We start from the raw sequence: 144,179 nt of genomic DNA on the forward strand, positions 1-144,179 counted from the left end.
ACAATCTTATCATGCAGTGTTTTGACAGAGTTCCAGAAACCCTCTCCTGACATGTTTTTTTTACAGGGAGCTGGGAAGAATTGTGTTCTGGAAAAATCCCTGCTGCTCGCTTTGATCTTGGCAAAAAGTGTGTAATTGGTGTGCCATATTTGACAACAGCTTCCTGCTCATAAGAGGAAATATGAGTCATAAAATGTACTAAAATCTGTCTGTCCTTCCAAAAACATCATTAGGCAAATGATGATGACACTACGATGATTTAATCCTTTTAATCCAGACAACAAAAATCATATGTTGCATCACTTTAACAGTACAACGCTAGTATAGACTTTAACTGCAGTTTGTGTTTGATTACTGTGTGTCGACTGTGTTTGATTTAGGGAAGAACATATCTTTCAAAACCCCAGATCGTGTTCATCAACAAACGCATACGCCAGTGGTGAACCGCCAGGGCCTTCAAGGTATTCAGATAATACCCTGGAACCCTCAAATAAATGAAACAAACAAATAAAATTAATTATACAAATAAAATGTAATTAACATTTGAATAAATAAGAATGGTATCTGAGTTGTTGATCTGTAATATTTCAGTGTTACGTTGATTTGTTTGTCTCTCTCGGTCCATGCACTAAGCATTTGAGTGGTTTTGTGTTGGAAAGAAAAGGCAACCAATCAGATATTTTTCTCTCTGGGAAGAATATCCTTCAAACAGGGTATTCTATATCCTTGATACAATGCCCTGGCCCTTAAACTGAACGAGAGTGTACTTTTTTATCAACCAATCATATATTGATTTGTATCCAATGGGCGTATTCCTTCAGATATTCCCACGGTTCCAGGGTATTCTAAAAGACCCGTTAGTTCACTGGCTCGAGACAGAGGATCTAGCTAACGTAGCAATTCACCAATTCACGTAGTGAGTTAACGTAGTTTTGATTTCACTTTGAAATGGCAACAGGTGAAGATGATGTTGTTCCGGAATTGTTGTTAGTACCCTTTTGAAGACGACCACTTAGTGAAAAAGATGGACATTATAAGTAAGTGACTCCGTGACAACTACGACTACCGACTTTTTGAATCGGGGGTCTACAGAAGGTCCAGTTGTGTGAGACACGGTTCGCCACTGGCATACGCCTATTAAAAAGAGTTGTTGTTTAAATGTCAACAACAGTAACTTCTTAGGCCCGACTGAGATAAAGGTTCTTAATGACACCATTCATGCCGCTACATCACAGTCTTGTGTAACCTACAAGAGGGAAAAAAGGGAAGACTAACAGAACAAGCAAGGGGGAAAGAATCCAGCCCAATCACCTCCAGTGTTAACCGCTCTGCAAGGACATTGCTGGGCTATGACCATCTTCTTAACTTTAATGGAAATACCTCTATGGTTCAACGAGCACAATCAAATACAGGGTGCTAACAACCTTGCTGACCAAGAATGTTCAATTTGTGCTTCTTCCCCTTGTTCTTTTCTTTACATAAGAGACTGAAGTGTACATACTGCATTCACACACACACACTGGTCTAAGACTCTAGAGACACGCGGCGCCCTTTTTTCTCTCGCTCTTTTTCTAATCCTGGCAATTAGCGGGAAATAATTAATGATAAAAAATGAAAAAGTTGAGGGGCAGGGAGCCTTGAAGATAGAGTTCTGCACCGTAAGCATTCATTTCCCCCTCTCAAGGTCCTCAAGGTCCACTGCTCTCTGGCTCTGATCCTCGTACTGCTACTGGGGGAGGGACTGAACAAAGACCTCTTTGATATCAGCTAGCCCTCCGTCACTCGATTTACCTCTCTCCTCCTTTGTTTGTGCATACAACTTATATACTTTCATCTTCTTTTCATCCCCTTCCTAAATCTTCTTCCACTTGAGGTCATCCCCCTAACAACAATGCTGTGGCCTGCCATCTTAGGATCCATCTGAAACTACTTTGAAGGTTACAAGATCCCCCCCAAGGTTTTGTTTGATTGCCTCCCTGTGAAATTAATACAACTACCCATTAACAATCTGGTATAAATAGGAAGCCAGTTAGATGTGTAGCTGTGTGATGCAGCTGAACCTTGCTCTTGCAGTGCAGCGATGGAGCTGAGTGGTGGGGGAAATGGGAAGGTCGTGACCTTGTGAAGTCACTCCGGGGCCACACACAAGCGTAATGCGGTCGGTTGTGTGATCAGAGAGAAAATGCAACGTCATCGCAGTCTCTGGAGTGACTGTGATGTCTGTAAAGGCCTTTTTCTTTCATTATGTCCAGCTGTTTGTAAACATTTAGATTTTCCCCGAGGAAATAAATATTCATGTTAATATGTAGTTCAGTTTGCATTTGTAAGTGCACACATGCATGTACAACAGACAGACAGACAAACAGCTGAGATGAAGGAGAGCTGGGGGAAAAACACTCCTGAGCACTCCTGCCCCCTGGTGGCAGTGAGCGGTATCACCTCCTGACGGTGTGAGGAAGGCTGGGCTGTGTTTTCGGCTTATTGCACCACCTCTTCCTCCTGAAGGGTGGCTTTGATCTTTGCATACATTTAAATTCCAAAGAGGCTCAAATATACCAAGGGGTGGTAATGCTCATTCATTCATAAACGCAGTGACTAGGATTTAGATCTTGAATTACAGAAAGAGTAGACATCATTTCATAATGCTCTTGCAAGCTAATTATGTTACACTAGGTAGACATGTTCTAATGCTTCGAGTTTCACTTTGAATATTACAATACAGAGATGTTTTAGTGCCATTTGGCAGTGATAATTTAGCACAAATTTGAAGCAAGCAGATACACCAGTTTTTTAACAAGCATGTCAGATTTACTTTCTTATCCTGTCTTTTTGGACACGCCTGTTTTCTCATCATCCTAACAACTACACAGTTTACAGAAATGCATAATACTGATGTGCAAGTGTATGACTAGATAAGAACATAAGGATTACGACACAGAATTGGAAAACTTTGCAGAAAAGCCTTATCAAAAACCTGTAGAAATGTATTTGATCAGGCGGATCAGATAACACTGTGGCCGCAGTTTATGGTTATGGCCAGCAGATGGCATCAGCAGTTAATGCAGTGTATTGTGGTGCAGTGCTATCACCCCCTTGGTCAGAGTTCATAGCGAGGCAACTGTCTTTCAGGAAACAAAATACATGCATGGACCTTATCACACTCGGATGCCTTTTACTCAGTCTCCATCAATCTCCACTTTAATTTTCAACGACTAACACTCCCACACACATACATCTCTGTCAAAGCCTGTGTGAAAGAAGGAAGGAAAGAAAAATCGAGAGATCATTAATACACATGCTAAGGAGCACGGTCAAACTTGTCGGGGGAGGGATCAATAGAAACATCAGAAGGAGGAAGAGGAAGATTAGATATTGACTGAGGTAATGGGGTGAGGTGAGGAAAAATTGCATTTGGCTAACTGGTGTTTTCATCTAGCATTACTAATGTGGCCAGTCTAAATGGAGGGAGCATTTATGCTTTGAACTGTAAAATATTAGGCGGAATCATCAGTAGTTAAATAAGGCGACTCCAAAGTCACTCGCATACAACACAGAAAAGGGTAGCCTAAACATTTTCCTGAGATGGATTATAAATGTTTAACACTGCCACCATTCATGAAATAATACCCAATTAAAAAAGACCCAATTCAATGTTCATCTGCTGGAATAGACATGAATTTGTTACAACTAGAATTGTTGTTCTTTCTGGGGTTATTTTATGCCCACGTGCCCTCCTTTTTTCGTCACTGAAACAGTTTCAGAAATCTGAAAATGTTGGGAAAAATACCAACATTCTTTTTCTTATAGCCTTTTTGTCTTCAGGCTGTTTTTGACTTCTGAATCCCAAGTCACAGGAACACTTCATCTAGTCATCTTGTTGACTGCCAACACCATCATCATCCCTGTTACACTGACACCACAAAGCTCAAACTTTCCAATAAGCCAGGAATCCGCACTTTGTCAAGCTCACGGTCAAGCTCACTAATACAAAAGATTAGAGAAACAAGATGACACACTTAAGAGTCAGGAGTACTACGAATGCACTCCCATGGTATTACACAAAGGAAGGCTAAGTTGCAAAACAGATACCGACATCAAACAGACATCAACTCAGAAAGTTGCCCTTTAAAGCTAAAGTTACAGTAGCTACAGATGACAACAGCATATCGTGCTAATATGTCACTTCTTGCAGTGAAAATGACATAGCCTCATAATCAAAACAACACCTGTTTCAGCAACACAAATCATCGCTGGCACCATAAAAACAAAATCAAACGATGAGAATATGTATAAATGATCTACATAATGTTCTTGTTGCCTGGGCACCATCAACGTTGCTGCAGTTATCGTGCAGGAGCCATTCGTCCTGCCATTCTGTATGCGAAAGTGTTTGTTTATGTCACCATCTAAAATAAATAAACAACGATAAGTAAATAAGACAATTCAATACAATGGTATTTTAGTTGCATAATATTTAGACTGGTTTTGCATGCTACATTTAAAAAACATGTACTGGTAGTGGCATATCAAAAATCCCAACATCTGCATCAGATAGCTACAACTTAGTACTTTAAGTAGCAGTTAGCCCACGGCTTTAGTTAAGGTACGTAGTGAGACATGGCTTTACTACAGTCTATGGGCGTTACACGAGCTTACATCTAGCGATACCTTTACAAATGGGTTAAAGCTAACGCTAGCTTAGCTTACAAGTATAGCCATACATTTGGGTAACGTTACCTTAAGTTAGCTAAAACGTCAGCACTTAATTTGCTAATGGAAAGCCTAGCATATAGCATGCATTATAGTCGTAATAGTAATGCTAAACAACCTGCCGTTCTTAAACCATAGAATGTCGTTTTATGACCACCAAAACGAGGGTGGATAAGGACATTTTATCGTATTAACGTATAAACTTCCTTATTTACCGGTCTTTTGCATTGCTGGTAGTGTTGTCTTGAATGTTGCTGGATAATATGTGCACTCACTTGGTCCTGGCAAACAGGTTAAAGGGTCACTTCACTTCACTTTCTACTGGTTATAAAATATTAAAAGCAACGCTTGAATAAATTAATAGAGACCCAAAAGGAGATGCGTTTACACAGGTGTTCTGCATTGCACAATAAATCAATCAACTACCCAGCTCTGTATAAAGAGGATTGAATATCATTAACACCCACAATTGATTATGTAGCTATAGGTTTTTGAAGCATAGGCCCTATATATATTTAGTTTTTTTAATATAATTTTGCACATTTAGCCCAATGGGCTTTTCCTGTTATCAACATAGCCTACTAGATAACTCCAAATGATATGAAATTGTGTTGACAAACAGGTAGCCTAGCTTAGTCATGCCTGTTGGCAAGGTAACCGGAAAATTAGTATTGGTATTGATGTCAGTGTTGTACCTACCTATTTTTCTTCAAACCGTATTAAAACCAAAATGCCTTTTTTGGAGAATTTGCCAATGTGGAGTCGTTAGCACTATTGACAGGTCACACTTCACCTAACGTGTTGATTATCTTAAAATATCTGATGGGGATACCAAATAAAGTAAAAGTACAAATAAATCTGTGATTTCGTCAGTGAATATGTGGAGGGCGTTGAGAGACTAAAGGCCTGGCTCCACAGGTTCTCTGTGTGTGTTGAAAGCAGTTGACTTTGAAGAAATCCCTCCATCAGTTATCTGCTGGTGTTGGTGCTCAAACAGACCACAGAGTTGCTGTCGTCATTGATCACTTGTCATCGTGCAGCTTCAGGAATAGTTCTAACTGAGATGAATAATGCCTTGGAAAAAATAAAAAGGATTAGGAAAATACCAACAAAATTATCCTGAAAAACAAAAGGCACAAAGCTGTTGACTTTTTGGGTTTCTTTTATTATAATTTGTACGCTTATTGTTAAATGTGTCTTCTCTGATAATGACATCCAAAAATACATGTGTGAAATGCATAACAAAGATGCACTACAGTATCTCTCCGCAGGTGTATTCGTGCAAGATTTTTAAAATTTGGAGTTGGAGGTTTGGCATAAGTTTAGTTTTACAAAAAATCTGGAAACAGTGTAACATTTTTTAAGCAGATTTTTTTGGACAAAATTACTTTGGCAAAGGTTGGTCGTTTACCATTGCAATCATCTCAATATACTGATGCTACTGATGCCATTTCCCCATTTTTTCTGTTCTTATTTCCTTTCTTAAGGGCCACAGTGTGAATACAGCATCACCACTCATGTGCCAGTGCTCGTGCCTCCAGCAGAGTGTCACGAGGCTTGGGTGTGTGCACGTGCATGTATGTGAGCGGTGGTGCACGGTGTGGGCACAATGGAAAGGGGAGGGGGCACACGAGGCACCACTTGTTTTCGAACATCACAGCAGATAGAAGAAGATAAAGTGACTAAATGGGAGGAGGGCTTTGCCTCACTGGAAAGTTGATTGCCCTGGATATGTGAATGGATTAAGAGAAACCTACATGAATGACTGCATGAATTAGACAATGAACGAATAATATAGAAATGTTCTTTACTTTTTCTTTGCCCCCTTTTCGGTCCTATATGAATATTTAAGATATAGTCATTGGATCTTTTGTAGAAAGTAGTTTCAAACTCTTTGATTTATAAGTCCAACGATGTTATCTTACTCAGTGCTTAAATGTAACTAAGTACATTTACTAAATTATTGCCCACTATTGGACATTATTTTACATGAGATGAGAATTTCTATTTCATCCAAATGTATACCTATCCCACTATGTCACATATAGGCAAATATTTTACTTGTTACCCCACTCACTTTTTAACACTCATTGTTACTATAATTATTACTTGATTTACATGTTTTGCTTATGATGTGATGCAGTATTGTACTGCCAATATACCCAGTATTTAACCTCGTAAGTATGGTTCCACATTGACAAACTACAACGTTAGTGATAAATCCAAGACAATATAATACTTTATAATGTATTACTTTGAAAAGTGGCGTTCTGCAATTTGTGTACTTTACTTCTCATACTTTATGTACATTTAGCAAGTAAGCAAGTAACATTGACTTCACAAATTTGACCTGCAATGGAATATTTTAAGACCAAAGTGTTTCTATATTTATTTAAGTAACAGATCTGAGTACTCCCTTTAACACAAGTCGTACTATTATTTCTAAATCCTATAGTATAGGAGTGGTGTAATTTCTTTCTAACAGCGTAATGTTGTTTAATGCTGGTAATATTTGCCTTATCATAAAGGAATTTAGTTTTGACCATTTTCATTATTTAGTTGTTGTTTTTTATATCTGAAATGTAAGATTAAGGTTCTAAAAGAGCCAAAATACTGCATCTACTCATCAAGAGTTTAGGGAAGCTAACAAGGTCCCACCCTGGATGAATTGGACCGTGCAACAAAATGTATCTCTAGGGTTAAAGAACTTATTTTCATTACATATATTTAATATACATTATGTTAACACATTATCTTTGTATGAGTACAATTATTTGGTCACTTAGCGTTCTTTGATCACACTTTTTATAATGTATAAACATTTCCAATTTCCAACTTTACTGCTCTGGGTCCATAGTCCCAGGTAGCCAATCTGTGTGGACAGCTCATTACAGCTCACTGTGAAACACTTCCCCTGCTTTATTTCTTAAGTCCATGTCTTTGTGTGATAAGTTTTGAGACGTTTATTATTATTTTGCCATGTTAACAGATGAAGGCTTGCCATCTAGACACAACCACATTTAAGATCACAGATAGGTGCCAATAACATCAGGGCTAACCAAGAAGGTTTGCCTACTTGCCTATGGGTAAGTTAAAGGTCAGGTTGGCTAGTTAATCCAGCATCAAAAAAAGTAAATAAGTAAAAGCATGTTGTCAAAGTTTATGAGCTGAAGCAAGCAAACATTTTGGGTGGTATTAGAGGATTTGGCCGGTAACCCACATCAATTAAATAAATGAATACAATTAAAATATAATTAATTTAGTCGTTGTTGTTGTTTGATAACTGCAAAAATAAATAGAAGACTTTGTATGCAAGTGACAATTGATCAAGTAAAGACAAAAAAAAACATTCATTTTGAACCCTTGACATGGTTTTGTATTTTCAAATATCATATAGTGCTAAAATCGCACATAATAACACTCCATACAATCTTAACTTATAGCATGCTCTTTGGGATCTAAACTGTAGCTTTCCATACCTACGTATACTTAAGGCAATATAACATTTGAATATTATATTTAGAGATAAAGTAAAATAACCTGTGAGACTATCACAGCTTCTGTAAAGCTCACATTCACACACAAAAAACCTATATAATACAAATCTTTAATACTACATTTACACACTGATGTACACTGATGTTTAAGGAACCAAAAGATGAGGGTTACCGTGAACAAATATTTCTAAATGTATATATTTGAAAAACCCCATGAACAAATGAGCATTTCTGCATGGTTACAATGAAGTGTGTGTTGAGATGGAGCTCAGTATGCAGTGAAGGGTAACCAAAGAGAAAGGTGTGTGTGTGTGCGTGTGTGTGTGTGTGCGCGCGCGCGCGCGTGTGTGTCAGCGAGAGTGGTAAGGGGGGGTCAGAAGATTATGGATTGATAGAAAGAAATAGTCGCCAAAAACAGCCCCCAACTACCCCCTGCCCCAGCCCCCTCCCCCCTGCCTGGGGTTTGAATTAATGTGTTTCTATTTTTGGCTCTCCCGTGTTTCCAGGGGAAACCTAATGACGCAATGACGTCAATGCAGGTCACCAGCAAGAAGCAGACTGGAGGAATTGAGTGGCTTCCATTAGAGGTTTTGCAGCATTTTCCAGAGAGGAGGGAGGAGGACAAAATGGATTAAGATTAAGAAATGCACAGGAATAAAATAAATATAGACCGAAATGAATGGGAGGCAATGCGACTGACGTCTGGGAAGAGAGAGGATGGAGGGAGGGTGAGAGGGTGGAGGTGGAGGGGTGGCGGTGGTGGTGGGGGGGCCCTACTGCTGCATATCAATGGGTGCCGTTCAAATTCCCAGGGATTATTGGAGGGAAAAAGGGGGGGAAAAGAAAAATGATGCACGCTTCCTCGGATCGGTGATGACTGGGTGAGCCCATTCTATTTTTATTATTTCCTCTTTGCCTATTGTTGGAGTGAGTAAAAACAACAACCTGCGATCCTGTTTTCTTGGTTATGTTGCCATATAGAGAGCCATTGAGAAATTCATCCCCGAGTTTTGACGGTGAAGCGTGAGTGGCCAGGGTTTTCTCCGGAGAGACGTGTTGGTGTGTGGATATAGAGAAGGGGAAAAACATATTCAACTAAGTGTCTTCGTGTTGACTTCCACGGAGTTGATTGCAATTCTTTATCATTGACCGCAGCGGTGGACGTGCTCCGTCTACATCCAGCTTATACTGAGGCAATACAAATTCTGCATCATCGATATATAGAGAATGTGCGCCGAGGGGAAATTCATTATAGTGCTTGATTGCACATTTTGAAGACTATGCGTAATCCTTCAAATGTCAGTTACCCCATTAAGCGATCAAGACAGTACTTGCAAGCAGCGTCGTGCAATTGCGGTCACTCCACAGCTTACATCGTGTTGGATGAAATGTAAACGATTCAGTAAAGTTTCATTAACATCGAGCTATCAATAGAAATGGACATGGTTGATCATCATTTGCCAAGAAGAGGCTACTTTTCACTGCCGGGCGCTTGTGTGTGTATGTGTGTGTGTGTGTGGGGGGGGGGGAGGAGGGAGGGGGAGTCGTGCGCGTAACATTACTTCTTTTGGCGTGGAATAGCGAAGATTAGACCGTTAGTACGCGCACACACACGAACACATATTGCCCACTAGGAAGGCTTTCAATGGCAACAAGTGCCAATTCATGCACGATCAATTCATTTTCAACTGCACACCCCGTCGTGACGCCCCCCGAAAAGAGATTAAATCAGGTTGTGTCAGTGGCTTTACTGTGTTATTCAGTTTTTCTGATTATTTTTGTCACCTTCCACGTAAATATTCCTTTTAAATAATCCCTTCTTTCAACAAACTGGGCTCCAGTGCAGGGCGTTCACCACGCACGCAGCCGGAGCTGGTTTCAGCACCACGGACACCTCAGTGTGTTTCAGCACCATGGAGAGCGCTCTCCCTACAGCCATCGCTTTAAGACCGATGAGTAGATGCCATGCCATCGTTTTGAGGATTCATCGCGCTTTTCTGTAATGACGGACCTACCCCAGTAACTTCTTTTAGACGGGTTAGGGGTCTGTAGAACTGATACTGCGAAAATGAAGCCCGTTTGAGCCCTCAAAAAAAAAACATGTAAAAGCATGTTGTCAAAGTTTATGAGCTGAAGCAAGCAAACATTTTGGGTGGTATTAGAGGATTTGGCCGGTAACCCACATCAATTAAATAAATGAATACAATTAAAATATAATTAATTTAGTCGTTGTTGTTGTTTGATAACTGCAAAAATAAATAGAAGACTTTGTATGCAAGTGACAATTGATCAAGTAAAGACAAAAAAAAACATTCATTTTGAACCCTTGACATGGTTTTGTATTTTCAAATATCATATAGTGGTAAAATCGCACATAATAACACTCCATACAATCTTAACTTATAGCATGCTCTTTGGGATCTAAACTGTAGCTTTCCATACCTACGTATACTTAAGGCAATATAACATTTGAATATTATATTTAGAGATAAAGTAAAATAACCTGTGAGACTATCACAGCTTCTGTAAAGCTCACATTCACACACAAAAAACCTATATAATACAAATCTTTAATACTACATTTACACACTGATGTACACTGATGTTTAAGGAACCAAAAGATGAGGGTTACCGTGAACAAATATTTCTAAATGTATATATTTGAAAAACCCCATGAACAAATGAGCATTTCTGCATGGTTACAATGAAGTGTGTGTTGAGATGGAGCTCAGTATGCAGTGAAGGGTAACCAAAGAGAAAGGTGTGTGTGTGTGCGTGTGTGTGTGTGTGCGCGCGCGCGCACACACACGCGATGAATCCTCAAAACGATGGCATGGCATCTACTCATCGGTCTTAAAGCGATGGCTGTAGGGAGAGCGCTCTCCATGGTGCTGAAACACACTGAGGTGTCCGTGGTGCTGAAACCAGCTCCGGCTGCGTGCGTGGTGAACGCCCTGCAGTAGATGCCATGCCATCGTTTTGAGGATTCATCGCGCTTTTCTGTAATGACGGACCTACCCCAGTAACTTCTTTTAGACGGGTTAGGGGTCTGTAGAACTGATACTGCGAAAATGAAGCCCGTTTGAGCCCTCAAAAAAAAAAAACTAATCAAAACCCACAATCTTACATAGAAAAGTAAGCTCCATCAGGGGCAATTTACGACATATTTAGAGAAAGAGCAATAGGGGATGTGACACTTTTTCCCCCCCACATACGACGCATGTAGTGAGGTAAGTGTGGCAGATGCCTACGTGTGCAGATGGTCCTGTCTGCTGGTCCCTATCTGCTCGGGGCTTGACGTAACAACCATTTACACGCATAGGCCCCATCGTCCAGATGTGGTTGCACTCTCTGCAATACATGCAACAAAAGCCCTTTAAATAAAACCCTATTTTTTATGATGAACTTGTTCTTTACTGGAGCATGAAATTCCATGGTGTAGGGTTGCACCATGAGTGGATTTACAATCGCAGTGTAGTGTTTGATGCTGGGGCTTTTTCTAGATTTCAGTTAAGAGTTACAGTGGATCCTCGCTCTAAATGCTGATTACTAGATTTATAATTTGAGAGGAAAATAAATAGATATAAATAAAGCTCCAAAAACAAGATATCTGTTGTAATAATGATTGCTGCAGGTTGTGACAAAAAGATTGCATGTGTAATGTTATTTTGATGAATAATTCCCTATTCTCACTTTTTTCTTCACTGTTGCAACATACAGGATATTTCTTTTAAATAAATGCCCTTAATTAAAGAGACAAATGTCATCAGTTTTAAAACATAAAGCTGTAATGACAATGTAAACCTTATGAGAAGCACACCAAAGAGACTTAACACACTCTCAATAAAGCTACAATGATCAGACAGTCAAAAAGGAACATACAAATGGTGACACCAAGGACGCAATACAGTCAGAAAAATGTATTAAAGGAAGATTTAATTGCTCTGTGGTTAAAGAATCGTCGTCATGTGAGACGATATCAAGTGTTTGAGAAATGCTTCCGTACACCATCCTGTGTGTAACCTGTACACAGCATAAAGACTGATTTAGGGCCTTGAGCATACACTTTTAGGTGGTGTGTTTGCAGGAAATTATTTGTTATAATTTGTTTGATATGTGTGACATGAAATGGTGTTGAGAGCAACTACCTGTGTCACTGGACTGACAGTGTTCTTCATACAGCGTGGTGCACTGCACACATGGTGGCTGGCTCATGATGGTGGGCGGTGCATGTGGTAATTGAATGTTTTATACTTCCTGTTTTGCCTGTAGGATATTTTGAGTTAATCACAAAAGGTAATCAGTACTTATAAACCCCTTTGTTGATTTCTTGACAGATTCAGATTTAGATACGTAATAAGTTTGATCCGTTTGTCATGTTTTCTGTATCAGCTCGATGAGGTGTGGATGTTTTAATTGAATGTTTGTGATGTAATTCAGTTTTAGATCTGCTGTATTTTGAATGGAAATCTATACTTGAACTATATTGGAGGAAAAGTGGAAAAAATACTCAAATTAACAGCTGGAATTGTATCACAGTTAGTCATTTTAAGCATCTTGTCTATATTTAGGGATAAAAGTTAGATTTTATACATGACTTTTCTTCTTGAAAAAATTAATCAAAACGATAGATTGAAAAGAAAACGGTTACGGTGCTCAAGAAGACCAGATTTATAAGCACTACACTACAGTCAGATACATTTAATTCAAATTGCACATAACTGGAATGCTGTCTTCAATATTTGAGAAGAACTTATTTAGGCAAAAAGATATACTTTTCTGGGAAACCAAATTAATGTTAATAGAACATTTTCAAGTAATTGTTAAGAAAGTCATTTCATACCATAGAGCTATTCTCAAATCGTCTCCTGCAACAGCTGGTGCAGTTAGAGCTTGAATGCGGTGATGCTGGAGGGCACTACGTCACATTGAGGGGTTTTACAGCGGACTGTACCAGCTCACTGATGTGTAGATAAGATCAGGGCCGAGAATGTGGTTTGGTCCACACTTCGTCGCATCAGGTCAGAGGACAGGGTGAAGATGCCAACCCTAAAATCACTTTGCCTCTCTGTTTGCAGATGGGGACATCACTTAACACATATATGACAAAGGCTGTTCAAGGAAGATCTAAAAAAACGCCTCAAATATAACCTGACCTATGGAGAATTCAGGGTTTCAATCACAAATTGTGGGAATCATCTCATTTTCATGATGAAGTGTAAAATTGAATAAGCCCTGTCACATTTTGAATCTTTTTGAGTGGAGAAACTAACCAGCTTAGATATACAGAAAGCAAAACTCCTATCAAGAACAGAAGCTATATTGCATTTAAATAAACATGTTGTATTTTCACTTTGAAACATTTGCACTGTAATATCAAATCCTCACATTGCGCAATCGTGCAAAATCTCCAAAGACATGAACGTGTTTTAAACGTTAAGAAGATCACACTTTAAATATGCAGTTCGTCAGAAAAACTGACGTAAACCACCAAAATGTTTTATTGCCGGCCAAGAGGCAGTCCCTGCTTTAAACAGCAGTTTGGTTGTAGGGTTTTTTGGTAAAGTTCAGACCAAAATCTATCGCTAATTGAACCCTGGTCGAATGGAAGACCCTTTAGGACCAGTCATTGCATTACAGTAAGATACTGCTGCAAAATCACACCACATGTCTGCAGGATAGCAGCTGGTTGTGTTTACACAATGCGGATAGAAAGCCTATGACAAAACCAAAAATCAAAACTCCCATTATGATCCAACCAGTCAGAAGTCTCATCTTATGAATATGACAGATCAATTATGTTTTAAGTCCAATTAATAATGAATAATATCCCACAGTTCTTGCAATGAAGTCTTATTTTTCGGGGGCATTTCCCCCTCAGACACTAAGATGCACATTCAATGTACATAAGTCCTGCCTTATTGTTCATTCCACTTATAAAAAAAAGAGGGTTTTTTTGTCGAAGCCTGTTGGGCTTTGTGGATGAATCAAATTTAACAGGAGAAATATTTCAATCCTTACTATCTGCTTTGTACATATCTTGCGTGCATCATGTGCTTATGGCTCTGTTCCTTTCTTTAGATGCTGAGGATCTCTCCACAGCAGGATGAAGTCCATTATTTTTTGTCCTTTGTGGGTCTTTTTGCGGTCTGGGCTTGCTGTTCCTAAGGCAGTAGCCAGGAAGCCCTTACCCCAAAAAGTATCTGCACTTGACTCTGGCATCTGAACCAGGACTCGCCTTTCTCCACCACCCCCAATGGTGCAGTGAGTATCTCTCATCATCACTGTGGGTGTTTCAGAGTGCCGCCGCTACTCATTTGTGGCAGAACTCGGAGGTCATCATTCACAATCTGACATTGTCAAAAGTTTGGGCCAAGGAAAAAAATGTTGATTTCAAGCATTTAAGAGGCATATTACCGGATGTGGCAGAAGAAATGTCTTGATGTCTTACCCAACCTGACACAAATCTGACTTTAGGGTCTTATTACAGTTAAAAACATGTAGCAGGTACCCTTAACATCAGAATTAACATCAAGGTGTTATTAAGCTCCAGAAAAAGAATGACTAATGCTGTAAATGTATAAAACATACTATATTCACAGAAGAATCCATGTAGAAATGTTAATCCATTTCCCAACTTAATATCAGTTCATGCCAATCACAATTATAACGACAAATGAGCAGGTGCAGACAAAGAAATGCAGATAAGTTGGGGAAAATTTGAGACTCAAAGGTGTGAAATTTGGAAAAAAGGCCAAATTTCCAGTAGATTTAAACCCTCCAAGTCATACTATTATTTTTAATAACCTGAAATTGTAAAGAGCAGGCTGTATTCATGATTCAATTTTGTATATATTATACTCTGATTTGTCAAAGTGTGTGAAAATACCTGATGTAAATACTGCCTGATGCTGTTCAAACCCGAAGTACTTCAAAGGACTAATTGCTCATCAATGTTTGCATTATGATAGTCTAAATTGCATACAGTGTTATATTTAAAGAGGATATACTTTCAAAATAAAAACTACATGATGGGATATATGGTGTTATCTCTTTCATTTTAAAATGACATCATTATCAATGGGATTCGTGCAGCCATTTGTACAAATACCTCAGAAGATGCATTAAAAGGATGCACAGTGAAAAAGTGGGCCGTATGGAAAATGAACGTGTAGCTCCGAGCCTCTGACGCATGTGTTACGTATACGTGATTATTTATCCAAACCCGCGAGCCTTCACAATGTGGTTGTTGTACGTCGGAACCTGAGGCGGTTCTCGTGCGCTGACGAGGTCCCTTACAATAACCACATGACGTCATCGCTCAGAGACCGCTCATATGCATTTGTAAGGTTACATTTAGGAGATTATGCATTATTCTCTCTTTTCCTAATTCCACATTATTCCCTGTGTCTCATACAAAATTCCCTCTCTGCCAGCTGCATGTTCATGATTGTGAGCTCCAAAATTATGCTGTGAATTTTGAAGTAAAGACTCAATAAAATAAAGAAAAGATTGTGTTTTTTTTATTGTCTGTCCAATACAAACCTTCTTTGGATAGCTTTAGTGCTTTACACACACAAAATATTGCTAAATACACAATTAAACAAATGCAAATGGTTGAAATTACAACCAGCAAAAATAATTGTGATTTGCAATCTACTTTTCAACAATTGCTTCACATAGATAACCTATATTTTACACTTAAGCTGCAACTAATGCAAATAAAACAGAAACATTCACAGATTGTCAACAAAACTACTTATCCAGAACTAAATCTCCATCTCTGCCTCCCTGTGGGTGGTAACAGTATCAAACTATTACCAGGGACATGTTTTCCAGTAGACCGGGCCTCCATTAATTGACCCAACAAATGTCTGCCTGACCTTCAGAGTCCAGCCATAGTTTCCCGGTTGAAACACAGCGTCCCACAATTTGTGTGTCACACATCGCCCTGGGAAATAGGCCAGTGCCTCATCCATGTCATCAGATAGAGACGTGAGTTGGTGGAGGCACTTTTTCTCCTCTCCTACTTGCAATGGAGTCAATTAAATTGGCGTCTACAGGGTAAAGAAAGTCTCAAATTAATGCTGAAAATTGGTCGTTCCAAGCCACTGTTAAAAATGAGTGTTTGGAAAGAAGAAGGAAAAAGGAGGTATTTTTCATGTTGTCAAATTATGACAGATTGTTTATTTTCTCTTTAAAAACGTATTCAAAGGATGTCAATATGGATTGGACTTTGCCATTCAGAAGCACATCATCCAACAGGCAGATGTTATTTATAATATTACTCATATCAAGTTGAAATCAAAACATGCAAGAAGAGTATTGTTGTGAAGGAAAATATATTCAATTAAACAACAAATAGTTGTGAGCAAACACCACAGGGAGACATTTACTGGTGATCCATTGTAATTCAAGGATGTAAATAAGAAAGGAAGAATGTCCTACATTATTATTAACACATGCTCAACACAAGCTGCTCTTCGGTTGAATCTCTGGGTGACTATAGCTCTCCAGAGGATGTTTTGGGAACTGCAACCAAGAGCACACCGCAGCTCCACAAAACACCAAGATGGTTCAGGAAAGAACTGAAGTGTTCCAGTAGGTTTTCTCAAACTGGAAACAGAATGTCAAGCCGGTTTATTCACTTAATAACAATATTCTGGTAGTCTCCTCCCTGTGATCTATTCACAACAAAAGTTACGGTAAAACGTGAGTGATTATCCTATGGCTCATTTGGAGTCCACACAACATCCTGTCCAGACAAGATTGCTATTCTTGGCTTTTACCCTTTAAAAGATCTGGTCTGTTTTTGCCAAGTTTTTTGCTTCAATTTATTGATGTGATCACATTCATTTGCCAAAAGCGAAGAGATAGAAATGGAAATGAGTTGAATTAGTAGATAATAAATGTGATGCCAGTTATTCTTGCTAGTGGTGTTATGGCAACAATGTGGTATTTTCATTCAGGTCAGTGAAAATGACGCAACAAAAAAAGGAAATATATCATATCTAGAAAGTCTAGTGAATGAGTTTTGTTACTTCCAAGAACAACCACTTATTTACAGTTAGAACATCTTCAAATGTGGTGTTGTGGTCTTCAGTTCTTTGTAGTTGTACAAAATCCATGATGGGTTTATTGAGAAAAATATGCCATTGATGTTGACTTGGTTTATTACTTCAACACTGCAGCAGTCAATTCTGAATTCAAGACAGGTCTGGATTCAAAAGTATTTTAACTTTACATGAGAAACCCTGTTTGAATATGAAAAGTGCAAACACTTGGGGTTGAGTTAACAACTTTAGAGTAATTTCTTTATAACATTTAGACAAGACAAATACAGTTATTAGAATCTTGAGGTTGGACAATGTCTCAAACTCTCATTATCCATCCAACAGTCAAGATATGTTGAACCTTTACTGATCCCCTAGTTGCCCCTCTGTCTTTATATCCCCTCTTTTATTGTAAAGCGTCCTTGGGTTTCTTGAACGGCGCTATATTAATCAAAGTTATAACTATTATTATTACAATCCAAGTATATACTGTACCACTGTTTTTGGAGAGGTCCAGAGCAGAGACGCAGCCAGGGAGAAGTTAGGAGTTTGGTGCCTTGCTCAAGGGCACCTCCGCAGTGCCCAGGAGGTGAACTGGCACCTTTCCGGATACCAGTTTTTTGTTCCGATCGGGACGTGAACGGGGCTTCAGTTCCAAGTCCCTACAGAAGGAGTTACTGCTTCCCCAAAAGGTATGTGTTGGGTGGGAAATAAATAAAAGTTAAGTGATTCCATGGAAGACATCTACCAAATGTTTTCCAAGATTCCAAAGAACTGCTTTGACATTCAATCACTGAACTTAGCTAAAATGTGTCTCATATCGGACCCTTTGGGCGTTTTAGAATCCCAAGTATTAAACCACAGCTCATTCCTCTGCCGGTAAGTCTTCACCACCCCCTCAAAAGTTGTTGTGGTAGTCGCCCTATGTTTAAAACTGAAACTTATAAAAGGAGGTCCAATTGAGTGGGCCCTGCAATCTTACTGGAAGTCATCATTCCTCAGTATTTCCATCTGCGTCCCATTGTTCCTCCGACATAAATAAGTGATGTGTTTTCACAGAGTCTGAAGTGGGCCCACCTTGCGAATGTAACAGATTGTTTTGGCAAACCACTCTTTATGATTCTTCCTCCCTGACAAAACTACTGACGTCAATATAGGTTCTGGGAATACTGTGCTACTGAGTCACTGAGATTTATAAGGGGAAGGTACAGACAAGAACAATGAACTTAAGGAAAGAATAGGTTTACAACACAGTGTATGTCTCAGTGATTGATAAATATAAATCATCCATTAACCTGTCTGCACGGGAATTCTGTTCATTTTTGCTCTAAGTTTTTAGCTGAAAAAAAGATAGCTGCGTAAAAAAAAAGAACATTCTAGTTTGAGAGTTCCCTCAGAAGTAAAACACATTTAGATACATACTGAAAAATATCTTTTAACTAGGAACTAGAATAAGTCAATGGTTCTATCTCTTCAGTTAATGTACCAAACAAGGAAATAGGTCATTAGACATTAACAAACCTGCAAAGCACAAAACCTACGCAAGGCTTAAGAATGAGTGTTGCCACACTTCCTGTGTAACAACCATTAATTACCATAGCAGGGATTCCCTTGAAACAAAGGAGGAAGATGCTCTTAAAAGGTATATTTTTCTAAATGAAGAGATCAACGTACGTAAACATGTTTTACATTTTTACGAGTGGCAAGCAAAACATGCACTTTGTCGTCTTAGTGTCGTAAAGTGGAAAACATCACTTACTGACCCCTTCAGGTGTCGGCCTCTCTTCGTGTGGCTCATGTTTTTCTTGTACTGGTGAATTCGGCCCTGATTCTAACTCTTTATAAACACACCAATTATTACACTAAACAACAGAGCCCCCCCTTTCTAAAAACGTTCTTGATGGAGTCTCCTGCGCACCAGGAAAAAGCCAGAGCACAGAGAAACCTGGATGTTGGAGTAAGTAAATCAAGAGCCGTACTCTCTATATGACAGACGCATGACGAAGCCTCTGACAAAAAAAAAAAAGAAACATTCCTGTAATATTTAGCCAAATGGAAAATATATTCTTAGTCTACTCTAATTAGACACAACTGGAGAAACACCTCCATAAACCACTGGAGTTTACACATTTTGTTTCTATTTTTAACTTCCTGTTGCTGCTTTGGAAACTTAAGATTGACGTTCACTCAGACAATACCTGTCACAGCTCTTCATTCCACCCATATCTCAAACACATGATCAATAGGGACAGAAACAAGATGATCAGAAACAAGATGATCACTCACTGGCTTTATTCTATATCACAAGACTGTAAGTGCATACATTCAGGTATTTTACCCAAGTATAAAATAGCTTTTACTTAATAATTTATTTCTTTATTTTGCATTTTGCTTTATTTTGTATTTGTGCACAAAAGTTAATAGGGTGTTAGCACTGCGTAATGGTTATTCAATATACAATCTACCTTCATGTGACAGTACTTATAAGTTAAGATTGAATTGTAACAACAAAAACCGGCTTGCATCATCATACACGAGTGCTTCAAGTGAAATAATTTCACAGGAAAACTAAACTAAACACCGAAGTCACGTGTCCCAAGTTCCAAGCTTCTGACTCAGAATAATGTAATCTAATTTATCCTTTTTTTTTTCAATAGCATTTAGTGCGAACTTCCTGCATGAGGAGATGTTGACCTGGAAGGGTCAAACTCAGGTTTGAGTGAAAGGAGGAGAGAGGAGGGCACAAGGAATGAATCCAGAGAGTATTTAAATGGGGGAAACCTCCAAAGCAGCATGTGTCATCTCACTGTCATTCAGAGTTACAGGAGAACAGCCGTACGTGGAAAAACAAAGGTAAGACTATATATTTTACAGTTTAGGAGACCATTATTGAGAGGACAGAAGCTCTTTAGTAAATGTATTTCATACTCTAACATAAATGTATATTTGAATACATGATTTTGAGTTTTATTTTGGTTTCTTTTTTAGGATGTACATCTTTCTGGCTCTTCTTTACGTCTCTTTGACAGCTCCTGGGTGCTCAAGACTATTAACAAAGAGAGACTCCACCACAAATAGTATACACAGCATTATAACCATAGCTAAGACAACCCTGGTCCACATTAAGAAGGTAAGGACAAAAGCTTGCTTGCCATTATAAAAGCACAATTTGCCAGATATTCCAGATATTCAGAAAAATTGGGATATTTATCCTGCTTTACTTTTATAAAGGTTAGGTATAATAAGTACATGTTCTTCTTCTTGTTTTAGTTTCAATTGGATCCACAGATAGAAGGCGGCACTCCTTCCATAGAGGGACTAACTAGTATCTGCCATGACCTCGGACTTTTGGAAAATGAGCTGCATAACCCTTTGACAGATGTCCTCAGCCAGATTCAGGCTGACGTCTCCAGTTTGGAAGGAAGGGTTCGTTCCTTTGCCCTGACTATGGACTGTCCCATCCAGGCCCGATCCCGAGGACAGGCCATCAGCAACAAGTTCCCGGACAGCCAGCTCCAGCTGACTCTGACCAAGGTGCAGCGCTACCTGGATGAGTTCCTTCTACATGAGGAGAAACTCAAGGTCTGCTGAGTCCACACTTCTATCATATGTATGCAAAGTCTTTCCATAATCTAAATATACAGCTGCACACATAGCTCAGCGAGGTCAATGCACACATATTGCACTTTATTTATATTTGTGAAATAATGCTCCTCCCATGGTAATTAAACTATGTTGCATGTAATCCATTTTTGTAAAAGTTTGAAAATTATCTGTACACTTATTTATATGACTAGACTAACATTAAAATTGTTTTATTATTGGAAAAAATCAGGATATAGCGAGCATTTTAGCCAGTATGGCTTACAATTAGAAAAAGGTTTTTCTTTTATGGGTGTTGTGTTCAAGTTATTTTGAGGAAAAGTATGTTAAACTAGTTGAGGATTGTGTAATGATATTGGTATTGGATTGAAATGCAATGGTTATTGTCATATTGAGCAAATAAATGTAGCTTGGCGTCAGTGGTTGTTGTTTTTTTTTAAATACAAAACCTTGTGATAACGATATTTGTATAAAATAAAAGAAATCAAACAAAAAGAGTTGGGTCTCATTTTGATTGAGTGTACTTATAACATCTGGTATGAGGAGCCAATGGCTTAAATGATATGAATACCATTAAAAAGAAATTAGACTTTTCAAACCGTTAACTTATTCATGAATAATTTAATGGAAATACAGTTTGATATGAATATGAATATTAAATGAAAGGTGGATTAAAATCCAATAAAAAGAGGTGTGTACTACTTGTACCGTGTGGTAAAACAATTCTGCATTGATTTTGACTCATAAAGTCTTGGAAGCTTTAATCAAAAAACAGTGAATAAATATATTCAGATAAAATAGAAAAAGCACTAAAATCCCAAGAGGTGATCCGTTCTCTTACAGTGTAGGAATAGTTTACAAATCTGCATTTGCAAGTAATGAGACTGCTGGGGCTAAGAGTTCTTAAGTAAAAGTAGGAGTACCAGAGTGTATGCATAAAGTACCAAAAGTAAAAGTACTCATTCTGTAGATTGAGCCATTTCAAAAATAATATTTATGTTTTGAATTGTTGATGCAATTAAGTGTTATCAAAGGTGGGAACGGTGCAGCTGGTTTCAATGACTTTGTATATTGCAGGGTAGCTTGTGAATTTACTCCAGGTGTAACTAAAGTCTGATTTACTATATATTTCACACCATTAATCCAAAACTGCACAGTAACTAAAAGTATTAAATAAATGTAGTGGGAGGGAAATTACACCATTTACCTCTGAACTTTAGTGGGCTGGAAGTAGAAAGTAGCTAAACATAGAAATACTCAAGTACAAGTACCTCATGATTGTACTTAGTACTTTGTAAATGCACTTTGTTACTTTACACCACTGCTTTCAAATGGCAATTTATTCATGGTCAAATTGTAAACCTTTGAAGCGAAATAACCACTTTATAAAACTAACATCCTCTTGGTTAGCCAAAAACATGCTAGCTAAAAACCGACAGTTAAATTAGCATGTTTCTCTACGTCACATATTTGTCTATTTCACTTAACACTCTCTGTACACATACATGCTAGTTCATTATAGCAAACAGCAAACCATAAACTACACGTATGTCTATGATACCACCAGTAAACATGAGTGCTGATGATATACTCGAAATGCTAATCTCCACAGTTTCGACAGGTTCCGGGCCTCAGATTAAATGCAGAATTCAGCCTGCAATACCAGTGTTTGAACAGCAGATGTCGCCATTCGCTACTGTATGAAATGATTGGAAAAGGTGAACCACAACACATGCGTCACTCAGTGTTTCAGAAGGCCTTGAACTGGTTGTTTTCACCACTTGCTTGCTTCAAATTCATATTTTAAATCCAGTTCAGGTAATGGAGACACCTTCCTGCTGCCAGCCATGGATTTATAGCTGCCAGCAGACAAGCCATTGCTGCCTTAGCTGTCCTACATCATGCCTGTTAAAAAAGGCTTGCTGAATGACCTGTTAACCCTCAAGTAACACAATCTCACTATGCACTGACTATTTAAATCTGCCTTTGCAGTTTATATACATTGGTGTTGAAAAAAAAAAGATGGGTTAAAAGAGAGAGGTTAGGAACAATACAATGCACATTTGAACTTTATTTAAAATGTTATCTCATATTTTGTGCAAAAAACCTGGTCTCTGATATCAATGTGCAACAACAGGTCGTTAGAGAACACTTTATGTGCAAAGCAAGCATCTCATGACAAAAGGCTACAGAATAGATAGTTAAATAGTGCATATCAATTTAAATATATCCTTAAATAAAATCTAAATCCAACAATACAGAATGCCTAAAAGTTAATCAAAATTATCTGTGAAGTTACACTAGTGCTACATGCTACAGCTGCAAAAAAAAAAGATCAAAGAGCCTTGTCTTTGAAATCATAAAAAGCAGTTTACATTTTCGCTTTGGGGGAGGAAATAGGCAGCAAGTTCAAGAATTTCTCCAGTGTAGACAGGTAGTCTTCTGGGTGGCATCGCAAGTGGGCTGCATGTTTCGACTCCTTCCACTTCCTGCTCTCCACAGTCATACCCCTCATTCTCCATCGGTCAATTAACTTTTCCAAGTCAGCCGGGTTGCACAGGGCGTCATTTTCACTGAAGAAGAAAAGTGCTGGCGCAGTAATCGGGCTGTTTTGGAAAACTTTGATGCTTTTGTTGTAGAGGTCTGCTGTGTGGGATTTGAAGAGCCAGAAGTAAAGCATAGCGATGTTTTTGACAAAGCTCTCTAAACGTGGCACCAGAGTCTTGCCGAGGCCTGAACAGAAAAAAGGTAAAACATCAGGAGGGTTTAAGTGGTAATATTACATAAATATATACATGATATTACTCTGTGTGGCTGGATATCAAACTTCTATAATGCTGAAGGTTGTGGGCTACAGCTGAAGTGCTTTCTAGTGTTTTTTGGCCTATATTTTCTTACATTTGACCAATTTGCCCCATCAAAAATATGCCGAATTAGCCATTAGCGGTGTCTGTTTATAATGGTTAAACAGGCAACCATCACCATTTCCAAATATTATAACTGAACTGATGAATGTATAAACCGTTTGCACACACTTTCCTAAGGAAGCACAGAAACGAGCAGCCACAAATAATTCCTGGTCAGCTGGCTAGTTAATAATGTAAAGATCTGACTCGCATATCCGATGAAAAAGTAACCTGAGGAGAGAGACACTCACTCACCTATAGCCATATACTCCAAACTCCCAACAACCAAGCTGTCATAGATATGTCCTATCACCCTCTTGGCCAGGCCTGCATGTTTTTCCTCTCCCTGAGCAATGTGGGTGAGTATCTGTGTGAAAGTGTAGCCCCCGATGGAGGACGCATGGACCAGCACCGCCCTCCCTGCAAACTGAGGCTCCTCCAGAACTTTCAAAACCTCCATCCCGTATTCTAGCCCCCAACGAGGCCACAGGAAGTGCATCACACTGCTCTGGACTAGCAGGACATCCATGCCACGGTCCAGGTACAGGTCCCTGTACTTGGCCACTGCCACTTTCCGGGCACCGAGCCAGGAGAAGAAAAGAAGAAGAGTACGGGCAGTGGATTCAGAATGCGATTGGTTTTGGGAGAAGGCTGGTGTGTGTGAGGGAGAATCTGAGAGTAATGTGGAGGAGGAGGGATCAACGGGGGAAGGGTCACTGAGAGGCTGAGCTGAGGGTGATGGGTTGGAAATAGGGCAGAGTGCACATAATGCCTGTTTCTCTAACCCGAGAATGGAGTGAAATAATAAGTCATGCCATTGCTGATCCTCTTGGCAATGAACTTTCCTCCATTAACATGATCAGACGGGGATTTGTCACTCCTATAGAGAAATCAGAAATCAGAAAACCTTTAGTTGTGTTACAGCAAGGGACAATGCAGATAAAAAGGCAAAAATAAAACAAGACTATCATTAAATATGGGCAAGCACACGTTAATAAATCAAATCAAATATGTAGGCTTTCATATCCATTGACGATTTCACCACACATCCTCCTGAGAATCAGAAAATCAAATATTGCAGTTGTTTTTTAGTAAACAATAATTGTTCTTCTTTTGTGCCATGATGTCCCTAATCTTCTATGTGACAGGTCTGCTACATCCATGATAATCCTGAGTTTCCATCTTGCCTGGGAGGGAAAAGGTTAAAATAGAAAGGATCTGCTTTAAAAGGATTCAACTACAACCTCCAATGGCGATGCAACTGGAGAAATAGTCCCTTTCCTTTTAAAAATACGCATTTCAAAAATCATAACCGGTTGTCAGATTTTAGGCAGATATAGCATCCCCTCAGCTTCTTCTTTTCTATTGAAATGCTCATTCAAGTTCAAGAATATCATTGTGTTACCCGGAGGAGAGCAGCAGGTTTCCCATTCTGCGGAGTTACAATGTCCCGGGGCACTGTGGTGCTCCTGGTTGCCTGAAAATGAGTTCGGTCTGCCGGTCGGATCTGCCGCGGAGGTGCCGGCTCCGTGACGTAGAAGCTTCTTCTTCTTCTTCGTGTTTTTATTGTTGGTGGTGTTTTTTTGCCGGTATGCCAACAACGACATGCTGCATTACCGCCATCGTCTGGTGTCTGGTGGATTGGAACATTAGCACTAATAGATAAATGAAATAAAAACATATGACAATTATGAATGAATTCAAAATAAATTAGCTATCTTTGCTTCAGTCTGTGCTTTATTACACACAATATGTGCTAGTACCACAGAGAAATCTCACTTATTTTGACCATATGACTGCTAATATCTATAGGGAAAGCCTTTCACAAGGTCAAGTATGTTTGAACTTCGCTGAATTTGTCCATCTGTGTTTTTCCCCAAAACATAGTAGTCCCCCCCTCCCGTGACAAATAAAGGTATTCTGATTCTGAGTTATTTAGGCTAAGATAGTAAACCATTTATTATTGGCGCTTAAACAGAGCTTACCTCTGGATCTGCTATTCATATTGCAAAGTGCCTCGTGGTCGGAAAAAGTTATTATCGTGACCATACCCACATGAAGTCACATTGGCCTGGCCTGACCTTCATCCAAACAGGGAAACATAATAAGGTCATGTACCATATTTGTTCTGACTTCCGGTAACTGACTGCAATACCTTTTAGTGCCACAAGATGAAGCTAGAGAGTAATGTTGAGAATGAGCTAAGGACTTGATTACTTTTAAAGTTACTTTTGGGGCCTTGTGGCATTCAGAAGTCTTAGTTCACATCCTATCCTTGAGAAATGTTGATAATGACACACAATTTTGCAAATTATTATATTCAATATGTGATATTATATATTTTTTAGCTGCCCACTTTCCTCAAACTACGCATGTGAACTTGCTAACTATTTCTAGGATTTGTCATTCTTTCAAACTGCCTCTATGACATGTATACATAATTGTCTCAGAATTCCTCAAAGATGATAATATTGTATAATTTCACACTTTTTTTCTATTTTTTTAATGCATTTTTTCTTTTGTAAAGCTGTCTTTGGCTCTGTTACTGCTGTAGCAAATTTAAATTTCCCCTTTGTGGGACAAATAAAGGGATGCTGATTCTGATTCTGATCTGATCTGATATTAAAGGGTCATACTTGATCAATTATATTTTGCTCCTAATTTTGTTATTATGTTTTAACTTAGTTTTTAAATCTTAATTTAATAAAGGTTATTGCATAATTACAGATCGGCCGTGTATTCTTCCATTTTAGTTTTTTATTTAAACTTACCATTTGATTCTGAGATGCTGATCACATAATCAGATTTTTACAGTTGTTTTAGATCATTTCAACCAGAAAATTCAATTTTCTTCCATTTTAACAGTACATTAATTGTATCTGATTGCTCTGAGTAAAATGTCTACAGTTCTTATGTAACATTTTACACACATTTTCCCATGATTCAGCCATTAGCATTTAGTATTATTCCTAACTTTTGGATTTTCCTTTGAGTTTACAATAAGGTTACAAGGTTTTAAAAGAGTTTGGCTGCATAGCATGGGTTTACAGAGTTATGTTATTTGCATTAAGCTTACATGTATGTTACTGTTTTTCTTTGAAGCCTTCAAACCACAAAATCGTCTTCACTGACATCAGCGTCACTTCATCGAAGTGTGCCATCGACAGTACATGACGTAAATGTGAACCACGGTTGTCATGACAGTGTTTTGTGTACAGTAGGTGACTCCAAAATGGCTGCCACAGTTGTGATCAGTTCTTTCCATTATTTCACATACAGGCAGCAGTGGCAGTTTAAGGCCAGCACATTCCCTCCCTCAAAATGTCTCTCTTTTCCCCCTTTTTTCCTGGATATATTCTCTGCAGTCATTCCAGTTTACTTGACTTGCTGGTATCCTGGTTATGTGTTGCACATGTAGACTAAACGTTGTTGTTTTAGATACCTGAAAGAAACCTGCATAAACATTAAATACTGTTTTGAGGAACCTTCTGACTGTATTCTTTAGAAACCAGGAATTAAAAAAACATATCCAGGTTTCTACCTCAACTCTTTATAGCATCAGCTGGTCAATACAACTAAACATGTAAAGATAACCAAGCTGTACTTGCTTAATGCACCAACATATGGTAGCTAACTTTATCAAAACAAAGAGCGGAAATGGAGCCAAGGAGAACGGCTAAGCCTTTTACTTTAAACAGTTGTAAGCAAGGTTGAGAGGGTTACCTTAAAAATGTAATCCATTATAATTACAGTTACCTGTAAAAAAAAATGTAATCAGTAACCTCATCTGAGTAAAAAAATATAAAAGTAGTGTAGCCTGAGTACTTTCCGTTACTTTTGGATAAACTAAACATCAAACACAATGAAAATAAAATACAATATAATAAAATATAATTTGGATGTCCTTTACTTGGTTTTATTATGCAAGACAATATATAGAGGGAATAGAGGTAATCTAACCTTAAAAATAATTAATATATTAATCTTTATTGATACATCACAAAAATGGAAGTCATCTGACGTGTGTGTGTGTGTGTGTGTGTGTGTGTGTGTGTGTGTGTGTGTGTGTGTGTGTGTGTGTGTGTGTGTGTGTGTGTGTGTGTGTGTGTGTGTGTGTGTGTGTGTGTGTGTGTGTGTTTGTGTGTGTGTGTGTGTGCAAAAGAAAAAGACAGACATTTTCTTTGCCTGGCTCAGCATGATCACTCTCGGGCTCAGTCGGGCAGAAAAAAGTTTAAGTCCCACAAAAACATAACCCTGGCCTCAGAGGCCATGTGCTTGTGTTACCCTGAGCACTGGCTTCCCCTCTCTAACATTAACCTCTTTAGGAACCCCCTCATCCCTGCTAATCCTCTATACATTTCCCCTCATCGAAACTCTCTCTACTAGGAAGAGAAAGCCTCCATCACTCTCTTCTGACCCCCCTGTAAAGCTCCAAGGCCCTCTCACCCGTCTTCCCCTCTCAGCACCTCAGACCACCCCCATATTGCTGCCGCACAAAACCCCTGCCTTTCCTTTTTGCATTGTTTAACTTTGGCCCCTATTGTCCGAGTAAAGAGAGAAAGTTGTGAGGGAGGGGAGGCAGAGAAGAAAAAGAGGGGAGGAGGGGAGAATGTGCCATCTCTGTTCTCTGGGCGGGAGGGGTCCACCCACATCAGGGTGTGGAAATTCCGTTTCAGTTTCCTGCTTTTCTCCAAGACTTTTCCTTTTACTCCTCTCTATCTTTATCTCTGTTAGATATTCTCCTGGTATCATGTCAGCCGCTCTAACTCAATCCATCACACCGAGCATTTCTGAAGCATCAAAACACAAGTCCTTTTTTCAAATTTTAGTTTGTAGGGGCAGGTTGCAAGAATACAATTTGAGGCTATGTAATCACAAAAAAAAACCTCTCAAAAATAGGCATTTCTTTACCCAAACTACAACTGAAGCAAACAAGTGCAAATTTGCAATTTTATGGTTAGTCATGTTTGCAAAGCCTACCAAATTGTAATGAACCAAGAGCAAAACAGTCTGGAGTCTTGCTTTTATCCAGCGTTTTTTCACATGTGCTCTTCAATGCTATAAACGTCTGACATTAGGGATATAAAGGGCACAACTCCAACCGCTTAAGTCTAAATAGTGGGCTAGTATAGTATAACACAGTATTTTGATGATGCATTCTTTTAAAGTGACGTCTTGTAAGGAGGTAAATTCAAACCCAATACATATTCTCCTTTTAGCTCTAGTTTGGTCTCCAGCATCTCCTTAAGCAGATGTTAGTCAGTCTCCAGTGGCAGAGAGCTTTTCACTAAAAACACTCTTGATATTTTCCAGAATACAAGAAAGATGCGACTGACACAACACAAAGCATTTCTTTATCTCTCTTTTGACTTTCCCTTTAATTTCCCCCGTTCATCCATCTCCATCCATCTTTCACCCTTCTCCGTGTGAAGGCTGTGATTTGCATTCATAACATGCTTAGTGCTGTTGTAGCTGATGTGTGACACCTATCCTCTGAGGGAGGAGCTTTTTTTATCACATCAATCTTCCTTATTGGTATGGAAACCACGTCTAATTCCCAGTTGGTGCTCAGGGCTAATGTATTAAACATACAGTCATTGATTACAGACGGCTAGCCAACATCTTAGTGGACCCCCCTCCAACAAAATCCCCTTTAAAACCTCTAGCTGCCATTTACTATATTCCAAATGTAGGTGTACCACATGCTTGGAGAGTACTTATTAAGATATATATAAAAGATATATGCACCAACAAATGGAACTATTATGTAATAATGTAACTGTTTTAGTTTAAAACCACCAAAGCTAACAATACAGCAAGCTAAGAAGTAAGTTAGCATAATGCAGAAAAAGCAAAGGCAAATTGACTGTGGCCAAAGATGAAGCTGCTGGGAATATCAACATTTCTCTCAAACATAATACAATTAAAACTTAAACACAACAATGCATACAATTAAAATGACAACATATGAACTAATTAAGTATTTAAAACCTTTCGCCACCACTAAAATAAAGTGGGATGGCAAACATTTTCACATTATACTTGCATCTTAATGTATCTAAGATGCAAGTATTTTTATAAAATGCACGTGCTATCATGAAAGGTCTATGTTGATAGCAAGGTGAAGATGGCATAATATGTTTTGGTGTATCTCTCAAGAAAAAGCAGATGATTTGTCCACCAAGGTCATCTCTGATCCTCATGTAACAGCCATATCAGATCTGCAGGGAAAGCTGTCTGAGAACACATTCATAAAGACACACCAGTACACAAGTTACCCAGTGTGTATCGGATTTCTCCCTCCGTCAGATTGTCTTCATGGATTTTTTTAAAGGTTAGATTTACACCGTGAGTGCTGCATGCCATACATACAGAGATCAATTAATAACCCGCCGCAGTCTGTATTTACATGAGTGAATAGTCATTAGTGTATGTGAAAACTGAAACATCATAAACAAGTATCCATAGATGTGAACGAATGTTGCGAGAAAGGCATGTGACTAGAGAAAGACCCATACCCAAAGAAATGTTTGACTAGCTAACCCTTTCTAGTTAAAGTTTTTTGAATAAATTAGGGTCTTGACCTTGCTGTCACATAAATAGACATCAAACAGGCCCTGGGAAGGGTCCATATAGATTACAGTTCAAGTAAACTATAGACTCAATTGTTTTTTGCTTTTTCAAGACAAAGAAACTATTTTTGACCTTCACAATCTGCCATTGTCCAGCATTTTCCGTTGGCAACAGTTGGCGGACTGTACATGGAGAGGACATTAGTGTGAAATCACACACACACACACACACACACACACTCTGGGCGACTGCAATCAGCTTCGCAGTGTCCTCAAGACGCCAGACAGACCTGAGAAACCATGAAAAGTTCCTTTTACACACTGCAGTCCATGGTCATTAGGCACACAGGAATATGTGTGGAAGTGCACGATACGATCCAAGTGGGTTGTCTTAAATTAGAATGGAAGTGTTCAGTATTATCTGCGGGACAGAAAAACATAAATATATAAAAATAAGCTTGTTTAATTAGAGCTGAAACTCATGATTATTTCCTCATTGATAAAATGTGAGTGAGTACTGTGGACAATTCTGATAACTTTTTACCGTAGGTCAAATGTACGTGTTCAGATGCCTTGTTGTATCCAAGTAACAATCCAAGACCCAAAGAAGTTGAATGATATACATAAGCAAAGTAGTAAATCCATACACTTGAGGATGATGAACGTTGAACCAGCTCAGTGATTGATAGTATTACCACGTAACCTCCCAGATCTCATAAACTTGGCTTGATTGTTAAAAAGCATTAGCAGATCTTATGATCAGCCCCAACATTATTAATGGATTTCAAATAACCACCAGTGGATGTTTTCTTAAAGATAGCTTTACAATTCTAATGTCAAATCAGTAACAGAGATACACAGTCCCTGATTAAAAGTATGTGACCAAGGTTACAATAGGGTCAAGGGGGCATTTTTTGGCTGAAATGATTAATCAAAAACCAAATTAGTTGCAGGTTGAATGTCTGTCATTCATTTGTAAATTATTTTCTCTTATATTGTTTACATTAATTGCCATTTAATTATAATTGGTGCTGTATCCATTTCATTTATATAAATATCTGAAACCCTTTTGAATAAATCAATGTGTTCAGATCATGATAACTGAAGAATATTATGTATAAAATATATTTGTTATTACTCCAGTTTTATTGTTTTTTTTTTAAAGACATAAAGTAAAAAAAGTAAATTTGCAAAAGGTAAACACTATGAGGATATGAATATAGACTGAGCCTGGCCTAGACAAAAAACCCTTAATTAGAACAAACATACGGTTTCATCTGTTGCTAAAGCTGTCCTCGGGCGCAGTTTAAAGACCAACTTATCCTGTCCTAAATATATAGCCTATTTTAATCCGTCCTGAGAACAGAAAGAGACTTAATTTCACCTTTCATGTTCCTCTCCACTGTCTGGATGGAAGCCCTTTTGTCTAAAGTTATTGCAAAAAATGATTTGATTTTTTTTATCGCATGAAAGCAGGCTTTAAAAAAACCTTCTACAATATCTAATGTCTTTATAGCTAGGCAATACAAACCCTCAAAGATTCCTTTAACAGAGTTTGGGATGGGAGATGCCTTCTGTGTCGATCCCTTATCTCTGTATTAGCATCTTGCCTGCTTTTGAAGGTCAGGATAATAGAGCATGCATCCAATCTCAGCCTATTATTGTAAAAACATCACAATACACTGTGTTCAAAGTAGAAGAAGCTGCCATGTAGTAAGAAAACAGGTATCTTATCTCACCAGGGTAAGAGTAAAGGTGGTAAGAATAGCAAGGAGACTCAAGGTCAAATATGTTATGAAGGAGATGTTGGCTGTGCCGGGGGCTTCATCAGGCGCAGGACCGCTCAGGAAATGATGTTTCCTTGGGCTGAGAGTTCTCTGATTGTTTCTATATTTAGGGAATTCCTGGGGATCATAGAGGCAAAGATCCGGGGAATGTTGGTGCCCAATAATAACCCCCAGCATCGATTGTATAAGGCATTGTTTCGAACAAACTGTATCAAAGGTGAGTCTCTTCAACCTCAAGTAAACTTTGTAGGAGGCTTGATGACGTGAGCAGTTCTGTGTCTGTGATGGAAACTAATAAAACAAATGGTTTGAAAGGAGAAATGTGTCTTGTTTGGTAGTTTTGGTGACATTGGAGGATTCTGTTCCATACCATTATGTCCAACTTGTAGTGCCAAAAGAGGAGGTTGTTGTGCCAGGTACACAGCATGGAGGAATATAAGCTACTTTCATGCATACGATTAGTGTTTACATGCAGGGTGCGATTTGTAGGGGGGGATGGTGAGGATTTCCCCCCCTCTGGTTTTCCTATCCCTACCTCTGCTAAATTATTTTTATCTCCGGTGGGGACAAGGATTTCCCCCCCTTGATAGCGATGAATGCAACTTAACTGCTAGCCTACTTAAACTCTTGAAATCTAACGATCTTCAGTGTCTTTACATCAGAGTAGGCTATTCAGCAGCCTTCTGGCAGACGGTGCATATTTCTGAACGTCATCGAAAACAAAAACATTGTAACATTTTTGTGCGGGAACTTCGCAGGAAAAACAGCGCTGAACCAAACATGAAACGCGTTCAGAGCAGCATATCATCTTACTTTACAGGACCCATTTGCAGAATTGTGGATAGAAGAGGGCCGAAATGCTGCAGACAATGCCCCGATAGGAAAAACGAAAAAGCCACCACAAATTTGTCACCAGAGCCGACTGTTTACTTTGTCTAGTTTTCCAGACCTGTCCCTGAGTGTTGACAGCACGTTGTGCTATTTAGTGAATTATTTTGAGTGTTTGATTTAAGTTAATTGGAGGGTCTTTTCATGGAGAGCATTGATGCTGTTCTATGGTGCTTTCTGCCTGTTAGTGCGTACGCATGTTTTTGTGACGTTGAATAGAAATCCATGTATGGGTTATTAAAAGTTTTGCCATGTTGTGATGGGGACTAATCCACGGACCCGAAAAAAGGGCCTGTCTACTTTTTGCGTTTTTTTCTCCCTAGTTATGCAAGTTAAAAGTCCAATGTTCTTGTCTATGAATAAATAAAAAAAAACATCCCCCCCTCTGTTTTTTTGTCAAATCGCACCCTGTTTACATGTATACAAACTGTTACCGTAGCCTTTCCCTAACCTTAACCAAGGTACATTTGCCATAGCCGAAATTATCCCCTTATCTCAGTGGCCAGTCACAGATATTGAATCATATTTGCGTTGTACAACTATTCCCAATATTGATGTCATGGTGGATGACCCGACCCAAGTTGCTATAAAATGGAATAAACCATTAAAGTCTGACTTCATAGGAGGGTTTTTCTGTGGAGTCGATGTGTTTGCCAAAATGTCAACATCAGCATTCTGGTTATATAGGGTCTAAATATAGTGCTTGGAAACAGCTGCATTCAGACTCAACCAGCTAACAGCACATTGCAGATGTGTGAAAGCTGAAAATGTAACATTCAGCATGTGTGTTTGCACAACACTGTTTCCCAGTGTCCGCGACACCGGGCGATCTCCACTAATGAACAATCTGCTCGCTGAGGTGTGACCAAAGGCATTGTGATGGGAGCCACACAGTGGACTACTGATGCAGTGAGAGAGAGAGGGAGAAGAGAGAGAGAGAGAGAGAGAGAGAGAGAGAGAGAGAGAGAGAGAGAGGGAGAGAGAGAGAGAGAGTGGGAGGGAGACTGGAACTCAATTCCACACAGACGAACCTACACTAGCTCAGTGAGACGGTCTCCTCTGCAAAACACACACACACACACAGCTGGCCGTGGATTCTGTTTCTCATTCCATTCATCTGCAGGTACGTTTCATCCGTCTCTCTGCATGTGTGTGTTAATCAGCTGCTCCACATCTACTGTAGGAACAGGGATATGGGGTCTGACTCCAATATGCATGCCGTTACACGCTGAGGAACACACTGTGGCTGCAGCTATAGGTAAACCCACTGACACACACTTACATATTGTATTTCCTTTCAAACATGTCATGAGGCTGGTGGTTGATCAAAATGCATTGATGCACATTCGAAACAGTTATGAAAGGGGATTTATTGGCAAAAATAAAATGTGTACAATGGTTGGTCTATATATATATAAGTGTGTCATCTGGATGAACCTGATTGATTAACATCTGTAATTTTAATGATATTCCTGACTAGGATTATGTAATCATTTCCATCCATGTTAGCATAAGGATGTAGAGAATGTTGCATGTGTGTGTTTTTGTCAGCAAAACAGTAAATGCTCTTGCAGGCATGGGTTGTTTATGTGTGTGTGTGTATGTCTCTGTGTGAGTGTGTGACTGGACATTTGCATGTGAGTGCAGCACACTCCCACAAGCGGAACAGCGGAGCCCGAAAGGTGCTGAAATCCCGGGGATTAGCAAGACGTTTTTTGCTTCAGCTGTCACCATGGCAAAGGCAGCCGGTGGAACGCTTGTGTTTTTAGAGCGTCTTTTGTAATCACGCATTCATAAGCTATAGGGCTAACACAAGCATTAGCTCACCACTATCAATGTCATTCTAAAGAATGGGGAATATGTTTGAAGTGGGGATTTAAAGAGGTGGAGTATATGAGGCATGGAAAGTGTGAGGAGAGCCAAACTGAAACAAGAAAAAGGAAAAATTGAGAGAATCAACAAGTTTTTGAGTGCACTATTGATGTTCCTGGAGGATTTCTGCATGTGGAAATGGGATTTGTAAGGTAGCACGTAAAAGATTAGAATAGAAAGGCATTAAACTCGTTCGTAAATAGCATGACTCAGGATGTTTGGTTGTAAAGCTTACATAGTAACCTGTTGGAGTTGTGCCTGTGATGCTGCTCATTTCACAAGAGGTGTCTATTCTCGGACACAAGAGCAGCCCCCATAATGGTCAATAATTACCAGGGACTATTGACTGAAGCTGGCTGCACCATGTCTATGTAGGGATCTGTTACAATGCAGTGAGAGGGAAAAATGGTGCCAAAAAAAGAATTACAGTTAACTTGAATGATGTGACACAAACAGCAGTTCAAGAAATGTTACCAAGGCAGATGTACAAGTGCAAGGATCCTCCCGGTTGATTATTCCCTTTAAAATGCGCACAACAACACATGTTTGCACTTGTTTTAGGAGAACTAGGCATTGGCAATGGAATAGCACAAAATATGGAGGCAAATAATACCAATAATGTGAGGGATTCACATTATTGGTATTGCGTGTAATATCTCTAATCAATCTTTATTGATATACATCGTGCAGTGTTGTCAGTAACAATGAAGTTAATGACCTGTTTAATGACTACAAAACAAATGAGGTTGTAGTTCTGTTTTCGAGGACATTTATTATCCGAAATTAATGTTTTGAAACATCACAAGAATTTGCCCTGGCCGTAATGACACTACATGGACTGATAGATGGATAGTCCGACATCCGCTATATTAAGCTCTCTAACACTTTATAAAGCCCTTCAAATGTACCACTTTATGCTAAATAAATCCCTGCTGGCTTAAAGCGGCCAGTCAGATTGAATTTCTGCATTATTGACATCCCTGCGTAGCGCCAAAGAGAGGACAACAGGAAAGAGCCATATGTTGACTCCTTAGATAGGAGATAGAGCACTGAGAGCTGCAATCCAACAGCATGTGGGAGGATGCACATGTAAATACAAGTGTACCTCCACATTACCATAGGAATAATTCTAGAGTGAGAACTAGTGCTTGTAAATATACACGCCCACACATCAGCACATTCAGAAAACTGTCTCACCAAACAGCAGCCATTTGCAGGGAGGTAAATTACTCCATTATCCTGGACGGTGCCATTGATTCACAGGCCTTCCCGTGCTTATAGCAAGTTTGTTAGGTAGTAATGACACGGTCACACAATCAATCCGTCTCCATTTGTGGCTCCCCTCAGTGGAGAGCCTCTCATTTCAATCACTCAGGAGCGACACTCTTATTCAGTCCCTGCGTTTATCTTACACCTTTCTCTTCTTTTGCTATCATTCTCAGACTCTCCAATCCGATCTTCATCTTTCTCTCTCGTTAGATTTACTACGGTGGCTTTAATATCACCACACAGGGGCTTGTAACTCTGCCCTCATTTAGAAGAAGAGAATTTTCCAGAGAGAAATATGTTACAGCAGGTAGGAGGCTGATTGAGAACAAGATGGCTGATGGTCCTCGGAGAACTGAGAAAGTGGGGGCTTCTCACAAACCCACACACACAGACTAAATTGAAAGGCAGGAGTCTGTTTACAGAGTTAATGAAAGAGGCTCTGGCAACAAACTAAAATGAGCATTAGGGAGACTGCGGCAGAGCTGACTCTCCTGGACGACCGATGCCTCAACTGCATGTCAATACGGTGTCTTTGTCTCTCTTTCTCCTCTATTGCCCTTGTCTTTTGCTCTCTCCCCTTCTCTCCTGCCTCTTTCTACAGTGGCAGGCCGTGTCTTTGTCAGGAGCAGAAAAACAAAACGCCAGTGAAATAATAGAAGGAACTTGTAAATTCCCCACAGACACTTTTTATAGCTCCTTTCCACTTGTTCTGTTGCCTGTCAAACCAGACAATGCTTTCACCAGCAGTCATGGTTCTGATGTGGTGATGAGTGGTGACAAGAAAGTTAAAGGCCCTATCTGGAATGAGGGTAAATCACAAGCTGTGGTTTGTTTTTTTTCATTAACAGCGGCTAGCACTGATATTGAGTTAGCTTCACGGCTAGTAATGTAATCAATCAGTGCATTTCTAATGAAGTTCATGTATTGGGATATAAATAATGGTATAACAACCTAAGCGTCAAAAGTGAATGTGTATATTCACATTATTGTTCATTTAAAATATTCTTTATTGGGGCTTTAATAGATAGTTGTAATGCTATTATCAATAGTTGCATTCAATTCTAAATTGAGCTACTTTTCTGGTGGAGGAGGAGGAGGAGGAGGAGGAGGAGGAGGAGGAGGAGGAGGAGGAGGAGGACAGTGCCAAGATAGCCCTCACCAAAATAAAGAAATAACTTGTGAAGTGAATAAAGTAAAATAAGAAAAAGTAATGTAAATGCTTATGTTATTAAGAATGGGATCAATATATCCTAAAACTTGAAATTTGCATTTTATACATGTAGATGTAAAAGTGATACTGGAGTGATATGTGAGAATGTTAGCAAAACCAAATTATTCCCTCTGTTTAAATCATTGATCAGTTAGGCATCAGATCAACTAAACAGGCAATCAAAGATAAAAGATAATTCACCCCAAGCTTCAAAACTAATGATTATTTTTCTATAAATGATAAAATAAACTCTCAACAGGACATCTTTCTCTTCTGCTTTAAAGGCAGCGCTTAATAGTTTATTGGACATTATGTAAGCACACATAAACAAGAAGGCTACAAGTGTGCATGTGTGGGTGTGTGTACACATGCTCGGACATGCAGAGTCAGATCTAAATTTATTTAAATCATATCTCCGCACGATTGAAATGTGACAAAGTGTGGGCTGGTTGGTGCAAGCTTGAGGTCAGAGTTATCTAAAAACAACCTCACGTCATTGGAAGCTGATTTTCATGTTTAGTTAAATGCTAAAACTAGAAAGTGTGTGGGAATCTTTACATTGGACCGCCCACAGACTTCATAACTCAGCATCTGACTAGTTTTCATCCGTCCAGGTGGGAACAGAGGGGGGAGATGGCAGGCAAATATCCTACAAGCAAGAGCAATAACTTATAAAGAAGGTAGAGAGAACTGGCATGGATTAGGTTGTAAATAAACTTGTCAGAGAAGAACAGAGGATGGAAATGAGTAAAATGACACTCATAAAGAGCATTAGAGCGTGATAGAGAAGCAGGAGAGCACTCTGATAGCTGATTATTGATGTTTGTTTTCCCTCCCACACAAACAGATCTTTCCCTCAGCTTTAAAGAACAAATACATCCACGATTGAAAGAGAACTAGGCCAAAGCTGGGGGTTGAGGGGGGGTTGTAAGTACAGCTAAGGCATACAGGTTGTTGTTCTCACAGGGGAAATTCCTTTGGTGCTCCAGTCTTTTCACTGAGGCAACAGACTAGTGACTTTGAACCACTCTGGGCTCCACAAAAGAAAAGGAGGTCCCTCTTCTCTTATGTTGGCAACCCAGACCCTAATTCTTCACTAACCTCCCCCACCCCTTCTCACACACATTATTTCTTGACCAGTCCTAACTGAGTACCATACATTGCGATGGTAGTCCTTTAAGATTCAGTCTTGTAATTGGTCAGTCCATGTAGCTGCCCAAACACAGCAAGACAGCATGACATAAATACTGACCCCCACAATCCGGGACACCACTAATTGTGGGGTGTCTATAATACTAAAGTCTTGTTGTGATTTGTGGAGGGTAAAATATTTTTTTAAGCCTGCTAAGTTAAGCAGCGTGTAATGGCTGGCATAGTTTTTATACTTCACGTCTAGAAAATAAGCTGAAAAGCAGGTCGCACTTTTCATCGACTCAAATTTAGCTTCCTGAAAGTGGATAAAGTGTGTCACTAAGTGTCTTGTGTGTTCTTGTCTTTTAGGCCATTTTGCCGGAGAGCCCGCCAAACCCGCCTCAGGGAGCAGGAGAATGGAGAACAACATGTGACCTATCCGTGCTCCACTGTCGACAGCATGCTTCGCCTCCTCCGGACCTTGGCTTTTTGCTTCTGGTGTTTTTTGCTACTTCACAAGCAGGCTGTGGCTGACGAAGAGGGCCTTTGGGGACCAACGCCATCAAAAGAAGACCCACCTGAAAAAAAACAAAGCTCCTCCTGGTGGCCCCCCATCCCAAAGTTTCCTTCGATTCCCTCACTACCCTTCAATATTCCCTCCTTTCTACAAAGCAAAGACAGTAAGGATGAGGCTGATGTGTTGACCACAACCACCAAAAGTCTGACAGAACCAATCGATCCCTCGCAAGACAACTCGGGTTCAGGGGAAGGGAGCATTCTTGAAACCTCTGATCCACCCATCACTTCGACTCAGGGGTTCCTAACCGGCGTGACAAAGATAAGAACTGACTCACTTCCCACAGGAACATCAGATTCTCCACACAGCAGCATAGCGCAGAGCCACAATGGTACTCTTGTTTCAGACTCCTACTCTCCCACAAGCAGTTCTGTTAGAAACACTCTGTTCACCGACAGTCCCACCAGCACAAGCACTCCTGGACAAAATGCAACACATACCCTCCTACTGAGGAGCACTGCTCCAGCAGCAGGGCCCAGCATGGGTGCCACTATGCAACACCTCCCAGAGGAACACACTGATAAAGAGGAGGCTGAAGATTTTACAGGAAAGATATCTTTGACGATAGCCCCAGAAACCACAGTACCAACTGCATTGACATGGGCACAAGTCCAAACCACTACAACAACCCCAGGTCTTGTTGAGACCACACTGACCAGCACACACTCTCTGAGGCATATTACTCCCGCTACATCCTCAGAAACCACGTCTGTCAGAAGACCACAAGACTCCACTGTTGGTGTAACCCTCCATGCTGGTGAGGCCACGATGACAGAAACTCTACCCACCCAAAGTGACGCTTACCTGGGCTCCTCTGAGGCCAGGTCGGGGCCCACTGAGGAAAAGCCGGGGGTAATCACCACTGCCAATGGGATCGATCACAAATTAGTGCCAGAATCCATAACAAGCACAACTCAGAGCCAGAGGGTTAACTTCTCAACAGCAGGAGGTAAGCAATGTTAAACAAATCAATGGAGGCTGGATTGACTCTATAGATGTGATCAATCATTGGCAGGCAGGTTTTAAGTGTTCGATAGCTGGCTGTCCAAAGCCTACACACAGGTTGGTTCGATCGATGACATTTCTGACATGGTGAGTGGTGGGGCCGACATTAGCATACATCTCGATCTTGTGAAACGCAGTCAAATTAGTGAATCTAGAATCAACATTCACATGATTGTTATGAATGGTTATGTGTTGGAATTTATGTTCACCTTGCTTGGACAGAGATTCTTACAGGGTGAGTTTGATATAATGTGTTATACTGGGAGGAGGATTTATGGGATGGATATTTGTTGAGGCTACTAATCCTGTGGGCAAACAGTTTTAGCAACATGACGGCTTTCAGGAATGGGAGTTGTTCCGCAACAAAGCAATCAAAACCATCAAAATGCAACATCTTTATTGTAGGCTTCCCGCATACTTTGAACTATTTATTAAAATAGTTTCCATGGCATCAACGCTTGTTGTGCAAGCCTTTTTTGAGTGAAGTGTAATTGTTCACTAAATCTAATTATCAGTAAGTAATTTGTACCCAACTGTTAACTATGAATTAAACAGTGTATAATGAGTTTTAAAGCCGCAAATCCAATCCAACATTGCTTAAACCATTACTTCAGAGAATGGAAGGAGAGGGTATTTGATTGAAATACCGCTCAATGGGGTTTATGTTCCTCACAGAGCAAGAAAATGGAAAGATGATGATCTAAAATAGCTTCTGGTAGCCAGTAGGTTCCAGGAGTCTTTGACACGACATTGAGGCAGTACCTCTTTCTTCACGGCCCATCCCCCAGCTCTGGTGGCAGTCTGGTGTCTGTATGCCTAATGAGCCTTCGGAGGAAGGTCCTCCTCCAGGTACAGACGCATTTATCATGTAGGGTCAAAGGTTGGGCCAGAGAATGATGAGTCGATTATTCTCAGCCTGAGAGACTGTGTCCGGCTGATAAAAGCATGATTGTTTGGAGGATGTTTACACAGAGTAGTGTCTACAATATGTAGGAAATATTGATATTTTCTGGGTGCCTATCTATTAGCTTCTTAATTTATTGCTGGCATGCCACCAAAAGGTCCATTTATATCAGCATTTATATATGTATATCACATACATATTATAAAATCAAACTGATAGTGCCTATATAATTACAGAACCCATTCTGCAAAACAAAAACGAGCAATAAAATGATATTAAATGAACAAAGTGATTACCAAGTGTAACATTCAAATTACAAAACTATACTTGTGTAGTTGTAACGCCAAAATGGAATCACATATTTTCAAAGCTTATCTGCTTATCTTTTAAACAACGCATAGCTAGAAAAAGATCTCTTGGTATGATTGATTTAGTAGTAATCTGGAGCCTTCAGTCATATCACACAATCTTTGCTGCAGACAAAGTCAGAAATTCTGATGCAATATGGTAAAAAGCTAGAACATATGCATTGAGATGGTCAATTAGAGTTTCCGAGGTCAACTTTAGGACATCCCCTTTTGGAGACTTATTGATAGCGATATGTATTGCACAATAAGTAAAGTTACATTAACAGTTAATTTGCTAAAGAAAAAGGTTGAAAGGGAAGCTTTTGAGATCCTGTATCTCCCACTCTGCTTTACGCTGATTGTTTTAAAACTTGTGATGTTTTGTCTACGCCCAGTGTTGTGTCTGTACTTGTTTTCAGTTGTGCATCGTGTGGTGGCCTACAGGAAAGACAAGGGGCTGGGGCTGGGTTAGGGGGGGCTGCTGTGGCCATGTATCAGTATTCCAAGTGCACACTCAGCGAAATCACCTCCTCTCCAGTGGGACCATCGGCTCGCCAGTCACTGTTCACGGATGCTGAACATGCTTCTCGCCATTTAGTCTGGTCCCTCCCTGTTCCCCTCATCTGCTATTTTTTGCCTCTGTACAAACACAAATCCCTGTCACTTTTTCCCAAGGACAGAAATGTCGGCTATGGCTGCTCTGAAGGGTAAAAATGTCGTGACAGGGATCAGGGAAGCTTCTAGTCAGCCATGTAGAAATGAAAACCATTAAAAATATGGTGCATTTAGGCATCCTATTATTCTGCTTGGTGTGTTTTTGGCAAGAGTCTTACAGTGTTTAAACACTCACACCTTGGCAAAGGACATAGGAGGAGACGATTATGAAAATGAAAGCGTGGCCCCGCTGCATTATCATACATTATCCCAATGTGAGCATTCTGTCCGTGTGCTGTGATGTATTTTAAGCTGCACACACTGAATCACTTCCCTGCTGGAGGTGTGGAACATCTTCACCACACAAACAGGTTTTCATTGATTGAGAGGGTGTTCACCATATGGCGATGCCCTTGAGAAGGCTGTCAGGTATCTATAAAAAAAAAAAAAAACAGCTCTGCATCTGTGTCAAATACTCCACTAAAGGATGTCTGATAGCAAGGGCAATAATGAAAAGAGAGAGCAGAAACAGATCAGGGAGGCTGTTGTGATGTGGGGTTGAATATGTAGTCTTTCTAAACCCTCGCAGCCACTGCTGTAAATTCTCTTCCAAAAATGCTTTCCGTTCTCCTGCTCCTTCTTTCCCCTCCTCCCACCGTTTTCATTACTGTATGCCGCACTAATAAGCAGCAGCCTCAACACACTCCATTAATACGTGCAAGGATGAATTGTCTCTTTGACCACAGCACAGTACGAAAAACCTAAAGCACGGCCATTGATTAAGGAAATGGATTTATATGGTGATGCACGTGACATGAATATCTAATGCCCCAGTATGGAATTTACATGGAAAAATGGCATTAATGCAAATTGAAGACTGGGGTGACTTTATATTATGTTAATATTCTCATAATGACTCCTTTAGCCAGAGTTCATGAGCCATACAAATCTGGACGGATTAGGCCTGTTGTTTTTTCGGATTTCACACACAATTCTCTCTCTGAAATATCCAGACTACTGCAAATATGCAATTATAGAACAATCAGGATTATTTTTCACTTCTTTTCAGAGGGTGTAATGCTGTTTGAAAATGCCCTAAATCCCCTAGTAACTATCCTAGAGCTGAGCCAAATTAGCAACGACATGATGAAATTTTGTGCAACTAAAGTCCTAATAATTTTTATTCATCTGACTATGCGCAGCCGACCCTCTAATGTACTGCTATCCAGGCCCTTCCTCTTCTGCGTTATCACTCTAAGCTCAGTGTGTTTGTTACACTCTTCACAAACTCACTCGGGGCTTACTGTACGCAGATAAAGAAGAGTGTAATGGATTCCATTGTTTTCTTTTGTTCATTATTTCTGGAAGCAAAAGATAATGAGGAGCCTCTGGAAATCTATACACTACAAATAACTACCGTGGTTAAAGGGCCGTCATTACCTCATAAACGTTACCCACTGTGGCTGCTACTTTAAATTATGTTTCGGCAAAACATTTAATTGAAAGCAAACTTAAGAAATAGCAACAATAGACAGCACGTCACACATTAGGGTCGTGAAGGCGAAATGAAATGACGTGGTAGTTAAACTAAATCAGTAAAATGATGATTCAGCATATGTGTAATGATGAGCTGTTCAGTAAATCCTCTCTGATCCCTTTTTGCTTTATTTACTCTGTCAGCAGGGTCTATAAATAGCTAGTCATCAATAATTTTGCTTTTGATGTGCTAAAGAGATGCTTTCTATCCATTAGAGAGTGAACTCAGTTGCTAAGTTTTGACAAACAGTATCGTCTTCCAACAATTAATCAACTGAAGGGCGTGATTTTGACTTTTGTGTATTTTGTGATGTGTGTTCTCTTGTGCACCAAACACTGGGACTCATTCCTTAAAGGTCCCCTATTATACTCTTTTTCAATTATATATTATAGGTCTCAGATATATACAAAACATCTCTCTGAAGTGTTTGAATGAAACACCAAACAGATCATTGTAGCATCCCATAAACCCCGCTGTTTCAGCCCTGTTCCAGAAATGCTGATTCTGTGTCTGTAGCTTTAAATGCTAATGAGCTGTTGCTGCTGGCCATGGCCCAAATCATCTGAAAAAAACTCTAGAAGGAGATTCAGGTGATAAGATGGGCGGTTGTTACCTTGGTTGGTTATTGGATAATGGTTGCACAACCCAGAAAAACATTGCTCACAAATTGGCCAAAATTGGATCAACTCATTTTCAAGTTTTTATATAGATAGATCAGGACAAAAAAAGAGAGGGTCTTTCCAAATCTTTACACATAGGGGGGGACATATTTTAATATACTGTATGCAGCTCAAAATATAGCAAGCTATCTTTTGTGAAATAAACATCCGTGGTCATATGTGCGGTTGCATAGACTGCTTTGAAAACTTTGATATCTTGCGATGAACTTGCATTGCTTTAAGCGTGACCTAGATTATACCGTACAATAATAGCCTTCAATGCCTTGTAGCTGCTTTTTTTCTAACTCATTATTCCTCCCACTGGCCTATGCCTCTGCACCTTTTATTAATATTACTTATGAAGTTATAAACTAGCTCTATACTTGCTGTCCCGGGCTTCATCACCAAGTCAGCTCTTCCCATCTGATTCACTCACTGATTTACTCCTAAATCTTATCCATCATTCATTTATAACTTCTGTAAAGCACACAAATGCTGTGCAGAGTGCTGCCTGTGAACACATATTTAGGAGTGAGGGAACCAAAAGGGAAAAGAGAGTGTCTTACAGCCATTACTGTATGATTCTCTCTGTGTTCTGCTTTCATTCTCTCTGTCTCTCTCTGTGATCTTTACGAGGCAGGTCTGGGATCTGGATTTGTGATGGAGCAGGACATACATACACACAAACATGCACACACACATCAGGATGTCAATGTAATTAGACTACAGAGGGCCAGGCTACTGTGCTTTGGATGACTGGCTACAACTAAGTGGGCAATAGGCCGATCCATTTGACAGAACTGGGTTAAGAAATATAGTCCTTCCATGTTCTGCAGTGTGAAATCTCAGACTTGCTGCGAGCCGAGAACGCAGAGGGTTACATTTTCTTTTGGAAAACTGAAATTTGCTTATCCGCTTTATAGGACTTCTTAGAGCTACAGTGTTGTGTCTTTTAAATTGCACTCGCTTCGAAATCGCTCATAGGTTAAATTGCATTTGTTTTCCCAGAGCTGCCAGGCAAGAAGGATAAGGAGGATAAGGAAGGTGTGGTTCCTTCAGCAGACTGGGATGGTGACACAACATTGGCAGACGTTTCCACGCCATACGCTAAGCGGCTCACAACTTCTCCGCCACAAAGCACAGGTGAGCGAACAAATCCCCTGAGATGTAAACAAAGACTGACTCCAAAATGTGTTTGCACTGCCATACTGTTAGGAGGCATCAGTAAAAAGACTGCAGGCTGTTTGTTTTATAGGCTGTCCTGTAGATTTTTCAATATCTGTCAATCTGTCAGAGGACTGGAAGAAACAATTACTCTGCATCTTTTGCCCGAAGCCCCTAATTACTTCCAACATGAGGAGATAACTGCTCGTTCAAACTGTGAGAACCCCTGGGATAGGGAACAAGGCCAACTCGATAAACAAAAATGTCTCTCCTATGAATAACCATTGATCCGGTGACAATAGCTGACTTCAAAAAACTGAAAACACAAACAAGTATTGATTTAGCTCCGGCCAAAGTAGAGAGCTTCAAAATGAGGAGTTGCTGAACAAATCAGTTTCCATAAATAAGTGTAATTTATTCTGTGTTGCAATCTATTCATTATAGCAGGTTGGCAAATTGAACTTATTATAGAAGTGTGATTTATTACTGGGTTAAAGGTCAAACATACATAAACATTAGGCCAAAAGAAAAAGTATATATTCAGACAAAATCGAGGCAAAATTCTATATTTTCATTCGTAAATGCATTTTCAGCCACCCGGAAGTGTTACTAGCATGTGAAACATCTTTGAAAAATATAGTTTCACATTCATAACTGGCTCATTAATTTACTATGATAAAAGAGAAAGTTCAAAATTCAGTAAACAGAGCATTTGTTAGGGACTATTTTCAGTAGAGGAGTAATATATGACTCGCGCTCTCGTGTGTGTTTTGGGAAATAAATTCTTGTATGTTGGATTGAGTCAAATAAACTCTTGTTAGGGTTTTTGGGCAACAGCGGAGGTTTACCCTAACACTCTTTTGCGACAAAGATAGTAGGATCTATTAATTGTTGAATATGAGCAGAATTACAGAAAGAAAGGTTCTCATAATCCCACTTTAAAATCTGGTATACTATCACTATCTCAAATCCCATGTAGATTAGTCCATCATAATGAATTTTACTTCCGGTCAATTATGTTTATTAAAAGATCTCAGCCCAGTTCGCAGGAGCAGATGTAACCCATATTACCTCTCCCAGAATAGCAGATGTAATCAAGTGACTTTCAAAAATAGACCTGTCAAATGTGCCACTCGCTAATGACGGGCCGCTACGGTGCTCTGGGTGCTTCACAAGTGACTGAGTGAAACAATAATGTTAGCAGTCCGTCAGCTATTTGAATGTTTCCTGCCTAAAAGGTAATATCCGTTAGTGATGATATCGGCTGCACATGAACACATTTACAGTTCTCATACCACTCTCCCACTGAACATAAAAGACCAACCGCAGGTGATCTAGCATTAAGTCAAAATGTTAAGAAAGCAGATGAACCCCCAACTCCATGTGTCCAAACCCACACAACTGGCTGCTACTCAGTATTCATGAACTTCTTCATTAGCTCCTGCTAAATTGCTTTTCCTAATGTGAGCCAAAATGAAAATGAAGGCAATCGGTTAAACCGACATGTGGCTCTCAGTTTCTCGCCGCAGAATCAACACGCAGCCAATTAAAAATGAGTGCGTGAGGTTGTTGCCAATTTGACATCAGAAAAATCCTTCACCTTTATTACCTCGGCTGGTCGTCTGATTAAAGCGCCTTACATGAGACCTTTTGAGAATGACTAGCATGTGGATGTGTAATGTGGGTTTGCTCATTTTCTGAAAATGGGTGTGCATTGATCTTTTATACTGCCTGCTGTCGGGCTGTAATTATTAACTAAATCATCCTAAGACAGCTCTAGGATCTTTTTTTTTTATCCATCCTGATTATTATATCAAATATTCACTGTAATCTTTACTTATTAGCTGGAGCACTTATAAAAGAAGGGCTAAAAGTAAAATATTGCCATGTTGACATCAACCTTGATGTATGAAGAATGGCAATGCTATTGTAGAGTAGCGTGCTAGGAATGGCAATCCCTAGAGTAGGTCCTTCCACCACGAACAATTGCATGGTTTCACACAAAATGTTGTACAGACACTTACTTTTCCAGAGAACGAATACTACTAGCTTAAAGACGCCCGTGACAATTTCTCTAAGCACCGTAATCATCCCAAAAATTGTATTTCTCGAAATACTTTCAAACGACTTATGACCTTTCTATCATTCTTGGCTGGAGGCCTCTGTCTTTGTGGTACTGTCTGTTAGCATGCTAACCTGCTAAACTAAGATGGCAAGCATGGTAAATGTTATACCTGATAAATATCCCTCTTAAATGCTAACGCTAGCATGGCTCAACGTACTGCTTTACCTAAATGCAGCTTCACTCAGTTTAAGCTCTGATTTTGGTCTACCATAAAAACCTATATTATCTGGTTATTTGGCTGCTAAACGCTCCACTATGTTGTAATTGTGTCTGTCTGCCGTTTGTTGCTGATAAGGTAAGATAGACTCAGTGGAACCCAAATTCCAAGTCTTAAAAGATAAAATATAGACTTTTTTGTGAGTTAAACTGACATCTCAGTTTGTGCTCAGGCACTTTGCTTTCAGGCTGTGGGTCTACTGTAATGTGTCTGCTATCCCTCGCTTGGGATACTTATTACCACAGGAATGTGTCAGGTGACCAAGCAGCATGCACTGGAACGTAACGCTCTGATCCGTGTACAGTAGTGACCACATACCAAACCCTGTCCAGGCTGCCCGGCCAGCCCCGCAGCTCAGATGTGAAATTTATCGACATGAGCGAGGCAACAAAACTTGGCACTGATTAAATACCTGTCACGTTTTCCACTCGCCTGACTGGCATACAAATCCTCAACATCGCCCTGGAAAGTAAACAAAAGAGTCAAACACTGGACCCCACGTACTTTATCAGTGGCCCCCACATTCGCAATCCTCTCAGCTGTTTGTTTGTTTAACATCTCAGCCCCATTTCCCACACTGCTGCTGTCTGATATGATAGGGTGACACTGTCAGTGCAATCACACACTGCAGGTTTATTTGAGCACTGACATATTTAATGCCCTCATTTAAAGCTGCTAATGTCATATAACTTTCAACAAGGTTAAAAATAGCTTCTCAACATGACACCGGAGTATCACTGACATGGCTTTCAGGCAGTTTGTATGAAGTCAATATGCAGTGGCAACATTATTACAGTAAAACAAATACTGTTATCAATGATTCATCTATTGGTTAGTGACCATACAAGCGGCAAGGCACTAGGTATGGCAATCTCGTTCATTAGGTCGTTCCAATACTGATCGATTAGAAACATCTCAAATACTTATTTGTCAATATTAATGTTAGAATTGTCAAAACCACATTACCATGCTTGTATTAGCATTTAGCTTAAACAGATTTAGCAATCTGCTAGCATAGCTTAGACTGAGAGATCATTATGAAAGTGATGCACAAACGAGCTATCTCAAAGGCATTTCACCTTGTGCTAATGATTATTCAGCAGGGTTCAATTCAAATCTACCCATTAATGCAAAACCAAAGCAATTCAAAAACTAATCTGTCCTTGTTTTTTCTTAAGGGTGTGGTTTAGCTGCCAACAACAGCTCAGGATGTCTAAAATATCTGTTAAAGATGCATCAGCAGCTGAAAGTGAAGTCATAATTCATCGAGCTTGATGTTTTTATCTCAACCTTGGAGAGTGATTCAGCTCAGACGGTTAGGAGACGAATGAGTGAACATTATAAAGATGCATGCAAATTGAAAGGGATTTATGTTGTTTGAATCCAAGCATAGGTTACAGTGATGTTAGAGTGCTTAAAGCAGGCACACACCAATGTTAACCATTTCATCCCCCCCGCCCCCATAGAACCACAAAACTAAACATAAAATGCAATGGAAGCAGCAGCTGCCATGCATTTGATCTATACAATAGGACAAAGTAGACAGCAAAAGCAGAATAACTAAAGCATGAGAGGAGACTTGTAAAAAGCAGGGCAAAAAACTGTCCGCATTTAAAATAATGAACCCACCTATGGGAGTTTTCCCTTTGGAGGCGGCTGTTGAAGGGAAATCATAAACAAAAGAGCACATTAGGGAACCCGGATAGGGTGGGATGGGAAATACAAGAATATATCTCAGAAACGTACATAAAAGGACAGATGTGAAAGACTTAAAACAAAATCCTAAACCACAAAGATCCCACTTGCACATTTTTTTAGGAAATGAATTAAACATCCTCAATCCATACATAAAGATTAAGGGGTTCTGTGGCTGGAGTCTGCACATTTAAGTTCTTTAACTGGCACATAACGTAACCACTGGATATAATATATTCCCCAGGCATTGCAGGACATATTTAAACCCATTAAAAGCGCTGTTTTAAACAAGAGCTAGAATAAGGCTTTATCTCACACATATTACAGCTAAATACTTGTATTAATGTACACTTCATTAAACCTGCCTGCTGTGTGATTTACTGTGCTGTCAGTTCATCAAGTGAATTTGTCCCTGTCTCTGTGGCATGTAGCATCTGGCTCTTTATGGAGGAGTGATTGTCTCTGATCTGCAGCAATAGGACTGATGAGCCTGTGTAGGTGCAAATGAAGGATATGAAGTTAGAATCTGCATTTGACTGCCTTTTTGAAAAGAGCCATTATTAGACATATTCTTTTGAGTAGTAAGAAGAAAGCTTGTGTGTGTTGACAGTTGTGTTTTATGGAAAAAAACAAGGTCTATGATGTGAAGCTCAGTGTAAGGAGACTAGGAGTCTAAACTGCTTTGGTCTTTTTTCTCCATCTGTGAGGCATTATGCTGTGTGAAGTGACTTGTGCGACATCATATGCAATCCTCCAGTAATTGAACTACAAAAATATGTACGGTTCAGATGCGCTTTACAGGCGTCTCTTTAATGTTCACGCAAACACATATTCACAATGTTACCCCTTAGTTTTCCAAAGCTAAACCATCTCCTTTGCAGTGCAAAAACATGTCTAACACAATCATAATTAGCTGCACTCGTATGGAAACTCCAGATGGCTGACGTAATGCAAGAGAAACAAGCTCTGTGGTTCTGAGTGGGCTATTCTCTTACACACTCACTCTCAAACACACACAGTTTGAAGCTGCCTTCATACAAACTTCTAAGCATGATTAGCACATTAGGAGAAAAGCACACTTTCACCATCTTGGCTCGGAGCCAACTTGGTCTCTGAATAAGATAGTTTGAATGTTGATTAAATGCTTCTGTGTAATCTCATGAGTGGACAATTAATATGCTTTGAAGTGAATAACAAGTAGATGTTTACAGCTGCTAGCATCTAGAAGAGTTGGGATTCAGTTGTTCTCTTTATAATTACTCATTAAAATATTACATTTGTTTATCCATCCAGCTATTTAAAAAAAAATTGATGGATACAATTCTACTGTTTTTTTTCCGTAGAAACTCCAACTATTACTCTGAACACGGACGACTGGATGTCCAACAGTGAAGCCACCCTTCTTCCAGACTGCAATAAAGAGCGCTCCGGGATCTGTAACCTCTCCGACTGGGACTACACAACCTCCTCGGACATCAAACCAACACAAAACACCACTGGCACGAACCAAACTGACAATCCCTTCCTGATCCCAGCTCCACCCATGTTGGTGCCGCTGTACACCGACTGGAACAGTGCCATGGCAGCTTGGGGCCTGGCCTGGGAGGCGCATGTTTACGGTGCTGGTTGTATCTTTGCAATGCTAACGCTAGCCTCGGCACTCAATCTGCTCTGCTTGCCTCTACGATGCCCATCCGGATGTGGCTACTTTGCCCTGGTCAGCCTGTTTCTACTAGCTGCTGGTTGCACCAGATCTTTCTCTCTCCTGTACGATGCCTATGGCCACCAGGACCGCCTACCCTCCACAGAGGCTTCACTAATACTCTACGAAGCACCGTTTCCCTGTTTAACAGCAGCCTTCGGTCTGGTTTTCCTTCTCCTGTCCATGCGCTCGAGAATGCAGCTCTCCTACTCAGCTTTCCAGAGACCCTGTTTCCTGTCCTGCCTGGTTGTCATGCACTTTGGTGCCGCATTCGGACCGGTGACCTTACTGAAGTTCTACACGCAAAAGCCTCCCCTTTGCCTCTTTCTTGCACTTATCTCCCGTGGAGCCTTTGTAGCACTGGCCACATTTCTATCTGCTGCCTACTTTGTGTTCTACATCTACGTGCGGGCAGATTCAAAACACATCTACCACCTTAATAACACATCTCCAACACCCGCCGAGCGATACAACCGCTGCCCTTTTGCTGAGAGCCGGGACTGGGATCGTGCAGCTGTAACAGTCTGTATTTCAGCATTGTTTTGTTTAGCCTGTGCAGGACTGCAGTTATTTGCAATGCTCAATGCTATGGGTGTTGCAGGGGGAGAGGAGGTCTTCCACCCTTGGCCCTGGTGGACTTTTCAGTTTAGCTGCAGACTGTGTGAGCTTGGGGTTTGTCTCACCTTGGCCTTGGTGGTTGCACAACCAGTCTACTGTTCTGACCACCTCCCAGCTGCAGGGAGCTGCTGGACCGAACTGTGGGCATCAAAGTCACCCATCCTGCCTGGGAGCTACCAATGGACCCTGAGCCAGCAGGAGAAGCTTGCAATTGTTGATACCATGGGGCTTGGAGAGACAGAGAGCCTTCCTCTTTACACTCTGGTCGATGAGAGGCTTGGTAGCAGTATGAACGGCCTGGACCTTCTCTACCACAGCAACCGGGCCTTGGCATACCGAGACTTGGACTTGGACTTGGACTTCAAGGGTTCAGGGAAACCTGAAAATGGAGGAGGTGGAGATCCCTCAGGTGGATCCTCGTTTACCAGTGACTCCACCACAGACCTGCGACCACCTTCGCCAATCAACCTGCGTCGCAGCATAGACGAGGCACTCTTCAGTGAGGCCCTCTTTCCTATGAGCCTCTTCAGCCCTACTCGCAGCAGTGATCTATCCATAAACAACCACTGTGCACTTCTAAGCAAAGGCCTTTGTGATCCTCTCTCAGCTGACCCTGGACTTTATCGGACCTCTTCCTGCGTTGAGATGGCTTCTCAACCCCCACCCTCTTGCGCTCAATCTCAAGGAGACACTATTGTAGGTGCTCCACCCTCTCCCTCCCTGTCCTCATCCACGAGCTGTTCATCTCCTGAGCGTTGGAGGGGCAGCTCATCCTCTTACTCCCCCTACCGTGAATCTTTCGGAGGCTCCTCGCTGGTCCTCTGCCCGAGCCCAGAGAGACATGGTCAGCAGATTCTGCAGCAAGGGGGTATGGGCCATGTGGCATCCTCTGGCCACCAGGGCCACACTGACCCACTGAGGCACTACCAAACACTTGGCGCTGCCTCACAGGAAAGCCTGGACCTGGACATGTCGTCTGAGGCAGACCGATCCGTGCAAGAGGAGTTCATCAGTGTCTGCAGACAAATCGATGCTTACAGCATCTGCAGCGAGACTATCGATTTATAAAAGGACAGTCTGGTCAAACGGGAGACACAGAAGACTCATTGAGAAGGACTTTAGTAGGGTGACTGTAAAGGACCTTACAACATATTTGGTAGTGCATGGTAGCTTTTGCATTCGCCATAAAAGACCAATAGCTGCCAGATTTACATTTGTGGATGTTTGAAGAGCTTTCTTATGTGGTCATTAGTGAATGTCTATAAGAGTCTAAGTGCCAAGAATGTCAAAAGCCAAAAGGTAATTTGTAACTTTTTCATGTTTGATAAAGGCTGGTTTGATAGACAAAAGAATAGTTACATTTTACTGAGGAGATAACGAGAATTTATTTGTACAAATGTCTTTATTGCATTCAAACATTCCAATAGATAGAACTGTGACTAAAACTAAGCACTTATTAAATACTACTGAAGTCATATGCTTTCACATTCAGCTGAATATCCTTGTCAGTAACTCTAAGCTTGAATAATCGGGATTAGAGTTAAATTTCTATAAATGCTCTGTACCAATATATGCCACACATTTTATTTGCAGCTCTGATACAGCAGCACCCTCTACTGGTAACACCTGCACCATGTTACCTTATCCTTCTACATTTAATGGACTGTGCTTCTACATACACTGACTACCACTTCTTTTGACCAGCTTACTAATTTATTTATGTGCAAACATAACTTTGCTAAGCACATTGTTTAATAAAGTTTGTTTTATAACATTTGGTTTATTTCACTTAAGGTTCAAAGAGACATCCAGCAGTGTGACAATGTTCAATAAGACAATAATCCATACACAGTTTGATTTATTTATTATCATATTGAAAGCAACAGCAACTTTCTTTTGTTGAGTGTTTTACTGTAAACATGTTCCAAAGTGATATTCCTCAGGAACCCATTATTGATGTGTTGAATTCTGAGTATTTTCCATCCATCTAAAAAGTATTTGCTTATTGTTTTGGTTGCAGAAACTCCCATTATGTTCTGGCAGCTGTAGCTTCTTTGCAATATAGTGAAGCGGAAATCATACAAAAGTGCACAACTACAAAAAAAACCAACTTACTTTTTAGATGGACTAACAGGACTCAGTGCCAACATGACAATTAAAAAACCTGAACTATCTCCTTAAATGGGAAACTGAGAACAAGCAGCAGTCATTTCCAACTGGATATAGGTATACGTTTCTCCATATATTTAATTGTACATTGTGTTGAAATGTAGGCAAATTGCAAGGCTTTTGTTAAGTCAAGGGGTAAAGTACATTATAATGTTAAAGAAAGCAAATCAGCTCCTACAATCTGGGACATTTTATCTAAAAAAAAAAAACACATCTGGCCAAAAGGACATCCAGAATGGGAATGTTAGGAAAGCCTACTCCTACATAAGCTGAATGAGAACAAACACAGCGATGCTTTTAAATAAGAGGCAAGAGGGTGGGTAGCATTAAGCTTTTTCACTGAGCTGTCGTGCAGCCTTTATCCATCCCTGTTTCAAGGCATATCTCTGGTAAAAAGAAACAAATACATCAGAAATAAAGTAACCCTATCACTGAGAACTTATGCCACACTGTGAGAACTGAGGAATGAACAACTGACAAGGTAACAAGCGAATTCTCGCACCAATTTTGGTTTTGAATTTACAAAAGGAAAAGTGTCAAAGAAAGTGTAAAGACACTTGGCAGTATGTATGTCATTACAATAAAGCAGAATATAAATACAGCCATGTTTGGCTTAGTGAAAAAACAAACATGCATATCAAAAACATTTCATGCTCAATTCAAAGCCCCCCAAGACTATACAGGTTTAATATAAAGCTTTGTTTATCTAAAAGTATTCAAATTACGGGCAGAGTGTATGAACAATTTTTGATTGATTTATACGTTTTAGGTTTTTCTTTCAAACATACCTGAACTTTAGCTTTTTGGTCTCCTCCATGCTCAACATATGAACACTGTGCATGGAGACGGGACACTGATTCTTTGTCAAGAGGTTGTTGAGGGGAAAACTGATGTCCACAGACTGCGAGTCTGGGTTTTGGCTTTTGATTGTAGGGGACAATGGAGGATAAAGTCAACAGGATAATCTTCGCAGCTTATGTCTCGTACCTCGGGATCCACAGAACAGGAAGTAAACAATATGCAATGAAATATAAGCAGCTACTGTACGTTAAGTAGCTTTTGCGTTGAATGACCTAAAAATAATCAAAAATAGAATTAAGATTGCCATAATGCATCGACACACTACACATAGAAAGTGTTTTGTTTTTTCGCACAGACTAGTGTGTTAAAGAGCTATGATGTGAGGCTTCAGACGGAGGAGCGTGCTGGTAAGCCAGATAAGATGCTGATGTGATTTGCAAAATGGCTGTTGTAGACTCAATAATAATAATAATAATAATAATATTTATTATAACAATAACAATGATAGGACAAATAAACACAGTGCACCTTCACTTTCTTTGTCCCAAGACACATTTTAACTATGACACGGTCAGACACGCACCTTAATCCACCATACCCACACGCAGTTCCTTCTCTCAGCAACATGAACACACAAAACTAAAATGGGTAGGACCGCATACTCAAGATATAGGTGTGTGTGATTCCCAAAAACCCAGATGTGCCACTTCTTGAGTGCAAAATCCCAGGTGTTCGGGAAGTCGGGTTTCGGTTTGAAGGTTTTCATTTGGCTACTATGACTCCTTCCTCCCAAAAAACAGCTTGGAGAGGGCAGAGGGGGTGTAGTGGGTGGTGCGTATTTTAACAGAAGTGGCGGTTTAACATTTGGTCACTGTTAGATTGGTTGTTTCACGTGCCCCGATGATCTGCACTCCATCCCCCCGCTCAGTAAAGCCGCTTCTCGTAACTGTAGAGGCAGAGAAAAATCGTGGAGAAATTAGCGCGTGCTTGATCATAAATGTTAGTATTTCTGCCCCCTAACTGCGTTAATTCAACAACCTAGTTAGTGTAACATGTTTTCTGAATGCTTTCGGAGCAAATCTGCAGGGTAATGCGTGTGTGCGGGTACAATGTCTGGAGACACAGAGCAAGAATTGGTCTAAGAAAAGTTAGCTTTGGCACTCCCCGTTGCATTGCCCCATGTTCTCCTGCAGCACAACACCTTACAGGCAGTACAGTCATTTTAGACGCAAGTTGTTTCTTAGCAATACAATTATGAAAACCATCTATGAGAGATGACAAGGGAATCATAGTTTAGAGCTTCTGGGATGGATGACATCTGTCCTCATTGTACCAACAGCTTCTATTCAGTACAACTTTTTCAAAATAGTCGTGTTTGCTTTATTTGCAATGGGGAACAAAAATAGAATAATGCAGGTAATACGATTAATGATAATTAACCTTAAAATGTATGATTTATTAAGCATGATCCCTCCAGTGAAACAAAACAGACTACATGTTTTGTTGTCCCAGAAGAAAGTATACTTAACCTAAGTGTACAAGTGTATGGTTTAAGGTAGAACATATGTTATTGTGTGTTTTGCACTTACGAGTGGAGTCCATGAACTCCTCCCTCCACCTGTGCAGACATGGTCCTCTTTTCAAATTTCAGTTCCCCAGAGTACATCATTGAACTGAGAAAGAAAGAAAGAAAGATAGTAAGACAGCAGGCACAACAAAGTTACAAAGCATCTGTATAATAAGCAGAAACTCCAGCTAGCTACTCACCGGAGAACAGAAAGACTCTTTGCCCCAATGTCCTGGCAGCCGTGCTGGATCCCAGCTATCAGGTAGGGTACAAACTTGTGGATGGAGCCCTTGTCTTGGACCGATCCTGACACCCCCTGGGCCACCTTCACATTGTCGCCCTCACTATGGAAGCACACCAATCAATATTCTTCCAGTGTCACCTTAGCAAGGGGAAAGCTGCTCTTGGAAATCAGCTTACCTAAAATAGCGTTTCTGGCTGCTGGTGCTCTTCTCCATAGCGTCCAGGGAGCCCATGCCGCGGTACTTCTTCAGCCGCACACCGTCTGAGAAGAAGTACTCCCCTGGAGCCTCAGTGGTTGCCGCTAGCAACGAGCCCATCATCACTGGATTGGGAGACAGGAGAGAGTCGTTTGTGTGATTACATTACCCAATCACGCCGGCAGTGATAAACCACTTTGTTGCCATGAAGACTGGATGTTTCTAAGACAAACAAGACTAGATTAGGCTTTTATTTTCCAACATGTCAACATCCTTCAGGTCTCACCAGTCGACGCCCCGAGAGACAGAGCCTTCACCACATGGCCCACGGTCTGAATGCCGCCGTCAGCGATGACTGGCACCCCGAACCGCCTGGCGTACTCCGCGACCTTGTACACGGAGGTCCCCTGAGGCCGCCCGCACGCCATGACTAGAAGGTAGAGAACACATCTGACGTGACTGCCATGGCAACAGATAAAGTAAAAAACAAGCAGATTTCTGGGTAAAAAACTGAGATCAGAATCTAAAATAAATTGTAGCTATTATAGCGATTTAACTGGTTATTTCAGGAGAAGCACGTCTTTTCTATTCTTGTTGGTGACCCAGTCTGAGCAGGAGAGGCCTGTCCCCATGGCAACCTAGAATGGGCCTTGCTAGATCACCATGACAACTAGCAAGGTATTCTTTACTGTTAGCAACTGCTAGGGTTTTTCTCCACACTGTAGCCCAGATTAATACAGGGTACAGGAAGGATTGATTTTCCACATTCTGAAATATATGATTCCTTATCTCAACTATTCTTTTTTAGGTCATATATTCACCGTTTATTTTTTAGGTAAACAAGGGTTGCTGACCTTCCTGTGTGATGCAGATGGAGCCGCAGCCCATGCCTACTCTCAGAGCATCGACACCAGCATCAATCAGATTCTTGGCCTGGGCCGCTGTAACCACTAGAGGGGAAAGAAGAGAGCATTATATAATGTTGACAATAGAAAAAAGCTGCTGAGCAATTCAGTGAGTTCTCTGCACACGAATCAGGTGGAATAAAGAGACAAACTCACCGTTTCCTCCCACTACTTGCAATTCTGGATGCTTCTGTTTGATATAACTTATCATGTTGATTTGATACACAGAGTTGCCTTGTGAGGAGTCCTGGAGAAACAAAACAAATCATGGTTTAAACACAAGTTAGATCAGAGTATTCACATGTCTCACACAGATAGGAGAGGGATAAGGAATGTGGATATTACAGTATGCATAACTCTCACAGAGCCAAAATACTGCTTATACCTACTGTACATTTAGATACTTAAACGTGAGTGTAATTCCGATTGTAAGTATAAACAAAACCACACAGTTCACAGTGAGTTAGTGTACCTTAATATATAGAAGCATTGTCTATGGTTTAAGAATTTCAAGGCAGATTAAAGGCATTTTTAGAAGTCTTTGACCTTTCATATTGTTGACGTCTGTTCCCAAGTATCAGATTTAATGCACTGCCCTGCTTTTGGTCTTGCACAATACTCTACCACACTTTCTCTTTATCATCTGATCATAAAAGGTAATCTGATGCAACCTGTGCTCAAACAATGATCTAATATTGCTCGAAGCATTCTCACACACTTGTGGTTACTGCATTTCCTTCTACTGGCACTAGTTTTTCACATTTCAACCATCACAATTACCCACCAGAACAACAACATCCACTCCCGCCTGCACCAACAGGTCCAGTCTGTATTTGTCGTCCTCCCTGGTGCCGATGGCGGCTCCGCACAGCAGCTGTTTACGTGGGTCTTTAGAGGCCAGCGGGTAGTCTCTGTTCTTCTTCAGATCTGTCCTGGCAATAATGGCCACCAGCTCGTCATTATTATTTACAATGGGAAGCTTGCCTGGTAACAAGAGAAAATTAGGTTATTTAATGTCATGATGGTGAAAAGAAAAAGCTGCTGTCACACAGGAACTTTTATTCACCTTTTTTACTGCGCTGCAGAATATCATTGGCCTCCTTTAGTGTCACACCGGCTGTAGCCACAACCAACTCCTCCCTCTTTGTCATGGCCTTGGGGATGAATGATTAGGAACAATCAGTAAAGTGAAGATATTTAAAAGTACGGATGTGAACAAGTTTGGTATTAAATACACACCTCTTCCAAAGACTTGCTGTGGTCTTTCTCAGACAGGAAGTCGATATCTCGGGAGGTGACGATTCCCACCAGTTTGCTGCCCATTTTGCCCGTCTCTGTGACAGGAATACCAGAGAAGCCGTGTCTTACTTTGGCCTCAAACACATCCCCCACTGTGTGGCGCGGACTCATCACCACCGGGTCTGTGATGAAACCCTGTTCAAACCTCTGGAAAAACCAAGAGAGAACAAACAGAATTATAATCCATATCATTTTCCCTTAAATTGTGCAAAGCACCAAAAGCAGCGCCAAACGCCACACGCACAGGACAATACAGATTAAAAAGCTAATATATACATATATATATATACATACAAAAGGAATAAAACAAAGACACACAAACAAATACAATTACCGTAACCTGTAGAGGGACAAGACAGTATGAGAAAGGTCAAAAGGACGGTTCATGTGAAAGTTTAAGTACTTAATTTAGTGAGTATACATATTTAACAGTCCTACTATTACCAGACATGACTACTGAGCATTTGTCTTACTTGTAAAATGCTGAGACAAAATGAACCACAACTAATATTGTGAAATAATAATTATTACATGAAGGATGATCATAGTTTACCTTGACCTTGCGGACCTCGTTGGCTTGGAATTCTGGTGTGCAGTTGTGGTGAATCATGCCAATGCCTCCCATTAGCTACAAAATGAAAGGAAATGTATAATTGAATTACATTTGTAAATGTAATAAAATAAAGTCTGGGCTCTTTCCTAATATGTCAGCTGATGTTGGTCAAGCAGTCTCTTACCGCCATAGCAATAGCCATAGCTGACTCTGTAACAGTGTCCATGGGGGAGGAGATGAGAGGCGTCTTTAATGTGATCTTCCTGGTCAGCGCTGATGTCAGGTCCTGAGAGACGAAAAAAGGGGGAACACGCATTTTATTGTCTTAGTTTGTTTCATGTTTTGCATGTTAACCACCAGGGGGCAGACTCCACTCACAGACTCAATATAATGTACAATTCTGTCTTAAGGTGGTTATTCATAACTCTGTTAAGGTGACAGTAAAGGTCATGGATGCAAGTAAGACCAATCAAAGCAAAGGAAAGGAATTTTAGCTTCAGTGTGTCATTCGGTTGTGAACAAAATTATCTGCGAGGGTCATAGAAAACACGGTTCATCCTTTCCTGCCTGAGAAAGCGTGGAAAAAGAAGCCACACTCTTGTATCTCAGCCACATTTAACTTCAACATCTTACTTCCCACAACATCCAACACCGGCTTTTTCTATATTCAACCGTGTGAAAATAATTCCCTGCACATGGGAATGACTTCTGTGGTGTCCCAAGCTTTTAGTCCTTATCTGTGGCAGACATAAACTAGGCAGGCTTTTCTCAGGGGTTCAAGGACAAGGCAGAGGAATTACCTAACACTGCATGGCCATTAACGAGAGCACAACTGCACCGACCTGCTAAATTCAACCGAGAGTTAGGAAAACATCTTTAGAACATCACGACCCAGGGGAATTTACCACAACAGCAACAGGCACATGTGGGCCATCTTCATGTTTCCAACACCTTAAAAGCTATGTTTATATTCTAAATTGCTACACGGTCTACTGAGTCGTTGTGGGAACTTTGACTACTCCGTTCAAAGTAGCAGCCAAATGTGGAATCATTTGTTATTCAAGCTTCAATACACTCACTATCCAGTGGGAAAAACTCTGGCAAGACAAAGACTCTGTTGAGACGACCAGCCCATAACAACACGGCAAGGCTGACAAGCATCTCACACAGCAACCAGACTTTCTGTGAGTCTGAAGGAAATACACAGGTATAAACTACATTAATATCCACTGAGATGGACAAAGCAGAAGAGAGGGATTTCATCTAAAGCTCAGAGATTAACTCTCCTGGCATTTGCGCAGAGAAGTGGATGAGCAGCAGAGCAGACACAAATGTAAACACCAGGGTGAGGGAGCAGTTGGTGGGTGACCACATCGGGGCAAAAATAGCCGGGCAGCAGCGAGAGGAGGGAGGATGCAGATGTTTTTAGTTTTTTTAAAGGGGAGGAAAACAAGAGTATTATTGAAAGAGCTGCCATTATAGTTGAGGTCTGGAGTAAAGAGGCCTGTTTTATAAAAAAACCCTGTAATAAGGCTGACGGTTAAGGAAGTGGTTCTGCCAAGAATGCTGCCGGCTGCCACATCATCAGGAGGGGAGTGGGAGAAACTGAAGAAATCATTAGCTTGACCTTCAAAATAACCAGGAGTTTCCCAGTTGTGGCAGATACTTGCAACAATCTTCTGCCACAACCAGCGACCCTATGTGTCCTTTTGTACTCTCCAATATGTCATTCACACGTATGTGTACTCACCACTTCGTCCGAGGTAAAGTCAATGAAGCCAGGTAATATCAGGAAGTCACTGAAAGACATAAACAAAACGGCACTTAGCATTTCTGTGAGGCTATGAGCATCCATTAAAATACCAGATGGAGTTCTTCATGCTTAATCAAACATGAACAATGTTATAATACCTCCAAGAAAAACAGAGAACTTAATTGTTGTCCAGCTCAGAGGGTTAAGTACCCTTACTTTACTTGTTAGACATACATTGAGTTTATCATTACCTGATCTCTTTCCACTCATTTCATTTGTATAACAATTTCGACTCGTATGCCACAGAGCCTGAACCTATTGTTGGGTAGTCTTTCATGTCTCCTCATGGTTCTCAGAGTATTGCTAAGTTGCATAGTGGGTCACTACAGACACGGATGGCGTCCTGAAGCGCTACAGTTGCTCTCGCTCAGCTCTTGGACTGTATAAACAAAATGAGGAGGGAGGATGAGATGAGTGGGTGTGCAGGAGCTAAAACACAGGAATGGTGTGCTTGTTTCCCAGCCAGAGTCTGTACGCATTTTGTGGGTTTTGCAGATTGGTGTGAAAACAGGGCAGGGAAACACGTGGCAAGATGGAGGAATAAAGGGGGGGCTGTGTGTGCCACGTGAAGTGTTTTGGAGGGGGGGAAACTACAGAGTACGTGAAACAGGTAGATGGTGAGCACTGCAGGTGGACAAAACAGGGTCTAGACGACAGATCGAAGAATAGGAATAGGACTGTCACAGTTCTCTAGTTACTCAAGTATGGTTGTCAGTCAAGTCAAAAATAGTCACACAAGTTCTGTGCGTTTGTTTCCCCTCAATTTAGAGGCCAAAACACCCATAAACATCAACATGGAGACGACTAGGAAGTCTAGCACACATCTGCTAGTGTTTAGCAGCAGACACAAACCTCAGCTGCACCTACTGACTCAGGACCAGCTCTCCACCTCTCATTCATTTGAATTCCAAAGACAACACTGGTTTTGTGATGACTTATTATGGTTTTTATTTGAATGTTAAATGTAGACAAATGTGTGATGCTAATTGGTGGTGTTTTAAAGTACAACCAGAAGCCGTACCTGAACACATTGTTGAATCGTACCATTTTCCTGTCCTTTTTTGTAAATAATCACAAACAGCTGAGAGCTTGGCATGCTCTTAGCTAAGAGATGTGAGTCATTGGGACAGAAGAGTATTGTTACCCAACAGTTAGCAGCAGCAATCTACAGTAGCTGCCAGAAGGGAAACAGCAATCACAAATGTGTGCTCTTATCTCAGGACAGTTTTACCAAAACGTGGTTGATATTGAATAATAACTTGATAGGCGTTAGGTGGATTTCGGCTCACTTACCAATAGGGCTTTCAAAAAAAAGTGAGAGAGTTTATGGGTCAATAAAGGATACAGTATGTGATCAGAGTAAGCTCTGGACAATCTTTGAGCCAACAGATAGAATGCGCAGTATGTAGGTGTGTAGCATAGATTGTATGGTTTCAATGACATGGTTTTGTTGAAGTCCTCTTTTGTTCAGACTTGTGTGAAAGACCCAGTATTTAACAGACACCCTGAGGCTTGTGTGAGAGTTACAGAGATCTTAAGTAGACATATTTAGAAGTGTCTATAAATGAACACTACACTTCCTTCACATAAAGTTGAGCTAACAACAGTCGATAACCAGCAGAAACAGATAAGTGCACTGAGGCTATTTTATGAGTGTTGACAGAAAAACAAAAGTTCAGAAGTAGCTTTGATTAAAAAAGATGTTCACAATCACACCCAGGACAGGATTTTCTGCACCTAGTTGAAGGTCACAATACAACAGGAAGCAGATATTCTCACAAAGCTGCCTTCCTGTGTCTCAATTTCTCTGGGGGGGGGGTTGCTTTCTTTTCCCTCAACTCAAAACAAACAAAAGAGAAACTAAAAAGATGTTATAGTAATAATCTGTTAAATTGTTTTCTTAGATCCACTACCTGTGATAGGAGCATTTAATGGGGTGTCAAGATATACAGGAAAAGTAGTCAGAAGCTTTAAACCTGCTTTAAAAAAAACCTAGCAGTAGACCATACCCCAATTCCTCCTGCATCCACATGATGTCAATTCCAGCCATCATGTGTGCAAACATCCCTTTGGTCGTGATGCACTTCATTACAGTGTGGCAAAGTTGTTAATCACACGCGGACACTCTCAAATGCCATTACGTTTTCTATTCAATTAGCTTCTGCAAATCAACAGCAGCGTGATCAGAGCAAATCATTGGTGGATTTTTCCGCTTCAAAAAACCTTCCCAATGAGCTTGAATTGCTTAAATCCAAATGTAGTTTTGTTGTGCAGCTGATCGTGCAGTATGGAGAATTTTATCCAATTCATTTCCTAATGAGAAATAAATTTCATAAATAAAAGTCCTTTTCAAGGAATGCTGAGAGGGCATCTTAAGCATTGATTGAAGTGGTTGTGGAGGTAAAGAACAGTGATGGTAGATTCAGGAGACAGTTTAAGAAGAGAAAAGGCATGCTTATTAGTGTCCAACAACCACTACAATTCAGCTGCACAATGCTTTGCTTCTTGTTATTTGTGATTGAGAAAATGAAAGAGTGATAAGAAGGATTAATGAAGAAAATCATGTCAGTCAAAACGCATGATGAGTTCAAGAAAAGATGTTCCCATTTGTCACCAGAATGCATACCAGAGCTGAGTGAGGTTAAGTAAGAAAAGAGAAGTTAGTAGCTTCGACAAAGCAAAGTATGTGTAATAAAGTGCATGAGCTGTTCTGTCATGCATGTTGCATTCACAGGACAGGTCATGCACTTTGATGGTTAGTTGAAGTTAATAATGCAGTTATGTCCCCTGGAAGCAAATTTGATCCCCATGACCAAGATCAGGTTTATCACAGCAACAAGCCCTCCATGTAAATTCTTCATTCATGCACTATTATGACACCAGATTTAATTTGTGGCATGGTTATTTTTAAGTTAAAGTAAAGGTGCTTTAGAAGGACTGTCATTTGCTTCCCCTTTATGAATTTACTTTTTGTAAAAGGATTTGTAACAGCACAGTTTCAAAACAGTTTGAAGATGACTGTTCTACTCACTTGTAAGTCAACCCATCTCCTTTAGAGCATAGCTCTTCAGCCGTATGACCATCGGAGACAACGCACTGTTGGTCAGATCTGCTGGTTCAAAATGTGTTGGCCATTACAAAGCACTGCTGCGTACACTTCACCCACCTTTGCGCGTAGGTGAGGTTTGAAAATAAGGAGACCTTACTTAATAATAACTTTACTTAGATTTTCGAAAAAATCAAATTAAAGTTTGCATTGCAGGGAATGTGAGGGAAACATACTTGTATGTAAGGCCATCTCCAATCGAGAAGAGCTGCTGAGCCGAGAGTCCGTCTTCAGGGACATAGCCTGTCCCACCGCTGATTAAGTAATCCGCCATGCTGACAAATGAAAAAGAGAGGCACATTCAATCAACTGTGAAACCCAAGACTCCAATATAGATGTGGAACTTCAGTCAGAAAAAGGATGCTCTGCAAGAAAACAATACATCCACTTTGCAGGAAGAGCTTTGGTGATCTTCTGACAGGAAGACATAACCATAACCACATCAACACCCCTCAGCCAGCAGCAGGTCAATGCGTCTGTGTGAAAGATGCAACGGCTTGCAAAAATAAGACACTAATAATCCGAACATTTAAAAAAGCTGCAAAAACACAATTGGAAGAAACGTTAATCAACATTAGATCATGCAAATATAACACACACATACAACTGTGATTTAGTGGCAAGATCATTTCTGTCTCTACTAAACCGTCATTACTATTATCAAGACTGATTTGTGCACGCGAGGGAAATGACAGTGCAGTATTCCCCGTGTGTGGGGCTAAATATGGTCGGCTGACCCACTAACATCTAGGTGAACTACTGTACGATAGAAAAGAGTTTTAAAAAAGGTGATGGTAACAGCTTATCCGATTAAACATTTACTAAAGGAGAACAAGCTATCCTCAAAATGTCATATTGTCTGGACATGAGCATTGTAGTCTAGATAGTGTCCTGGTGACCTACATTAAGTTATCAGTAGCTAGCAAACATTAGCAGCTTGTAAGGCACACCCCTAGTAAACAAATACTCAAAGCAGTCAGTGTTTTACAGTAAAATATCCATGATAGGATCGACGTTAGCATCCCACATCTGTCACCTCAGGAGAAATGGTTAACCTCCAGGGAAACTGACATATCCATAAAGCAGTAACTAAGCATCCATAAATGTTGTTTTTAGGGTTGGTTACATTCTTTTAACTCACCACCAAGTGCGGTCGAGCAAACCTAAATGCAGATGGTCGAATGTAACTAAGTAATGTCCTTAAAAAATGTAGGTACTTGGTACTTTCCTTATTAGTATTTTCTATGAGTATTTTCACAATGTGGTACTTTATGCTTTTACTCGACTAAATTTTTTTGGGCAAATGTGGTAGTTTTTACTCCACTACATTCATTTTACAGATTTAGTTACTTAAATATAAATCAGCTAACCCATTAGGATAATATTATAGATTGGGGAGGATATAAAGTAAATCAATTAAACCCATAATTCATTAAAAAACTAATCTTAGATGGGCCCTTCTGCAGAATTACTACTTTTACTTTGGTACTTGAGGTATACTTTGTTACCAATACTTTTTAAGTGTTTACTTAAATACAATTTAGAATGTAGGACTTTGACTCCTCTACCTGTGCATACATGTACACTAGGAATAATGTTCGAATTATTACACCAACAGTAGGAGGTTGCGATTTTGAGAGTTCAGTACTTGCCGAATTGAAGGGTGGATATTGTGATGTACTTGAGATTCTTAAAATATATTTTTCTATGCGACATAAATATATTTTAACTACGGAGAAAGCGTTTTTTGCGGAGTTTTAAAAGGTAGTTTGGTGTTGCCTTCATGCGCAGGTCTGGTGTCAACACAATGTGTGCATAATGATAACCCTGTATCTAACATGTATCGATATACGAACAGGTGATGTAAATTATTCAGCGTTAATTATCAAGAAAATACACCGTTAAAGTTACACGTTCTTAAAACCTCACATGTTTACAAGGTCACCAAAAAATAGCTTGTTAACTATTTAAGCCCCGGGGTAATAATGCCTGAGATGTTAGCAAACCGTTAGCCTGAAGACTGGATAAGCAGGTACTACAAACAGCCAGCTGGCATGTGATGTGGCTGTGATGTACATGGCAAATATACAGAAAAGTCAATATTTAACACAAATATTATATTTTCACAAACACAAACGATACCAAGTTCACCTCATTTAACGCGTCACTAATGTATTCATAACTTACATGACAACGTTACAATTTAGAATAATTTAAAATGTGGTATAGCTGTTATATAAAATCCCCAATTAGTGCTACTATAATGGTCCCAGCTGGTGCAGGTGTGTGAATAATCCACAGATACATGCAGCTGAACTGTTGGCAGACCAGACATGAGCTCAGTGCAGACTGCAGACATGTGGGAGCACCGTTAGCATTTAGCATTAGCAGCTTGGTTATTGTATTTTACCCAACGGAAAACGCTTCCTTGAATCGTTAAAGCGAGGTTGTCTACCCTTGAGTAGATAAACAAGTGGTATACACCGTGTAGCATCTTAGCTAGCGTCAATTCAAACATTGTATTCTAACCCGAGTACGTTTAGCTAGCTAACCTTTTTGGAGCTGATGCCCACGTTGACCAAAACGAAGCAACTTTCCAGCTGTGAATCTACAAGACAAAACAGCGATGATAGAGACAATAATTCCTTCTACCTCGAAAGACAACCTCGATGAAAAATACTTCGTGGCTCCAAGATGTAAAAGTAGTGGTTGGCAGTAAAGTGACTGAGAAGTGATTGCCTGCTGTCGCTGCAGACAGTGCGTGTTGCTGTTATGTAGTAGCGGCAGCAGCGTCACATCCCCTCTCCTCCTCACAGAGGCGGGTTTAACCCTCCGCATGTTCCTGCTGTGAAATCAGCACCAACAGGGGAACGAACCCGGTGTAGTGTGAAACTACAGTGATCCACGTGGAAGTGTTGCTGATGAAATGCTGGCTGACCGGTTCATCAGTAAAAAGAACATTGAGTAGTCGTTTAGGCAATTATTCTTGAAAACCACTTACATTGTTCGACTATACGAGCTGAACACAGTTCAATTCTGAGGTGGGAGAAGTACTCAGATCTTGTACTCAAGTAGAAGTACCAGAGTGTAGGTATAGTATGTTACAAGTAAAAGTCCTAAATTCCAAATGTTACTCAAGTAAAAATACAATAGCATTAACATCAAATTATACCTAAAAGTACTCATTATGCAAATTCAGCTAGGTTCAATGACTTTGTGGGTAGCTTGTTGATATACTCCAGGTGTAACTAAAGTCTGATTGTTGCATATAATTCACAACATCAATCCAAATCTGCGAAGTAACTAAATAAATTAAATAAACATAGAGGAGTAAAAGTAGACTTAACACTCTGAATTGTAGTGGGGTACAACCTAGCAAACAATTGAAATACTCAAATAAAGTACAAGTCCCTCAAAATTGTACTTAAGTACAGTACTTGAGTAATTGTACTTAATTAATTTACACAACTTATTTAATCAGATTTTATCGATGTTGATTTTGGCAGAAGAATAAGGTGCACTTTATATTACTTTACTTGATTGCTTTCATAATGCATCTTTATCTTTCCACTACATTTCATAGCGGCTACACTGTTCTTTTTACACATAAAAGGCACTTACTTTCTAATGTTAAGAATTTACCTACCAGCCGTGTCATTTTATAAATACCATACATTGTCGTGGAATACCACTTCCAAAAATAAGTATAAATGCCTACCATATATCCATAAAATGCTAATTACTTTTACTCAAGTAGCATTTAGAATACAGAGGTTTTACTTGTAATGGAATACTTTTACACTCTTGGTTTGCTAATTAAAAGTAAGAATAAAAAACCTCCTTTACCATGGGGGTCTGGCAGTTTTAAGCAAAACTTCTTTTTGTATACTAATTGTGTGTATACTTTTCACTATTCTCTATTGATAAGTGAAACATTAGTCTGATTAAATGGTGATGTGTATGTATATGACAAAGTTTCAATAGGGAATCATGTGGCTAGGCAACTATCACAGATAAAGTGAAATGGATATGGATGCATTGACTTTCTTCCTTTAATTGCACCTTTCATGCCTTCATTTTCCTTGATTTAGAGAAATGTCACGTGAACTTAAGCAGCGCTGTCTGATTTCTGGTCACATGTAGATCATCTTAATAGGATTAAGTGTACTGACAAGCCAGCACCGATCACATTTGATTCACATGATAACAATTGCAGGAGATGTGCGGAGGAACAAAATGTCTTGAAGTAAAGTAGTCTATTTTTGGCTCTACAAAAAGATGGATATAACAATGAACTGCCTCGAAAATTGTTAATCCCAAGTAGTGTATGTACTTTAAGTTCAAATAACTGTTTACAAGCATTAGTTAAGGACATAAAACTAGTTCAATCTCTAAGAAAAGGCCACATAAGGTCACAGAGCTCTAGTCAGCAGGTCATGTGACATCTAATGAGTGAAGTTTGATTGAGGAGAAGTAGTCTATTAGGTGTATATTCAAAAGCAGCAGTCCCCATTATGCTCTACATCAGATACGTGTTGGACAGTCATTTAACTCTCTGACAAAGACAATAAATCATTGTCTATTTCCAGCTACTGCTTATTACTTGACTGAATGCCAGCATGCTGCTAGTCATCCATTTGTCAGCCACACAAATGGTTGGGATGAGCCGCTGACAGAAAATCATGATTACTTTCTCACCACTAAAGATATGGCTGTCAGTATCTTTTTATCACCTCTGCTGCAGCTTCATGGAGCAGAAATCAGAGTAAAATGTTTCATTTCTAATAAAGCGTTATGTCGAACAGCCGCCAAAAATGAAAGGACATAACTTGTTACCTCTTCGATTTATTGCGGCTTGCTTCCCTGAAACAGTCCATTACACAACCCTTGTACTACTGGCCTCTCTTGTTTAATAATTATTTCTGGCAGGGCATGTTTCAATGATTACATTTCAGTTATTGAATGCAATATAGATACATGTGGTCTTTCCTGTAACCCAATATGCTGCACAGTGCTCCTGTCCCATTTAGGTGACGGTTGTTGGAGTTGTCTGCCAAGGTGACTCAGGGGATCTGTTTCCCACTCTATGTTGTGTCAAATTAAATGTGGGTCATTGCAGATATGGGTCAGTGGTTCCTTTTATGCACTGTAGCTATTCTGAGCAGTTGATTCAGCCTTTCCTATCCCCTCTGCAGCATGCTGCCCACTCCTGTCTTTTTTGTTGCATCACAGAATTGTCACAAAGGGCAGCGGAGCCATGTTAAAAATAGCTGTCGACTTAGAAGAGGACATTTCCTTTTGTTTTTTAGCATTTGCATATTAGAAACAATTGTATTAAGGCCTTCAAAAAAAAAATCTGTCATCATAAGCAAGGGGTTTAACTTCAAGCACATTTGCAAACTGATCTTAATGTGTGTGTGTGTGTGTGTGTGTGTCGACATGTAAACTGACCCGACAGCAGGACAGTCATTTACATGTGCAGCATTATGAAAGCAAAGCCAGTGAAAGTGAATCACAAAAGCTAAAAGATGACTGTCATTTTATTTCACATTGGATTTTTGTAATGAGGGCTATTATTATTTTGGCACTTTTCTTTTCAATTATATTTTTGCTTTTGCGCTTGTATATGCATTTATTATAAATCACACATCTTTTTAGCTTTAACATGTAAAAACAGTTGGAACTTTTATAATGTGTTTGCAAACTTTTCCTGGCAATGAATCATGCAGCAGGCAACTATGCAATCAACACTGTGATTATAATAAAACAAACTGGTATATTTAAAACTTTTCAACTGTTTTAGTTGCACCCAAAGATGGCTCATTCTACATAAACTCACCTCTCTGGGCCTAGTCCGGCCTGGATGCGTGTGGCACTGTATCTCTGGGCAGCGGTTTCATGTCCATGTCCATGTGAGGTTTGCCGGACAAAGTGTTGACCTCCCTGGGTTGAATCGTCGGCACACGGGGCCTGAGTTTCTCCAACAATTCTCCGATAATCCTTCTGGCTCTCCCTCGCTCCATCTGCACCAAAGTGCTCATAACCATACCCCTCCATTGTCCGTCCAAGGTCGGTCTCTGAATCCAGTGCCACCGTTTGCTTGCTCTTTAACAGAATTTCAGGTAAAACGATTGAACAGCTGAAGGTTACATCTGTGTCGTAACAGAAGACTTCAATTCATATGAACTTCTTAGTTCGGCTCAAATTAAGCAGTTACCATAAAAAAATACACACTTTGTTTCCAAATATCCTTATCTGCATCCTAGTGTTTGTTCTATTTACTGTCAAGGCCAGATATGGAGCTTAAGAGGTGTTCCCACACAGAGCAAGATGGAAAAAAGACTTCTCCCTCTGCCACTGCACAGGATGCACCTGCCTACAAAAGGACACCAGCCACCTCTAGGCGTGTCAGTAGAGGGCGTCACCTAGGAGATTCTCCCACTGAGAGGGTGTCACCGTGGAAATGACGCCAGCAGCAGAGCGTTGTTGTGGAGTGGCTGCCCTGCTGGTGTCTTCGAAATCTGGAAGGAGTTTTTCTGTCATGAAGGCAGAGGGTATAATGGAAAGGGTATGTCCGCCCTGCACAGTGTTTATACGCAGGATAAAGCCGTCGTTGCCCTGAGCGTTTCTCTACAAGTTGAGTGCTACTGAGTGCTCCATGAAGCTTTCTCTGTGTCTTGCTCTCTCTCTATGGGTTAATCCCGCTTTCTATCGGTGGCACCACGTCACTTTCACAAAGAGGATTTCAGAATTAAAATGAACAGGAACGGAGATGAGCTCTGCGAAGGGAGCAGCACATTTTCACAGCAAGATCATTACCGTGCTGGGTTATTTTTATCCATCTTAGTGGGCTCCATTAAACCAAATACATGCAGCAAACATAGCATTATGTTACATTTGTATGCTTTGTGCAGACCTCACAGAAAATATTGGTGTCCAATCCATTGCTGGGTGAAACTGAAGCTTTACAATGAGTGTGTAAAAACCACCACAGAGGCTGAGGTTAGACCCAAATGTTAAAAAGCTTGCACAAAAGTGTCAGTGTTGTTATTGTTGCATTTTGATTTATAGGAATGCACCCATGTTTTTTTCTTTCAGCACCACCCTGTTGCATGTCAATGGTTTCTTCTGACATAAGTAATGGCTCTGCCTTTTGTGGGGTGTACTAACAGTAGGCAATATTATATGTATTGACTTATTCCTTATTTTTATGGTTTATTGTGCAACTTGTATAGAAAGGATTCCCCTCCACATTCACAGAAGTGTCTGTCATTCTGCTTAAAGGGATCACCTCCAGGTGACAGACTGTTTGTGACAGTTGGTAGGACGTTAAGATGGAAAATCCTCTTAGGCCGGCCCTCTGAGGTTCCCCACTTATTACTATCTTTAACACATGCTAACGGAAACCCCTCACCAACACAATGAAGATAGCAGATCAGGATTTACTACCTATATAGCACAGACGGATAGACAAACTGTTTCTAGTGTAGACAATTGCGGCTGTTGTACCTTCAAAATCACGTTATCAATGGCATTAAATGCTTAGTGTCTCATGAACTCAAAAGGGATGGGAGCATAGTCATTTCTATGTGCATGTCCTCAGGTTCTGCACGGGCCTTCCACTCATTCAATTAAATGCATCCTAATGAATGTCATGTGCACAGTGTGGATACTCATCGGCTGGCTGTCAGTCATATGATGGAACACATGGGTAACCATTGCTAACAAAAGAGCACTCCTTAATTGTGAACGACCCCTGAAGATACGTCAGGTCAGATGATCTAAAACTACAGTAGATCAATTTCACGTCAAACTCAAATAAAGCAGAGGCCTTTTTTTGAGTAATAAACTAAAATGAAAAAAACAGGTATAATGTCCTGAAAGCTTGTTGCAGGAGTAGGCAGATGAAGAGCTGTGCAGGAGACAGAATATCAGTATAGACATTAACACATCAGGATTAGTTCACTGGTCATGTAAAGCCTGTAGAGATAAGTTATATAATGTATTATGTGGCTGTGGTGAGAGCTATGTCAAGTCAGAGAAAGTAAAAAGGGCAGCCTGAGCTACAAAACACCCCCGGGCAAAAATTTGCAGTTGGTCCATCGCCACCTATCCACGGTGATTGTATGGGCTACCCTGTATACACATTCACCATTAGGTACAAAGCAGACAAAAAGCTATGGCAGCCTTATTTAAGAGAGAGAGAGAGAGAGAGAGAGAGAGAGAGAGAGAGAGAGAGAGAGAGAGAGAGAGAGAGAGAGAGAGAGAGAGAGAGAGAGAGAGAGAGAACAACAAGTGCTCCAGCATGTGAGAGAGTTTGATTAAATACAATATATGTAAAGTAGAAATATGTAAATAATATAATGTCTTCAAAATGTATTTTAGCCGCTCATAAAGACAGCCTGTAGCAACCTCTCCTCCAAACTTATTCTCTGGTATCTGGTCTGCAGTCAATTACTGGAGCCAGTACCTTAATTAGATTATTGAGTCTGTTGGTGTTGCCAGCTCCAATGCTGCTACCCTAGCAGACTACAAGGAAGCAGCTGATAGAAGATTTCTTCACATCTTGACTTACTATTTTCTTCATGATGGCTCTGTTCCATGTAAGTGTCCCATAAGCCACAGACTGACAAATGTAATGCATCCTTAAGTAATCTTTAAGTGAACATTTAAAACACTATTTTTTGTTTTGTTTTTTTGTTTACTGAACGATTTTTGACACCAAATGTAAAAGATAGTTGGAATTAATAAAGTGAATAGCGGCTTGGTTCCATTTATCTGCTGCAGTTTCTGGGTCCTTGTATTGTCCATGTTAGCTCACTGTCACACTCTTGTGGCTTACAGGGTCAACACGTGCTGACTGTTCTGCCTGAAACCTGGGATCTGAAATCCTAACTGTCACACACTGACATCTAGTGGATGCAATATCTTATTGCACCAAACACGGATATCATTTCCTGAGTAAGGTGAAGACAGGTTGGCTGTTGAAGTGGCCGGGGCAGACATCTCCTAAAACCAGGGACGTGCACAGGTACGGGTATTGCTGACTTGCCCTTCTGGAGAGAGCGAGAGTTTTTTATTTTTTCTGTTGTGGCCGAATCAACATGCCCAAAATTAGTATTGTAGCGTCTCGCTGCGTGACTCAGTTTACAATCTGACAGCTGAAAGTAAAGGAAAGCCCTCTGTGTCCTGTCTCATACCGCTAAAGTGATCATACCAAATGCCTGCCTGGCTTTGGTGGCCAATCCCCGGGTCAATATGTGCCCGGAAATGTCCCCGTTTTCAAATATGCTTTAAAAACACATAGCAAGGTGAAATAAACTTATAACAAAGTTGATGTTTCAATGGCATGGTGCTTGTTCGCAGCAATACAATTATTGTAGCCTTAGCGTTAGTAGCTTTCTTCTTCTTCTTCTACTACACAGTGTGACGACAAAAGTGTTTTAAACCAGGTACATTTTTATTATTCATATTCATCTATATCGCTAAGTGTGTGATTACCCATTTTACGTTTTATATATATAATATATATTATTATACTGTAGGCTATTGGTGCCGATGCGTTAAGACCGCCTCTAGTGTCAGATTTTGGAAAATTGGGGACTTTACTTCCTCTTGACACTGTCGGTTAGTTACAAAAAAACACCTCAATATACTTGTTATGTGCTTCTGTGTCTTTTCATCTGCTCCGTAAACTCCCTCAACACTCGCTCTCTTCTCTTGATCGCCCTCTCACAAAGGGAGAACACTTCACTGTCCCGCTTCATTGTAGGATTTCTGCCATGTCTCTACCATTTTAGTTTGACCATCTCCGTTATTAAGTTATGGAATACTAAAGAAATAAGTAATTCAATACCTTTCAGTGACTGCGCTCATAACGAATGATAAGAATAAGAATAATGTGTATTGAACTGGTTTCATTAATTAGTGAGTTTATTTAAGGTAATTAGTTAGAAGCCCTTTTTCCAGTTTAGAGCAATAGCCCCTCCAAATGTCTGTGCACGTCCCTGCCTAAAACACTGCCTGTAAATATACTTCCCATTGTGTATTAAATCCTAACTCCAAGACATTGTTAAAAGTATATGATTTACTCTAGGTTAAATTCGGAAAAACAAGTGTTTCACAGAATACACTTACAAATCAGACAGGATGCGGGTTGAACTTTAATACAATGCCTGTTATATCACTGAAATCGTGCATACGTTAATCTGTTTGTCACAGTTCTAAGAATCAAGCCCTTGTGGTTTGTGATACCTTGAGGACAGTTAAGGCAAATGAAGATGCTGAGACAAGATAGCAGAGGACCAGGAGCTGTTTATGACCTTTAAATGCTAAGGAGTAATTGATCTTATAGATATAGCAAAAATGTTTAATCAGCATGTATGTTAAAAACGTTTTTTTTTTAAAGTTATCATGTCTTACTGAAGTTATAAGTGTAATTCTAAAAGGACATAGTCAATGTGTTCTGATATCAGAGATATTGTTTTCATTCACTTTTGTGCACGTAATCAGCTCTTTTGGCCTCAGGGACCTTTAGACCTTTGTGTTTAAAATTGCTTATTTTTGTATTATCTTTTTTACAATTTGAATTATTGTGAAAAACCAAAAAAACTTTTTCTACTTTTGTACATCTATCTGAAGGTATCTGCTTGGTCTTAGTGTGAGGTAAGAACATTCTTCCTTGGTAAAGGCTGACAGTAGTTTACAATTTGATTTCTAAATTGTATTTGTGTGGGGGAAGCAGGAAACCATGCCAAGGTAAAACTGTAGTTTCATATTAGTCACTGTGGGTGATATGGTTTGGATTGATGCTGAATGAGGTCATGTGGCTTGGTTTGTGTTAACATATCATGGCTGTGATAGCAGTGTATGTTTTTGGCTATGCCATGGGTTTTTATTTGACATTTATTAAAATTGGCATAATTGGGTTACAAAGAGAGGGTTTAGGGTTTTCTATGGGTCCTGAAGCTGACCTAAACCAGTGAGATTCCCATCAGCAGAGGGTTTCACCTCCAAGTGCAGCTCCACGCTGCGTTGGAGATCTACCAGCTCACCCAACACCTACTGCACTAGACACAAATCCGTTGATATCCTGGCGGTCGGACATGCAACGATTTAGTGCCTGAAATAAGTGATACAACGGCAGCTGGTGATTTGAAGCTATGCTGGCAGTTGCGTTCCTAAGCAGACTACGGTGGCCTTGCGCGTAGATTTTGGAGGGTACATTCTAAACCGAGGTTGGAGGCTTTAGGACAGCCATTTTTCCGGTGCCATATCAGCACCGAAGATTTGGTATCGGACAAGACTTATGTATAGGGTTATATATCGAAGTTAGATCTTTTTCAAAGGGATTTCTTTAGGTGCAGATGTATTCTGTTCCGCATAGATTTTCTGTATACTGATGCGTTTGTCAACTTGCAGAAAATAAATCCAGATCTATTTCTTATCCTTGGACAGCAACTTTGAATACTATAAGTATGGAAGAAGCAAGTTTTCCATTGTAAAATTGTTCATAGATATTATTTTACACCAATGAAATTGCTTTAAATGGGCTTAACTCAGGAAAATAAATGTTGGAAATGTAACAAAGAAGTGTTCTTTATTTTTCTATGGGATTGCCCAATGGTACTGCCTTTTTAGAAGGGGGTATTGGAAAACCTTGAAGGGTGTCTCAAAAAAACACTCCTGGAATCGCCACAGCTCTGTTTGCTTTGGGACAAATCCCTTGCGCCAGCAGGCCTTACTAAAGCGGAGTTTGGTCTAACTTCAGCAGATTTTATTGTAGCGGCCAGGCTTATTCTGGCAACCGGAAGAGCCTGCAAATGCCAGAGTTTACAGAATGGTTAAACTCATGACTGGGACTGCTTCCTTTGAGATTATGATCGCCAGGGTAAAAAACGCACCAAGCAAAACTAACGGAATATGGCCTGTATTAAAGGTGCATCGTCTTACAAAGCGTACAGGATACTAGGAGGCAGGAAGTCTATCAGTATATGTACTTATGTATATAAACATGTATACTATACATGTTGGAAATGTGTTTTTACATGCTATGCGTTGCTGTATAATGGTGCACGTACAGTATGTAGGCATGTGTATGTGTAAGAGGTATCGGGTTGCTGGTGGAATTGGTTTCGCTTCCTTTTAAGTTGGATGTCTTGTTTGTTTTCCTTTAGCTAAAATTATTGTTTTACTTGGCCCATATTTGTGTCTTTTGCATTTATGTATATCATGTGAACATTTAATACAAATCTTAATGACCATAAAGAGGAAATACTATAAGAGACTATCACACAATTATATTGTGTTTTCTGTTAATTATTTCATATAAATCAACACAAACTGCTAAATTCTTCAATTTTAATGATTAACTCAAAACAAGTATGTGTCAAATTTCCTAAGAGTTTCCTCTGATTCATAGTCTTGTGATTTTTATCCTTCCAATTGTTTGCCTATGTGATACACTGCCAACTTGTCAATGTCTAAAGTAGTGTCAGTGGCCTATTTATTGTGATGGAATAACACATTGTCCCTCAGTGAAATGAAAAACAAAAGGATTTAATGTTTGTGAGAGCTGTCTGAACTTATGGCTGCCTGTCAATTTCTGGCAGTGAAAACTAAGTAGGAACAGACGCATAAAGCTCCTTACACAACTCTCTTCTTGTTTTAAACAGGAAATCACAAGACTTTTCTGGAAAGAATCAAAATTGAGAAAAAGGGTCAAGTGACGTACAGAGCTAATACAGTGGAAGTCATTTCCAACTTAACAGGCTTTTTTTTTGTTAAATATTGCAGCATGCTCAGCTATTTTGACTCAAACTTCTAGGAATGTTGCATTGAAAGTTAAGACCACGCCACGGGTAGAAGCAAGAAAGTATAAGCCATGAGGAAGCTTAGTAGTTATTAGTCATACAGTCGTATATCAAAGGTAGGGTGTTGATTTATGATTTAGCTTTACATCTGTGGTATGATCCTCCCAATGAACTCAAGGCTACAGGGGCCAATCTTTGCAGGATAATTCTCCAAAACTGTGCGAAGCCTTAGGGGAAAGGAAATCATGATGGATAGAACAGCACTGCCATTTTGCTCTGATCATTGGGGAATTTTCTGGAATCTCCGCTCCGGCATGTGTACAAACTGGAAATCCCTAGACTTGTTTTCCCTTTTAAAACACATTGTCCTGACGAGTTTTCACAGTGCAGATCCTGGGGCGGGAAGAGGTCTGATCTTGCCCACCCAAGTGTGTGCATGAGCTATGAAATAAGAAAAAAGCTCATGCTTGATCACTCTTCAGCCGTGAGTCACTGAAAACATACAGTACATGCCAAAAATGTTAACCTTACTGTTTGATCAAATAGTTTACAATCTCATGACCGGATCCGAAATGACGATGTTGAAACACAAGCTCCATCCTCTTACCAGCCAGACGAAGAGTCATTAAAACAATATTTTCTATTAGAGTATTTTATAAGATAACTATCATGAGATTACAATTCAACAGCTAGGCTATTAAGTGGCTTTTTATAAAGACTCATTTTCCCCAGAGGATAAATCCTACTGACATTGGTGACTCCCTAACTTTTTTAGCAGCTCCCTCCAAATGTCACAAAACGATTTTACATCTTTTTTGCACATTTGCGTTAGTATCCTACCCACAAATACTGTAAACAATTGTATCACAGTTGTGGAGTAGTGGCAGACTCAGGCTTTCTGAAGGGCAAAATATATTAAGGACACCATCTGCTGACAGAGGGCCACCAAGCAAAGAAATGTATCCAGCAGGGCAGCCTATAGCACTTCATTGTGTCTTTCTGTCTTTACAATTGTAGGTCTCTGGAGGTCCTTCATCACATTCTCTCCAGTGAAATAGATTTCAGAGAGCACTTTATCATGCTTTATCCTCAGGCATTCAAGAGGGCACTTTTGTGATGCATTTACATTCTATAAAAATAAACAGTAAGCCTATTACATTTAAATCTGGGTTATTTTAAGGCAAATGATATCATATCATATCATATTATATCATATTTTTGGCAGTAGGTGAAATTACCAGCTTGGAAATGGGCTCTTGGGAGATGACAGGAAATATTATTAACATCAGAGGTGGCAAGTACATTTTTCATGTACTGCACTTAGTACAATTTTGAGTTACTTGTACTTCAATTGAGTATTTCCATGTTATGCTACGTTGTATTTCACTACAATACCGAGGTAAAACGTGAACTGCTACTCCACTTCATTTATTTAATATCTTTAGTTACTTTCCTGATTTGGATTAATGATGGTAAATATAATCAACCCTTAAATCAGACTTTAGTTACACCTGGAGTAAATCCAGCAGCTACCCTGCAGTATACAAAGCCATTCAAACTAGCTGCACCTTTACCAGCTCTGAGAACACTTTAATGATCAATAATTATAAAACATATCAGAGATAATATTCTGAAATGGACCAATCTGCATAATACTTTTATTTTTGGTACTTTAAGTATATGTTGATGCTAATACATTTGCAATTTGACTTGAGTAACATTTTTAATGCAGGACTTGTACTTGTAACTTGGTACTTCTACTACAAGATCTGAGTACTTATTCCACCTCTGAGTAACATGCATTCATAAATGTAATTGGTTTGCTGTGTTCAAGATTGAAACGGGTTTAGCAAACTGTAGGGAAACTCCCACAGGTTCCTTAAGTGAGCATTCAGGAAATGTGGCTACTTACTTGGTGAGGTCATTGACACATCAGTGCTTGATAAACAGCAGAAAGGAGGCAGATAGTAGCAGTGGGGATCAGCTGGCGTTGGATGAGAAGTTTATCTGCTTATGAAGAAAAGCGATCTTTTTTTATCGACATATTCAGCGGAGTTCTCTGGTGCTGCGCTGCTTGTTGTTGGACTCTAATTGAGCCTACCAAAAGAGAAGAAAAATAAAAGCCTAAAGTTGAAATCAGCCGAACTTCTGGTAAGTTATCTTACTAACGAAACAGTGGGTCTCGTTTTAGTACGGACCCGGTTAAAGGAAAACATCTTAGTTTATATTCTCGCCACGACATGTTGTTTTTGATTATCGTTTCGACAGCCATGTGCTGTGATGCTGCTTTCGAGGTCGCTTCCAAAGCATCGGCAATTAGTGTCTCGTGGTTTAACTCGACTTAGTGTAAAACTGTACTGTTCTTACAACTGTTTCAGAGGCGAATATTTAAGAAATAAGAGATGCAGACTCCATTGATGTTTTAAGGCAAATAAAGATAGAAAATAAACAGACTCAAAGACTTGAATTCAAATATTTGAGGGTCATTGGAGGACATTTCCTGTCCCATCTGTAAAATGTGCTGCTGCCATGGGTAGACCAAAGCTGTCCTCTCTTTTATTTTTCAGATGTATCGTATTCTTTCAGTCTAGAACAAGTGTGGCACTCTTACCCACTCAACCCTGCTACTCACATTATCACAATAAGACAAATTCAATGCAAAGTTATCTTTCTTTAGGTAAATAACTAAGTTTGTCCTTGCCTTGAAAGTAGCATTACATTCTGCAGCTAGCATGAATTCCTAAATGATAAAGCTAAAATAGGCATTGATTTGCAAACCTGTTACTATAATTCAATCAATCAATAAGAAATGACAGAAAAAGGGTTGCGCAATAGTAGTACAATTTAATATTTTTAGAAAAATGACATGTTAAATATACTTTAGCATAATCTACATGTTTTAAAATGTTCCCAGATTATGAATTCCTTTTTTTGTTTATTTAAAGTTGATTGCTGTTGATTTTAAAGTTCTACAACCCATGGAGCGCTGACGAAAAGCAACAAATACAATATCTAATAGAAAGTGTACCATTGATACCCGAGCTTGCCAAATCATCTTTTGTGATGCTTCACCAGCTTTTTTTATAAAATACATTAAAAAAAGAAAATAAAGGATTCATTTTTTTTTAAGGTTTTGATGTTAAAATGTCTTCCAATTCTGCAATGATCCTTGAATATTATCTGTTATTGTGTGAATCACTTTGCCATACAACTATTTCATATGTTTTACACTACACCACTAAGAAACAACACTAACAAATCCATTAGAAAGCTGCAGCTGATTCAGAACGCTGCGGCTCGAGTCCTCACTCACAGTAAGAGAGTGGATCACATCAGTCCAGTTCTGAAGTCTTTACACTGGCTTCCTGTCTGTCAAATAATCGATTTCAAAGTTCTGCTGCTGGTTTATAAAGCATTGAATGGTTTAGGCCCAAAATACATTTGTGATCTCCTGCTACATTATGAACCATCCAGAACTCTCAGGTCTTCTGGAACGGGTCAGCTTTCCGTCCCCAGAGTCAGAACTAACCAAGGAGAAGCAGCGTTCAGTTATTATGCTCCAAATATCTGGAACAAACTCCCAGAACCCTGCAGGGCCGCTGCTACTCATACTACTTTTAAATCCAGGCTGAAAACACATCTTTCTGCCGCTGCTTTTAATTGAACTGTTCTTATCTAACATTGCACTGTGACTTCTATTCTGCACTCTAACTTTTATTCATGTGTTTTATACCTGTTGTGTTTATTTCATTATCTTTGCTCTTAAATGACTGTTTTTAAATGCCTTTTTATAATGTGTTTCTGCTGCACTATTTCTTAATGCTCTTAATGTCTTTCATTTTTGTAAAGCACTTTGAATTGCCTTGTGTTGAAAGGTGCTAAATAAACTTGCCTTACCAATGTTGTCAACAAACGGTCTAAAGAAAATCTGATAAGACCCTCTCTGAGCTGCTTTTCTACTTAACAGTATTATTTCCTGTTTCTGTGGTTGCTTCCTAGCAGATACGCTTTCTCCACAAACACATCCTTTCTACCAAATCTTCTAACAATTCCTGTACTGAAAAAAATCCTTGAGTGAAAAAGTATCTTAACATGTGTATTGTCGTTTTCTTTTGCAGCCTTTACAACAGGAGTCATGGTGGCAGCAATCCTTAAGTTGTATTTTATTGGAACAGCTCTGAGTGTCCTTGCTGTCTTCTATGAGATGGTGGACTCCTTTGGTGGTATGATGTACATCCAGGACAACCAGTACACTTTGGACCATCAGACACAGAGACAGATATCCTCAGGCCACGACAGGAGACGATCGCCTGTGACTAAAAACATCGGCTAATAAGGAGAACCTTGAAGTCACCATTTACAAAAATATGGCACCTGTATCGGATGTACAGGTGCTGGCTTTTGTGGCAATGACTCTCCGATCGCTGTGGATTATAAATATCCTGCTTTCATCGCTGAGTATGGACATCTTCACAGTCTAACTTGCTGGACATGTACTGGATTAGAAACTAATCTGTTTTAGAGCAGCTGCAGACCCAATGAGAAATGTACAGCACTACTGAACAATGATTTGCACTCAAAATGAAACTGTATTTTTTAATGTGAAATTTGAGCGTTTTCTATTTCAAATAAAGGAATTTCAAAATGTTTGAAATGTTGCAATGACTACACCAGCCAAAGTAGAATGCCAGTTTACTAGAGTTTGTTGTAATGTAGCCAATCATAAAATAAAACCATTTCAGCAGTGATTTAGGAACTGCAGGTTGAGCCTTGCATTATAGCTAAAGGGCTCTACAGATGTTATCTCTTTATTGCAGAAACAAGTGCTCAGAACTTAGACTAGTTAAGTCATGTTCCTTTGCTTTGATTCAACACATATGCAAAACCTCGGGTCACAAGACAGCCCATGAACTCAGTAAAGCAGCCAGAACACAAGCTCTGCCAGATTTACAAAGCCCCCTTTAATTTTTCACCTGATAAGGCAAGAGTAAATGCTTTTGTTTGCCCGAAACTAGAGGCGATAAACTAACACCAGTTTGATTTTGGTGAGATGAAGTTACAGGGGGGTGGCATATACGGCAGCCATAACACTAGCTCTGCCAAATTTAGAAGCCCATCTGCCAAATTTGGAGTCCATCGGATGAAAACTGTTGGAGAACTTTGGGCAAATACAGTATCTAAATAGCGCAAAATATTGAACATAAAATTCCAAATGTCAGACTTCCTGTTGGGTTTAGGATATGCCTCCAAGAGGCCAATCCCAAAATATTGAATTTTTCACCAGACCTGACAAGTTTGTGGGGAAACCTTTAGGCATTCAAAATAGCGATTTATTAACCAATTTATATCAATTCTAGGGAATGTCAGTGCTCGGGACCTAAACAAGAAGATATCTTTACCCCATGTAAATAGCTGATTGTGCAAAAGGAGCCCTGTGAGGTGATTCTGGGTCATTGTTCTGTGCTCTATGGTGTATTTACAATTAATCAAATAGATGAATATGTGCATTGTGAAACAGATGAAGCAACAGGAAATCTTTAGGTTACTTGCATTACCCCAGTTCTCAGATTATCATGAGTAAGATGTCTCAGTTGGGGAAGTGCCTCCCTGCATATACCTCAGAAGCATCAATTTCATCCTGATTGGCGGTTGATCTTGATGGCTGTGTCAGGGAATCCTCCAAACCTTAAAGTAGCTTGCGCTTCAACGCAGCATCATTCAAAATAAGCACCTCTTCTCGTTTCGCCTCAGCAGGGAGGGCTGTCTGGTGAGACAACTCCCTATTGCTACTCTGAGGGGTTACACAAGAAACCTAACGTTCTCAGTCATAGCATTTGTTTCGATGTATCACTATGAGATATAGAGAGTCCTGTATTGCCCGACAAGCTCAACACCAGCAGTGATGACATTGATGCTTCTGAGGTAAACACAAGGAGGCGCATCCCATAGTGATACATTGAAACGAATGCTATGATTGAGAACATCAGTGATGTCTGGCCCTCTTAAACATTTTAGCCTATTTCACCTTACTTTTTATGCTTTTACCGGTGAGTTACTGTATGTTTCAGTCTCACTGTCTTCATCAGGCCCAGATATTCAGCTCATGAGCTGGTTGTTTGCTTTCATGATGTTAAGCACTCAAGCACACTCAAGCAGATGTTAAAACAAACTGTAACCACAATTCTTCTAGCTGGACTATCTCAGTCAGCTGTCTTCCTAAATGAGTCAGTTGCCTGTTGCAGTTGACTCCCCCGGTCCGGTGACTCAAAGCTACATTATTGACCAAGCTTTAAGCATGTCATGTCATGTCATTTTTTATTATTGCATAACATCTCTCAGGAAAGTCTGCACCTCTGTTGCTCTGTGTTTTCTATCGGTAGACCTGCAGGGCAGTATTAGTCAGCACACATGGGCATAATGTGCTCCATGCACAAAGAGTAGCAGTCAGGCCAACAAACAACTCTCTTTCTTTCGGTTTTGAATTATAAAACAAAAACTGTACATGCATCTAGTAAATACTGTATTTCAATTGCATCTCATGTTTTATTTCAGAAAATACAAATCTGAAAGGATGGAACAGCTAGTAACCTTATGTCACTGAAAAGGATCAGGAACATAAGTGCGGTGAACAATAACTGCTTTGAATGAGCTATTAACAAATTGTTTTGACAATGAGTTCAAATGTTGAGCTAAATCACTTTCCATGTTAGTAGTAAACTGTAACAGCAGGGTTTCCAGGTGAGCCTGAGGCAAAACAGCTATGCTACTCAATACACAGCTCACATCACTATTAGGTGTGTCTTGACATTTCTTAGTGAGGAGTGGCATTACAGGAATCATAAACCATTTAATGTCGAGCCTAAAAGCTTAAACTCTGGGAACCTTTGGACGCTAGGAGTCAGGCAGCTGAAGCATCATGGTGAATAAGTAGCGACCTCTAGCGTTCAGTTGTGCCAACTACAAATTAAATCAGGAAGAAAACGTCTCATACGCGGCTTTCACTCCTCCTTTTACTGTCAAACGTGCAACAACTTCTCCATTTCGGCTCTTAGGCATTGGTTTTTCTCATTTATTGTCTCACAATTCGTCTCACTGATTCCCACATTTTCCTTTCTTGCATCGGTTGCAAACGGCAACAAGGTGTGTTTCCATCAAATGCACTTGAAATGTAAATGCGTCTTTACGCGCAGGTCACCTGGATGCGGGCAGAAACACCTGCTGGTAGAGGACACAGCACTTTTTATGTCCAAGCACGTCCCACCCCCATTAGCTTTAGGAGCTCAGCACAATTTACCGAGTGAGTATCGGCTGGCATCTCGGTCACTGGGACCCTTATATTGGTGAGGCCCGTTTAATTTTGCATCGGATATGATCTGGAGATTGGTGGTCCTCGGTGGGTTGTGCGTCCTTCTCCTGGGTGCTGAAGGCAGCAGCTGCGGGGGGAAGACGGTGACTTTCCACCGGACTCAGCAGGATGAGAGCCAGGGCCAAGGGCACGCACGCCCGAGGAGGGGCAGCTCCTCTGGCACCCCAAGGCCTTTCTACCGTCCTCCTTTCACCTCCTGTCGGACCCCCCTCACCCCTGACGAGCACAAGGTTCTGGATGACAATACGCATGAGGTGAGGTGTGTTTGAGTTAAATTTTTTCATTAATTTGAAGCTGAGAAAGGCTTGGTGCATAGGCATGAGCAAGGTGCATCAAATAAATCCCCCAAAATGTTAAACATTTGCAGCCACTATGCTTTTAATAAGACATGAAAAATCTATTTCAGAACACAGATTAACATTTTACTTGAAGAGAAAGTGATGTTTTTCTTGCTTCTTTTGCATTGTTCCAGGATATTCAAGTTAAGACGTTTCTTTAAAAAACACAATAAAGTAGTGAAACTGTAAAAGAACCAAGTGGAACTATAACACCAAAAGTAGATCAAAGCATGATAAAGATACTAAATAGCAAATGATTCAAATGATAATGAAACATTACACATGTTTATCATATTTATCAGCTAATTCACTCCGTTTGGCGAAAAGTGTTCCTCTACAATATCAGGAAGTGGACATTTTGTATTGCTGAATTTATTCATGTATTTACTTTTTACTTTAGAGAGCGATGCTGTCATATGATTATCTCTGCTTCTCTCTTCCAGACAGGGTTTAATGGTGATGATGGCTCCTATGTGATTCTTACATGGGTGGGCGATGGTACAGGGGTGAGTGTCTTACAGTACCAGAGGTCAGATCATCGTCCTCAACACAACATGCTGTCTACTGTACTTGTATCTTTTTATGAGATACAGAAACATTAATATTCAGACTTTATACTGTTGTCCAATTTGAAGCAGAGCATGCAGTTTATTTATTCAGAAATTGCATTTATGTATGATACTATAATTTTAAAAAACAGTCTGAAATATACAGTGCTCATATTTCGAAATAAAGAAGTAATCCTCAGTTTGAAATGATATCTTACTACAACTTCATAATTGTGTCAACCACATTATAGTCATAATCATTTTAACCACATTGCTGCATTTCCTAGGTCGTCCTGGTGCTATCGACGTTTAGTGCTCCAATAGATACTTTCATGACAGGAGGCTCCTCACGACTTTACCGAAGGTGAGTAAGGATCCCATATAGTATGACAAATAACATGAGCACCACATCCCATCTTGAGAAAATCTCAAACATTGAAAAAATTTGTATTTTTTCTCTCATCAGCACGATTATGCAAAATCCTTTCATGACATTTCCCATCGGATCAACCACACCTTCATAAGGGAGGAGTTTGGAGTCAGTGTTGGACCTGGAAGCTCTGTAAGTCAACAGTTGGGAACCTGCTGGGAGTGGACAGTTAGAGTTTCGGTTGTGGAAACAGACATGCAGGGAAGTGTGTGAAGTTGCCTCACAAAAAGTGTGAAGACATCTCTGCTGTCTGAGGATCTTGTGCCACTCAAACCGTTTTGTTTACTCCTGTCTGTCCTCAAAAGTACACCCATATACTATTTATATTCACAATTTGGATGTTTTTTAATAAATATTTTTCGACTTTCTTATTACATTTGGTAAATGTGTGAACTGATGAATGTATAAGCAGTGTTCGAAAATGTAAAACGGCCACAAAAAAGCTACGAGTCAAGTTTCTTACACTTCAAAATATGCAGTACACATGTGTTTTATTTTCTTCTTGTTAACTGTCATCATCCAGGCCAACTTTGCATGTCATGTCTGCATTTAATTGACAGGTGATACTGACAGCAGATATACCGGTGGTGGATCACCCAGGAGGGATCATCTTCACCTCCACAGATGCCGGAGCGACCTTCAAGTTCATCCAACTGCCTTTCCACCTTGCTCAGCCAATCACGTACCACTTCCTCAACCCTGACTACCTGGTGGCCCTCAGCATTGACGTAAGTCACACAAATTTATGTTGTTTCTCTTAATTTTCCTTTTTTTTTTTATCAACAAGGTCATGGTGGTTTTCCTTGCTCTGTGTAGCAAACTGGTGTTTATTATAGCATTATTCCTCCCCACACTCATCAAGCACACACCTTGAAGTAAAGGTAAACACTGCTCTGTTCCTTCCTGACTCGCAGGGCGGTCTGTGGCTCTCTCTGGACTTTGGTGCCAAGTGGACAAAAGTTCATGATGGAGTGCATTCTTTCTCATGGTGAGAAATAAAAGGGAACAAAACCAGGCACACTAAATTACACGATTTAAATAAAAGCACATGTTAGAAGAACCTTGTTTTGCCAGTAACATAATTTTACAATTACAATTTTCCTTAGAAAAAAAAGGTATATTAAACATGCAGTGTGTTTTGTTATGGCTAAGAAAACTTGAAAATCATCATTGTTCATGTTAATGTTTTTACTTCCTTTTCTTTAAGGGGTGCTGGCATTAATCTGTTCTTCAGCTTCAGTAGAGCAGACACAGGTAAGAAGTTATATGAATATACTATAAACCAAAAATCAGAAACATTTCTCTTGACCTGAATCATTTACACATGTTTTAGAACGATACACCTTTGTGGTGCTAAATTAAGCAAAACATACTCTTAAACAGAACCCAGACCGACTGTATTAACAATATGTGCCTCTATTGTTTGGTTGTTGGGCTACATTATCTTTATTTTATTATTTAAAATGTTAAAAATCAATGCATAATATATAGCTGACATTAAAGTGCAACCAATTCTAAAAACAAACACTATAGTATGTTTGTTCATAAGAGAAAATCCATCTGCAACAAGCCAGCATAAAAATAATCAAGAATAAAAGGTAGAGAATAGATAGAAAGTGGGATTGGTGCAAACATTCAATATTCAATTGAAACAGCAAAAATCAAAACATGATATAACAGTTTAAACACTTTAAGAGACACATCAGTGAAAGGTATGATTATAAAAAATAAAAACGCAATGAAATGGCGATCCCTCTCGGTAAAATATAAATAAGTATTAAATGAATGATTGTTTAATGAGTATTTTTATTACCTATTAAATAATGAGGTAGAAAGCTTTGTTGGGGATCAAAAACAAGATTTTAGCAAAGCAGTTTTTCTTTTATCTAAAATAAATAGCTTGATTAAATAAAAGCATAGGAGAAAATCAGTCAATAAGAGTCCTGAGTATCTCATTCCCTGCTACTAATTCTTCTTCTGCTTTTTGCCGTAGTTGAGGCAGATGAGAGGGGGGATCTCGTGCTGAAGAGGACACAAGATCTGGGGAAGACCTTCACCACAATCCATGAAGACATCTACAGTTTTGGCTACATCGGAGCCTTTCTCTTCTTCTCTGTGATGGAGGACTCGGTAGGATATACTCAGCCTCCAGTATACACGCATGTTACTTATCAAATCACATAAACTAAAAAGGCAATAATGCATTTTTTTCTCGCAGAGATCCCCTCGTGTCATGTACTTCTCATCAGACCAAGGAGAAACCTTCAGTCGGGCACTACTCCCCGCAGCCTCCACTGAGCAGGTGAGAAACACAACTAATACCGAGACATTAAATTACTTTATAGATAATAACTAAAAAGTAAAAAACACTTCTTGTTTATTAAAACCGTGGTCCTATTTTAATGAAATGTATTATATCAACATATTTTACATAACTGTATTAGGTTAGTTGAAAGCAATAATATTAAGTTGAACCTAACATTTAAACTTAATTATTGTTTTCTACTAACTTAATACAGTTATGTGAAATCTGTTGACATAATTCGAGTCAACATTTCAGTTTTTACAGAGTAGTGGGACTATTGTTTACTCGTTCTGTGTATGGATAATATAATCCATAATTTAGCAAATGTAACTATTTGCTATTTTATTTATGCAAAATTCTGGTCTACCTACTTCTGATGTCTGGAAAGTTTTAAACGCTGTGACCTACTCATTTATGGTTATTGAGTTTGGTTTGTCTTGAGTAAAAACATTGATGGCAACACTTCCTTTTTTCAACACCGACTGAACACACATCTGTTCTGGCGAAACACCCACCAGCATAATCAACTTGTTGACAGCACAAACACCCACTCTCTCTCACGACGATTAGCTTTAGGCAAAGATCAAATTAGTCATCACAAGCTGTTTATTTATTCATTGGAATTACAGATTACAGTGCTCTATAATTCAATAAACCTGTGTGTTTGCAGTTCTACTCCATCCTGGATGGAGATGTAGATATGCTCTTCATGCACGTTGACAACCCCGGAGGTAATACACAATGCTTTGTCAATCACTTTCTAATGAAACAAGCTTAAAAACATGCTTGACACATATTTGCAAATGCTGTGAAGAAAACAGGGCAGTATTTATAGCTCTCTCAGCCCCTTTTGCTGTAATGGAAAAGCTTAACGGTAAAAGCAGGACTGGTTTCACAAGTTCTCTGTGTTGCTGACGAATCTTTCCATTTTACTGAGAGTGTTTGTACATGCAAGTCCATCTGCTTAGTCTTTGTTCCCTCATCCCTCCCCCCTCAGTCTTGCCTTCTTATTAATGTGTTTGTCTGTTCCCTTACTCATATTTCGAATTATTTTTTCACAGGCAAGTTCTCCAGTTAGTGCTGTATGGGTTAAGGTGATGGGACTTTTGTGCTGCTGAGATAAATAGGGGGCATGTGGGGTAGAGGGGTTTTATCTTTTTTTTGGCTGGAGGGAGAGAGATTTAGTTTACACTGCAAAAGCTGACATACATATCTTGGGATCAGGGTGTGACACAAACACACACACACACACACACACACACACACACACACACACACACACACACACACACACACACACACACACACACACACACACACACACACACACACACACACACACACACACACAGAGACACACGTTAAAAAGCATGTCATCATCTCTCTCAGCTGAGCTTGTTCTTCATGGCTTTAGCTGACACGTGCGTGAGCTTCACACACCTTAAATATGACTGATGATGACTTGTTGTCATTATGCTGATGTTTGTGTTGCAGTACTTATTCCCAGTTGCTTACTCTCTTTGAAGGTGATAAACCCCGAGTTGAATCTCCTCTTTAAAGCCCCAACTAAAATAAACGTACTACAGCTGCTTGCCATAAATGACAATTACTACTTAGCAGTAGTTTTCCAACTACCACTGCTGTACTTAACCTCCCATGACCTGGGACTTTCCATGACTCAAATGCATAAGAACCCACAAGACACAAAGGGACTGTGTGTAGGATTTAGTTTGAATTAAATAAAAAGGACTTTTTGTAAACTCTCTTGGGTTTGGTTTGTGAGACTGTATGTTGCGGGTCGCAATCTGAGTCACGAATGCTGTTTTTATGCTGTGGCCGTGACATATTTGGGGGCCTGTGAAAAGGCTGTCTTGGATAAGTGCCAGTTTGGTGAGTGGGGCTACGTTTTGCTGTGCTCTGCCGCTCTGAAATGTAGTTTGGGAAGCACTAGTTTTCCAAATAACCACTTTAGATCAAAATAACAAAGTGTCATTTGAAATGGTAAACCCTTAACATTGACTTCCGAATGTTGAACGATTAAATGTGTCATTAATCCTTGTTTTGTGTCGTTTCCTGTTACTGTGTCATGTTTGGTTTCACTTCCTGTCTGCGTTTCCCTCCTGTGCTTGATTATGTCATTGTGTTAACCTGTTGCCCCTGTGTTTCTCCTCCCCTCTCCAGCTGTGTCATGTCTTGTGATAACCCTTGTGTATTTACTGTCTGTTGCCCTTTTGTCTCTTGTTCGGTTGTCGTCATTACCCACCTGATCTTGTCCATGTTACCTGCTTGTTCCTGTTCGTCCATGTGTCTGCCCCTGTTCCTGTTGTCCCTGTATTCCCTGGTTAGTGTAGGTTAGGTTTTTCTTTGTTTAATAGTACAGCTTTAATTTGAATAAAGCTCGCCTTTTGTTTGGACCCACACCTGCCTCCCTTTGTTTTACTGCACTTGGGTCCTGTTACCACAACCCTGACAAAATGGACTGCATTCATAAAGCGCGTTTTGAGTCTTTACAACCTCTTAAAGCACTTTTACCTATACACGTCAGCAAATATCCATTCAAACTGTGGCAGAGAAAGCCTCACAAGGTGCTCATATTCAAACAATGTTGGCCATGCCATCAGGAGCAACCTTCCGATTGAAAGATGACCACACTACCTCACAGCACATTTCTACAGGATGGTACAATGTTGAAAAAGTTAATCTCAAGCCTTGGATAAGGGGCCACATTTTGAAAGTTCTGTCCCTCCCCTGGACTGCATACAACCATATATTTCTGTTAAACTAAATATGCTGCTCGCTAACTTTGGCCCTCATCATTAGAAGTGTCATCATGTGTTTTACTAAAGTGTTCTTTCTGTCACCACAGACACCTTCTTTGGAACCATGTACACATCAGATGATCGCGGTATATTATTCTCTAAATCACTGGAGCGCCACCTGTTCGATGGGCACAGGAAGAGTGATTTCACCAACATCACGTCACTGAGAGGAGTCTACCTCACGAATAAACTAGACAAAGGTAGGGGTTTTTTCGTTTGTAGAATAATGTGATTGGTCAACTAAAAAAACATTCTTTGTGTGTATTCTATTATCGCTTTAATGTTGTGGTACAAGAACTGTTATTCAGCCACACAATGGGTGACATGTTCCTTGATTAATATCAACATGGGCAAGTTACTCCCTAGAGCATCAACTGTTTATTATTCCTCCACCAGTTGAAAAAAGTCCCCCATAAACGCAATACAGATGCACTACTTACTTATGTTGAGTTAAGTTTGTTAAGATCTATAGTGCCCAGCTATTTTGGGCCATTACAAATATGAACATTTTTATTTTGTAATGTAAACATTGCTGGTTTTCTTTCTAAAATGGGATTTTTTGCCAACAGACAAAAGTAGAACAATTTAGGTCAGCCGTTCAGCTAACCTGCCTCATAGCCACTTATTCACTTTTCAGTTTGAGAAAATATTGAAGTATAATTTTGATGTGTTTTGTTGCAGATGGCCGTATAAGATCTGTCATTTCCTTCAATAGAGGAGGGATGTGGAGGCAGCTTAACAAACCTGAGAATGTGGAATGTGAAGAGCAAATCAAGAATGTATGTTGTAATCAGAAAGAATTAAACCCAGTTTGCATGTGCTTACTGACACTCTTAGTGTCACTAAACCATCACGTGTGGTTTTTTTTCAGTGTCACCTTCACATTCATGGAGAGCACAGTCGTAACAACCGCATCGTTCCCATGCTGGCTCTGTCAGAGCCCACTGCCATCGGTCTGGTTATCGCTCATGGTAATTAAACAGTAATGCCTTTTCTTTTACAATTATGACACCATTTAGGTATCTGCTGTACAGTGTGGCAAACTGAAACCTCTCACTTAACTTTTGCTCCATTGTTTTGAATGTTAAAATATGATTATTTCGTGATCTCCTCTCTTCTCCAGGTACCGTGGGTGACTCTCTGTCATCGTCGCAGCACCCTGATGTGTTTGTCTCTTCAGACGGGGGTTATAACTGGAGGGGCACACTGAGGGGTCCTCACCACTACAGCATATTGGACTCAGGGGGTCTCATTGTTGCTGTGGAGACTCAGCGTGAAGGACAAGTCAAGACTATCAAGTACTGAACATATATTTTGTACTTCAAGCACACTGCAACACTTTGGTTTTATACAGCCTTCAAGGGCAGAAAGTTCTTATAGATGCAATTTTTTCTCGTCACCAGGTTCTCTACAGACGAAGGTCAGTGCTGGAAGTCGTATAACTTCACCGATCAGCCCTTCTTCTTCGCAGGCCTGGCGTCTGAGCCGGGTACTAAGGCCATGAATGTCAGCGTGTGGGGGTTCAGGCCTGAAGAGGACAGCCAGCCCATGTGGGTTGCTGTCACCATCGATTTTCAGAGCCTCATTACAAGAGAGTGTGAGTCAATATGCTGTAATGCCGTTTCCCTCCCCCCGGATCACAGAAATCACTCCCTGGGGGTAGGTGTGTAGTGAAGTGGAGTGCAGTTTCTCATTATGGAAACAACCTGGGATTTTCCACAACTCAAATTTTTAAGAACCTGTGTGACATAAAGGAACAATTTATAGAATGTGGCTCCATCTAGTGGTACGATTGCAAATTGTCAATAACAGAATACACTTTTTTTGGAAATGGGCCTCGAGTGATTTACAATCATTTCCTTTTTCACTGTTTATATTGGCCATACCTTATTATTGTAATGTAATATATGCATTACCAGCGTTAACCAATTGGGAAATCCACATGAGGTTTTTCCAGGTCACATAAAACTAGCTTCTTTTCTTTGTTACTGACAGTGTTATTCTGCTCGTTCATGCTTTGATTCCTCAGGTAATGACCAGGACTATGAAGAGTGGTTGGCTCATGCTACATATGAAGGAGATTTGAAAAGAAGGGGTTGTCTCCTGGGTGTCAAAGAGACCTACAGGAGGCTAAAGAAGCAATCTGTGTGCAGAAATGGCAGAGGTTTTGTGGTGAGCAAGAAGCAAAGCCCCTGCCTGTGCACCAGAGAAGATTACGTATGGTATGTCAATTTGTTTTACATTTTAGATAATGACATACTCAAACCCAAGATTTCATAGAAAACAATCCCTTATATCCTCTGTATTTCACCACAGCGACTACGGCTACTATCGCCATGTGAACACATCAGAGTGTGTGAGACAGAACGCTGCAAACAAAACCTTGGAGCTCTGTCTGAATGGGGAGGAGGACGAGCTTCTGACAGCTGGGTAATAACAGTCACTCATTTTAAAAAGAGGAAACTCCTCCACATGCTCACACAAGTCTGACTGTGTTTTCAGGTACCGTAAGGTCCCGAGTGATAGGTGTGAGGGGGGATTCAACCTCCAGCTCGCAGTGCAAACAGTCATCAGACCCTGTGGGGTTAAACCAAGCCCCGGACCACCACCTGCCAAGTCCTCTTCTCCAATCAGACACTTTGACACACCAGTCAGTTGTTGCTCTAAAGAGTCTGTGTGCACCTTCAGTTGTTCCTGAAGTATTTTAGGAAGATAACACTTGTTGTGTTTTATTCCAGCGGGAGAGGCTAGTTTTGATCCTGGTGTGTGCTGGAGCAGGAGCCATCGTGTTGGTAGCTATCGTCTCTGCCATCATCGCTGTCAAAAGGGTGGTTCAAAGAAACAGGTGAGCCACACACACACACACACACACACACACACACACACACACACACACACACACACACACACACACACACACACACACACACACACACACACACACACACACACACACACACACACACACACACACACACACACACACACACACACACACACACACACACACACACACACACACACACACACATCTGCATGTCCAGCTTTATGCAACCAATGGTAGCTGACGACTCTGGTTTCATTTCCCCATCTACAGTTCCCCAGTATACCGTTTCTCCAACCTAAGGATTCAGGATGAAGATAACAGCAACACTGCTGACCTTGAAAGCGCCACCAGCAGCAATGGCACAGTCTGCCAGCAGGACTCAGACGATGTAAGAGCTAATCACACAATTTTAAAAAGGGTGATATATTGCTTTTTCACTAGAAAGCCGTTTCAGATTATGTGATTTTACCATGTATGTATACGTTGTTGTTTTTATTTTCTAGGATCTTATTGAATGACACGTGACCTATCGCCATGGATTTAATGAACGTTTCAAATAACTCCAGCAGATGTAAAAAAGACCAGAAAAGGTCTTTTGGACTAATGTTTTGCTGGTAGCACTCACTGTGGAGAGTTCTGAGGATTACAGTACAAGCATGAGAATGTCTTTATTTCTTGAGCTTGCGCCATTTCACAGTTTTATTACTCACTCTTTGATTTGTACAGTCTTCTTTTTTTAATTGTGATTTCATTATCTATTTGCACCACCTTTTTACTTTCTCTTTTAATGTGAATACAAATGAGTAATCCTAAAAATGTGCATTTATTTTAAAAAACACTACATCATATTATCATGTGTTTCTTTCAGTTTAAAATATATCACGGTGATTCTTAAATGTACAATAAACCTCTGGGTCAATCAATCAGAGGACACTGGAGGCGCTGTAACGCCTCTCATACTTTTCCGAATGGACAGGGAAGAAGAAAAAGCAGGACGTCAGTGTTATGGAAACAAAGATCTGTTATTAATATGATGTATCACTCGCAAAAACCTGCCCACTCTTACAGTGCGTCAGAAAGATGCAGCGAAATGACTCGTACAGTAGATGTTTGGCCAAACAGACCACTATTCATGCATTGTATCATCCGCATGAGCGTATGCAGTAAGGGATAAATTCACACCAAAAATACATCAGAGCAAAATCTTTGTGCCTCACACAGACCACATCAGCAAACACATTTACTCAATAAAAGTGACACCATGTAAGCTGTCTTTAAGAACCAATTATGCTAAGGACAGGTTCCCATATTCCCTTAGTGCTTGCTTAAAGTACTATCCTATCCTTCTAATAAATAATTCAAATTGATTTATTCTTCAAAAACTGTGGTCAGGTGTTAACAATAACAAATAAAATACAAAACTAACTGAATAAAAGATTAAACCACACCTAGTATCCACCTTGAATGGAAGAGACATTGTGGTAATGCATGTTTGGCTTTATTACAATATTATCTGGTATTTACTAATGCAACATTTCATTTAAATATAATGTATTCTAAATAACTTTTAAAAAGTGCTTTTAGATTCTGCTCAGAGGTAGAAAACAAACACAAGAACCTACAGAACTGCCTGTTTGTTCGTCTTGAGTTTCTCCAACAGAGTGAAGCATCTTACTGCCTCTCGTCCCTCTAACATCTCAGCTGTCATTACACCGAATCACTGTTATCAGTTTTGGTGAACTGCGCCGAGTATTCGTGGTTACTGTGGCAATTGCGCAGGTAAGCAAGGTGTGAACCTTCACATTAATGTTACTTTTCAACGTGTTACTTCGAACTTATTTATAACACTGCAATTAGAGTTATTTAGGTGTCAGTTAGCAGACGTAAACAGCGACAAGGAAGTTACACAGCAGTGAACGTAACGTCAGTTCACCGTTAGATGCTACAGTAGACGCTAGTTAGCGTGTTTAAGTGTAGCTTCAGCGCTATGTACAATATGATACAGTCAATAAAGGCTAGATAAGTGCATAATAACGACCTACTACATCGTAATAACTCATTCAAGGAAGCAAAACACCCTACCAACTTTCTGTTGCATGAGCCACTTGTATTGTATTAGCAACCAAAGGAAAGTCATCTTAAGTTAATGCTATTGTATATTGGTTAATGTATAATTTACAATAACAATACACCCTATTGCTATTGGGTCATTCCAGAATTGGACATTTAAACATCACAACTTTTGATAAAATGACCATTTATTTTCTAGTTTCCTGTTTTGTATTTGAGAAAAACAAGTGGTAAACTTGTTCACAACCATCACAACAATGTGTTTGGCCAGCTCATGCATCAATGGTACATATTTTATGTTTTGTTTTTAGAAATGTCTATTACTTTATTATCTAACTATATTGTAAACACAGTAGTGTTTTTTTTGTTGATTGTTAAGAAAAATGGTTAATTGTTGTAACCTTAACATGTTTTTACCACAGGTTGTTTGGTGTGTAACAAACTGAATGAAGACAAAGATGGTCAGGGCGGGTGGTAAGTAAATATGGGGTCAGATCAGTCTCATAATACACACATGCACACAGAAGGATTCACAGTTGTATTTCAGGATCCACACACATGTTTTTCAATGCACACACAAATGTGTTCCATTTCATATACATGTAAATAAAATCCTAATACAGAAAAAAGTTTTATATGTGTAACTTTGATCCACATATATTTGTTTTCTGTTTAAAACCTGCACACACAAACCGCTTTCTGTGCATTCGTGTGTGGGTTTTTTGAGACACCCCTATGGCGACGGTCACCCGATTCGTACTTGTAATGTTTTTTATCTATAGCCAATCAGATGTCTCCTCCATTCTAAGCCAGTCACACTGGCGCGCCCTCACGAGGGTATGATTTCTTGCGTTCATGACGTAGCACTTCATATACGCATTTTGCGCAATCCGGACTCTGGAGCTGACAGGTCAACTTCAACATGGCGTCTAACACAAGTGTAAGTGACAAGTGTCTCTGCGTTAATGACTCAATATGTTTTCAGTGACGGCGCCATGGGGGGGCATTCGAGGGCCGTGCCCCCCCTAGCGGTCATTGATTCCCCCCCTACCACAGGCCATGGCGTGGCCCCAAAAAATATCCCTTTTAGTTATTATGTTAATATTAAATGTGCAAACTGTAATTTAAATGAAATAAAAGGAAATTAACTTCGAAAACGCATCATTTTGGTTGTGCATGCATAGCCGGTTACTAGTCTTGGTCAATGCTCATTGGTCGCTGAGTAAACTTGGTACGACGCAACTCACAACTGGCAAATGCACTTGCAGCACTAAATCCAGAGGCCGATAACTTCCTTGATGTGAAAGCTGTGAAGCATATTCTCGACCTGTCACAATCGACTATAATTGGCGCTGAGTTTGAAGTTGCTAAAGAGTTTTTAATTTCACAAAAGCAAGCAATGGAGGGAGATTGGACCATACAGCACATCATCTCAACGTACCACAACCATCTGACTGCCATGCCCAATGTGCTGACTTCTTTCAAACATGCATTAACATTTGGCACATCCACAGCAATGTGTGAGAATTCATTCTCCACTCTTGAGAAATGTTTTTTTCGGAACATAGATGCACTATGCTGCACGAGAGAAAGGCCAGGTTGGTGCAGCTTGCATTCGAGAAAGACTTGACATGCAAATGCACTAGTGAATGGAAGGACACAGTACTTAGAAGGTTCAGCAGCAACACTCGTCTCCTGCAACTCTTCTGACCGTAACTCGTTTGTTCATTTCACTTTTTGAAGCCAGCCCTGGCTTTCATGATAAGGCCTACTAGGTCCAAACTTTACCCCACCCCTTTCTGCCTTTTATTATCGTCTTCGTTTGCGTAATCTGTGTGCATAGGGCTACCACATAGCCTAGACTAAGTGTCATGATATGGAAATTAACAAATAAAAAAACTAATAATAATAAAGAAAAACGTGTTTCGTTTTTGATAGCATTTCTACTGTATTGGATTATGATGTCGCCACTGCGTTAAAATATTTCTCAAACGGCACTACATCACGAACGCAAGAAATCATACCCTCGTGGGGGTGCGCTCATGTGATTGGCTTAGAATGGAGGAGACATCTGATTGGCTATAGATGGAAAACATTACAAGTACGAATCGGGTGACCGTCAGGGGAGTCTCAAAAAACCCACACACGAATGCACAGCAATCCATGCACAGAGCGGTGTGTGTGCAGGTTCAGCGGCTTGAAACGGAAAACAAATGTGTGTGGATCAATAATACAAATGTAAAAAATACTTTCTGTATTTGGATTTTATTTACATGTATATGAAACGGAACATATTTGTGTGTGCATTGAAAAACATTTGTGTGGATCCTGAAATACAAGTGTGAATCCTTCTGTGTGCATTTGTGTATTATGAGACTGATCTGACCCCACAAGTAAATCCCCCTTTAAGAAATACGCCACAGTATAATTATAATGGGAATTATTTTGTGATGTTTCATAAATGTGGATTTAATTGTGTATCTTTTCTCCCAGGTATTTTGAAGATTGCAGCGCTCATATTTGCATTCCTGCTAGCTGTCTTTCTGGTTTTTCAACTGCTGGAGATAAACATGGAGTTGAATCTGAGCAGTGTGATCTGTGAGTAACATTCCCTTTACAGTCAAACCCGTCACCACGCTCAAGACTGCCCGAGCAGCTCCGACAAAAGAACTGGGAGAGTTATCAGGTGTAAAGGAAACATAAAACCTATTCAAACAGTTATTGTGAAAGGTGTATTTCAGTAAGTCTTTTGTTTATTGTACGTTGTGTTTACATTACAGAAACCAAATATGTTTTTTCTTTAGGCGAGGGAGTAGTCAAACAGAGCTGCGTTTGAATCAGCACTTTTGAGGTGTCGATGGATAATCTCCTATAACCTATATACTTCTTTGCTTTTCAGCGAGATCTATGCCTGTGAATGAAGCATGTACGTATTGTTTGATTATTATTGTTTCCTCTTTTTGCTCGTTTCTTAATATCTGATACTGTTGATACAAGTTCCTCCTTTTTTTGTTTCCTTTTTGTATTCTTTCTATAGCAGTTGATGCCGGAATGGTAAAAATAAGGCCCACACAGACAAAAAAAAAAGCCCTGCACATTTGAATGTTTTGTTTTTAGCTTAGTGCTTTAGTGTCAATAGATTCCTTTTGGTTGAGTAAAGGTTCAAACGTGGTTCTTTTTTCTCCCTCTGTGTCTGTAGACTTACCATTATTACCTGACTATGTGCTGCCTGGTGTGTGTTGTGTAAATGTTGTTGTATATTCACAGCAATAAAGCCGGTGAAGTACAAGTGTGGGATGTCCAAGGTATGCCCGCCGGGACACCTGGCCTTCAAGATGGCGAGTGGAGCAGCCAGCGTGGTGGGACCCAGAATCTGCCTGGAGGACAGACTGTACGTGAAGTCACATTTTAAAACCTTTGCAAACACTGCGGCACATATTTCACTTTTAATGTTCGTGGCTAATTCTTGAACTAGGTTTTATTTGTTGCAATTTGGGACATTTTTCCGTCACAGCAGCATAGATAAGACATCGCACATGAGTGAGAAGTAAATCAAAAAAGATATACATATCAGCAGTAGAAGATAAAAATTGTGCGAGAAGAAATCTACATGCACGTAAATAGAATATGATATATACAAGAACAGAATGTAGAGATGAATATTGTGCAGTAAGGTTAACTGAAATACTGTTTATTACAGTGATCACTATTTAGATACATACATTGTAATATGCAGATGAATGCTTATGGAGGCACTTCACAGAGCTCAGGTGTTTAATAGTCTTATGGGATGTGGGATGAAAGTGTCTCTGAGTGATGGGGTCTTTGATAATCCTGTGGGCTCTCTTCCTGCTGATGTGCTGTGCAGTTTCCACCACCCTCTGTAGAGTCTTACGGTATAGGCCTATCAAACTCCAAAAGTGTAAACATTGGATACAATATAAACTTTACAATTTACATTTGAGTCAGCAGACTAATTACAGTTTGAAGTTAAATGTAAATCCTCAGGGGACCACCTGAAAATAATATGTATAAAAAAGAGTGGATTAGTGATTTGAGAAGGAAAAGGTGGGGTGTGGTTAAACGAAGAGCAACTCACTAGATGGGATGTGAGAAAAACCCCTCAGCTGGTGCTTGGTTTCAGAAGTGATGCTATTTGTATACATGTAAGATGTAAATTTGTGTTCACATTTGCATATTTTCATACTAACTTATTAACAAAGCCTTTTTCACCTCACTGTAAGTCTTGCTGTTTGGCATTTATAGCGTGTAGCATAAAAATGACACAGCAGTGCAAATGCAGTGTAGTGCAGTGAATCAACATGTATTAAACAGTTTATATAACTCAATAATGTAGCCGTTTCCCTCTGCGGCATTACATTATCACAAGTTTAAACATGTGTTCTCTTCTCATTGTCATTCTTTGTTTTGTTTTAGATTAATGAGCGGAGTGAAGAACAACGTGGGGAGAGGAATCAACATCGCCCTGATAAATGGTAACGTTATCAGACTTGTTACCACGCCTCAAGAAAACTGCTACAGATAGCAATAGAAGAGCAGCAGCCGTTTAACCACCACCAAGATAGCGCAATATAACTGTGAATCTCCTGTTGGTGTCACATTTGGTTCAACATGATCTTTTCTCTCCCCACAGGGAGAACAGGGGACCTTATCAACACAGCCTTTTTTGATATGTGGGGTGGAGGTGAGTGCATTTAGAGATCATAAATAAATATATAGTATATATGCATTGTATTAACCATGTGTAACCTTCTGCAGATGTGGCTCCTCTCATTAAGTTAGTGAAGGGAATAGAGGACGGGACGATCGTGATGATGGCCTCCTTCGATGATGCCGCGACAAAGTACGGACTTTTTATACACCTTCCCGTCGCCTGCTGATACAGTTTAGATCCTTGTTGTTTGAGCTGTCTCTATTATCGGCTGGGATGTGGCCGTAACATAATATCTGTCTTCTTTGTTCTGCAGACTCAACGATGAGGCCAGGAAGCTCATCGCTGATCTGGGAAGCTCGATTGTCAGTAACCTGGGATTCCGCGATAACTGGATCTTTGTAGGAGGGAAAGGCGTCAAGACCAAGAGTCCATTTGAGCAGGTAACAGGTTTACATCTACTTCCTTTAAATGAAGCGCAGCTTCAAAAGCAACAACAACAACAGTATCATTTCTCAAGAGAGCAATTTTTTCCCAAATCAGCCTTACCACATACATTATATAACTTCACTCTACCAGCAAATCCATAAAACATAAAAATGGCTCCTGGTCAAGTCGGTCTGATGGCTCAGCTTAAGCGAAACAGAAGCTTGGAAAACAAACAATCCACTCAGGTCAAAAGGGCACACATGTTTCATATATATGTTTCACATTAATCAGATACACAGATTGAAATATGTGAAACACAATGTGGAAATTATACCCGAGAGCATTCAGAAAAAAACCCAGCCCTGTGTTTAAACTACCTCGGGGAAACATCCCACTCCTCAGGCAATATGGTAATTACTGTGAGAACACAAGAGCCTGAGAAATCCCAGAACACCTGCGACTCACAGGCTGCTGCTGGCCTTTCATTATTGTACGTGCTGGTTAAAAGCTACTTCACATTATCTGTTTGTCTGTATCATTTATTGTATCTGTCAGGGTCTGTCTGATCAGGAAACAGTATCCATTGGATTAAAAACATGTGTGTGTCCCTCCCCAGCATATAAAGAACAGTGCGGACACCAACAAGTTCGAGGGATGGCCGGAGGTGTTGGAGATGGAAGGCTGCGTGCCTCAGAGACAGGACTAATGACCCCCACCCATTACACCTCCCATACGTTCCCGTTCTCATGAGAATCTTTAAGCAGTTATACTTGTTTGGGCAGAAAAAGCCATTCTTACAGCTCTCACCCCAAAGCTTGGTATTCAAATGTACCTACCAGAACAAAATCGCTCCAGGCGGAGCTGCTGTGAAACCCGTTTCTCTGTATTCATACCATTATGTAGTCTGGATTCGGCGCATGTTTGGAGCAAGATGGTGGAGTGCACTGATTTGAAGGGAATTATCTTTGATTATTGGCTTTCTGTCATTGAGGCCCAAAGACTTGATAGTGTTACATTATTGCACTGTTGCGCAGGGAAAGGAAGCTACATTTCCTTAACCTGTTCCCTGCCTTAATCATATTTTCTTATTCCTGGTTTTTAAACAAATGCAAATTTGTGATTTGTTCTGTTACTTTAAAGAGTTTGTGGTGGTTTTTAAAAAATATATTATTAACAGGGTTTGAAGACGTCATGATATGTAACCAAATGTACCAAATTCACTGTGAAATTTGTAAATATTTGTTTAGAAGAGCCTTTTGGAATTTAAAGACCCTAGCTAAATAGACGGTGTAATAATAACGTAATTTCTTAAAATAAATGATATTGTAAGCAGTGTGTGTGTGTGAGTGGATTAAAGTGTGTGAGTCGAGTACTGCTTTGTCGTTTGGTGTTTGCATTAACAGTACAGTAGACATCGTCACTGTGCAAACTGAACATTATGCACCTAGAAGTCAATCATTAGTCAGTCAGTCATCTTATTCTATCAACCACGTTCAGTCGTCCACCTCAGACAGGTGTGTTTCATGTGGTGACTGCAAAGTCAGGACTAAAATCCACACACTGTATTGTGTTACCCAATCCAAAACTGATTTTACCCACCAGGTCTTACTTTCAGTTTACAGCAGCATTTAAAGGTTGGCAAAAAACACCTAATGGTTGAATCATACTTATAATTGGCAATCAGTTAAATTCATTTTTCAAACTTCTGCAGCTGTTTGTAATTGTTCTTTATAAAATATTCAGTGCACCTTTTTGAACAACCTTTAAGATTGTAATGAGCACAGATTGTGTTTGCCAGAGACAAAAAAGTCAAATATTATAAAGTACATTAAAAAGGGCTTACTTCATTTAGGGAACAGCTAATCTTTTAATATCATTTTCCTGGGTTTTTACATAAGATCTTCAGCAGCCATTTTTAACCAGTGACTTTCAAGTTGTAATGTTATCCATTTCTCTACCTGTTTTAATATTCTTCAAAAGAAAATCTCACTAAACTGGATTGTGTCATATTGAGATATTCCCCTGCAGTCTTTAGGCTGACCAGCAGAGGGCCCCATTGTCTTATTTAATTGTGTGTCCTGCTGTTGTCACGAGGCCACAATATTTGTTTGAAGTGGTTCTTCAGATCCATTTCTATGCATTCGTTAAAGTCTGTTTACTCAGTCAACAACACCTGCACCTGCTCTTGTTAACAAAAAACAACCTAGTGTGGCCTATGTTAAATAAGCACGTGGTCTAATTTTAACAATTTAACACTGGCTTTTCATTCACTACTTTCAGCCAAAACTTAGAAAAATGATTAGAAATAATACTGTTTGTATCGGTTGAGAGATGATGAATTGCAATAGATTTAAAGGCCCCTGTGTGTGTGTGTGTGTGTGTGTGTGTGTGTGTGTGTGTGTGTGTGTGTGTGTGTGTGTGTGTGTGTGTGTGTGTGTGTGTGTGTGTGTGTTTGTGTGTGTGTGTGTTTGTCCTTACTGTGTTTATTTATGTACATTTGACTTTTTATCCACTTGTGTTTTGCTACAGCAAACAGGATGGACGCAACCTACGCAACAACCTCACACAATGTTATGAAGTCTTTACGCCCCCTTACCAGAGTACATTTATATAGCATTATATCCGCCTCCATCTACTGTACACTTTCATGTACTTTCACGTAGTATTTCTGGTCACACAGTACACATGACTCCTCTAAAGGTTTACCAGTGACCTTCTGATTCCCCCTCACAGAGCTCTTCCTTATTCCCACTAATGAAAAAAACGCGCCGATGCTCTGCCTCTGATCTCACCGGAGCCCCTTGCACGACATGCCTCTGACATCCCATATCCCCATGTGTGTTTATGTAAGGGAGAGCATTTGTTTGGCAGCTGTTACAGAGCGTAATATATATTGTTTATACTCCATATTATAGAATATTGCATGTGGCCCTTTATGCGTGCAGTTAGAGGTGCTTCGGATGCTTTAAAGTGTGTGTGTGTGTGTGTGTGTGTGTGTGTGTGTGTGTGTGTGTGTGTGTGTGTGTGTGTGTGTGTGTGTGTGTGTGTGTGCGTGTGTGCGCGCGCGCGTGTGTGTGGCAGTGTAGGCTGAACCTCCTCTGAGCGCTTGTGTTTTTCGGCGCTGAGAGATGAGGTGTGGGAGTGTATCGTCTCCAGCTCAACTTATATAAGACACGCTATACTATGCATTATTTATGAACATATATTCCATCCCATAAACCTACAATGATGAGACATCTCGTGGGAGCCCAAGGGCAGAGCTGCACAAACGCAGGAGGAATATGGGGGATAATGGGCTCTCACGAAACAGGATAGGAGGGTGATTTTTTGTTTTCTTATTGTAGAGAAGGTATTTTCTTTCTCCCCCCTCTCTCTGTGCGCTTCCCAAAATAAATCTGTCCCCAAAACAAAAGTGCTTGCCTCTCATGGAAGCTCACATTTCTTTTCCTCCCCCTCGATGTGACCTCTGACCCCTCACCTCTGCCCTTTCCCCCTCTGACCAAGCCACCCTAATGCTTCTGTTTGCTGCAAAACAAGTCCTTTCTTCAACTTTTTGATGTGTTTCCTATAGCTTGCTCGCCCTATTTCTGTGACTCATACCCACTCATGGCTTTAATTACACACCCAGCAAACCGTCTCTCTGATAGTAACTGCACAGCAAACATTATTTCTGCTGACCACTGCTTAACACATCAAAATGTACACACACTAACACACTAAACCTTTACCCTGTGATTCAGCTGACCAAAACTCAGACAGTCAAGTAAAGATACAAACTCAGAACATGCAGGTACACATCAATTAAGCCAAAACATCTTAGGTGCATTAGCTTCAAACCTTGTAACTGCAATCATTTGTTAATTTGTTTTATTTGATGGCTTAGATGCAGTGGAAACAGGTGGCTGTTCAGTCCATGACAAAAGAGGCTAGGCTCTCAGCTGTCCTGATATTAACATGTCTCTGCACAAAGCCTCACAGGCATTTCATCCACCTCTGCACTCCACATGACTCAAACATGACTCATGCATGTAGGAACAGCATACACAAAGCCCACTGGTGGTCAGAGGCTGTTCTCCTACATGAGTGTTTTTGCAATACACCATCTGGCCAGATGTGGCAGCACTGAGCACAAAGCTGCTTCCTCACTCTAGTCATTAGTGAGCATGAAACTTTGCAGCTTTTCTTTAGATTTAATATAGGGATTTTTCTGATTGTGCACATTAAAATTAGTTCACTTGTCATGCTGAGTCAGCCTGTGCAAACACTTCGATAAATGTGTGGCTGTAGAGAGGCTTTGAAGACACATCAATATGTTCACTACATTTGGGTGACACTTAACTAAAAAGACTTTTCAGGCTTACAATTTCACATGCCTCAACATTGATATAATGACAGAGATATGATAAAGAGGTATGAGAGAGTTTGAGACTACATCAGACCCCGGAGCAGAAGGTTTTTCTCTCCGGAGGGTTTGCTTTTTTAGCATTCTTTTTGTAAATAAATTCTTTAAAATCATTCCTCTGATATCCACCCAGACCATATTATGTAACGTTCATGTCTGGATCAAGGTTACCGCTGTCCTAACACAAACACATTTCAGAGTTTCTATGTAGTCTGTTACCACTCCTCTTATCTATCTCTTATCAGATACTGGACCCCCCAAAAAAGAGCCCAGCCCTCGTGTGTACGCCCAGCTCTGCACGTTAACCCTCCACCTCCCTTTAAAACTTCTGCCACAACTGTTTCTTTCAAGCTCCTCAAATCAGGTCAAGTGTAGCCAGTGTTATTCATAGTGAGATAAGATGGGAATTTATTGTCCTCCATAAAAAGGAGAATGTGCAGTTACAAAAAATGGGTACAAGATGGTGAGCAAACATATGGTGCAATATAAATCTAAATGCTGATCATTTAAAGATAGGCAGTGTGGAGAAAACTGTTCAAATATGTTTATATACTCTGAGGATAAAAAAATCACAAATTGTCCTTAATTCCCTTTCCACTAATCCACCTATCTCCTTAGACCCATTAAACCCCCTCCCAAAATTAAAAAAAAAAAAATAGTGACAAATAATAAATAACAAACATTGAAGGTTCCAGAAGCACCAGCTGGAAGGGGGGTCATGGAGGCATGTAGCCGGTGGAGACACCACCTGCTTAGATAATGTGTCGAGAGATAGTCTCAACTGGGAGTCAACTTAAAAATATTTGAACCACTAGTTTTTATTTCCGCCGTTCAAGTTCCGATCTCATGCAGGCCTGTCCACAGTTATCCAGGGTGCTTGCCAAACTTGTTTTGGTAGATTGAGCTATAACTGAATCCCGGAGACAAAACAGGGCTGTGTTTGCACACTTCTCAACACTGCCAGTCACTGCAGATCTTACCATGTGCATTCTGGGAAGCAACGATTCTATACACAGATGCAGGAACCCCTTCCCCCTTTAACTTCACTGACGGCCTCTCTGCTCTTGTTTTCCGCCCCACCTCCAGTCCTATAATTGCCTTTCTAACACACACACACACACACACACACACACACACACACACACACACACACACACACACACACACACACACACACACACACACACACACACACACACACACACACACACACACACACACACACACACACACACACACACACACAAAATCCAGACAGCTGTGTTTAGACTCAGTGGGTCTGTGGGAACTTCCTGCTCAGCACAGACAGACTAACACCAAGCAGGCCACAGACCCCTCCCTGGACCGATAGCTGATCATATGGATCTTTTCACACAATAACAATATTATTAAATGCACACGCATAATCAAACGTTACAGAATGATTAACAGAAAGAGTTAGTATGGCATTGTCTGCCAGCTTTTTGTTGTTGAAAGTACATGTGTTTTCTTTTTCCCCTCCAATACTTTTTTCTAGGAAACTTAATCAAGTTTTGACAAGAATCCACGCTAAGCACTGAAACAGCACTAACCTTTTCACCCTTGTAATTGCCCACGTGGTTCAAACAAATACACACACACTGTCCCTCTGGTCCTGTCTGTTAAACAGAGGTCTCATTCATGGGCGCCATTCGGGACTTTCTGACTATTTCCAGCTCAGGGTTAGGAAGTTGAGGTTGATCTGATCCCTGCTGGTGAGAAAAAGACAACTCCAGTTTTTGACACACTTACACCAAATCCCTCAAGGTGATGTTTCTTTAGGTGCAATCTGTGTTGTTGTACTTTTTCACAGGCATTGTAACAGATGGAGGATTCCTATAATGCCAAACAGGGCAATATTATTTGTCTCCAGATCTATACTTTTGAGAAGTTTTGAATTAAAGGGTTCGCATATGAAAATCAGTGCTAGTTGCAATGATAGCCTTCACACAGCCTTCAACATGGCGACAGCTGCATGACAAACAGTCATTTGTCAGACTTTTTCTTTCAATGCATCAACATCAGGTCCTCCTCTGATTTTTGCAAAGCTAAACAATGTCAGGAACACTTTTTTCAGTCACTTTATTTTTCATATAGTGAGAGAGCTGTCCAACTGTTTGGTTTTTAATGGCAGGGCATTCATTCTGTTTACATTTCGACTAAAGTATACTTTTGCTTTGAAAGGTAAGTATCTGCCCAAGCGATGCAACCAGACATTAGAAATATAAAAGCTGTCTGGAAGAATAGAGTTAATGTAGCTGTTGGAATTTCACTCCCGTGACCACACAGTCTGCTTCATTCAGTATGCAACTGCCTACAGTCCAGACAGCACCCACTATCACCCTGCAGGCTGTGATTCTTTCCCAGAGTAATGCACAGATCTTTTGGGCAGCAGTGCACTGAAATGATAATAAACAAGTGTGCTTATTCTAAAAGCTACAAAGGAAACCAGGTCAGACATTAACCAGGGGAGGGATAAGTACTCAGATCTTGTACTTAAGTAAAAGTACCAGAGTGTAGGAATACTCTGTTACAGTAAAAGTCCTGCAATCAAAATGTTACTCAAGTAAAAGTAGAAAAATATTGGAATCAAAATATATTCAAAGTAGCGACAGTAAAAGTACTCCTTATGCAGATTGGTCCATTTCAGAATAATATCTCTGATATGTTTTATAATTATTGATCATTAAAGTGTTCTCAGAGCTGGTAAAGGTGCAGCTAGTTTTAATGACTATGTATACTGCAGGGTAGCTGCTGGATTTACTCCAGGTGTAATTAAAGTCTGACTTTACAGTTGATTATATCTCTTATGTCTCTCAGAATTGTACTTGTATTGTATCACTCTTTTGCTGTCAACAAGAGTTGCTGTGTGTGTATGGGTGTTACTGTTCTAGCCAAATCAATGACTTATTGCAGTGTTATAAAAATGTTTGTGGCATAGCAAGTATAGATATGATTACATGCTAAGTCACACAGCCGTAACTATGCCAGCTGGTATCGAGGAATCCGTGAGAGCAGAAAATCACACTATATTTTTTCTGGCAAGCGAATGCAGTCTATTCCCATAAACACAGCCACCTCATAAATTTCACTGCATCAATTTGCATCTAGCATGCCCCTTGCTTCACATCACATCCTTAAGAACAGCAAACCATAAAAACTGATGCAGAATTATAAACAGCACTGAGCTGCATGCATGTCAATCCAATGAGTTCATGTCATCAAACGTGCCCTTGGTGCGTTTGGAGCCAAGAAATGCATTTCACTTGCACAGTAGCAGGGCAGACCTTAGCCCTTTTGTGGCCTGCGTAGGCAAAGCTGAATCAGGACGTTTTTTTAAATCACATTTTGGCATTGTCCCTGTGTGTGGATGGAGAAAGAAAATGGTCCTATAACTCAGAGTTACGCAAAACAAAACAAAATCAAGTCAAGAATGTTTAGTTTTTTTCTTAAACGTTTATTTTTATAGCTTGAATCAATGCCACTACCACAGCCTTTACAGCCCTTTCCAATATGTGTCCCTAAATGATAAGTGAGTGTGTTAAAAGCCCAACCACAAAATGAATTGCTAAAACAATCTATCCTTTCATGAAAACTGGATTAAGCTTAAATAAAAACAAATTCAATTGTTGATTGTTTAAGATCTTTTGTCTTATCTACTGATTATTGTAACCTGCCTTCGTCTGCAATGGGCTTGGGTGGGATTCTTGCTTGTTAAACTTTTCTTTACTATTCTGAACTCAAGGGAAAATATTTAATATTATTTTTGTTATGTTCTATGTACTCGCAAACAGCACAATAATCTCCCTCCATCATTGCGTGTATAGTAAGTAGCAAAGACAATAAGCGCCAGGAGTCCTTAAGAAGAAATCATCCTACACTGTAAAAACTGAAAGGTTGACTTTGATTAAATGTATTCTGTCAACAGATTTCACATTTCAGTAATTAAAGTCAACCTTTCAGTATCTTCAGTGTATACAGAGTTTATCTGTAAGAGCTGTATTTTGTTCTACTTTGAACCAGTTTCTCCTCCAGCAGCGTTGCATGCAACCAATCTATAACCATGTGGACCGTGAAAAAGATGTGAGCAGGGGAGCCCCCAGACAAGGGTGGGGTCCTATACCACAGGTCGGCCCTGCTTTGTGGTTTATCTGGAGGCGGTGTGTTAGATCACGTCCATATGTGGAGAGAGAAGTATTACGCATTCTAGTAGCCGCTGAATATATATTCTCCATGTTCCTATCCTATATATTTATTTGGTTTCTGGAAGGAAAAAAAAGTATATATGAAGTAGCTGTTCACTGAATTTGAATTTGTTTTCTACTCTGTACTGTAGATTTCCATCACACCCATAAAAATCACGTTACCTGTTGGTCTCGTAAAGTTGTGAAATCTCTGTGCTGCATTTGTTTTGACATGCTTTCCTCTTACAGTGTAACTCCTGGAACGAAGTGAACTAAATTACCCCTTGTGACTAAGTTATCTGCATCTGAGGTCAACTAGAAACTATTCAGAGTGAATAACTACGGAAACCATGTACTTCTAACATTGTTAAGGATTCACAACTCGCATGGTATAACAACCAGAGAATCTGAGCCTCGAGCAAAGGCAACATGATCCATGTTGAGCAGTATGCCTCGAGGATTTCATCTTATAGCACCAATGCCTGTCTTTAAGGGCGACACAGAGGCTGTCATTTTCTTTTCATTCTTTGCTGTATTTCATAAGGGCGGAGGTACAATGATCAGATCATTATATGAGGTGGTGAAAGTAACAGCTATGGATATTGGAGAGCTTTGATTCTCTTTCAACCCTCTAAATGCTGCCATGCGTCACTGAAATAAATATGGTCTGCTGTTTATATATATATTTAACGTAGTGTTAATTCTATGGTGGTGGAGCTATTCTTTTTTCCAACAGGCAAATGAAATGGTTTCCATACTAGACGGGTTTTGATGGAAAACGCTACATAGTTGAGAGCAGACTGAGCAAACAAAGTCCACTAATGGCGGCCATGTTGCTTTACCATTTGTGCGTGCATGCTTTGAGATCCTGCCAGGCCAACTGTATACGTTGCAGGTGACGGTATTTCACAGTTGTACAAACGCTGGACTGTCTGCTAGGTGTTTTCGCTTCCATAAAAAGGATGCAGGTGTGGGGCTTTAAGTTGAACCTACACCTCATGGTAGGGCCAAACACACACACGCATAAACACACATGTATAGATCCTACGGGAGTTGGGTTGCCTCACTCTCCCAGGTGGATCTGGGTAAAAATAACTCAGGGTTGTTCTCAATCCTGGGAGTCTTAGAGTGTCAACACAGCTTCACACCCCTGCAGTCCAGAATTTTTGTAATCAAATGGGTGAGTAGTAGTCTTCAAGCGTGCAAAAATAAACCCATGCATAGCACATTCTCAGGATAAGAATCAGAATTCCTGCAATGCAATAATAATGAATAAGCTAACTTATAAAGCAGACATTAGTAATAATAGAATAAAAATAAGGAGCAGCAACTTAAAGATCTTAGATACTTGACATAAGTAACATGTTAGGTGTTGAGACATTAGAAAAAGTATTGGGACACTTGTAACAATGTGGATTTTGCAGATAAAAGGTGATTATTGCACATGTTTGCAAGAAAAGTGTCTAATTATTGCACAGTATTGCAAGAAAAGTGTCTTTGCATGGTTTGTTTGGGAATTTTCCCACTAGATAACTCATGGAATTGATAGTCAAAGAAGTTGCAGAGTATGCACCCTGGTATGAAAACAAGGCGAGCTTCAAAATCAACCTTCATTATATCTGTGTGGGCATTGGAAGCTTTAATAAAACAAACTGAATCCTTTACATAAACATTATTAGTCTTTGCAGCTGTCCTGACTCGGATTAATTCGTCAGATGTTTTTTTTTAAACACCAAGGTCACTGAACTTTAAATGGGTGTAGCAATGTCTCTCCTCAGGTAACCAATGAGAATCCTGAAATACCTGGTGTTAGGAGAGCGGGGGGAGGGGCCTGCTCTAAAAAAAATCTTTGTTTTTGTGACAGAATGTGTGCCAGGGGTTGTGTTAGAGCATGGTAGTTAACAGGATTGATAAGGTGATCGAGGGAAACACACTCTTGAGGTTATTGGACAGAAGTCGGGGTGTGTCGCATCAAACTGGTTCCAAATGCTCTGAGGTTTCGCATGGCGTGTACACATTCTGTGGGTGTGGGTGTGTTTTTTTTTACCTTTATGTGTAAAGTGTTTGGGTTTCATTGTCTGCATGATTGCCTGTGTATATCCACCAGTGCAGAGCCATGTGTGTTTCATTCCAAACCGACACAATCCATCTCAGATCATTTTTCATAACATCTCTGATCTCTGCCCCGTGCGGCAAATGGCCTCCCATGTTACATGAGCCACGTGGAAACACAACACCATTAGGCCCAAAGCTATCCAAATATGGCCCGCAGCCCATTTGGTCACGCCTGTCCAATGACTTGAATGCTAGCACAAGTAATTGTTCATCATGTTCATAACTCAATCAAATGCAATTTCGTTACAAGAGCACAACAGACACAGATGACGACTGTTCCCGTTTTCTTGGCTCTGTCTTTTCAAACCATTCAACTGTTTTTTCAATGGTGAATGAAATTACCAACAGAACAACATGTGCAAAATGCTAATAGCAGCAATGGACAGAACACCCTCTGTCTCTATTGGTTAGGCACGGGGAATGTTTTGTGAGCCATAGAATCAACTCTACTTGCCTTTATTGTGTGACCTCAATATCAAGCGTATCATTTTCTCAACCATTGTTTGAAAACCCCCTCTCCCACTCTCTCCCTCCCGCAGTAATCTGCGTCAGTTGGTGATAATTATAGCATACTGGAAGTGATGTGGCTGGCTGTAAGCACTGCCTCTCGGGTAGGAAAAACAGCAGGAAATACTTCCATTTTTGCTTTCTCCTTTGGGAGACAAGGACTGTGTGGGTGACTTTGGGGTGCGAACAATACAGCAGCTAATCTCCTGGCCTCTAATTTTCTTGGTTTCACTGCCTGCCAAACAAATGGGCTGCAAGGGTGGATGTTCACTGCTGTCATAATTGTATCCCCTTTCTTCTCTCTCACTCAAACAGTCAGGCATTCACATGCTCGCTCTCACACACACAAAATAACTAACTGCCCACTTAACTGCTGTGAGGGGAGCAGCGATAATGGTTTCCAGTATGAGTTTGTCTGCCTGCCCTCTCCTTACTCTCTGCAGCACATGCATGCATGTGTGTTGTTGGTCTCCAAGGCTCTCAATAGTCTGATCCTGTTACCTTAATGGTTGCAGCCTTGCCATTCTTTAATGGTGTACTCTGTTCACCAGGGACGGATGGATGACACGGAAAAGAATGAGACACACACACAAACACACACGTACGCGCGCACACATGCACACGCACGCACACGCACACAAACACACACCCACACACACACACACACACACACACACACACACACACACACACACACACACACACACACACACACAAACACATAAACACAGAGCAATAGCATGTCACATGTGTGCACACACATGGATTGTATGAAGAAACAAAGAAACACATCTCCATTACTGGGGACTGTTACTTAGAGGTGCATTTAATCATAGAGATAACATGTCTTTCACTTTCACTTTCACCTTCACCAGATCTGGCAGTTTAGAGTGTCCTACTGCTCTTCCTCTTCACATCTTCCTGCCCTTCTCTAAGAAGAGCAAATTGTATAAGACAATATCATGGTTTTTTTTCTAAATATGTTTAGCTCCACTATGCCACAGTAACTTACGGATTTTAAAATATTAGAAATGTATTCTTTTGGTGATATTTTTAACCATATATGATAATGTTTGCTATTATAAAGGTTATATTATATTAAATATAATATGTAGTTATATTATATCTTCCAATTTATTCATTCAATGTTTGTACCCTTCCTTTCTCACGGGGAAGACCCATAGGGTCCCGTTCTGCCGGTTGTTTGGGGGGCACTGGTTGGGCTGGTGACATCAGAGGGTAAAAAGAATAGTAAAAAATGATCGATATTTCCAAAGATACATGCTATAGGGCCGACACGGCCCCCTTCAGAGGAGCTTACATTATTACAATTTCTGCTTATAGAAATTTGAGGATGAAACCCTCTTTATTTTAATTATGTACAATACACAGTATAGCACAAACACATACACAATTTAACCTCTGCATTTAACCCATCCCAGTACAATGAGAAAGTTCCAAACATGAACCCCAAAAACAATAGTTTGCAGTAAAATAGTTGTATACAACCATCCATTTTATAAACTAGACATATTAAAGTAATGAAAAACGTCCGTTCTTCTACCTCGGGTAGGGGTATCTGGAAAACTAAAGCCTTTTTTGGGGGTTTGTTTGTTGTCTAATACAAGAGAAGATGCAGATAATGGAGGATCTTAAGGGATGAACTCATAATATAACGATGTTTTTCTTTTTGCACACTTCCCCTATATTCCTATTTTTAACTTTGCAGCTCCCCTTGCCTAAGAGAAAGAGAAGTACATTGTTTATGTGAATTTGCTCACACGCAGCTGGTTCTCTGTCATAAGGGAGCAGCTGTAGCTTGGAGGTTAAAGTTGGGGGGGGGGGGGATTATGGTTAAAAAAATACTGGCTAATATCCAAGGTTAGGCTGGGGAAATGTGGGGAAGAAGACGTAATGCTGCCCTGTCCTTCAGTAAATAATCTTAAAATCCACTTAATGAATATAAGCCTCTGTTGCTTCATTGCAAACATAGTGTAGTATTATTACGGTGGGTGGTATTAGTGTAAAGCATGAGACACAATCAATGTGAAACACCAGAATCACATCACGAACATCCATAAGCTCCTTTATTTTGCAGTATTACAGTACACTTAGTGGTCCAGTGACTTGGTTTTGACCACTAAAGCAGAAATGTAGGGCTGTGCAGAAAAAATCATCCATCTTTTTTCTTCTCATAAATGTAGATACATCTTGCTGATGTTGCCACGGAGCTGATAAACAATACTTTGGTGCCAACCCTGCCCAATTTAACAGTTTGACAGCAAGTTATAAGCCATGACCTGTGCAGTAGACAGAAGGTGCTCCTCCTCTGGGTTTGGCAAATGTTGACATAGTTAACCATTTTACGCAGACCCTGCAGGGAGGGGAAGGCTCCTCTATGGTCATAAAAACAGTTGAAATTGAAGAGCAACCTACAGCACTACAGCTAATAAACGTGAGTCTTTGGTTGTGGGTTTGTGAGCTTGAGTTTCACACAGGCATTTGAAATGTGCACATACAGGTAGATGTACATACAATGTGTCCATAGGATTAGTCACATATCCCGTCCATGCCTTTGTCTCCTAAAGAGTGGAGTTTATCAGGTGTCAGTGAGCTAGAACTGCATCTTTATAGGCCATAAAAAGCCTAGGCTCAGAGTCCTCAGCGGGAGCTCATTGTTGCTACCCTCAGATCCTGGCTCACAACATTACAGCAGACTTCACAGGAACAACTCAGGAACAGAAGACAGCAGGAAAGAATAAGAGGCACAGAAAACATCAGAAGAAACTGACATGTTTCCGCCGTTGATAGCACTTCAAAAGCTAGCCGCTACTAGCATAACATATTCACATTTTAGGTTGTTTTGACCTGGTTACTCTCAATTTGCGAAATTATTGCGGGATGGACCTTGAGTCTCTTAAATAAAGCTGATTGATTGATTGATTGATGGTTTAGCTGAGACATCACCTCGAATCACAAAACCAACATGTCAATAGTTGAACTGCATTGTGGCTACTGTATGAGCCAGGACTAACAAAATGGGGTTTGAATCAACTGCATTTAGTTTTATACATCAGTAAAGTGTATTTATAATTAAGTAACCATGGACCGTCTTTCCTATAAAATTCTCTTGCAAATGAGTACTCAATAAATGTAACATCTGGAAGAGATTGTGAAACACAAGATTATATTATTTTAACTCTAAAGCTCAGGAAAGCTATCTCAGGAGCATACCAACAAAAGTGTCCCTAGATTAGAATCACTTTAACAAGGTTACACATGCATGGACAAATGGTGGATGAGCAGCTGTGGCTCTTTGGTAACCTTAACCTTTGACCTGGCTGAGTGTGGTTTCTAATTCTGTCCTCTTGATGGTCTATAGTATTGCTGACCACAAACGGTCTTGTTTGTTTATCAGCACTTTGCGACCCATGTTTCCATTTTCAAAAAGATAGGCGTGCACTATCAGGCTACTTTGACTCATCCAGAAGTCTTAAAAACAGATCCTCTGTCTGTCACTCACTCAACACACACACTATTTGAACCCCCGCTGCTATCACAGCTGTGACGAGTGTGCGTCTGCTACAGATTTGGAAAGGCTTCCTGCTAATCCAGTGCCATTGCCGATCATCTTTCCAAAACACCTCTCTCAAAAACGAATTCACAATTAACGCTTCATGATTCTCGTGTACATCCATGAGAAGCAGAATGGTTACATTTGATCAAGTCTACCATGTTGCTAGGTAGATTATTAAGCTCTGCTTGTGATATTTGCTTTTTTCCCCACAACTCCTCCCCTGTATAGCTTGTATAACGGGTGGGGTTGGTTCTTAGTGATTATGTTCGTAAAACAAACAACGTAGTTAATTTGCTCAGGGAGAATGGCCGAGCCTAATGGAAACTGGACTATATTTGTATTGTGTGAGATGCGGGAAAATATCCAGGTGGTTTATTCTCACTATTTGAACATAGTCTAGACATGAGAAGTCACCCTTCAATGGGATCTAAATTGAATGTTAAAGACAATGAAAATAAGCAATACACTAAGCTGTTAATGCTTAGCAAGTAAAGCCTCATTATGTATGGTGTAAGCTCACTGAAACAGGTTTTTTTTTAAAGGAAGGAATAGTGACTTTTCCCCAATCTTGTGCGGAGGAAAAATAGTTTCAGCTTGAAATAATAGCTTTTGGTTGTTGTTTATAAAATTGTTCTTATCTTCTTCCTCCTCAGTCTCGTCCAGCTCCCATTCCCACATGCTGTCTGTAATGAAATTGCTCTCATACCCTTTCATTCATCAACTCCAGAGGCATTAAGATTAATGGTAATGAGGTTATGGGTGAAGTCATGCTTCTCCTTCCGTCCCCTTTCCCAACACTCCCCCGATATCCATCTCCCCTCCTCCCTGCCTCCTATTACACACCATCCCCTGAAATGGAGTGAATCTCAGTGTTTTAATTACTTCCTTCACTCTTTACAGACTTTAACAGATATTGCTTGTTTTATTGTTTGCTCATTTGTTCTGGTTCAACACACAACAGTTCTAACTATTGTGGGGGGAAACATGAACATGAACTGGGGCCTACAGATTATAAAACGACTTTAAAGAAGGTTCTCATATTGGAATAATAAAATAAAATGCAAACAAAAAAAAGAAGGTATAAATTGTTTTGATTTCCCCTCTTTGGAAACATTGGTGCAGTCCTATGCTCCACAGGCATTTCAATTTAAATTAATTTGGTGAAAGTTCAAACTAAAATACCTTACAATTTACTCTTTCACAAAGCTATGTATCTCTACTGTTGTTACACATACCTTTATAATCTGCACATTTAGGCCCATGGTGCCAAATAAGATCGCTCAAAGTTCATGTCATTTTTTAAAATCGGTGGGCCCTGTCCCGGATCTACCCAGATGTAAGCCTGTGTGAAAGATGAAAAGTAAATGAGGGCTCCCTTGCACACATGTTGTGGACATGTCAAAGAAATATTGAAAGAACATTTGACATACTTTGTCTGTTATCATTGAACAAAATCTAGACCCTAACCCTCTGGTCGGACTCTTTGGCACCACTGGAGAGTATGACACGCGCGTGACTCCAACCAAGGCTTGCACCCTGTCCTTTGCCTCCCTGCTGGCCAGGCGAGTGATGCTACTTAGCCGGAAGGATGCTGCCCACACATTCTCAGAGGTTGAATGACCTGATGTCTTGTCTTACACTAGAAAAGATCCACTACTCAGTCTGTGGCTTATGGAGTAAGTTCAAATGTACGGGGACCATTCTTAAAACACTTCCAGAAGTCATGTTGAGGGTGTACTCCTTCAGACTTCTTACTGTATTGTTATTATTATTCATTTTTTTTAAGAATCCTTTTCCATTATTCTCTCCAGGGTCCTTCCAGCTACTGTCTTTTTTTTTGGGGGGGGGGGGGCTCCAGATATGTCGTGTTCCCTTTTGCATTCTGCCCAGGTTTGATTTGGAAACTGGGGAAGGGGAGGGGATGGGTGTGTATGTGTGCAGTTTGTAATGTGTGTGGGCCCTTACTTTAGACGGACAGAGGTATTATGAGAATTAAATATTTCTCTACCAAGGCTGTTTGCGTAAGAGAAAAGTAATGTACGTATTGGCATCTAGTCAACAGCTTTAACTGTAACATTTTGGAAGAGGCAGCGTGGCATTTGTTTTTATGAAGCAATATTAAGTGTGGCCTTGAAGATTTCCTTGGCATAGATCAACAACAGAACAACCACTACCAGCTGCAAAATGACTATTTTCCAACTAATTCCAACATCGATGGCAGACAAAAACGAAGATTCAAGGAAAACGGAACCTTATTAGATACCTTAATTCAATTGACAGCAATTCTATGAGAGAGATCCACTTGAGGAAACAGTCCTCGTAAGGTAGATGCAAAACAATAGAAATAGGCAGAATTTTGTATGCCGCACATTTCTCAAGAGATATTTCCCCTCCCCCCTGAGAAGCCTTCTGTTTTTTTTTTATCTGTTTTGTCATGGATATTGTCTTTAGGGACACATGCAAATATAATCCATGAAAGGGAAAGACGCAACACATCCCATCATAGACAATACGTTTGACTGACACACTGTTCTTCGTTGGATCACATTTCCATCCCTTTCACAATCAAAGATGTTAAGCTCTGAGGGGTTCTGTATTCTAATGTATGTAAAACCTCTCTGGTTCCTACATAATGCGTCCTTGCATCAAGGTGAAGATGTGTAAATTGCATTACGGTGTGTCTGTATGAAATCAGGTTATTATTGAGATTGGAGGGGGGTGCGATCATGGAGCTGATGCCAAGTGCAAGTGAAGAGGAGCGGAGATTGATCGCAAATGTAATTTTCGACATATGTAGTGTGAGAGAGCTGATCTGAATATCTCAATCAGGTTATGTTGACCCGCTGGCTCATTTCCCCCATTTGCAAGTCTGATTCAAGGCATGTGAGCATGTGCACTCAGGCTTTATGGGTAAGTGCAGATATTTCTCAGTGCGTCAGTTCAATATCCTGTTTCAACAGTCATTGTTTTGGCATGGGGAAAGATGTTATAAAGCTTGAGTGCCATCTGTTTCCTTATTCCACGCAACCTCATAACACACAATTGGATCATTGATATGCATTTGTCTCAAAGCTCACTCATAAATCAGTCAATACATCCTGGAACCATGAGTGTAAAGGTAGTCTACTGGTAGGCTGTTTGGTCCTATGAAATAAAATGGACTTAAAGAAACCATCCAAGAACGTTTCATGGGGTAATCACTGGTGTAAACGCTCACAACTTGGAAGGATGTATATTAAGGACATGCTTCTTCGTTTTAAGGGTCATTCTGAAAGGTTCAAATAATAGGAAGCACTACTTTATGGTCCTCTTAGGACAGAAAAACCCTAGTTTAAGATCCTTTGTCTTCCTCTCTTTTGTATCTCGCTCCATACATTTATCCTTTTCTCTCCAAGGCTTCTCTCTAATTAGTCCTCAGATTGATAGTTTGGGGAACAGGCGTAGCATTAGGTCTGCTCGATTATGGAAAAAATCATAATCAAAACACAATGCATTTATTCAGCATTTCTCTCCAAAACAAAACCTCACTGTAACTGAGAATTTTCAAAATTCCCCTTAAAAAGATAAGCGTACTACACAAAATGTTAAAATAAAAAAATTGAAAATGTTCAAATCGAAAATAATGTACAAATATGTATCCAGCTGTTCTGCAAGTTCTAGAAAACTTTTAATGAATAAAATAAATATACTTACAAAATCAAATAAGACATAGAAAAACTTATATCTATCCAAAATAAACTTTCTCGTGTTTAAGTGCACTGACACAACATTCTGAATCTGACATTTTTGTATTGAATTCGACGGATAGGGAGTCACATTATACAGTGTGTTTGAAATCCCTGCTGTGTTGATGTCGTGGGGGTTGTGGCCTTGTCTTTTTGTTTCTTTACTAATTCGTTGTGAGCGACTTTGTGCTTAAGTTCGAGGTAATTGAATAAGTTTGTTGTGTTGCCAAGGTGCACAGATATCACTTTGTAGCACACTGTGTGGTGCTGTGCCTCGTTGGATTCATTCGAATCCGAAGTGTTCCCATACAAGAGAACTTGTTCTACCCTTTCTGTCGATCAAACGGGGCTGCCCTCCCTCTGCCATTTTCCACTCGCGCTGTTTTTTGAATACTGCAGGTCACCACACACACAACTCGCGCCCTTCACTTTACAGCTGCTTTCAGAGCCCGTCAGCAGGGCCGCGTTGAATGCTTCGGGGGAGGGCGTCTCTTTCAGAACATTTCTAGGCCTACCATAGACAACGGAAAATGCCAAATTAATGGTTTCAACTCGATTATATTAGTTTGGAGATCGTTTGACCCAAAAATCGAAATCACGATCAAAATTCGAATAATTGCACAGCCCTACGTAGCATATTTCCATGTTAGGGACCTATTTTCCAAAAGTCTGCCCCTGTGCATGTGACTGACTGCGAGGCTAATTTGGAGGACCCCTGTGTTGTAAGAGACCCCTGAGGAGGCACTTTCAGAGCCTATCTGAAGTGAGAGGATGGGTTCTTATCAAAGAATGCACTTTTCTCTCCCGTAAGCATGAAGTAACTCACTTAGTTGTTTTAGTTGGCCTAGTTGTTTTCATCTGAAGCAATCCTAGTTTCTGTCTGGTGGAAGTGAGTAAGCCGAAAGAGAGCTAGTTTCCTCTTTTGGGGAAATCCGGGGATTTTTGTTTCCCGTTATTGTTTCTGGTGTAAAAATATTATAGAAAAAATAGGGGTTTGAGAGATTGTGCTTCAAACAAAAAAACGAAACAGAAAAAGCAGAAATGGATTCATAGAAGGTATTTTCTCATGTTGCTTACACAATGAAAAATAGCTTTTAATCCACATTATTTCCTTCTACTGAATGTGTTTCTCTCTGAAAGGAAACTAATTGGAAAAAGTTTTTGGCAGCCAAACAGTAACACAGAGCATTCTGCACATCTCTCTTTGCAGAGCAAAGGTCAGTCAGTATGCAACAGATGTTTAAAGGCCAAAACACGTCGCTGTGAGCGGGGTGAATGAGCTCCTGTGTTCCATCTCAACATCCGTCGTCTGTCTCAGTGATCAGCTGAATTTGGATCACCTCACATTTTCAAGTCACCAGACAGAAATACAGATTTATAGCCAGCTTGTCTTTTCCCCCCTGTCTTTTGATGTACAGTATTTGGTAAGTTGCAGTCGATGAAACCTGTTCAACGTTAAAATTAATGTGAAAAACTTGATGAAAGTTTGCTTCTGAAAACACCTTAACTCTGTGTCTGCTTCTTCTTAGCAGCCAGGAGGATGACCTGCAGTAAATCCTAACCTGGTTCCCCTTGTCTTCACACAAAGGTTGAAAATAGCACCAAAGGAACTAAAGGCTGGGACACATGGTCGCTGTAGTTTGGTGTGATTGGAGAGGACGGTGTTGTTGATGTCTCTGAGAGACTAAAGGTCAGGTAGTGACAGTTGTATGTATAGCGGGGAAACCCGTTTTGGACAATACGGCCTCCAGGCTTACAGCCATTCATCTCCAGATTCTTTTCGGCCACAATACACTTAGTGTCTCACATTTCAAGCTTCATAAACAATGATTTAATCACATGGGAAAAAGCCGTGAGCAGCTATGTTTGGCAGGAGTGAAATCTGGCAGAATTCTTGTTCTCCCGAGCAAGCTAACAAGAGAACAGAAAAACATGATTCCAAACTTGGAAGCACTTTACTTGTTCATGAAAGGCCTGAGTTGAAACTCTTCCAGTAAAGGCATGACACACATTTGTTTACACCGCATTTGTTTTCAGGACTAAAGTCACTCCTTGAGGAGGTCATGCACTAATCTGACCCAATCCTAGTTAACCCTAGAGCTTCTCCTCCCACAAACCTTCTGGTGGTTGCATTTAGAAATAGCTTATACTTTCTTTGTTGCCAAACAATTACTGCTTGCTCCAGGTACTTTTCCCTGTTGTCATGTTGGAACCAGCTCACCAAACACACCTCTCATTAATCCAAAAATCGTCTATAAGACTTTCACATCTGAGAGTAGTGAGTAAGTTCAACCGAACACTAACCAAGATATTTTAAGAGGACCTAAATGTAACTTCCATGAATTTACACGCACTGAGATCGGGTTGAAGTGGTTGACAGAAAAAAATACGTACAAAACCGTGGTAGAAACCTTTAAATAGCAAAGTAGCCTCCCCCTAAAGCATACCTTGCTTAGGCTCCATTTGACTCTAAATTGGATCTTAATTTACAAACTGATCATGCAGTATTTAAGTACACTTGAAACTAGCAATTCCATAATGTTTGCAATTTATTATTGAGGTCATTCATTTGGTTTAAAGTATGGTCAATTTTTCCCAATCAGACTGCTTTTTAAAACCAGTATTGTGGCCCCCTGCTTAAAATTAAAAAAAAATGCAAGTTAAGGAAAATATTTTTCAGAAAAGGAGACGAAGCCTGGACAGACATGATAACATTCAAAAAAGCACTCTCACAGGGATCCTTACAGATTTTATACAGGGCCTGGCATATCTCTATACTCACAGACACACACTCACATGTACTGAACCAGGATCCTCAGGAGACATTCAGCCTCTCTCTCTCTGCAGCCATTGGACCGACCGGGCTGCATGGCTCATTACAGCTCTTTAGCCCTCGTCCTTATCCCTGTAATTATAAACCCCCTAACAACCCATCCACATAAAGCCTTTCATTAGAACACCGGAGCACGGGAAAGTATGACTTCATCACTGTCCAAGATTTCCATCTAACTACCTCTGGGGTTTTAAATGTGCAACACAGCCTGTTAGTGGAAAGCGTAGAGGTTAGGACTGGTTCAGATATGCTCTCTTTGACGTGTTTATGCATCACAAGCCTGTGCAGGGGCTGCTCGAGTGTTTAATCTGAGTGTTTATGTGTGTGTGTTGCAGCAAAAAGGGGCAGGACTGATTTGGTTTTGGAAAAGGCAAAGGAGATGTAATCAGCGTAGGCATATGCTACAGTCTGAGAGGACTGTTTATGCGTATCAGCCACACACACATACACACATTTTGCACACACCCATACAGACAACCGTTTGTGCTCATACACATTCTAACACACACTTCAGTAGCGTAGAGATTATCGGACCAACTTGTTATGGTACACAGCGAACAGTTGGACTGATAAGAAACGGAAAGTTGTGTCATCAAATCCACACATCATCTGCTGTCATTGGTGTGCCTTTGTTCACACGTCCTTGGTGATACTGTCAAATGTGTGTTTTTGCAACAGACTCGCTGTCCCTAGGCTGTTTTGTTCCACAGCATGCTTCCCCCAGGACATGCAAACACAGCAGATAGTATCTCTCACTCAGGTCTTCCCTGTGGATCCTCATGAGAATCCATGATTTGCATCCCAAACAGTCTGCCATTTATGATGTTGGTGTAGATTGCAGTTGATTATAAACTACTATAACGTATATCTGCTCAATTTGGTGTTATATTTTTCCCGTGTTGCATTCAGTGACATTTTTTACATGTTTCCTGTGGATATAAAGAGCTGTCAGTGCTGACAGTGGATCTGTGGTCCATCACTTTGGACTCAACAGCTATTTCATGAAATACCATAGAATTCAGAACAAGCATTCATTGTTATAAATCGGGCGATAAACGCTAGTGATTCCAGTTTTTCAATGGCGCAACCATCAAATCAAACTTTCCTCTTGCCCAATGCAACCCCAGTGTAAACGTGACATTACAAAAACAAGGCAATGTTGGCACTGCAAACTTAAATGCAAATGTTAAATGCACAATAGTTAGAATTTGACGGTTGCGGTTAGTGAACACAGCATTCAGGTTGGCCAGTCCTACCCAGATCCAACCCCAGATTAACTCAATATTTGGAACAAACTTTGTTGACTTGGCATTACGCCGTGCTGCAATGCTTTGTTGACGCCAAGAAAAACGTCCTGAACCTAGGGAAGTAACATAATGCAGGCAGGGCAGGGCCTCTTTAACTGAAGAAACTGATCAAAGGGGTCATTTATCGTTATTTTCTGGGAAATCCTACTTGTTTTACCTTGAAGTCGTACATGCTTATTGACAGCATGTTAACACAGTAATTGGAGTCATGTTACATGTTTACACACTTATATTTTAATTTCAACTGGTAAATGTCTCCTTATGTCTCCTGGCCTTAAATAATCGGGTAACATGGGGTCATAAAGCATTGACTTTTTCTCTTGTTCGCCTATCAGTTTTGTTTTTCTGTCCGCCAGCTCCCCCATTTAAAACGTATTGTGTTGGATCACGAGACAAGCCACGTACTGCCCATGCTTTTCCCACGTGCCCACGCTGTTCCCTCTCTGTGCCAGTCTTGTTTGGCAATGCCCTGTCTCTCTCTGGAGATATAAGAGGCCCATTGAACTGGTTAGACCTAGGCAGACAGTTCTGCGGGGGTCAGGGCAGCTTGCTAACAACAGCCCGCTTATTATGACTCTGGCACAGATGCAGGATTTTGTGTAGTGTGCATACTGAAAAGTGATAGTGCTGTGTGCGTGTGTTGTTGTTGTGGAGCATCATGAAATGACCATTGTTGATTATGTCTCTGTTGTAGGTCAATGGAGTTCTCCACCCGCCCCTGCTCGTAGGCTTTTTGACCTCTTGCCTTGTGAGAGGCTCCTTTTAGAGCCACTGGCCTGTGGAGGAGGTGGTCCAGTAGGGGTGTGTGTGTGTGTGTGTGTGTGTGTGTGTGTGTGTTGCCTCGCTGAGAGAATGAATTATGTCACCGATCCCTGTAGTACAATTGGCCCCGTTGATGTCTCCTGGCAGTCTGAGAAGAAAGGCAGTATTCATTTTCCCGCCCTGCGGCTACACTCCACTGTTATTGACCGCTCTGGTCAGCACCCAGGATTAAGATACACTACAAACTGTACTTATCTCTTTAGAGCAGCAGACAATGGTGAATTAACCTTAAAGGAATATAATCCCTTAATGGCATGGTTGAGAAAGTCTTAAGGTGACGCAACTGATTCAATTAGCGGGTGTAACCCAAGTGTGGAAAACATTCAAATCTAAATTGTTTTTAAATCCAAGCCATCATCGTTTATCACTGTCCTCAAATGTAATACCCATCTTCATTTTCCTTTACTTAAACAAAGCATCGTAGTGTGCAGATTTGAAATGGCAAGTATGGTGTTCTTAAAAATTGTAAAACCGAATTTTCTCATAATAATTCTGTTATCCTTTTTTGACTTTTCCCTGTATAGTTTTTCCTTATATTTCTTTGTTTTTGTTGGGTTTTCTCCACTGACGGATTATTAAATATCTTTTGTAATTTTCTAAATTACATTAACTTTATGTTTTCTTCTTTATTCTTTATTTCACTTTTTTGTTGCTGTTTGTAGTGTAAGGGGGATCATGTGGCCTCCCCTGTCACTTTTTCACTTTTAAACATCTTTGTGAATAGTAGCTGCTCTAAACCTACAACATTTTGCATAGCAATTAGCCACTAGCATGTGAATCATGTAACAGCCGTACTACAATCAAATTACAGCCTGAGGGGATGTTTGTCCCCAAGTACCCTGTGTTTAATGCCTGCAAGCCTCCACCAGCATATACTGCCCAACACTACACTGATTTATGGACTGTAACATAGTGGCTACTTGTGTGCACACACACCAATGTGCATTAATCAGGTACGTGTGGTTATGAATGCTACTCCATGCACGTTAGCGTGTGTTTGTGGTCAAGGAGATGGGAACTTATTACTGAAGGTCGATTTTTGCTTCTGAACTGCCGTTCCACGTGTAATGAGGCTTGATGAGGTGTGACACATTCTGCACTACGCTGTTAAAGGTCATACGTTATAATGTTATCATACCACATGACCTCTGAGTATCGGGAATAACAACCCATAAAGGGGACATTTTATGCCGTTAAAGTCCTCTGCTGTTCATTCATGGCAGGTCAGTTCCACCTTCTATCTGCTCTATCAGTGTTAAGCCTCCTTGAACCAGACCCCCTCCTATCCCTCTAGCTAAGACATTGTGTGACATTGGGATGTGGTAAATTGTGGATTCCATAAATCTCAGTTTTCTTACCCATTGGCGTGCCACTAGCCATGACTTCATCATCACAATCCCCAACAGATTCATCCTCTCCCACATACAGCCGCGGAAAAAATGAAGAGACCACTTCAGCATTATTATTTTCTCTTGTTTTATTATTTTTATTATTGTGCTCTATAAACTACTCTCTGTGTTGACAACAAACACTGGAATGACTGCCATACATGTAGTGATTTAAGAAAAATGTGGAGTGGTCTCTTAATTTTTTCCAGAGCTGTAGATACATGAGTGCACGAAGCCGAAGCAACATAACACATTTAAGATGCAAATACAGCACAGGGTGTACATGCAAGCTCTAGTGAAATCAATGCAACAAACTGAAAGCCTCCTCACACACTTTATGGAGACTTTTCCTTCCAGATTTGGCTGGGCATGGTCATTTATGAGGCAATTTAATCATCATAACATTCTTCTGCCTGACTCTTATACTCCCTCTTCTCTCTTTTCTTTTGTTATTTCTTTCAGAGTTCCAAGTCAGCCCATCAAATATTCAACTTAATGGCCATCTGTACACTTTTCTGTCTTTATTTATGATTTAGGTTTTTGTGAAAAAGTACATTTTGTACATTTTTATGGTTGATGTGTAACTGCAAGTGACTCTGATTGAAGACAAAACGTCTACAGTGATGCTAACGGCTTTGTTGTTATCTTGCAAGTTGCTGCTTTGAGCTAAATGCTACCACCAGCTTGGCCCACAATGGAAATTTTAAGGTAAGTTTAGCTGATTTGCACAAAAGCACAAAGTAAAAATCCCATTTGTTTTTTATTAAAATGGTGAAAAGTGCTAAAACCGAGAGAGAACAGGATGCTTCCAGACATTATTGCGTGGACAATTGGAAAACAGGAAAAGGAAGCTGATTGGCTCTGTTATCATTAAAGAGGTTTAGATTAAACATACACACCCTCAAACTGTATAAACACAATGTTCCCATTCCACACAAAGATGATGATAACCACATTCAACGTATGCCAGGGCTGACACGGCCATATGTTTACAATGCATTACATTCTTTTTTTTGCCACATGTTGGAAAGCGAGACACGGACAAACAATGAGCTCACATGGATTCAATCCTCCCACTGGTCCCAGGCTTGTGATAGCTGCCCCCTCTCGTGCCTTCCCTGGAGTATCTAATGGGTTTATCTCTTATTTATAAGATTTTGAGGTCAGCAGCAGTGAGACACAAGGACCCCTTGGCCCTGGAGTTTCCATGACGGTAGAGGTGTGATGGAGTATATTACATTTTTTTAAACATACACTCTATTTGGATGAACTTTTGTTCCGACAGTAAGTGGTTGGCTTATGTTGATTTCTCAATATGGCCACATGAGAACAGCGCGTGACAATCCATCAGTATATTGACACTTGGCTGACGTACCATGTCCTCTATTAGAAGAGTGCGCAGATGTGTGTGGGGAGGAGTATCAGTCATGCTATCCTCCTGCTGCCACTCGGTTTCACCCCAGAGGCTCCTGTGGCGTATGATGCTAATACATTTAGCAGAAATTGCATCAAGTATACTCGCTGGTCTATCGATTGTAAAGATGACATCACCCCCCCTCGTTTAGGCCTTTTATTACCCCGCCAGTGAAAGCAAAGTAGGAGAGAGAATCCTTAACACGGAGAGATCCTTTTTCAGAAAAAAGCTTTTTGTCAATGATCGTTATTACCTGTCTTCATTTTCTCCCTCAAACAACCACATATCTGAGCACGCTGGCGAGCATCAACGTTTCCATATTAGTCTGCAAGAGACCGGGTAGACCATCTATGAGACAATTACATTATAACTATAAGCGTGTGGAAAAGCTTCTCACACACTTAGGCTGAGCTAATGAATATGAGCCTAAGGGTGTGTGTTGGAAAGAGATTGGTTGGTGGCGAAGTAAAAGGGTGAGCGAGCGTGCAGATGTGCTTATCCCAAGCCTTATAAATGTTCTTGTTCCATAAGAAGTTTGGCAACATATGGACATTTAGAGGTAATTGGTTTTTATGCTAATGGAAGAAGGGTGTTTTGAAGGGTTGTGCGGCTCTCTGGCTGCTTGGAGAAATAAAACATATTCTCATTCTGCTTTAGGCCTCGACTGAAGAACCCATGTTTTTTTCTTTGATTATGAAAGAAAGTCAATGAAGAAATAAACTAATTAGCCATTAAATGTGGAATTTCTAATTAGTGCACATTTTGGAAGGAAATACATGCGAAAAAAGGAGGCAAGCTAAATAAAGTATGTACATGTGTGCAAGTGAAAATTTACTGCCTGGGATTTTTCAGTAGATTATATTACCATTGCTATATTCTCTCTATCCATCTGTTACTGAGTGTGGTTGCGTTCTTGTTGTATATTTGTGTGTGTGTGTGTGTGTGTGTGTGTGTGTGTGTGTGTGTGTGTGTGTGTGTGTGTTCAGAGCGCTGGGTGACTCATACTATACATGAGGAGCGTACCCTGTTCTATTTCCATGAATCCAGGGCTCATATACCCTCATGCCCAAGGGAGCTGGTGAGATCTTCTGAAAAAAAATGAGTGACCACCTGCACCCTGCAGATACGCATCAAAGATTTGATCTGCAATACTCAAAACCACCTCAGGTTGTGGGTTAATGTGTGAAGGAGTCTTTCTTTTGAAAATAGTGAACTTAGAGATCAACTAAAACCTCATGCTAACATCAAGAACATGTCTACCTGCTTAAGTGTTCAAAAAGCTGAGCCCAGGCTGGTCTGATTGGTTAGCTGGCCGGCTCTGTTGTGATTGGTCAACCGCTTAGAAATGTCCGCCTTTTAGCATATCACGTACAATGTGTTGGAATGCTAGCCAATAGAAGCGTGAGAGTTACATAGTGATGTCAATATGTTATGGAAGTAAACAAAGGAGTCCAATGGAGGCGTCTCGGGCAGGGGGGGGGTGTGTGTCAGAGTAACTCCCTCTGGAGGGAATTTAAAAGGCATTTACATGAAAAAAAAACTTATACAACACACCACAGGGAAGGGAAAACCCAAAAAAGCATAAAAGGGCCTCTTTGACAGATAGCGTTGAGAGTTGATTCAGCCTTCTCATCTGACCCTGGGCCATACAGCGTATATATTTTTAATTGTCTTATCTGTTTTACACAAAAACACAAAGCAGCTTATGGCAACAACAACAAGGAGGTGATGCTGCAACTCCTTTACCTGCACTAGCTGAATGTATACGAGCATTTTCTTTTTTGTGTGTTTGTATTACGTGTTCACACCAATTGGTACGCATAGCTGTGATTCTTATGTGTGCACTCTGGACAATTGACTTTTGTGTGTGTGTGTGTGTGTGTGTGTGTGTGTGTGTGTGTGTGTGTGTGTGTGTGTGTGTGTGTGTGTGTGTGTGTGTGTGTGTGTGTGTGTGTGTGTGTGTGTGTAGGCAGGTATTAAAAGTGGAAATTCCTTTTATAAAAGCCTCCAGGACAGTAGGATTGGTGTATGTGTGTTTACCCGTACTGATCCTTTATATTAAAAAGCTCTGACCATTCATCTCTCTGTCATTTCTATCAAATATAACAGACACACAATCCCTCCTCCCGGTCCCTGTGTGTTCCCATATGTCCGTTTAGGTCAATATTATTTTCTCTGCCCACCATCTTTCACCTCCCCGTTTATTAATCTCCTGTCCTTTAAAATATATGACATTTAATTATAAATGGATTAAGAATCCAGGTTCTGACTATGGGGTATAGGGGAAGAAAACAAAATAGATCGAGGGCATCAAACATACCGTGACAAGACGAATGGGGCTTGTGTAGGTTGGTTCCATTAAAGTCTAATGCAGACAAATTATGAAGAAAGATTGATTAGCTTTGGTCTGAAAAGCAGTCAGTGGAAATTCAAGGGAGCCAGATGATTTCTTCAAAGGGCTCGCAGTGAGACAAAGGCCTGTGTAAGACTCTGAGTCCTCCAGTGGCTAGAATTACTGCCTGCTTCAAATTTTCTGGAGGAGCCTAAGTTAGCATCAAGCCATCATCTTGTTCTTCTTTTCATTTCTTCTTTTTCCTCCCTGATGCTGAATAAGAATTCCCATTCAAAGTAGGTCAGCGCCCCTCTCCCTCCTTCTGTTCCCCGTTGTCTCTCTTCCTCTCTCTGTTTCCCCTGCACAGTTCCCTGTGTAATCCCTATCCAAAGCACTTCTGTAGAAAAAAGAAAGCTATGTGACTCGGGTGCTTTGATTCTACTTTCTCCGCTTCAAGCTAATTTCTTCTTTCCCTTTGTGGCTTTCAGTCCTCCTCTTAATGTTTGCGTTGATTTTGGTATCTCCCTGAAACCTGTCTTTTTCCTTCCTTCTGTTGTCGGACCGCTGTTTCCCCTCTTTAACCTCTCCTTGGGCTATTTATCACTGTCCCCACACGCCTTTCCAGAGCTACTGAAATTATACATCAAGGCTGACCCCAGCGTACATCTCTTTGATAGCTCTTATACAGCAGTTCAGACAGTTTAGCTAATGTTCTCATTAATGGGGGTTCTGAAGGACACTTTGACAGGACAGATTGCTGTGGCAGTGATTGAGAGTGAGATAATTTAGTTATGGGGCTATGTTTCTAGCCACTAGGCGATCGTGTCATCCAAAGTATATATCTAAACTGTGTCTAACTTGATGAGTCTTGCAACTTTCACAGTGACAGGGCCACTTCAAGGCCAGATTTGGGCAGTAACTCCACAGTAATGTTGTTGTGATGGTCTGTAGGGACTTTTAGCAGACAGCCAGGCCAGCTGTTTACCCCCATTTCTGGCGCTAAGCTAACTTTCTGTAGTTTCATAGTCACTACCAAAAATGATTGTGGTGTCAATCTTCGCGTCCCCAAAACTTTCTTTTTTGTTTTTACTCCCAACTTCTCAAATACGAGCTTATGTCAGTGGACAACTAACACACTATTCCCCTATCTAGTGTCAGTTTTGCATGTGCAGGGCTGCTGCAGTGGGCATTGTTATCATGACGGGAGTGATGTAGGATAACGATGAAGTAGTATGAAATGTATCGAAGGTCAGGGTAGACGGATGGGTCAAACAAACCCAGGAAATTGACCCAGAGACCAGTGTCCAATAGTAAACATTACATAAGTTAATCAACTTACTGTCATTTCTCTTTGTTAATCAATTACAGAGGTAAATTCAAACCATGATTTTTTTAACCTATCCAAGTAGTTTCGTTTGAATTGACGCTTTTAACCTAATGCTGATTATTGTACTACCCTGCAAGTAAAACAATGCTGCTGAAAGGGACCCAATCATGCATTCTTATATGAGGAATTGGTATTGACCAAAGCACTGCACCTTGCAACTTTTAAATCCATCCTGCTTGTGTTTTAAGGTTAAAAGGTCAACATGGATTATGACTCTCTCCATTGATAATCAATTAGTTATTGTGTGTCTCCATATCTCTGTCTTTAATTGTTCCAATTAAAGCTCTCTGCAAGCACTGGAGGAAGAGAATGTATATGTAAAAGCGTTACAGGCTGCTGCCCGATAATCCATTTTAATTACCAAGAACAACAGCAAAACAGTCCCTTGAAGGTGATGCTGGGACATTCTTAAAAGACCCTGTTGCCATGGCAATAACTATTTGAACAGGACAGACCCCTGTGGCACACATCAGCCTGTGAACGGTGATCCTATGCCCTGTGCTTTAGAGCTAAATAGATGCCTTCAAATTCTGAAGCCACTGTAAGTGAGCAGTATTAAATGTACATGTTTAACTTAGACTCTGGAGTCATATGTACAATAGCTTTAAAATATTCATTAGGAACTAAAAATGCATTTGTTCCATTGTTAATGTGACACTTTCTTCTTCAGCGCCCTCTCTTTGATGGTGGGCACACATTTCACGGTGTTCCCTGAAGGCAGCAGCACTTACAAACTGAGCTTTATCTTCTACAAACACACGCTGCTGTTTCTCTTTCCCTCTGCCCTTTGGTTGGATTTCTTTGGCTAGCCAGACAGCAGAGTAGACTGCTACTAATGAAGGGTTAAGTGTGTGGTAACGCGTACAGGTCATATCATGCTCCTTTTATTATTATATAATCTGTGTCGTCCATATACCTATTAGCGCATATAATTACATGCTTCAATTTGTAGTCTGTACAGTACTTCAACAAAAGTGAAGTCCTACCATGGGCGGTTCTAGGCCAGGGCCAACGGTGGCCAGTGCCTCTGTAACAATGAGCTTTGACCCGCCTATGGCCCCCCTACAACAGAAGAGTTTGATAATAGCAATTTCAGGTAGCATTGTGCTGTAACTAGCCAAAGTTAACTTGAATGCATTTGTTTTTTTTGCAATGTAATTAAAAAACGTTTGAACTACAGAAACAAATTCTGATATATGGTGTAATTCTTTATACCAAACATAAAATGTTAAAATATTGAACATCGTATGTTGTCTCTTTTGTCCCACATTAAATGTGCCCCTCTCCTAAAATAACTGGCCACAGCATGGACCCTCCCAGTAAAATCAGTCTACGACCCCCACTGGGTGAGTGTCTATCTAGTTTCCACAACAGATTCATAACTTTGCTTTAAATGTCGTCTTATTGCTGTTATTAAGTTGTTTTCCTTTCTATAATGGTCCTTCCAGTGAACCTAAATGATACTGAACTGCTGGACCTTTGACCGAATGGGATTTTCCCACAGTTAAACATTCATCACATCCAGATGACAGGCTTGATTGTTGTTGGCGCTTGTTTGTCCAATATGTCACACAGCCACAAAATTGCTGCAATATGTTATGATGTATTACTTTATAGCATCAAATAAGTCCACAGGGGTCAGAAGTACACATCATGAACGTTTAGATGTTTTTTAGGAATGGCAAAATGTTGAGCTACGCATAGGGATAGCATTGTTCTCATGTTTTACAGTATACAGAACTCGACAAAATGGAATTATCAGAGAACATTAAAATAAACGAGAACTTTTCCCTATATTTATAATACAACATATACATGAAATTGTCTTAGTAGTATTAGAGCATATGTAAGTGTTGGCAGCAGACTTTTATGTTTACCTGTCATCAAACTGATACATAATGAATGACAGTCCGTTCAAGATTATTTTTGCATGGCATAGTTAACTCGGTGGGAAAAACGTCAGACTTAAAACTTATTTCCAGTGAAAGAGTTTGTGTTTGTGTGAGTGAAGATATTTAAACACACTTGATTTCTCACAATCAAAGAGCTTCATGAGTGGAAGCACTGGAATGCCTCTGCCTCAGCCAATTACAATCAGCTGTCTGTCTTTTTCTCCACTTTAATCATCCATTTTTTGACACATAAACCATACACAGGTGCACCCTCGGGCACTGACACAAACCCACACTCCCATTAGGGACAGCATGAAGTTTTACTTGTGAAAAGTCTAATTTTGGTCATTGCAGTTCTAGTTACTGAGACAAAATCCAAGTCCAGCTGCAAACAGTATGCTAATCTTCAAAGAGCAGATTTGTTGTACAAGACGGGGGGGCATTTTACGCTCCACTAACCTGTTCCTGCCTTTACTTAATACCTCGTGGTCGGAAATACCCTCATAAATACAGAGGGCTCAGCTCTGGCTGGACGCAGGAACAAGGAACTCTGTTTTAGTCTAGACTGACGTTGTGTCTGGCTGCTGTGGCAGGTGTGTTTATAGGCTACAAATGTATCTCTGTGTGTGCGCAAGTGAGATTTTGTATGCAGCAAACTTACAAGTAAAGTTGTTGGAGGCAGTTATTACTTCTAACCTGTCCTCCCTGGTCAAACAACCAATTACAAAGAAAAAGCTTGATAAGCAGTGGCTCAGTCAGTAGGGGCTTGGACTGGGAATCGTAGGGTCGCCGGTTCAAGTCCCCGAACAGACTTGAAATATGGAAAGTGGACTGCTACTTGGAGAGGTCCCAGTTCACCTCCTAGGCCCTGCTGTGGTGCCCTTGAGCAAGGCACCGGACACCTCCAATCCCCCCTCCCCATTGCTCCCCGGGCGCTGCACAATAGCTGCCCACTGCTCCTAGCACTAGGATGGGTTAAATGCAGAGGACCAATTTCACTGTGTGTGCTCTGCTGTGTGCATGTATGTGACTAATAAAGAGGGTTTCATCCTCCGATTCTATCTATCTATCTAAATCATGACTAGACACTAACATGGTCATGTGTTACAGTACTTTAAATCAAGAAGACAATAACTGCGTGCTTATTATGAGAATAAGGCTCTTTGATCATAGTTTTTAGAGAATAATGTCAGATAAATACTCCCTTGTGGTTAAAAGGTCACATAGGCTGTTTAGAAAGGGGTCATTCTAGGATTTAAATCATATCAGATCTTAGTGTTAAAGATGTATATGTGTGTGCTTTTGGCAAGTCAGAGAGTCTCACACACTCAAGCAGAGCAACCAAACCTCTAACACCTATTCTAATGACTGGTAGAGACAGAGTCAGTACAGAAACAAACACATCCAATCTGTAATTATTCTGACTCTCTTGCAACTCTTACACTAGTGTTTGTGATTGATGGAACAGTGAAAATACAAGGATGGTCTCAACGTTGTTGTTTTTGCTTCAGTTGGTTTGGACTATGGTGTGTTTTTTACAGTATCCCGTATATTTCCCACTAACATAAACAACATAGATGTACGTGGGTGTTTGGTGTGGCCTTTCAAACTCCTACAGTCCCCCTGTGTCAGGTGGAACTTCTGGACATTTTTTCCTACAACGTTAGATCAGGTAATGCAAACAACTTTACGGAATCATTCATATTTTTTTTGTTGACTTAATAACCTCTTATTCAGATATAAAATGATTTAGAAACAGGTCAACTTTGACCCGATGACAGCAGGAAGGTTAATCCTGCCTTTTGTCCATTGACTGATTATATTGAGTGGCCAATACAAATTAGAAATAAAATAAACAGCCCTTTTCTTTTGTGTTGTGCATCTTATCAGATGATCAACCACCAATAACAACAGCACAGTGGCCTGTTCAGATACCATCAGTACATTCTCACAGTAAGGCGTGCAGCATGCCAACGCTTGATCAACAGCCTTTCCGCCTCGAGTAAAGAAACCCATTAACTCCTTGTGTCACCTTCCAGCTAAGTGGAACCATCGCTGAGAGGTGTACAAATTGCAGCCAGGAATCTAATTTCAGATGAACACACACCTCAGGTTCTCTAAACAAGCCAAAAAAAAAACAATCTGAAGAAACGTGATGACTTGCACTTGCTGTTTGGCTTAGCCCATCAAAGTGGTGCAGGCGGGGTGGCAGCTCAGAGGAGTGGAAGAGTCTCAACCCAAAGCAGGTAGATTAGACATTTTGGAAGATGCACTTCTAGAGGTTCGTCCATGAAGTGTTTCGCTTACAATTAAACTTAAGCCACAGTCTAGCTCCATAAAAACAAATACAACTTCACATCAACCCCTGTCGTGTGTTATAAACTAATACTTAGTGGCAAGTAAAGTGTCAATTTTATTTAAAAAGGTGCTTTTTTTTCAGTCTTTCTTTACCTTTACTTCCGGCACCCTTGCTCGGATTGGATACGTCTTTGAACCTGGCCTTCATTTTGATCTCCACAACACATCTGTAAAGTTTGGTGCATGACAGTATTGCAGTGACAAAATCTGTCCACAGACAGACAGGTGAAAACAAATATAAACGCTTGACAATGTACTCAAAACTTTTCTGTGGTAGGTCTTGCTGCATTTTGACAGAAACAGACTCAAAAGCAGCAAGCAATACCAGAGTTGCTGTCATGGCCAAACACATTGGATACTAAAGATTAGCCTCATTGTTATATCATTATTTTTCCATCTCATAAATAACATGTTGGATATACATGTTCATATGTTTGTGGCGTCAAGAAATTGTTACAGCACATATCTCAGCAACATATCGTGTGTGCAGTGACACAGACACCGGTAAACAACTGCAAATACGCACAAACAAACATCAAAATACAAACACAACATTTGCAACCATGCATGGTGTGCGCGGCCGCACAAAAAGCAAACAACGTCAGCATTAGCATATGCGTAAAGGCACACCATGAACATCACAGCAACATCTTTGCTTGGGCCTTACACTTGGACTACCGTTGACCCACAGCAGCAAACAAATGGACACAACGCAGAGCGACAGCACATTACGCACTAAGCAGCAAGAGATTGAATTAATATGAATGTGGTTTACTCACCGCTTGATGCTGGACATTGTCTCGGGTTGATAAGTCATAAAGCCGAATAGGCAGCCGGAATCCAAACTGTGTAACACACACTAACTTGCTTGCGTGATGTGTTCTGAATAGTGATTGGTCAAATGTGGGTAAATCACAAACAGTCTATCTTAAACAAGTAATTGAAACATATATCTTGGGGGATTTTACTGAGAATCTAACATCAAATATATCGAACCATTAAAGTGCAACATTTGAAAATTGTAGATGGGAGGGCCTGGCTCTACCCAGAGGTGTAAAGTAACAAGTACATGTACACAAGTACTGTACTTAAATAACATTTTGAGGTATTTTCCATGTAATGCTACTTTACACCTCTACTCTAATACATTTTAGAAGCCAATATTGTACTTTGCACTCCACTACATTTATCAGACAGCTTTAGTTACTTAATCAATTATTTAATATACATTTCATATAATTATAGGTTAAGATATCCAGCAGCAGTAGATAAAAACACAATTACCTGCTATATATATTATAAACACATTATTGCATAAATAATCATAATCCAGTCATTTGATAAGGAGCCATTAAGCATAACGAGTCCTTTTTTTTGGTAATTAAGTTTATTTTGATGCCGATACTTTTGTACTTTTACTGAAGTAAGATTCCAATGCAGGACGTTTACCTGTATCTACTTTTACTTACTTCCACCTCTGGCTCTACCTGAGATCGAGGGTGACTAAGGACATTTTGTAACTGCTGGAAGCCTTTAAGGACATCTTTAAAGGTGTTGTTATTTACTGCAGGGAGACCTCAGAGTTGATCAATGGTTATGGCATTTATTAAGGTGTTTTTACATTTGCTTTTACTGCAGCTAAATAGCATCTCCAGCGCCTCTGACTCGAGGCCACACAGCTGTCTCCCGGACACTATATCACTTTCTCCTCTGCAGCTGTCTCACTAATTCTTCAATGACACCGGGTCCTTCTCAATGTGACACAATCTTCTGCTCCCCCTCCTCCGTAAAGAACAAATTGACCTGAGCGTGGAGACACAACACACACGGCTGTTGCCTGCTGGGAAATGACATTACTCCAATATTCTTGTCAATGTACAAGTGGGAGGGAGAAAGCAGAGACGCTGTGACATTCACACTTCCTCCGCTCATTTCCTCTTTAATCTAGCCGGACATTTCACTCCAGCATTTTGTCTCTCGATCTAGATTGTTGTCTCTCCATTTGTCACTTTCCGCCACCTCGTCTTGTTTATTCTCTCGCATTTCCCCTCTTCCTCCCATTTGCTTTATTTTCTACCTCGAAGCTGCCTTCCTCTCTGCCTCCTCCACCTGTACCCACCTCCTGAAAAACAATGACAGCAGAGACAGGAGCTGCACAGGGCCAATTTCCTGAGTGCTGCTCACCACTGGCACTCATTTAATTACTGCAGAGACAGAGGCTGGAGGCAGGGCCTGTCAGAGCGTAAGCCTGGATCAGTGTGGTCCCTAACTACGAGCCTGCTCTCCTGGGGGATGGCGATGGCGGGGGAAGGTACCTCTCATATTCTATAGCAGCTATAGAGGCTCGAGCTGACAACTACAGATTACCTTTCTTTGTTGCAGTCCTGAGAGGCCTGGCAGCCATATGGCCAGAATACAGGATGAATGCCTCTGAGTTTTCCTTTTCTTTCTTTTATCACACACACACACACAGACACACACCTGAACCATTTTCATGAGGCATCTAAGGGGATTAAAATTGGTGTCAAAGAGGAATTGGAATATGTCTCAGTGGGAGCAATGGCATCTTGTGCGAGAGTTTAGCATCAAAATGTGCAGGTAATTAATTCCCCAAAGGCTCTGGATCCATGTGTATCTCCAATTTACCCACATTAAACCACGTTTTATTCGATAAATGACCCCCCAGTGTGTTCGATTTTTCAGTTTTTAGTTCTGAAATTCAGTTTAATATCAACATTTGATTGCAAAGGAAACCTATAACATCTTAGCTTAGGCCCTGAATAGCTTAAAGAAAACGTTTAAATTGAAATATCAATGATAGCATTTAAATTTTAACCATTATAATCTTTAACGATAGCGTGTTATTAATTTACTGTCTTCACATACAGCAACAGATTATTTTGTGCGTGGACCTAAGGTTTCCAAAATAAACTAAACCATTCATTTTGAATAAAACATGAAAGTGGGGAGGTGAGATTAAGCGAATGAAATGTGAGAGGAGGAAAAAAGCTGAACAGAGGGGGGAGTTTATTGAAAATATGTTGTTGGGATTTTTAGGATTTTTTATTCCACCTTTACTCTCAGGGGCCGTGTGACATTCGTGGTAATGGCACCAAATCCTGCATGATGACATTCGTTCCCTCTGTGCGGTGTCATTCGCCCTCCCTCAGGAAGGCTCTCTGTAAATGTTCCTGTGTGTTTCAGCCATGACTTCTCAACCGTTTCTGATGTTTGGATTTAACCCACTCAGAGGATGGGAGCACGATCTGTGGACATCACCATGGCAACTGCACATTTTCCCTTTGAAATCACTTAAAGAGCAGTTTGTCTCCACTTTTTAAAACATAAATACAATGACGCATTTTTTTTAAAGCTTGCTGATGTTAATCGGCGGTTCGACAAAGAAACCAAAACCCTGCTGTGTCTCTTTTTCTTTTGAACTCTTTCACCTGACATCAGAGTGGCCTGTTTTTCTTAAACATGTCAGGTTTGGATCCAGCCTGTCAACTCTTCACTGCATCCTGTGTGATGTTTCATGCTCAATGCTTTGCAGGCCATGAGAAATACGACAGGTTGAAGACAGGTGGGCGTCAGTATCGCCTTTTCTGCAGGCGTACACACAGACCGCGCCCACACACACACACACACACACACCCACACACACACACACACACACACACACACACACACACACACACACACACACACACACACACACACACACACACACACACACACACAAACACACACACCTCAGAGGTCCTGTTGGGCCAAGTCCCAGCTCAACATGTCCAGACATAACTCACCAGCATATCGACCTGTCAACTACGGGAACACAGGTTAATCTTGGGTTGGAGTTCAAGAACATGTTTGCTACACACACGCATGCTACTTGACAACACAGATTTACTTACCAGAATCCTCTTTTCTCCTTTCAGATGCTAAGATCACAGTGTGGTGAACAGCAGAGAATATTAAAGTGACATTTGAGCTGATTGGGTTCATTTTTGTTCAACACCCACTTTAACCCTAGCCTTTACAGACTTCCTGTCTGTCTGGTGAGTCCTCTACATGCCCCGGCATGTCCCCTGACACTTAGTTAAACAGAAATAACCTAAACTTTCCTTATGGTAAACAATGATCCTTGGAGTTTGTTGCCAAAATAAGATAGAGCGCTATATTTTCAGAACCCCCATGTATGGATGTCAGGTAAACAACACATATATAATCGTTCTTTTCCTTTCTTTTGTTGACAGTAAGAAAAATAACTCTTCTTTAGGTGTGAGTGTAAGAAGTGATAGAATGGTTAAAACAGGATTAACCAATACAGGGAACACTGCAAATTTCTGTGCATGAATACTGTAACACCATCTTATGTTGCAGGAGCTGCTGCAACTTTGGCTTTCCTGTTAAATCAGGTATATCTGCCTTTTATCATGCCTCCATGCTGACGTCTGTACTTTGACTTCCTCCATCCAGGTTAGTGTTTGCCTGTCTCAGCTAGCTGGCAAAGACATAGTGGTAATACCATGATCAATACCTGGTATTTTGTCACACGTCATTAGTCAAAGTGCTCTCTGAAATGCAGTGACAGGCAGCCGCTGGATTAACAGCACAAAAGGGTCAAAAAGGTTATGTCTATAAGGCAAACGTATGCAGCTTTAATTATATGCTGGAGTTAATTGTAGGTGAGGAAAGAAAAACTTCTCACTGTCAGGGTGTTTACTCCTTATTTCATCATTTATTGGGCAGACATGAGGAGCATTCGGTGCATTTCACGTAATATGATTAACTTGGTGTATAATCTATCATTTATTAAATAATAAAATGGATTTATTTTATTTTTGTTTTTTGTTCAAAGGATTTTATTTGTGCCATCTCATGACCCATCCCTCATGGAATTATGAAACACAGTTACAAAACATCAGGGTTATAAAAAAGGTAGCTTCTCACTGTCATGAATCAATCCAAGCCAAAATAAATAGTTGATCATAAATCACATTAACAATCATCCACTCCTTACCAAACAATGTTTCCTTTAACTCCCATGCATTCGCTCAACAGTCTCTGTATTAAAAGTATCTGTTTTAAACAACTGTTTTCTTCTTTATAATTAGTTCAATGGGAAACATCACACAAGGGGACCTAACTTGCACAGAAAAAATACTAAAATAGGTTTGGTGTTTGAGGGTGTGCCAAGGGAAATTTGCATAGAAAGGACCAAATAAATAAGTATTTATTAAATAAAATGAAAGGTACTGAAGTGAACACTTCTTGTAGATTCTAGATAGACTTCCAATTTACAGTGTTGGATAGTTGTAATGGGATACCTACAAGTGCCCTGCATGCATGACTGATACTGTGTACAAGGATGAGGGTCTCTATCTTACGAACAAACTTAACCTTTGTGACGGCAGCAGTGCACGGATACTGCAATGAAAATCCGATTAGATCTGAAGGAGAGTGCTCTGGGTTCATCTCCTCTGCACGTATGGCCCTGTGAAACTATAGCTTGTGGCATGAATAGCAGCTGGTGGTGAAATGACAGCTTGCCTGTACCCAGACTGGATTTGATCCCATGCTGTTTAAAAGGTGAGTCATGTTGCGGGTTAGCACAGTCACTGACTCTCACTCACACATGTCCACTCCTGCTTTCTCTTTCTGTCTAGCCCTATATTGTTGAGCTCTGACAGACAGTTGATCAAGTTGAGACACAGTATATGACGGGAGTCAATGATAAAACCTGTGTCTGCATGTGTTCCCTCTTATCTACCTGAATGATAAGCTTATCATTCCCTTTCTATTGGTCTCCAAAGTTAAACTGTGAGCAATCCTGTTATATGAGTCACAGATTTTTTTTTTTCTCAGTACACAAGGCAGTGAAAACTGACCATGGTGACCCAGAAATAAAATGATTAGGTTTTTCAATGTTCTCCTGAGGTCCAATAAATATGGTGTTTATCTTAAAATAGTCCCCGGTGACTTGAATAAAGATACTTTTTCTCAAAGGAAGATCATTCAGAGTATTGACTTCACTCTCATGTATAAATGGTAGGATTACTGTATATAGCCATTAAAGTATTTTATTTAAGAGTATTTGAAAACATGTAAAAGAGTTGTCCTATTTAGCTACCATATACATTAGTGGAAATATTCTTTTCTGTGGTGTTGATTTTGAATTTTAGCACAAAGGGAACCTGGAAACATATAGCGTGAGTAGCTCAGTCCTTAGGGACTTGGCACTGGAACCAGAACCATCCTTCCAAGTGTAACGCATGTGTTAGGTCCTGTTTTGCATGTGCGTATTTGAGCATCTGTGTGTGGATACATATAGAACAGTGTGAAAAATGTTTAACACATTGCAGGACTGATAAATTAGGCTATATCTTCTTAGTCAAAGTAATGTAAGCTGTTGTAAAATATTTTAAAAACTGCTATTAAAGGCAGTTGAAAATACTTCCTTTATATTTGTCTTTTTTCAGCAAAAACTAAAAGATAACAGCCTCTTTTCAACCAATCAAGGTGCAATATTATTGTAGGGCATCATTTAATTCAATGTGTCTTTAATCTAAACTGAGCTGTGACACACAGGATGCTGCAGTCTGGTTCCCACATAGCAGACTTACGTTCAATATGTGTGAAGACTGTCCCAGATAAAGTGAGAAGAACATGTATGTAATATTCATTGAAACGTTGCATATTTAAGTCTCACACAAAAACGTGCTGCAGTCAGACGCTGTCTGTCTGTCTGTCTGTGTGTGTGTGTGTGTGTGTGTGTGTGTGTGTGTGTGTGTGTGTGTGTGTGTGTGTGTGTGTGTGTGTGTGTGTGTGTGTGTGTGTTTGAGAGAGAGAGAAAGAGAGAGAGAGAGAGAGAGAGAGAGTGAGAGAGTGCAAAATGACTCAGCCGTTGGGCATTGAAACTTGGCAATTTCAGGAAAAGTCAGTGATTGCATGCACAGCAACGTGCCACATGCAATATGCCACACACACACACACACACACACACACACACACACACACACACACACACACACACACACACACACACACACACACACACACACACACACACACACACACACACACACACACACACACACACACACAAGCCAGGTGGCATGTGTGTTATCTTTGCAGGGACAATCTATACACAAACACACACACACACACACACACACACACACACACACACACACACACACACACACACACACACACACACACACACACACACACACACACAACCACACACACACACAAGCCAGTTGACATGTGTGTTATCTTTGCAGGGACAATCTACACACAACATACACAATTAACAGAAATTATACAACTTTTCATTTGGGTTACATCTGTTCAAAGGCGCAAATGATCTGGCACAAGACAGACGAAGTCACAGACAGGCCTGCTAACTTTAAGCTAAATGCTAATGTTAGCAGGCCTACATGCTTCAAATGACATACCGTAGCTCAGCAGGTACAAAGTTTACGATGTTTTTCTTAATATCCAATATCAGATAGATAATATTGGACCATCTTAGGAACATTTTAAGCAACAAAAAAATGTCAGTCAAATCCAGCTTTAACTTTGTTTGTGTTTTGTCCCTTTTTTTTGCTAATACATGACACTTAAAATACAGCTGTAGGAGAGTGGAAAGTGAGTTTGTAACCAAAACTGTACCAAGGTGTACAAAAGGAACACTTCTCTACAATGGATAGTAAAACGATAAGTATATTTACTGATAAACAAATCATGTCTCAAAGTTTCTCAGGGTTTTTTTTTGTACTCTGGATGTTCCATTTGATTGCATTGTAATGTCTTACTACTCCGGCTGTACACACATTTCAGGGATACCTTTCAAGGCTACAGGCAGTGAGTATTTGATCCTCAGCAGATTGAATTCTGGTGGAGTATTTAAGGGCACCATGTATAGTGCGTCGATCTAGTTTTGATGATTCAGGAGAACAAGGCCTGAACATCCCTACAAGGCAGTGCAGGTCATCCCAAATAAGTTATAAGAGGCTAAGGTGTGTCTTACAGGATATCACGACCCTGCAGCTTAAAGGGGGAACGCGATTGTGAAATGACGAGGTTTGAATGTACAATAACAACTGGTACGATAGTAATTACAGCATGAATCATGACACCATGAAACTCACACCCATTATGGCTTATATTCAAAGGTTGAGAAATAGTTTTGGAGTGAACTTCAGTTTTACCTGTGATTTAAACACAAGTAGGAGTAGAAGGGAGCATTCGAGAATCAGCTTTCAAAACTGGACATGACTGGTCATGGCAGGCCCTTCACTATCTCAAATGTCACTGCTATAAATACACACAGTGGCATACACACACGCAACACAGGCTTTATATTGTTAAACTCATAGTGGTGTAAAGTGACAAAGTGTACAGGTCCTCTATTCTAGTCTGTAGCTTCAAAATACTGACTGACTGAATCACTTGGCATGGAAAGCTTCATGTATGACTGGTGAAAGGAATAATTTGTACATCAACGTGTACAGCTACGGGACATTTTAAGCCCTCCAGCTTAAAGCCGATGCATGCTGCACATTTTGTCTTGCCAAGCACAGAGCATGAATAACTCAAGACGTGCTGGAGAGCGATGAGTGTGAAAAGAATAATGGAATATTTTTACAAATAAGAACTCCAGGGCGGGATTTCTTGGAGGAATCATCTGGTCTTAAACTTCCGAATGAGTAAAGTAAATACACAGTCAAGGAAGTAGGAAAAAACATATTACAAGTAAGCAATTGCAGGAAAAAATGGTTTCTGAGGCCTTGCTCCATTTTTGTGAAAGAATCCAGGCCAAGCCACAGCACACAGAGCAACAGTCCAGCGGTGAGAGAGAGAGAGAGAGAGAGAGAGAGAGAGAGAGAGAGAGAGAGAGAGAGAGAGAGAGAGCATCATGGAAAGTTGTGGTTTTCTA

The 144,179-nt window shown here is 40.2% G+C and overlaps 6 protein-coding genes and 1 long non-coding RNA gene across 13 annotated transcripts; 5 read left to right on the forward strand and 2 right to left on the reverse strand.

Annotated features, from left to right (window-relative positions):
• The first annotated feature begins 20,249 nt into the window (after positions 1 to 20,249).
• On the forward strand, positions 20,250 to 21,025 carry LOC134879478 (leptin-B-like). Its single transcript, XM_063906022.1, has 2 exons — positions 20,250 to 20,402; positions 20,531 to 21,025. Exons 1-2 carry the CDS (start codon positions 20,250 to 20,252, stop codon positions 20,849 to 20,851), a joined length of 474 nt encoding a protein of 157 aa, XP_063762092.1. The 3' UTR covers positions 20,852 to 21,025.
• A 1,884-nt stretch (positions 21,026 to 22,909) lies between these two features.
• Positions 22,910 to 25,884, reverse strand: LOC134878969 (transmembrane protein 53-like). The gene is given in 5 exon segments (XM_063905162.1): positions 22,910 to 23,596; positions 24,025 to 24,555; positions 24,558 to 24,649; positions 25,175 to 25,424; positions 25,755 to 25,884. Coding segments are annotated over 4 exon segments (1,011 nt in total). The 5' UTR covers positions 25,201 to 25,424; positions 25,755 to 25,884; the 3' UTR covers positions 22,910 to 23,234.
• An 8,158-nt stretch (positions 25,885 to 34,042) lies between these two features.
• Positions 34,043 to 53,443, forward strand: prrt4b (proline rich transmembrane protein 4b). Its single transcript, XM_063905446.1, has 4 exons — positions 34,043 to 34,139; positions 38,868 to 40,024; positions 45,190 to 45,324; positions 50,726 to 53,443. The coding sequence occupies exons 2-4, from the start codon at positions 38,959 to 38,961 to the stop codon at positions 52,768 to 52,770; spliced, it is 3,246 nt and encodes a 1,081-aa protein (XP_063761516.1). The 5' UTR covers positions 34,043 to 34,139; positions 38,868 to 38,958; the 3' UTR covers positions 52,771 to 53,443.
• A 106-nt stretch (positions 53,444 to 53,549) lies between these two features.
• Positions 53,550 to 70,904, reverse strand: impdh1b (IMP (inosine 5'-monophosphate) dehydrogenase 1b). Of its 7 annotated transcripts, none has more exons than XM_063905447.1 (16): positions 70,195 to 70,904; positions 64,532 to 64,630; positions 64,281 to 64,361; positions 61,187 to 61,235; positions 59,621 to 59,722; positions 59,437 to 59,511; positions 58,824 to 59,030; positions 58,651 to 58,738; positions 58,369 to 58,568; positions 57,741 to 57,831; positions 57,534 to 57,629; positions 56,966 to 57,109; positions 56,660 to 56,804; positions 56,440 to 56,583; positions 56,262 to 56,345; positions 53,550 to 55,618 (listed from the first exon to the last, which is right to left on the reverse strand). In XM_063905447.1, the coding sequence occupies exons 1-16, from the start codon at positions 70,410 to 70,412 to the stop codon at positions 55,597 to 55,599; spliced, it is 1,845 nt and encodes a 614-aa protein (XP_063761517.1). In that variant the 5' UTR covers positions 70,413 to 70,904; the 3' UTR covers positions 53,550 to 55,596. The 7 variants fall into 7 exon arrangements, with proteins under 7 accessions (XP_063761517.1, XP_063761518.1, XP_063761523.1 ...); XM_063905448.1 differs by having other exon boundaries at positions 64,281 to 64,358; positions 70,195 to 70,903; XM_063905453.1 differs by lacking the exon at positions 70,195 to 70,904 and adding an exon at positions 66,908 to 67,153 and having other exon boundaries at positions 64,281 to 64,358.
• An 8,065-nt stretch (positions 70,905 to 78,969) lies between these two features.
• Positions 78,970 to 81,814, forward strand: LOC134878850 (uncharacterized). The gene is made up of 2 exons (XR_010167744.1): positions 78,970 to 79,318; positions 81,286 to 81,814. It is a non-coding gene; the product is annotated as an uncharacterized LOC134878850 (long non-coding RNA).
• Positions 81,815 to 84,535: 2,721 nt separating this feature from the next.
• On the forward strand, positions 84,536 to 98,796 carry si:dkey-159a18.1 (sortilin). The gene is made up of 24 exons (XM_063906054.1): positions 84,536 to 84,787; positions 85,315 to 85,377; positions 85,756 to 85,782; positions 85,889 to 85,981; positions 86,410 to 86,577; positions 86,764 to 86,837; positions 87,057 to 87,103; positions 87,843 to 87,979; positions 88,068 to 88,151; positions 88,825 to 88,885; positions 91,021 to 91,173; positions 91,655 to 91,752; positions 91,845 to 91,944; positions 92,097 to 92,271; positions 92,377 to 92,570; positions 93,003 to 93,195; positions 93,290 to 93,403; positions 93,476 to 93,623; positions 93,712 to 93,818; positions 94,071 to 94,188; positions 94,304 to 95,579; positions 96,293 to 96,344; positions 98,364 to 98,468; positions 98,770 to 98,796. The coding sequence occupies exons 1-21, from the start codon at positions 84,536 to 84,538 to the stop codon at positions 94,316 to 94,318; spliced, it is 2,421 nt and encodes an 806-aa protein (XP_063762124.1). The 3' UTR covers positions 94,319 to 95,579; positions 96,293 to 96,344; positions 98,364 to 98,468; positions 98,770 to 98,796.
• fam3c (FAM3 metabolism regulating signaling molecule C) lies at positions 98,441 to 101,677 on the forward strand. The gene is made up of 7 exons (XM_063906056.1): positions 98,441 to 98,468; positions 99,138 to 99,261; positions 100,308 to 100,366; positions 100,525 to 100,575; positions 100,650 to 100,734; positions 100,859 to 100,985; positions 101,588 to 101,677. The coding sequence occupies exons 1-7, from the start codon at positions 98,441 to 98,443 to the stop codon at positions 101,675 to 101,677; spliced, it is 564 nt and encodes a 187-aa protein (XP_063762126.1).
• The last annotated feature ends 42,502 nt before the right edge of the window (positions 101,678 to 144,179 follow it).

Source organism: Eleginops maclovinus, chromosome 17, assembly GCF_036324505.1.
Source record: "Eleginops maclovinus isolate JMC-PN-2008 ecotype Puerto Natales chromosome 17, JC_Emac_rtc_rv5, whole genome shotgun sequence".
Taxonomy (NCBI): Eukaryota; Metazoa; Chordata; class Actinopteri; order Perciformes; family Eleginopidae; genus Eleginops; species Eleginops maclovinus.

Excerpts from the sequence above, each read along its gene's own strand:
- fam3c (XM_063906056.1), top strand. The coding sequence starts at position 98,441 with ATGGAGTTGAATCTGAGCAGTGTGATCT. Across the intron at positions 100,735-100,858 it reads TTCGATGATGCCGCGACAAA|ACTCAACGATGAGGCCAGGA; the intron begins GTACGGACTTTT and ends TTTGTTCTGCAG. Across the intron at positions 100,986-101,587 it reads CCAAGAGTCCATTTGAGCAG|CATATAAAGAACAGTGCGGA; the intron begins GTAACAGGTTTA and ends GTCCCTCCCCAG.
- si:dkey-159a18.1 (XM_063906054.1), top strand. The coding sequence starts at position 84,536 with ATGATCTGGAGATTGGTGGTCCTCGGTGGGTTGTGCGTCCTTCTCCTG. Across the intron at positions 86,578-86,763 it reads TGGTGGCCCTCAGCATTGAC|GGCGGTCTGTGGCTCTCTCT; the intron begins GTAAGTCACACA and ends CCTGACTCGCAG. Across the intron at positions 88,886-91,020 it reads GCACGTTGACAACCCCGGAG|ACACCTTCTTTGGAACCATG; the intron begins GTAATACACAAT and ends CTGTCACCACAG.
- impdh1b (XM_063905447.1), bottom strand. The coding sequence starts at position 70,412 with ATGGAGGGGTATGGTTATGAGCACTTTGGTGCAGATGGAGCGAGGGAG. Across the intron at positions 58,739-58,823 it reads ACAGCAAGTCTTTGGAAGAG|GCCATGACAAAGAGGGAGGA; the intron begins GTGTGTATTTAA and ends TTCATCCCCAAG. Across the intron at positions 57,630-57,740 it reads GCAAGTAGTGGGAGGAAACG|TGGTTACAGCGGCCCAGGCC; the intron begins GTGAGTTTGTCT and ends TTTCCCCTCTAG.
- LOC134879478 (XM_063906022.1), top strand. The coding sequence starts at position 20,250 with ATGTACATCTTTCTGGCTCTTCTTTACGTCTCTTTGACAGCTCCTGGG. Across the intron at positions 20,403-20,530 it reads TTAAGAAGGTAAGGACAAAA|TTTCAATTGGATCCACAGAT; the intron begins GCTTGCTTGCCA and ends TTCTTGTTTTAG.
- prrt4b (XM_063905446.1), top strand. The coding sequence starts at position 38,959 with ATGCTTCGCCTCCTCCGGACCTTGGCTTTTTGCTTCTGGTGTTTTTTG. Across the intron at positions 40,025-45,189 it reads TAACTTCTCAACAGCAGGAG|AGCTGCCAGGCAAGAAGGAT; the intron begins GTAAGCAATGTT and ends TTGTTTTCCCAG. Across the intron at positions 45,325-50,725 it reads TTCTCCGCCACAAAGCACAG|AAACTCCAACTATTACTCTG; the intron begins GTGAGCGAACAA and ends TTTTTTCCGTAG.